This window comes from Mauremys mutica, chromosome 3, assembly GCF_020497125.1.
Source record: "Mauremys mutica isolate MM-2020 ecotype Southern chromosome 3, ASM2049712v1, whole genome shotgun sequence".
NCBI lineage: Eukaryota > Metazoa > Chordata > Testudines > Geoemydidae > Mauremys > Mauremys mutica.
The window spans coordinates 2907104-3044469 of record NC_059074.1 but is presented as its reverse complement, the minus strand read 5'-3'; the positions used below and the strand labels follow the sequence as shown (position 1 = coordinate 3044469).

Below are 137366 nucleotides of genomic sequence, written 5' to 3'. Positions count from 1 at the left end.
ATGTTTCCCCACTTCCTTTTTTAAATTCATATGGACCCCCCTTACTGGCAATCCAGAGAGTCCAGGAGTTATCAAACTCCGTGGGGATTTGCAGGGAGGGGAAAAGGGGGTTCACTAGCTCGTGGTTTTCTGCCATGTTAGATCACGATTCCTACAGTGGACAGCTCACTTACTCACCAGATCAGAGGTCGGGGTCACCAGTGTTGTCAGACGCTACCGGTGCGGTGCTCTGCTTTGTTCAATGTTGATAACAGTCGGCTGCGTGCGTGTTCCCTCTGTGTGCTGCCCCGGCTCTGCACAGATCGCTGACTCAGCAAACCCCGAGAGAACCGCCAATGACCACAGACTCTAGTAAGGTACGAAGGCACCTGAGCCAGGTTTACTGTCAAACGAAGCACAGTGATAGTTTCCCGTAGACTCTACAGGACATACTACGAATATGTGCCCCAGGCAATGGACTGGCTCAGTCAGTGGCGGGACTTTCCACTGCCCCCTAGGCTGGACAAGGACGCGCACTCCGGGACCTACTTTTATACCGTTACAGGACAGATCACTCATCCCTCCTGACGTATTGAGGTACAGCCCTTGGCTCATTAGGGTGCTGTCTCCCCTTTGATCATGTTGTTCCAGACATACAGATCTGTCCATCATGCTGTCCTGTCTTTAAGATGCACCTGCCTGTTCCTTGTTATGTCTATGGAGTGTCCTTGTATCAGGCTGTCCAGGTGCCATCTTGGCACAAGTTCCTCTTGTTAGCCCTTATGTGTGAACACACCTGCTTCTAACAACCCTCTTCTCTCCAGTTTCTGTGAGTGGGGCCTGCCTCTGGCTCACAGCCCAGCTTTTGCTTAGCAATGCCTGGAAGTACTTTGGTTCAGGCTTCAGGCCTCAGACTGGGCCTCTGACACAAGAGTTTGTTTCAGGGCCTCATCTTACTACAGACAGCAGCCCCAGATTACAGGGGGGAGCTGTGGCCCAGAGACACTGCGTGACTCGCCTGGGGGCGGCGGGGGAGCTGCTCCTTAACTGCCAGGCTGACCTTCCTCGCTGTGTTTTGCCCCCCAGGGCCGCACTTCAGCCCAGCACCTCCCCCCCCCCCCGAGCCTGAGGCTGCTCTGAGAATGGTGCACTGGGCCCTGGGGCCTGGCCAGGGTCCAGGCCCCCCCGAGTGTGCTGCCACGAAATGCAGTGCAGCGATCTCCCTGCCATAACAATAAATAATAACTGGAGATGTACCTATCTCCTAGAGCTGGAAGGGACCTCAAAAGGTCATTGAGTCCAGCCCCTGCCTTCACTAGCAGGGCCAAGTACTGATTTTTGCCCCAGATCCCTAAATGGCCCCTCAAGGATTGAACTCACAACGCTGGGTGTTGCAGGCCAGTGCTCAAACCACTGAGCTCTCCCTCCCCCTATGGATGGGGTCGCTCCCGCCCAGCCTGGGTTGGCCCCTCCTGTCTCGAAGAGCCGCTGGCCCGGGGCCGGGTCCCACACAGCGAGGGCAGTGTTGGCAGCCAGTCTGGCTGGGAGCTGCAGGGCCAGGCGCTGGCTCGAGTGCCCTTGTACTAGGGTGTTACAGCAGGGCCCTGGCCTGGGGATCCTGCTGGGGGGCGAGGGCATTTGTGCAGCCCAGGCGCTGGTGGTCAAGGAAAGATGCTGTGTCCAGTGTCCTCCTCCCCGTGACCCCCCACCCCCCCCCGGCAGGCAGTTAGCTCAGAGGGATTTGCCTCCTAGAGCCAAGGAGCGGCAGGCTGGGACGGCATGAGCTGTCCCACTGCATCAGGGAGCAGAGTCCATTTCCCTGCCAGTGGGTTCCAGGGAGGGACCCGGGGCCAGGCAGGCCTGGCTGGCTCCGCGAGGAGTGGCACCGTTACTTGTTAACCAGAATGGCAGCTCTCTGCAGCCCAGGCGCGGGCGGGTCCGAAGGGCAGGCAGGGAGGGAATGCTGCACTTGTTAGCTGCCACCCGAGCTGCAGGAGGGGAACCAAGGGGCAGTGACCCAGGGACAGGAAATAACGGGAAAAGTGAATGTGACGAGCGAATGTGTGCACAAGCGTCTGGGAACAAGTGAGTGTGCATGGGCGCGAGCTCGTGCACGAGAGTGTGTGCGTGTGGGTGTGAGCAGGGCTGCCCATGGTGGGGGGCAAGTGGGGCAATTTGCCTCAGGCCCTGCAGGGGCCCCCACAAGAATGTCTGGGGCTCCCCCCTGGCCCCGCCCCAACCTCCACCTTCCCCCATCCCCCGGCGCCTCAGCGCGCCACGTCCAGGAGCGGCCCTGGACAGCGCTGCAGCGGCGTGGCTCGGGTGGGGCCTGAGGTCCTCCCACTCAGAGCCGCGTGGTAAGGGGGCAGGGCTGCGAGCTCCGGTGGGCCGAGCGGCAGGAGCTCCTGGACGCAGCTCGCTGAGGCTCCAGGAGAGGGGGGAGGTGGGGGTAAGCGGCATGGTAAGGGGGCCGGGGCCGGGGGGGGTTGGCTAAGGGGCAGAGAGTCCCGGGGACAGTCAGGGGACAGGGAGTGGGCAGGGGTTGGATGGGGCAGAGGTTCTGGGGTGGGGCGGTCAGGGAATGGGGAATGGGGGGTTGGATCGTGGGTGTTCCAGGGGTCTCTCGGGAGGCGGGGGGATGGATAGGGGTCGGGGCAGTCAGGGGACAGGGAGCAGGGGGGGTTGGTGGGGGGTGGGGTCCCGGGGTGGTGGTTGGGGGAGTCTCGGGGGTGGGCAGTCAGGGGACAAGGAGCAGGATGGGTCAGGGATTCTGAGGGGGGCAGGAAGTGGGTGGGGGGTCGGATAGGGGGCAGGGCCAGGCTGTTTGGGGAGGCCCAGCCTTCCCTACCTGGCCCTTCATACAATTTTGGAACCTCAATGTGGCCCTCGGGCCATAGAGTTTGCCCAGGCCTGCCCTAACGTCTCAAAAAAATGGTGGCTTTGCGGTTTAATGTAGTGGCATGGTACGCTCTAGATAGAAAGCCCACGTTCGCTCGCAGCGTGCGCCCCGCTACTGCGGCACCGCAGCACCAGCGCCCCTCCCCTCCCCTCCCCTCCCACTACGATTCTAGAAAATTCTTTGACCTATATCAGCGGCCGCGTCAGGCCTGCCCAGCGCAGGGTCTACAGTGTTTGTCATCTTTGGCGCGTGGACTCTACTGAAATAGCATAACAAGCCCCGGGCTTTACGTTTTAATTCCATCGTATGACACCCCCTTTTAATTTTCCAATAGGGCTCGGTTCGTTATTACGATACGAAAAGGAGCAGACAGGATGTTCGTGTGAAAGAGCCTTTTCGAAACTAGCACATGTAAAAAACAAACTGAGCAGTACGATGTCCCAGCAGCGCCGCGACTCACCCCAATACACCCCCCCACCTTTACTCTGCCAACCCCCAACGGCTGCCATGTGCGAGCGCTTCACCGCCTCTTCCAGACCAGTTGTGCTCAGCCACAGGAGTCCATCGAGCGCTGGTCAAGCCCCTGCCACCTTCCTGGTGTTCTCAGGGGCCACTGCCAGCTCCGGGGAAGCATTTCGATGCCCTTCAGCTGCAGACAGTGTGTTCGATGGACCTTCACTAACTGCAGAGGCAATAATTGGGCTGAGGAGAGGTGTGGATTTCTTTGAGGCGAACGGCAGAGCTGTGATTGCGATAGAAGGAGATCTGTGTTTTGCACCCTCTGATCCGAGTGAGCAAAGGGAAGAGGTACGTGGGTACCTTCCGGATGCAGCATTTCGGTGCTCAGTTGTATTGTGTAGGTTATGCCAATAGCCGGTCAAAGGGCTTTTCTAATCCGGGATGTCAGCAGTGAGGGGAAGGAGCGCGTTCTAATGCTCTCGGGATGGATAAGGGAACTGAGATGGTCTCCTAGGAGGAGGTTTAAGGGAGTGGTAAAAGACTGAGAAGTGGCTCTCGAATTGCACACTTGTGCTCTTCCTGGGGAGCCGGCTACGGGCTTGTCCGCACTCAAAGTGTTGCAGTGGCGCTGCTGTCCTGCTTCAGTGTAGATGTGACCTACGCTGTTGGGAAGGGTTCTCCCACTGGCATAGGGAATCCGCCTCCCCACAGGCGGTAGCTTGGTATCAAGCGGAGTGCCTCAAGGGTCAATCCTTGGGCCGGTTTGGTTCAGTGTCTTCATTAATGACCTGGAGGATGGTGTGGACTGCACCCTCAGCAAGTTTGCAGATGACACTAAACTGGGAGGAGTGGTTGATACACTGGAGGGTAGGGCTAGGATACAGAGGGACCTAGACAAATTAGAGGATTGGGCCAAAAGAAACCTGATGAGGTTGAACAAGGACAAGTGCAGAGTCCTGCACTTAGGACAGAAGAATCCCATGCACTGCTACAGACTAGGGACCGAATGGCTGGGCAGCAGTTCTGCAGAAAAGGACCTAGGGGTTACAGTGGATGAGAAGCTGGATAGGAGTCAGCAGGGTGCCCTTGTTGCCAAGAAGGGTAATGGCATTTTGGGCTGTATAAGTAGGGGCATTGCCAGCAGATCGAGGGATGTGATCATTCCCCTCTACTCAGCACTGGTGAGGCCTCATCTGGAGTACTGTGTCCAGTTTTGGGCCCCACACTACAAGAAGGATGTGGATAAATTGGAGAGAGTCCAGCGGAGGGCAACAAAAATGATTAGGGGGCTGGAGCACATGACTTATGAGGAGAGGCTGAGGGAACTGTGATTGTTTAGTCTGCAGAAGAGAAGAGTGAGGGGGGATTTGATAGCTGCTTTCAACTACCTGAAGAGGGTTCCAAAGAGGATGGATCTAGACTGTTCTCAGTGGTACCAGATACCAGAACAAGGAGCAATGGTCTCAAGTTGCAGAGGGGGAGGTTTAGGTTGGATATTAGGAAAAACTTTTTTACTAGGAGGGTGGTGAAGCACTGGAATGGGTTCCCTAGGGACGTGGTGGAATCTCCTTCCTTAGAGGTTTTTAAGGTCAGGCTTGACAAAGCCCTGGCTGGGATGATTTAGTTGGGGTTGGTCCTGCTCTGAGCAGGGGTTGGACTAGATACCTCCTGAGGTCCCTTCCAACCCTGATAGTCTATGATTCTATGATTTTGTACACTGAACAAGAATTGGCTTTGTCAGTTAATTACAATGATGTGATTGAGGAATTTAAGTCCATAACACCTGGTGAGCAACGTCTCATTCTCTAAGACAGGAAGATGAAGAAACCTTAATCTGTTTTGGTCAATTTGGTCATTATCTGGTTAAAGATAAAGATCATGAAAATTGACTGTATCTTTGTATATGCCTGGTTATCACTACCGCAAAAATTTGGTATTTTGTGTCTCATTTTTTAAGTAAAGTTTAGTTGTTAATTTTAAAAAAATTAAGTTTAATTAAGCTTTAGTTTCTTTAGTTTGTTAGATGAATAAAAATAATGTCCTTTATGATTGAGTATTCAATAAATGTTCACCTTTAAAAAAAAAACGCATTCCCTGGGTGCACACCCTAATGGAATGTGCTGCGCACGCCTATGTGGGCAATGCTTCTTGATGTTGCCAAAGCATAACTAAGTGATATAAAGTAAAATTTAGAGCATACATTTTGCAAGATATTCTTCCTCCTGTGCACGATGGTCGTGACAGGTACTTCAACGTCTATTTTAATTTCTGTCGCAGTTCAAATTGTTCCGCAACACACGGGTATATAAGGAATTTTTCAATTAACTACCTGGGACATTTTGGATCATAGAAACCCCCTGGGAGCTGCCACCTGATGTGTCCAGACCACTTCTACCCCTGCTTTCCCTGCCAGCTCAGGACTCCAGCACCCTGTCTTTCTGAGCCAGACCCTCCCGTCTGCTCCAGCACAGACCCAGGATCTGAACCACGTGCCCCAAAGCTGCAGGTTTACCTGAAAGCAGCTCACAGAAGTGTTCCTGTCTTTAACACTCAGATGCCCAACTCCCAATGGGGTCTAAACCCAAATAAATCCGTTTTACCCTATATAAAGCTTATACAGGGTAAACTCATAAATTGTTCGCCCTCTATAATACTGATAGAGAGATATGCACAGATGTTTGCTCCCTCAGGTATTAATAGATACTCTGAGTTAATTAATAAGTAAAAAGTGATTTTATTAAATACAGAAAGTAGGATTTAAGTGGTTCCAAGTAGTAACAGACAGAACAAAGTAAGTCACCAAGCAAAATAAAATAAAATGCGCAAATCTATGTCTAATCAAACTGAATACAGATAAGATCCTCACCAGTTCCAGAATGCTCCCTTTTACAGGCTAATCTCCTTTTAGCCTGGGTCCAGCAATCACTCACACCCCCTGTAGTTACTGTCCTTTGTTCCAGTTTCTTTCAAGTATCCTGGGGGGTAGGGAGGCTCTCTCTTTAGCCAGCTGAAGACAAAATGGAGGGGTCTCCTAGGGGTTCAAATAGACTTTCTCTTGTGGGTGGAGACCCCCTCCTCACTCCTATGCACAGTGCAGCTCCAAGATGGAGTTCTGGAGTCATCTGGGCAAGTCACATGTCCATGCATGACTCACAGTTTTTACAGGTAGCATCCATTGTTTACATGCTACCTTGAACATCCTCAAGTAAACTTCTTATGGGGATTGGCGCATTCCAAGATCCATTGTCCTTTAGGTGTCTCTTGATTAGGTACTTAACTTCAACATCCCTTTCTCCAGGAATTGACCAAATGCTCTACTACAGTTATTTAGAAATCAAGCCAGTACACAGCCAATATTTATAACTTTGAATACAAATGTAACCCTTCTGCCAGGCCGAGACGATAGCAGCAAGGGCCGGGTTCAATACATAGGGGTCCCTTCCCCACAACATAATGCAAAACCAGCTCGAGCCCCCACCCAGTGACCTGGGAAAATCTTACACACACCCCTGGGCGCCTCGAGGAGGCAATACTTCCCCTCTCGCAAGCACAGAGTCTTGGTGTAGCAGAAAAGGTTTAATTACATGACAAACAACAAGCATTAAATTGGGAAAATACCTCAGCTAGAGTTCATAGGTCAAACCGTGAGCAAAGACCCACCCCAGCAAATTGGGCCTTGTCCTTCTCTCGGGGCCCTTGAATCCAGCAACCCCCAAATCACCCACAGTCCCAAAAGTCCCACAATCCCAAAGTCTCAGTCCCGGGTCAGTGCAGCCCCAGAGCTCAAGAGTCTCTCTGCAGAGGTCCCCCTCCCCAGCCTGGGTAGAAAGGGGCACCTTACGTGGTTTCGGGGCCAACTGCCCTGCCTCTTCGTGGGGTTCTGCTTCCACTAGTCGTCCCTGCAAACAGCTCAGCTCCGCTTGCTCTGTGGGCTGCTCCGCTCTGCCAGCTGCTCTGGTCCACCAGCTGTCCTGTGAGCCACTCCAGCCATCCTCACGAGCTGCTTGGCTCCACTCACCCAGTGGCTGCACAAACTGCTCCACTCTGCTCTGCCAGCTGCTCTGCTCCACGGTATTGCTTCAGGCTCCCCCACTAGTTAGCACAGTACTCAGTGCTCTCAGCTCAGCAAGTCCAGCTCTTCAGTGATTTCAGCTCTTAGTGATTCCAGCTCATAGTAGGGGAGCCCCAGTGCCAGTGAGTTCAGCTCAGTAACCTGCATTTAGATTCTTAAGGGAATCAAACATTAACTCTGACATTCCACAGTGGAGAGAGACACAGGTGGAACTGGTGCTTCTGGCTCACACAAGGAGCCTGCACCACCAAGGACAGATATCTGTCCCCAGCCTCTCTCTCTTGACTGGGTTTTGGAACCCATGTCCCTTGTCTAGCAAGTGCTATTTAGTTGACAATGAAACCCTCTATCATAAGACAGTTTTGTAGTTCCTCATTTACTTAATTGGGGTGACAACATTTTATTGCTCCTGCCCCAATAACAACAAAATTGGGGCTCCCACAGCTGTGAAAATAACCATCCCAGGCTGCTGTGCAGTATGCTAAGTGGGGTGGGAGTGCCCATGCAAATAACTGAAATGCTAATGCGAATACTTGAAACTTCTTTCTGCACTCCCCATAATCTACCACCAGATGTCAGGGTAGAGCTCATCCTGACTCTGCTTACACAAAAATGATACATGCATGCAGACAGGATTAATAGATTCAGTAGATCATAACCTTTATATAGATCTGTTACATAGCATCTGTAGCACAGATAGATTCAGTAGATCATATTCCAGTTATGTCCTATTCCCATAAAGCGTTATGGGGTACAGCGTCACACTACCTAACAAAATGAAAGAGACCAAGGGCATTAATTTGTTAGCAGGTATCATCACACAGTCAATGATCGTAGGGGTTAGAAAAATGAAACGTCCATATCTTTCAGGGTTTGAGACGAGAAAGCAGAAGAAAGCTAGACAGATGCAAGAAGAAAAGGGAAAAATAACTCTTCACAAATTTCTTCAGGCACAATCCAAGTCAGTTGACTGAGTTGAGCGATGCTGACATTCAAGGCTCTTCAGAGGTGGGAAGTGAAAGTGGTGTTGTAAGAGAAAAAGAAAAAGCGGTGTGTGAGGAATCCAAAATATTACCACATTCCAAACACAATGTTATGGTTGTTGTGGAGGAAGGGAAGGAAATCCAGCCTCTTTGGATAGAGGATGGAGAACACAGCGGTAACACTGCTACAACTGAGAAACTGGTGCAGTCGACTGGTCCTGCTGCTGTAGATGGGAATGACGAAGAAGAGTTGTGCAGTAACGACCCAGTCTCTTGGAAGTACCTAGATATAAAGAAAAGATCTTATTGTATTGAAGGGTCCACCACATAAGCCCAAAAACTTTCCTCGTGATTCTTTTGGCAGGAAATTCGTGATAACAGTTTTTTCTAAACATCTGAGTAATGGTGAATGTATTGAAAGAGACTGGATGGTGTGGAGTAAAGATGCTGCAGCAATAGTTTGTTTTCCCTGCAGTCTCTACAGAAGTGAAACTCAAACTAACCAATTACATCATTCAAAATTTGTCGAAGGTAGAATTGCCAATAATTGGAAAAAGATTTACGAGACAATTAAGAGTCATGAAGAAAACGCTTTACATTTGAGCAATTCCATGAAGTGGAAGGAATTATTTCAGACACTCAGTGATAAAAGAGGCATTGATGCAGCGTTGCAGCATAGTATTAAACAGGAGGAGGAAAAATGGCGTGAAATATTAACTGCCATTGTTGACCTAATTCTTTTCCTAGCAAAGAATCATCTGCCATTTTGTGGTAGCCATTCTACTGTTAATTATGATGACTGTGGGCTTTTCTTGTCAACACTGAAGCTTGTGGGCAGGTACAATAGTGAGGTGAAACAACATCTAGAGATGGTAGCTCAATGCAGAGAGTCTGGTCGAAGAATGCAGGCTGACTACCTATCATGGCGTAGTCAGAATGAGTTCTTGAAACTGTGTGGGGAGAAAGTTTTAAACTCTATTCTTGAAGAGGTAAGAAAAGCCAGATATTTCAGCATTGTTGTTGATGGTACACCTGATGTTTCACACACAGAGCAGTTAGTTTTTATTCTCAGATATGTGATGCAAAAAAAGGGAAATTGGGATGTGCATGAAAGATTTGTTAAACTAGTAGATTTTGACAAGAAGACTGGTGCAGCTATAGCAGAACAGATAAAGAGGTTTTTAAAAGAATGTGACTTAGATCTATCTTGGTGCAGAGGGCAGGGATATGACAATGCCGCTAACATGTCAGGAAAATTTCAGAGAGTAAAGACAAGAATTTTGGAAGGAAATGCCCAAGCCTATTTCTCTCCATGCAGCGCTCACACGCTGAACCTCTGTGGCACCCACGCTATGGAAACCAGTGTAGAGGTAAAAACATATCTTGGAAATGTTCAGAAACTCTATAAAGTATTTGCTCTTAGCCCTGCGAGATGGAAAATTTTGCAGCCCAATGCGAATAGATCTCTTCACTCTGTATCTAAAACTAGGTGGAGCGCAGGAGTTGATGCTGTTCGCCCCCTAATCAAAAATCACACCGGCGTGCTGGAAAGTTTAATTCAAATTGAAGAGGAGCTTCAGTTACCTCCTGAAATCCAGGCAGATGTTGAGTGTTTGATGAAGTGGCTTAAGTCATTTGAATCTGTACTTCTCACTACACTATGGTTTAAAGTGCTTCACTGTATTGAGGATAAGAACAAGGTCCTACAAAGTGCCAAATTACCAATGGAAGAGGGAGCTAAACACATGAGCAACTTAGTCAAGGAAATTCAAACAATGAAAGATTCTTGGCCAATTTTTTTTGAAGACGCCAAACAAGTCACTTCAAGCCTCGGCATTGACCCCAAAATGAAAAGTGACTCACGGATCCGGAAGAACAAGCGATTCTTTGATGACACAGGGGATGCAGACTATCAATACGTTGGACTCTCCTGACATTCAGTTCAAAGTACAGGTGTTCTTCCTGACAATGGCTTTGCTTCTATCAGAGCTAGGAGGTCTTGGCGAAAGAACAGCTGAAGTTTCAAATTTATTTTCACCCATTTTGTGTCCACCAGATAAAGTGGATGAATCTTCTATAGAAAATGTTGTTGACACTTTGGCCACAGCGTATCCAAAAGACCTCCAGAGAGAAGCTCTTAAAGAGGAACTTAGAATCTGTTACAAAATAAAAGAAGATTCCAACTTAATGATGGACATGTAAGCTCTGCACTTACACTTCTTAATGCTCGCTTCAAACAAGGGTTGGGAAATGTGTTTCCACAGATTTGTATTTGTTTACGCCTACTAACAGTGTTGCCAGTGTCGGTAGCATCGGGAGAGCGTGCATTTAGTAAGCTACACTGATTAAAAATCGTTTGCGTTCAGCCACCGGGGAAGAAAGGCTGAACCATTTGCTCACTTTGAGCATAGAATATGAAATGGCCAAAGACAGACGTTTTGATGACATTATTACTGAGTTCGCCAAAATTAAAGCGAGGAAAAAATTTGCAGCTGTATAATTAATGTTCAGAACAATTTGTAAAAAAATGATTTCATAAGAAGCGTTATGTAATTGCAAATGTATACAGACCATTGAAGCATTTAATGCTTTTAAATAATGTATTCAGTGTATTTTCAAATGATTAAAAATTAATTTTTGAATGTTTTTCACTGGTTATTTTTTACATTTCCAGATACATGTTACTCTAGTATTGCAACTTTTTTTTGATGGAAGGAGCCTTCAAAATTGCTTTGGCCCAGGCCCCCGAATCCTCTGGGCGGCCCTGGGTGTGAGCCTGCTTGGTGGGATCCTGGGGGGTGGGCTACAGCTGGGAAGGAGTGCGGCGCCGGGCAGCCGCACGGGAGCGGGAGTCGGAACAGAGATGACTCAGCTGGAGGGCAGCTCTCCTGTGCCAGGGGTCACACGCGGGGAGGGCGGCGCTCCTGTGCCAGGGGTCACACGTGGGGAGGGCAGCGCTCCTGCTCTGGGGGGGGGGGGGTCACACGCGGGGAGGGCAGCGCTCCTGCTCTGGGGGGGGGGGGGTCACACGCGGGGAGGGCAGCGCTCCTGTGCCAGGGATCACACGCGGGGAGGGCAGCGCTCCTGCTCTGGGGTGGGGGGGGTCACACAAGGGGAGGGCAGCGCTCCTGCTCTGGGGTGGGGGGGGTCACACGAGGGGAGGGCAGCGCTCCTGCTCTGGGGTGGGGGGGGTCACACACGGGGAGGGCAGCGCTCCTGCTCTGGGGTGGGGGGGGGGTCACACTGGGGGTGGGCAGCGCTCCTGCTCTGGGGTGGGGGGGGTCACACGCGGGGGAGGGCAGCGCTCCTGCTCGGGGGAGGGGGGGTCACACGCGGGGAGGGCAACGCTCCTGCTCTGGGGTGGGGGGGGTCAAACGCGGGGGGGGCAGCGCTCCTGCTCTGGGGTGGGGGGGGTCACACGCGGGGAGGGCAGCGCTCCTGCTCTGGGGTGGGGGGGTCACACGCGGGGAGGGCAGCGCTCCTGCGCCAGGGATCACACGCGGGGAGGGCAGCGCTCCTGCTCTGGGGTGGGGGGGTCACACGCGGGGAGGGCAGCGCTCCTGCTCTGGGGTGGGGGTGGGGGGGTCACACGCGGGGAGGGCAGCGCTCCTGCTCTGGGTGGGGGGGGGGGTGACACGTGGGGGGGGCAGCGCTCCTGCTCTGGGGTGGGGGGGTCACACGCGGGGAGGGCAGCGCTCCTGCTCAGGGGTGGGGTGGGGGGGGGTCACACGTGGGGGAGGGCAGCGCTCCTGCTCTGGGGTGGGGGGGTGACACGCGGGGGAGGGCAGCGCTCCTGCTCTGGGGTGGGGGGGTGACACGCGGGGAGGGCAGCGCTCCTGCTCTGGGGTGTGGGGGGGTCACACGCGGGGAGGGCAGCGCTCCTGCTCTGGGGTGTGGGGGGGTCACACGCGGGGGAGGGCAGCGCTCCTGCTCTGGGGTGGGGGGGTGACACGCGGGGAGGGCAGCGCTCCTGCTCTGGGGTGGGGGGGGTCACACACGGGGAGGGCAGCGCACCAGCTCGGGGGTGGGGGGGTCACACGCGGGGAGGGCAGCGCTCCTGCTCTGGGGTGGGGGGGGGACACACGCGGGGAGGGCAGCGCTCCTGCTCTGGGGTGGGGGGGTCACACGCGGGGAGGGCAGCGCTCCTGCTCTGGGGTGTGGGGGGGTCACACGCGGGGGGGGGGCAGCGCTCCTGCTCTGGGGTGGGGGGTCACACGCGGGGAGGGCAGCGCTCCTGTTTTGGGGTGGGGGGGGTCACACGCGGGGAGGGCAGCGCTCCTGCTCTGGGGTGGGGGGGTCACACGCGGGGAGGGCAGCGCTCCTGCTCTGGGGGGGGGGTCACACGCGGGGGGGGGCAGTGCTCCTGCTCTGGGGTGGGGGGGGTCACACGCGGGGAGGGCAGCGCTCCTGCTCTGGGGTGGGGGGGTGACACGCGGGGAGGGCAGCGCTCCTGCTCTGGGGTGGGGGGGGTCACACACGGGGAGGGCAGCGCTCCTGCTCTGGGGTGGGGGGGTCACACGCGGGGAGGGCAGCGCTCCTGCTCTGGGGTGGGGGGGTCACACGCGGGGAGGGCAGCGCTCCTGCTCTGGGGTGGGGGTGGGGGGGTCACACGCGGGGAGGGCAGCGCTCCTGCTCTGGGGTGGGGGGGTCACACGCGGGGAGGGCAGCGCTCCTGCTCTGGGGTGGGGGTGTGTGTGATGAAGTAGGAATATTTTTGTAATATTTGTATGAAGCCTACGTGTGCCTCGGTTTCCCTTCGAAGCGCCATTGTGACCTAGCTGGGGGAAGGTGTGTTTGCTCTCTGGGCAGGCTAATACACAGGTGGTGGCAGAGGTGGGATGCTGAATGCGGAATTAGTACTTTGCAGGCCATGACGTGCGGCAGTAAAACAAGAGGAGTTCAAGGAAACAGCAAGAGAACGGTCTCCCTGAGCGGGACGGCGCACGCCTGTGCGGGGAGAGACGTTGCGTGTGGGGAAGCTCAGCAAGGGGCAGCTGGTTGCACGGCTGGAGAAAGACGGTCGGTCCGAGAACCAAGCAGGGCTCCAAGAGGCTCCGAGAGTGACAGAAGCAGGGGCAGAAAGAGCAGCCAGGGCCTCAGGACCTAGCTGCCCACCCAGCTCCAATTCCCACTGCTTCAGCCCTGTGGCTGGGGGCCAGGTCCCTGCTCTGGTCGGTCGCAAAGTGGGGAGAGATGTGACCCCGTGGGAAGTTTTTGTCATGTTTGTATGAAGCACGTGTGTGCCTAGACCCCTGGAGCACCGGGAAGCCAAGGACAAGGCCAGTCACTGGGACTCTGACACGTAGCAACCAAGGGCCCAGAGGGATGGGACTTCCCCACCTCTCCTTAGGAAACCCAGAGATATCAAAGTCCCGGTGATTGGATCTGTCACTGTCTGCTCAGATCCTGCACTGAGATGGGACTGAAGGGCCCAGACAGCCAGACACCGTTCACACCTGTGTCTCTGAGCCTCTGCTGAAAGCGGACTCTTCCCCCCACCCCAAGTAACAATGGAGCACACCGGGGAAACTGAGGCACATATAGACTTCATAGAAATATTCTAAACTTTGTCACATCTCTTCCTGCTTCCAGACTGAACTGAGCAGGGTCACTTGTACCCGTGACTGGGCTCTGAAGCGCTGGGAACTGGCGCTCCAGCCACAGAGACTAGCAGACTGCGAGAGGGAGGGAGCGGGCCAGAAGTAGAGACGGCAGGACCTGCAGCTGGAGAAGCCGAGGGCAAGTGGCCCCCCAGAGGGGGAAAGACCCCAGGATGCCAGTTCTGCAGGGAACCAAATGGTTGCCCCAGTGTAAGGTGCTGGGTTTGCCTGGCTGGGGAACAAAACGCTGGGGAGTGACGGTGAGGGGGTGGCTAAGAGTTGGCTGCTGAGGGCTTCTTGGAGGCCTACAAACTGGGAGAAAGAGGGGTCAGAGGGACCGGGCTCTGTGCTGACCAGAACAGACTCTGCTGTAACCGTCACTTCTCTGGGCTCCCCAAGGGCTGCCTGGGCCGTGTGCCAGGCCGCGGATACACCCGCCTGCCTGCCCGCGCTGGTTGCGTGCCCCCACTGACATGGGTGGGAGGGGTGTGTGCTGCTCCCTAAGATCGTACACATCTCCCCCAGGGTCTGGCAGTGGAAGTCACTCCCGGGGAGGGTGGGGGGGCTGCAGCCCCAGGGGCCCAGTCTCAGGAGGTGGGGAGGCCGCGTGGCTCACCCTGGGGGAAGAGTGAGACCCCCGGGGGCCTGGGTCACTGAAGGCCCCTCCCAGAGATTGTTCCCAGGCTGGGGCCTAGCCACCGGCCCTGTGAATTGTGGTGTGGGGGGGGTCACATATGGGGCGGGCAGCGCTTCTGCTCTGGGGTAGGGGATTTACGCTCGGGAAGGCGGTGCTCTGGCATGGGAGGTCACACAGGTAGGTGGCACTCGCGGTCACATGGGGAGGGTGGTGCTCTGGCATGGGAGGTCACACAGGGAGGTGGCACTCAGGGGGATCACATGGGGAGGGTGGTTCTCTGGGGTGGGGGGTCACACTGGGAGGGAGGGGTTGGGGTGACATGGGGAGGGGGGGACTCTGGGTGGTCATGCTTGGGGGAGCGGAGTTCTGGGGTGGGAGGGTCACATGGGGAGGGAGCAGTGCCAGGTTTCCAATGGTGCCAGTGGCCCCAGCCTGCTCTGCTCGCACTGCGCCCCGAGACCCCGCCAGCCCACCGGCCCCTCTCGCCACCACTGGCTCCTCTCGGCCAGCCCGCTGCTCAGCAAGGGCTCCTCTCCACCTCCTGGCCTCACCCTCCGGCTCCTCTCTGCCCCCCTCCAGCCCCGGGCAGTCTCTGCTTCCCACCACCTGTGGGGCCCCACCTGTCTCCCCGGAGCCGAGCCGCTTGGGACTGCTGCCAAAGCCTGGCCAGGCTCGGTCAGTTGTGGGGGGCAGTGTGGGGGGCTTGGCTGGGCTCCTCCAGGCAAATGGGTCCTGAGGGAGCCCGGCCGGGGCAGGCTCTGGCCTGGCTGATTGCACCGCTCCTGAGGGGCTGGAGCGATTCCTGGCCCCGGGACCAGCCCTGGCTGTGCTGCCGGCTCAGCCCAGCAGCAGCCACAGTCGCCTCCCAGCAGGGCCCGTGAGAGCGCCTGGAGGCAGGGTGTTGGGGAGGGGGTCTCTGGAGGCCTAGGGGGGAGGGTGCTGGGCTGTGAGGGGGCAGGGAAAATCTCTGTGTTTTGGGGCACTAGGGAGTGGGGGTTCTGGGGGGGTGCTGGGCAGTTGTGGGGCTGTGGGCAGGGGGGCGCTGGGCAGGGGTGGTGGCGTGCAGGGTGCTGTGCATTTGTGGCAGGGTCTGGCAGGGGCGCTGGGCACAGTGGGTCTGGGGGGGCTCTGGCCATAGGGAATTGGGGCGAGGGTGTTCCGGTGTTGGGGGATGTGTGCCGTGGCATGGGGCACGCTAGCAGCACAGGGCCGGGCAGACCATTGTGCATCTGGCACCTGCTGGTTTGTAACTAGTGCCCTCGCACTGGGGTGGGCGGAGCGGGGCCGCCCCTGCCACACCCCATTGCCCCTGGCCGGCCCCTCGGTCCAGGGACTGACCCCCAACCCCCGCGCCACGCTCCATTGCCCCTATAGGGGCCCACAAATATGTTTGGCGCCAGGCCCACAAAAAGTGAATCCGGCCCGGGGGGAGGGGGGCTCTGGGGCTCACTCGTGGGAGGGCAGGGCTCTGGGCTCTGGGGTGTGACATTGCCCAGGGTACAGTCTGCGCTTTGTCTCTTCGGTTCTCCAACCTGGGGTGCCTTTTACACAGCTTTGCTGGGGAACGGCCACTCCTGGCCAGTTCTCACCCAGCCTCCAGCACCTCTCCTGCTCCCAGGTACACAGCGAAAGGTTTGCTCAGCAGAAGCGAACTGGGGTCTGTACTGGCTGAAAAGCCTCTAGCCAGGACTCCCCACCCTCCAGCATCAACTCTTTGAGAGTCATTGATGTCATGAGCAGTGACGAAGGAGGAGTGTGAGGTCAAGTGTTTTCCTCCCGCTTTATCATTCAGTTTCATCCTTGCTGAGTCATGGTGACAAACAGTCTCTTGCGGATGTGAGGTTTGAACCCTCCTTGTGATGAAATATAACTGTCTTGTTCACGCCTTCCCCCTGCCAGAGAACGGCCCTTTAAGCAGGTGATGCTCCAGTAACACCTGGCTGGGGTGCCAGTGTGTGTGAGTTGTCTAGTCTGGGCCTGCCGTTCTAACTCTGCAGTATGTTACATCAGCGTTAGACGGGAGAATCTTGTACCCGTTACGTACAATGTGGATATACACATTTTACCGGGACAATATTGTTCAGCAGATTATGAGGTTCCTAACGATACCTCACAAGGCATATTTTGTATTACGTTTATCATAGTCTTGTAGATAATGGTATAGACTGTTACGGGGATCACACGGGGAGGGAGGGGTTCTGGGGGGGTCACAGTGAGGGGAACGGGGCTCTGGGCGGGGGGGGTCGCATGGGAAGGGAGGGGCTCGCGGGTTCATGCTTGGGAGGGCAGGGCTCTGGGCAGGGGACTCACGGGGGGGCAGGGCTGGGGGGTTCAGGGGGTTACAGGGAGGGGCTCTGAGTGGGGGTCACTGGGGAGGAGCTGGGGTTGCGGGGGGTCACAGAGAGGGGTGGGGTCACTGGGGGAGGGAGGGGCTCGTGGGTTCATGCTTGGGAGGGCAGGGCTCTGGGCAGGGGACTCATGGGGGGCAGGGCTGGGGGGTTCAGGGGGTTACAGGGAGGGGCTCTGAGTGGGGGTCCCTGGGGAGGAGCTGGGGTTGCGGGGGGTCACAGAGAGGGGTGGGGTCACTGGGGGAGGGAGGGGCTCGTGGGTTCATGCTTGGGAGGGCAGGGCTCTGGGCAGGGGACTCATGGGGGGCAGGGCTGGGGGGTTCAGGGGGTTACAGGGAGGGGCTCTGAGTGGAGGGTCACTGGGGAGGAGCTGGGGGTGCGGGGGGTCACAGAGAGGGGTGGGGGGGTGACGTTATGGCTGTGATATAATATCTCATTGAAAGGTGACAGGGCCAGAAAGAGTTAATTAACTCATAGACTGACCTGACCCAGGGGTGAACCTTGAGGACGGGTTAGGAAGGTCTGTAAATGACCAGAGCTTTGAAATGCAGCCGCATTGTTAGAGGTAGAAGGGGAGGTGTTTGCTCAGGGCTTGGGATGTCAGCAAACAAGGCTTGTCTATTGCTAGAGCTTTAATTCAAAGCTCAAAAAAGGAATATTAACATTTAGGAAGACACTTGAGGGAAATAGTATTATTGTCTATGTGTCTCTTTGAAGGTTGTGGTAACCTGTATCTGAACTGTTTAATGGATAAGTTACCCTGAGCTAATTGCCAGGATGTTTGGGAGAAGGAGAGTTAAGCCCATTGTTTTCTCAGGCCAAAAGGCTGCTGGAAATGTATAAAAACCCTGGGACACGATCCTGCTTCATCTCAGATCTGCTCTGGGTTTCAAGAGGGGGAAACCTTAAGCCATAAGGATTGAGATCCCCAGTCACTGACTGGAGTCACCCTGAATATGGAAATTGGACTATAACCTCTGGACTATTTCTAAAAGGACTTTTGGCAACTACAAGCTCATCTCTGCTGTGTATCTGAACCTCAAGAGTTGAATTCAAGTCTGTCTGTAGATTGATCTTTTAACCAACACTCTCTCTCTTTTCTTTGTTAATAAATTTTAGCTTAGTTAATAAGAATTGGCTGTAGCGTGTATTTTGGGTAAGATCTAAGTTATAATTGGACCTGGGTATGTGGCTGATCCTTTGGGATTGGAAGAACCTTTTCTTTTATATGATGAATTAAGATTCTCAGGAATCATCATCATATCTGACAGGTGTGTCTGGATGGAGGCCTGAGGCTGGGCACTTCAAGGGAACTGCAGGGTTTGGACTCCTGAGTAACCAGTGAGGTGCTACAGAAGCTGTTTTGTGCTGGTTGGTAAATCTAAGTATTGGAATAACCACCAGCGTTTGGGGTTTGTCTGCCCCGTTTTGTTTCCAATTCACCCTGATTGAGTGACCTCAGCTGGCTCCCACGGGCAGCACCGTCACAGGGGGTCACTGGGGGAGGGAGGGGCTCACGGGTTCATGCTTGGGAGGGCAGGGCCCTGGGCAGGGGACTCACAGGGGGGCAGGGCTGGGGGGTTACAGGGAGGGGCTCTGAGTGGGGGTCGCTGGGGAGGGGCTGGGGGTGCGGGGGGGTCACTGGGGAAGGGAGGGGCTCTGAGTGGGGGTCGCTGGGGAGGGGGTGGGGGTGCAGGGGGGTCACTGGGGAAGGAAGGGGCTCTGAGTGGGGGTCGCTGGGGAGGGGCTGCGGTTGCGGGGGTCACTGGGGACGGGAGGGGCTCTGAGTGGGGGTCGCTGGGGAGGGGCTGGGGTGCGGGGGGGTCATTGGGAGGGAGGAGGGGCTCTGAGTGGGGGTCGCTGGGGAGGGGCTGGGGGTGCGGGGGGGACCAGGGGGAGGGAGGGGCTCTGAGTGGGGGTCGCTGGGGAGGGGCTGGGGGTGCGGGGGGTCACTGGGGTAGGGAGGGGCTCTGAGTGGGGGTCGCTGGGGAGGGGCTGGGGGTGCGGGGGGTCAATGGGGAAGGGAGGGGCTCTGAGTGGGGGTCGCTGGGGAGGGGCTGGGGTGCGGGGGGGTCATTGGGGAGGGAGGGGCTCTGAGTGGGGGTCGCTGGGGAGGGGCAGGGGGTGCGGGGGGTCACTGGGGAAGGGAGGGGCTCTGAGTGGGGGTCGCTGGGGAGGGGCTGGGGGTGCGGGGGGGGTCACTGGGGAAGGGAGGGGCTCTGAGTGGGGGTTGCTGGGGAGGGGCTGGGGTGCGGGGGGGGTCACTGGGGAAGGGAGGGGCTCTGAGTGGGGGTCGCTGGGGAGGGGCTGGGGGTGCGGGGGGTCACTGGGGAAGGGAGGGGCTCTGGGGGTGGGTCACACCTGGGGCCCATCCCCGGGGTCTTGCGGCTGCGGCAGGGTCACGTGGCGAGACCACGCCCCCAGGCGGAGCCTGCAGCGGGGAGGCGGGGGCGGGGCCACGAGGGGCGGGGCCACGGGCTCAGAGTCTGGGGGCGGGGCCGGCTTGTTCGGGACCCGGCGGGAGCTGTCACGTGATGTGCCGTTTGCGATCATGTGACGCCAGAGCGGCGGCGGCGGCGGTCACATGACCCGCGTCCGCGTCACGTGGGGCTGCCGAACGGGCGATGGGGCGGCCGGTGGCGGGCGGGCCTGGGCCCCGCGCCTGGGTCCTGCGGCTGCTGCTCGGGCTGGCGGCCTGGCGGGGCGGCGCGGCCGGGCGGAGCGCGGTGAGAGGGGCCGGTCCGGTCCGGTCCGGGGACACCGCGCTCTGACCGGACGCTGCCGGGGGGGCGTTGGTTGGTCCGGTCCGGTCCGGTCCGGGGTTCCTGTCCGGACACTGCGCGGTCCGGTCGGGTCCGGTCCGGTGGTGCCGGGCCGGGCTGAGCTCAGCCAGATGCGGGCTGGGATCGGCCCCGCAGGCCCCAGGCTGGGTCCCGGAGCGGGGCCAGGCACCGCGGGGGGTGGGTGCAGTTTGGGGGCCTGCCCCCCCCGACTCCCCCTGTCTCTCCCCCCCCCCCAGGTGTGCAGCTGCTGCCCGGGCCCGGTGCGGAACGGCTCCAGCGTGGCCAGTTACTGCGCGGCGCGCCCGGCCTTGGAGCTGCAGGGGCGCTGCTGCCTCAGCAGGGAGCCGGAGCCGGGCGTCATCGTGGGGTGAGTGAGCGAGCGAGCGGGGCCAGGCCCTTCCCATCCCTGCTTGGTGCGGGCGCTGCCCTGTGCCTGGCCGGGCAGCCGGCCCCGGGCACGCTCAGCCCCCAAGCCAGCCGTGGGGCAGCCTGGATGCCAGCCCCCGGCCAGAGGTTACCTGCTGGGCGTTGGCAGCGCCAGGGCCCCAGTGGGTCTCTGCTGCCAGGCTCAGGGGCAGCTGGTTGTGAGATAGGTAGGAGTGGTGCAGACTTGGACACGGGGGTGCCTCACCCCTACATCTGCTGAGTTCCTAGGGGGCAGGGAGCAGCTCCCCCCCCTGAGGTGACACCACCTGGGTCCCTGCGTCCCGGAAGAACCAAGTGCAGGTGGGAAGAGCCTGGAATCTGCTGTTGCCAGTAGGAGCCCCCTATTCCTGAGTGGGAAGACAGCAGAGCTCTCCATGGGGCCAGCCCTGCCCAGCATGGCCACAGGAGCTCAGCTCAGAGCCCCCAGCCTTGCGCCTGCCTAGGACAAGGCTATGGATGGGGGGGTGGAGGCCTTGGGGTGCATGGAGAAGGAAGGGATGTGGGGGTGGGGGGTGTATGGAGTTGTGTGCACGGTGGGGGAGGAAGGAATGGGGGGGATGGAGGCCTTGGGGTGCATGGAGAAGGAAGGGATGTGGGGGTGGGGGGTGTATGGAGTCGTGTGCAGGGTGGGGGTGTGGGGGAGGAAGGAAAGGGGGGGATGGAGGCCTTGGGGTGCATGGAGAAGGAAGGGATGTGGGGGTGGGGGGTGTATGGAGTCGTGTGCAAGGTGGGGGAGGAAGGAATGGGGGGGATGGAGGCATTGGGGTGCATGGAGAAGGAAGGGATGTGGGGGGGGGGGGTGTATGGAGTCGTGTGCAGGGTGGGGGTGTGGGGGAGGAAGGACTGGGGGGATGGAGGCCTCGGGGTGCATGGAGAAGGAAGGGATGTGGGGGTGGGGGGTGTATGGAGTCGTGTGCAGGGTGGGGGTGTGGGGGAGGAAGGAATGGGGGGATGGAGGCCTCGGGGTGCATGGAGAAGGAAGTGGGGAGATGGGGGAGGGAGATAACATTTCAGGAGGTGTATTGGGGCTCCCAGTGCCTCTGACTGTTCTGCTCTCCCCAGGCTGGATCTGGGCAACTGCTCCCTGACGTTCCTCTGTGCTGGGTTCCCGGATGCCAACACTGCTGTTGTCATGTGAGTCCAGCCACCCCATGGGGGGGCTGTAGGGAGGCCTGGGAATTCGAGCTCTAGAGCGAGGGGTGGGGAGGGAGCTCCTTGCCGGGGACAGGCTGGGTGCAAGCCCCAGACCCCCTGTGCTCCTCTGGCTCGGGGCCTGCTGAATTCCCCATCCCCCCCAGGCTGTTGGCGAAGGGCCGGGGGGGCGCTAGACCTTCCCCTCTCAGCACAAGCCTGAGCTTGTTCCGCGCTCCCTGGGAGGCACAGCCCCCCCGCGGGGCTCCCCCAGCCAGGCCCCCCTCTGTTGGTGTCTGACCCCCGCTCCAGCTTCCCCTCCCTCCTGCCCAGCTGGCTGCTCTGAAGTCCATGGGCCCGTCCGTGTGGGAGCTGCGCTGGGCTGGCGCCTTCTGGGGGGTGTTACGCTACCCCCCCCCATTAACCATGGCAGGTCCCTGCACTGCAACCCCCTCCCCATTCCCTCCCCCCGCAGGAGTGAGGGCAGGGGACTGCTGGGGGATCCTCCCCAGGAGTGGGGGGGTGGCCTGGTGCACCTGCTCGCCCAGCCCTTGCTACAGCCTCACCCCTTGACCTAGAGGGTCCCGTCGTGCCGGGCGCTGCTCTCCCTGGGATGGACGGTCCCAGTCTGACTGGACCAGGCTGGGTGGGAGGGGAGACAAGACAGACTCAGGCGGGGCAGAGACTCGCCCGAGGTCTCTGAACAGGGCGGGGGCAGGGCCAGGTCTCCTGAGTCCCTGCCCGGGGAGGCAGCCCCAGCCCAGGGAGAGCGCTTGGCCTGGGCTGGGGGAAGGCCTGGGTGCGCCCTGTTCTCCCAGGGTGCTGGGCAGCCCTGGGAACGGAGGGTTAATGCCGCGGGATCCTTCTGTTTGCAGTGACCTGACCGAGAACCCCTTGGGGAACATCCCCAACACCTCCTTCCAGGGCTTCACCAGGCTGCAGAGCATGTGAGTGCCGGGCTGGGCGGGGCCTGCAGCCCTGGGGGCCGGGAGGGCACCAGTGCTGTGCTGCTGGGGGGAAAGGGGGGCAGGGACAGGGGCTCAATGGGGAGAGTGGGGGGAAGGGGCTCGGGGGCCCCGGAGGGGCTGACTCTCCTCACACGCACACCTGCGGCTCCGTATGGAGCTTAGCTGCTGGTTCCTGGGAAGCCAGTGGGGTCTCCAGTGTGGGGCAATAGGGATCCGCCCTGAGCGTGCCCCCCTCCCCACCACTGCTCCGAGCTGCTCTGCTCCTGTGAGCAGGTGGCCGGGTGCTCCGCCCCCCACCTCTGACTCTCTTGTCCAGATCCCTGCCGCGTGCCCTGGAGTGCCCTGGAGGGAACATGGCCTGGGACCTCAACACCACCCACGGGGACAGCCGGACCTGCCAGGGACAGAGGAACCTCTGCAACAGCTCGGGGGAGCTTGGTACAGTGTGGGACAGCAGGGGCTCAGTACTGGGGGGCCTGGATGGGGTGGGGAGGGCCCCCAGAACAGCTCCCCTGAGGCCCCAGGCTGGAAAGAGCCCATGGCAGCTGAACTGGGAGGCACCAGGGGCAGGGTGTCCCAGGCGGGTGTCCAGGGCAGGGCTCCCCCGCCACCACCTGCAACAGAAATACAGCGCCCACCGCCCGGCCTGTGCTCGGCACCGCCCCTGCCCTCAGCAGCCTGGCTCTGTCCTCCCCCACCAGGCTGAGCCTGTTCTCCCACCCCTCAGTTCCCTGAACCTCGCTGAGGCAGGGACTACTGCCCTGGCCCCCTGCCCCGGGAGCTGGGCTTTCCCCACACCGTCTGCGTGCTGCTCCCTGCTGCAGCGTGGGGGCCTCGGCCCAGCCCCGGTTCCAACCGCGTCTCCTGTCTGGTTCTGCGCAGCCTGGCTGTGCCCAGAGAACTCCCAGTGCAGCCCCGACGGACCCGGGCTCGTCCAGTGCCTGTGCTCCGGGAGCTACCACGGCTACAAGTGTCTGCGTGAGGTGAGGGGCCGGGGGGCCTGGGCCCTGTGTCGGACGGGGCAGGGGCCGTCTCCGCTCGGGGGGAGACGCATCGTGGGTGGAGGGGGGTGCAGTACAGGGGCCGTCTGGACTCTCCCCTGTAGCGTCTGGTCTCTCCAGCAGTGGGGGGCTCGGGGCGTGGCGGCTGCTGCAGGAGCGCCGGCCTCAGGGTGGGGTGGCTGGGAGGCTGCAGGGGATCCGGCCGGCTGCGTGCGATGGCTGCTTGCTTGGCTGCGGGCCAGGAGCTGCTGCAGCTCAAGCCAGGGCTGGAATCTCCTCTGGGCTGGCCCCCAGGGCTGGAGACGCGCACTGAGCTGGGGACAGCAGCATGGGGCCTCAGTGTGGGGGAGCAGACACCCCCCTCCCTCCCATCACTTCTCACCCACCGGCTTTGCTTTGCAGGGCACCTTTCCCCTGCTGCTCTTCTATGGGACCCTGGGAGCCGTGACGACCACCCTGTCCCTGCTGGCCTGGGGCAGCCAGCGCCGGAAAGCCAAGGCCTCCTGAGCCCCTCCTGCAGGACGGGGAAAGGGCGGAGACCGGGCTGGGGGGCCTGCGCGGGGGCTTCTCCGCAGCCACTGAACTCGCCGTGGTGCCGCGTGCTGGCTCCTTTCAGCGCCCTGGGACGGTCCAGCTGCCCTCAGCACCAGCTGCCTGCATCCCCCGTTCTCTGCCAGGGGGGAGACCCGGCTCCTCGGCCCCAGGCAAAGCTCATTCCCGGAGCGTAAAGCCCCAGCCTGCGCTCCGGGCACCCCGCCTAGCCCCACCCCAGGCTCAGCCGCACCAATCTCCCTGCCCTGCCCCCTCACAGTGCGGAGCCTGCGGCTGGGGCAGCAGCCCCCTCCCCAAGCACAGATCTTCTCAGAGCAGGACGTGGGCGCTGGCCTGCAAGGTCCCCCATGGAGTGGAGGCTTCTGGGTCTGACCACCCCACCTCCCCAAAGTCACGGACCCACAGGCCTTTGGACAGTGTCTGGGAGGAACCCTGCACTGGGCTCAGCCCCAGCTGTGGGTGACATGGAGGTCGTGGGGGGTGGGGTCTGATAGGTGGGGGGAAAAAACAAGGTCTCCACAGTAAAATTCCTTCCTGACCCCCAAAATGGGCATTTTGACCCCGATCACGTGAGCAGGACGCACCAGCCGAGCATCTGTGAAGGACAATTTGTTGAGCCATCCTGGTGGGGTCCCATCTCCAGCCATGGCCAATCGCTGACACTGGAGAAATAATGCCCAGAATGCACCAGGGGAGGGCTCTGTCTTTCCTGATGCCTGCAGGAGACCAGCTGAATCCCTGAAGCATGAGATCTGGGACACAACACACAGGACATCACCCAGGGCAGATGGAGGCTCTGCGGCTCCCCATAGCCCCCTGCAGTCGCTGCTCCCCAAGGGCTTTGCCAGCCCTGGAGCCAGGCTCCCAACCCGGGCGGCTCTGACGGGCTGCGAGCAGTCGAAGGGCAGCAGGGAGATGAGGAGCATCTGCAGCCCCAGGGCCTCAAGCACAACCAGCAGCAGGAGGAGACGGGGAAGTGCCAAGGCCGCCGGTACCATGGCTCCAGCCAGAACAGCAGCCCCCTGCACTGCCCGGCTCTGCCTGTGACCTAGCCAAGGGGGTGGGACCTCAGGGGGAGACGAGGCGGGGCTGGCACTTGCTGGGGGAGGAGCAGTGGGTGGGGTCACAGATAGGGCAGGGCCTCATGGGGGGTGCACCCCTCCAATTTTCTGTCTAGCCCACCTCAGCCCCCACAGAGGGAAGAGTCTGGCACCACCCCAGGGGTTTGCCCAGGGTAAGGCTCATCCAGTGCAGGGTGGGTTGGTGACCCCTGCAATATACCCACAGGTAGGAAACTCAGCTGCATCACTTGTCGTGGGGAGCTGCGGTCGTGCTTCCCCCTCGTCTTGGTCAGTAAAGGCAGACAAAGCTCAGAAGCTGTGGTCTGTGCTCGCTCATCTCCTGCCATGAAGCATTTACTCCTGGGGAATTCTGCGCCCCTGCGTTTGTGCAGAGTTCATGTCCAGGGCAGAATTTTTTCCTCCCAAGAAGCACTGCAGTTCTGGCATTCAGCCACTAGGGGCTGTTGTGGCACCAGGACAGCTGGTGGCATTGGTCACAGAGCAGGGCATGTGGGGCTGTTGGGGGGTTCAGACAGGGCTAGTGGGGGGGACAGACAGGCACTGAATGGGGGGGGTGCAGGGCCACGTGGGGACGGAGGCAGATGTGCCTGACTGGATGGGAGAGGCTAGTGGTCGGCCAGGGGCTGCATGGGGGAAGCTCCCTAACAATCCCTCCCTGCCCCCCTCTCCCCCTAAAAACCCTATTCCATACGTCTCCCACCCACACCCAACAACCCTCCAGGTTCACTCCCAGGCCCCTGCCCAGCAATTTACTTCCTTCTCCCTCAGCTCCTCCGTTACCCCGACTCCCCCCGGCCTTTGCACTGCTTCGGAGGGGTGGGGGAAATGCGGGTCTGTGTTGTAGTTTAGATGAATTATTAGTCAAAGATCGGTATTAATGGGCCTAGTAAGGAATCTGAGTCTTCTTTTTTTTGGTCTGTGTTGTTACAGACACACTTGCTGACAGGTATTTTGAAATAAATTACCAAAATAATTGAAACCGGCATGATCATATTGCATTATTTTGACAGACAAAATATGCAGAATTTTAAAATATTGTGTGCAGAACTTTTAATTTTTCAGAGCAGAATTTGTATTTTTTCAGTGCAGAATCCCGCCAGCACTGAGCGTTGTCAGTGGCAGCTGCTGTCTGTTACAGCGCTTCTGTGTGCCCCTTGCTCTGCAGTCTGCCCTTAGGGGGGCTTTTCGGCCAGACCAACGGTACAGCGGGAGAGGGCACGTCTGGGGAGGTCCTTCTTTGCTGTCCCATCTCGGGCTGGCAGTGAGAAGTTTAGGGGTTCCAGCCCTAGCAGCTTTTCTAATAACCCTTCATAGCGCCATCCTATAGGAACTTTTTAACCTCTTGATTCTTTTTGCCTTCACAACGCCCCGACACTGCATACCCCACGGTCAGTGTGTGCCTCTTGCTTGTGTTCAGCCTGTGGCCTATTGCACTTGGGCAGAATAATGCCCTCGGTCTCGAAGGAGGGGCACCGTTCAATAATCCTTCGCTTTTCACTCTTTCCACCCCATTCATGGTTTTATCCAGCTCCGTCGTACCCCTGCTTAACCCCCGCTTTCCTGCACTGAATTAAGTGAAGCTTTTTAGTCTGTCCATATGGTTGATCTTTTTGCCCTTTGCTGAATTGTTTCTGCAGCCGTTCTAGCCTTTTGAATGGCAGGCCCAGAGCTGGGCTCAGGGTTCCAGGGGCTGGCAGGCCATGGATTTACAGCGTGGGAGTATGCTGCTTTCTGGTTTAGTTTCTCTCTTTGCTAACGGGTCTTCACATTCTGTTCGCCTCTTTCTCTGCTGCTGTGTACTGAGCTGAAGTTTTCCGAGAACTGTCCACGCTGAGCCCAAGATTTGGGATAAGAGCTCGTTTAGAAAAAAACCTATTCTAGGCGCGCGGGTGGGTGTATTTTTCAATCAAGTTCTTTGCATTTAGGGCCATTGAAATTCATTTGCCATTTTGTTGCCCGGTCCCCCAGTTCTGTGAGATCCCTTTGTAACTTCAATCCTTGAGGGGCCATTTAGGGATCTGGGGCAAAAATCTGTCTGGGGATTGGTCCTGCTTTGAGCAGGGGGTTGGACTAGATACCTCCTGAGGTCCCTTCCAACCCTGATATTCTATGAATCTGAACTCTTCACACTCTGCTTTAGTAAGATGATGCCCTGAGACATAATCCCTTGGTATCAGAGGCCCAGGATGAGGCCTGAGGCCTGAACCATAAGAATGGTCAAGACTTTGCTAACATAGAGTAAAGTTAAGCTGTGGGCCAGAGGCAGGGCCTGCTCACAGAAGCTGGCAAGAAGGAGGCTGCTAATTGGATGTTGTGACGGTGCTGCTGGTGGGAGCCAGCTGAGGTCACTCAATCAGGGTGAACTGCAAACAGACCGGGGCAGACAAACCCCAGAAGCTGGTGGATATTCCAATACTTAGATTTACCAACCAGCACAAAACAGCTTCTGTAGCACCTCACTGGTTACTCAGAGTCCAAACAACGCAGTTCCCTTGAAGTGCCCAGCCTCAGGCCTCCATCCAGACACACACGTCAGATATGCTGGTGATTCCTGAAAATCTGATCTCAGCATATAAAAGAAAAGGTTCTTCCAACCCCAAAGGATCAGCCACACACCCAGGTCCAATTATAACTTAGATCTTACCCAAAATACACACTATAGTCAATTCTTATTAACTAAGCTAACATTTATTTAAAAAGAAAAGAGAGAGAGTGTTGGTTAAAAGATCAATATACAGACAGACTTGAATTCAGTTCTTGAGGTTCAGACACAGCAGAGATGAGCTTGTAGTTGCCAAAAGTCCTTTTAGAAATAGTCCAGAGGTTATAGTCCAATGTCCATATTCAGGGTGGCTCCAGTCAGTGACTGGGGATCTCAATCCTTGTGGCTTAAGGTTCCCTCCCCCGCTTGAAACCCAGAGCAGATCTGAGATGAAGCAGGATCGTGTCCCAGGGTTCTTGTACATTTCCAGCAGCCTTTTGGCCCAAGAAAAAAATAGGCTTAACTCTCCTTCCAAACATCCTGGCAATTAGCACAGGGTAATTTATCCATTAAACAGTTCAGATACAGGTTACCACAACCTTCAAAGAGACACACAGACAATAATACTATTTCACTCAAGTATCATTATAAATATTAATATTCCTTTTTTGAGCTTTGAATCAAAGCTCTAGCAATAGACAAGCCTTGTTTGCTGACATCCCAAGCCCTGAGCAAACACCTCCCCTTCTACCTCTAACAATGCCGGCTGCATTTCAAAGCTCTGTTCATTTACAGATCTTCCTAACCAGTTTCTAAAGTTTGGTCCTGGGTCAGGTCAGTCTGTGAGTTAATTAACTCTGTCTGGCCCTGTCACCTTTCAATGAGATATTACATTACACATATCTAAAGGGTCTCAAGTACTAATAGGATAAACACGGGCCAGGATGGCACCAGAACATTCTGGTACGAAGACATTCCACAGAGATAATGAGGAAGTGGCTGACCCATCCTAAAGACACAGTCAAAAGGATAATACGATGGACAGACTTGTTTGTTCGAACCAACCTGTACCAGGGGAGAGGCAGCACCCCAACACGCAGAGGGGTTGTACCTCGGTACGTCAGGAGTGATGTGTAACTTGTTTGTACCTGTGTATAAGAACACACCCCTGGGGCGGTGTCTTTGTCCAGCCTCGGGGGCAGTGGAAAGTCCCGCCACTGACTGAGTCGGTCCACTGCCGGGGGCACATATTCGTAGTATGTCCGGTACAGTCTACAGGGAACTATCACTGTGCTTCGTTTGACAGTAAACCTGTCCGGGTGCCTTCGTACCTTACTAGAGTCTGTGGTCTTTGGGGGTTCTCTCGGGGTTTGCTGTGCCAGTGATCTGTGCAGAGCCAGGGCAGCTCACAGAGGGAACACGCACGCAGCCGACTGCTATCAACATTGAACAGAGCAGAGCACCGCACCGGTGACGTCTGATGACATCTTCTTTGACCTGAACTAGTGTGAAGGATTTTTTTTATCATCTCCGAACTTCGGCACCTCACTGTTTACCCCTTTTTCCAAATCATTAATTAATATGCTGAACAGCCCTGGTCCCTGTGCAGAACCTTTGGGGGGAGGCGGGGGAATCCTGCTGTTTACCTCTCTTCATTGTGAAAACTGACCATTCCCACTATTTCATATTTTGTAACCAGTCCTGATCCATGACAGGCCCTTTCTTGGTAGCCCATGCCTACAGACTGGGGACCGAATGGCTAAGCAGCAGTTCTGCAGAAAAGGACCTAGGGGTTACAGTGGACGAGAAGCTGGATATGAGTCAACAGTGTGCCCTTGTTGCCAAGAAGGCTAACGGCTTATTGGGTTGCATTAGTAGGGGCATTGCCAGCAGATTGAGGGACGTGATTATTCCCCTCTATTCGGCACTGGTGAGGCCACATCTGGAGTATTGCGTTTGCGTCCATCCGGTTTTGGGCCCCCCACTACAGAAGGGATGTGGACAAATTGGAGAGAGTCCAGCGGAGGACAACAAAAATGATTAGGGGGCTGGGGCACATGACTTATGAGGAGAGGCTGAGGGAACTGGGCTTGTTTAGTCTGCAGAAGAGAACAGTGAGGGGGGATTTGATAGCCTTCAACTACCTGAAGTGGGGTTCCAAAGAGGATGGAGCTCGGCTGTTCTCAGTGGTAGAAGATGACTGTGTTATGTCCTAGGGGCAGCCAGTGTAGGAAGCAATCACTTGAGGCCAGAGAGCAGACAGCTAACCAAAACCTCCATTTTATTTACAGAAACAGAGAGCTCACTCAGCCGGTTGAAACCGGCTGAGCTATCCCTTAATAGTCTAACTCAGTTGCCATAGTAACAAAACCCATGACAACCAAATACACAACATATTCCTCCCCCCCTAATAAGAACATCCCCTAAATAAAACACACACTAAACTAGAGAAGGAGGGTAGACTGCCTCCATTCCCGGCTAAACCCTGGGGATTATTTTGCCCCATAACCGTGGGTTCGCCCTAACTAAAGATCCAGCCGATGAGGAGGCCTTCTGTCTCTAGGTGGATTACGGCGAACTTCTGGTGTTGTTGCACCCGAAAGTACTAGGGGCTCAGGGTCCGCAGCACGAATAGGTGAGGAGGTGGTATCAGCTCGTGCTGGGCAAAGGGGTATCTCAGCTGCCGGCAGTAATGGAGGAGAACAGTCAGGAACAGGTGACTCATGATTCGGTGTCTCACCAGGAGGGGTGAAGTCAGACCCCTCAACTGCAGATGGGTCCTGAAGACTGGCATGACCTGGCAACAGCTGATCTACATGTCGCCGCCAGGTAAGATTCTCTGCAGTCCGGACTGTATAGGAAACAGGTCCTGTTTGAGTGATGACTGTGGCCAGGACCCATTTAGCTCTGGAAGTATAATTCCGAGCCAAAACTGGCTGCCCTGGGCTAAAGGTTCGGTCTTTTGCTCTGGGTGCCCGTCTGATTACTTGATATTGCTGCTGATGTTGCACAGTTTGTCTGGGTTCAGAAGGTTTCAGCAGATCAAAGCAAGTGCGCAGCTGTCGTCCCATCATTAGAAAGGCTGGGGAAGCCTGGGTCGTAGCATGAGGTGTGTTTCTATAGGAAAGTAAGAAGGTATCCAGACGCTTTTGAATGGAGTGTTGTCCCTTTGCTGATTTCAAAGCGTTTTTCATTGTCTGCACAAATCTTTCAGCTAATCCGTTGGTGGACGGATGATATGGTGCTGACGTGATGTGGTGTATCCCATTTGCCTTCATAAAATTTTGAAACTCCTGAGAGACGAACTGCGGTCCGTTGTCGCTCACAAGTTGTTCTGGCAGACCAAAACGACTAAAGAGTCCTCGTAGTTTTTGGATAGTACTCTCTGCAGTAGTGGACTGCATTATAGAGACTTCTGGCCATTTAGAATGGGCATCTACTGCCACCAAGAACATGCTTCCTTCAAGGGGGCCAGCAAAGTCAACGTGAATACGTTGCCACGGGTTTTCAGGCCAGTCCCATGGGTGTAGGGGTGCCCACTGGGGTGCATTTCTTACACTCTGACATGACATACAAGCTTTTGCCTTCTCTTCAATAGCACTGTCCAATCTAGGCCACCAAAAATAGCTTCGTGCAATTTCCTTCATGCGCACTATTCCACAGTGACCGGAATGTAGCTGTTCTAACATCTGTGATCTCAGGGGTGGTGGAATAATGACACGCCTCCCCCACAACAAACAACCAGATTGGACCGATAACTCCGTCCGCCTGGACATGTAGGGAACAAGGTTGGGTGAGACCGGAGAGGTTTGTCGAGATTTTCCATGCATCACCAGGTCCATAACTTGGGATAATACTGGGTCAACGCGGGTTGCCTTCTTTATCTGAGTAGCAGTGATGGGTGTATTCTCTACCTGTTCAAAGTAGAAGATTTCCTTTTGGGCACTATCTTGATGTTTGACCGGTAAAGGCAACCTTGAGAGGCCATCTGCATTGCCGTGCAGAGTGGATTTCCGATATTTGATTTCATATGTGTGTGCAGAAAGTATCAATGCCCAACGTTGCATACGACTAGCAGCTAATGGGGGAATGCCTGTGTAGGGTCCAAAAATTGATGTCAGAGGTCGATGGTCTGTAAGAAGAGTAAACTTTCGTCCAAACAGGTACTGATGAAACTTCCTAATTCCAAAAACAATTCCTAATGCCTCACGTTCGATTTGGGCGTAGTTAGTTTCTGCTTTGCTTAGAGTGCGTGAAGCAAAAGCAATAGGTCTTTCTTCTCCCGAAGGCATAATGTGTGACACGACCGCTCCCACTCCATAAGGGGAAGCATCGCAGGCCAATTGCAGGGGTAAGGATGGATCAAAGTGCGTTAGAACTTCAGAATTTAGCAATGCATCCTTAGCTTTGTTAAACGCAACATCACAGGCTTCAGTCCACTTCCAGGCCTTGTTCTGCCCAAGGAGCTCATGAAGTGGTTTTAGCAGTGTGGCTAACTGTGAGATGAACTTTCCATAATAGTTCAGGAGTCCTAGAAATGAGCGTAGCTGGCTTACATTTCGAGGTGGGGGAGCCTCCACAATAGCTTTAACTTTTGCAGGGGCCTTATGAAGACCTGCAGAATCGATGATGTGTCCCAAATATTCAACAGAGGGCTTGAAGAATTCACACTTGTCTTTGCAAACTCGTAGGCCATACTCTTCCAGTCTTTGTAGGGTAGCCTTTAAATTCTTTAAGTGATCCTCTTCATTTCTTCCAGTGACCAGGATATCATCCAGATAGCACTGAACTCCTGACAAGCCACACAAGATCTGGTCCATAGTCCTCTGGAACAGGGCGGGAGCCGATGTGATTCCGAAGGGTAGGCGACAGTATCGATAAAGCCCCTTATGAGTCACAATAGTCAACAGCTCTTGGGACTTTTCATCAACGTGCATCTGTAAATATGCTTGACTCAGATCAATCTTACTGAACTTTTGTCCCCCAGCCAGGCCTGCGAAGAGGTCATCGATGCGGGGAAGCGGGTATTGCTCTGCACACAACACTGGGTTGACAGTGACTTTAAAATCACCGCAAATCCGGAGAGAGCCATCTTTCTTCACTATTGGAACGATAGGAGTGGCCCATGAGCTATGGGTAACTGGTATTAGGACTCCATTGGTGACCAGGCGCTCCAGGTCTGCTTCAACTTTTGGCCTGATGGCATATGGCACAGTTCGGGCTTTCAGATATTTTGGTGGACTGCCAGGTTTAATGTTCAATGTCACAGTGATTCCCTTCATACTTCCCAAATCATCTCCAAAAACAGCAGCATGTTTCCTTAGTATAGGGGTTAGACTGGTTTCTTCTTTAGTCATCCGGTGCACTTCTGCCCAGTTCAGCTGAATCTTCCCAAGCCAAGACCTACCCATTAAAGCTGGGTAGTCACCTCTCACCACAAACAGTGGCAATTTAGCCGCCTGTCCATTGAGCTCCACCTTAACATCAACAGTGCCCAACATGGGCACAGCTTCACCTGTATACGTCTTCAGAACAGTTTTTGTTGCCTTAAGCGGAAGATGCTGTAGGTTTTCCTTATACACAGTCTCAGGAACCAGCGAGACAGCTGCACCGGTGTCTAGTTCCATGCGTATAGGTTTGCCCTCCAATAAGGGGGTTACCCAGTATTCATGTGAGCCCGCTGCCAAAGACAAGACATGCAGTGGCACTTCCTCTTGTGAGGAGGTGTCACCTTGATCATCCTGGGTCTGCTCTAGGGTATGCAAGGTTCCTGGCTTTTTGGCTTTTTTTTTTTTTTTCTCTGGCTTTTTGTCGGCCAGACCACAGGCCTCTTTTTCTTTTGTTTACAGGCATACTCAATGTGTCCCTTTTTGCCACAGTGTCGACACACCAGGTCCTTACACCAGCATTCTGATGCCTGGTGACCCAGCTTACCACAGCGGTAACATTCTTGACTCTGCACCGTTTTGTGGGTCAGTTCTTGTGACACTTTTTGCACCCTAGGGGATGCACCGATGTATTGTGCCTCCCTTGTAGCCAGTTCCATGGAGACAGCAATATCAACAGCCTTCTGTAATGTAAGCTGAGCCTCTGTCAGTAGGCGCTTCCGTATAGCTTCACTGCAGAGGCCACACACTAACCTGTCACGCAGGGCATCATTTAACATCTCTTTAAATTCACAGTGTTCTGCTAGCTTTTTTAAAATGGCTACAAATTGTACAACTGTTTCATCTTCCTTTTGGTCTCTTTTGTGGAACCTATATCTTTCAGCAATTACCAGTGGTTTTGGGGAGAAATGAGACCCCAGGATTTCCACAATGTCACTGTAAGATTTAGTCTCAGGCTTAACAGGGTGTAGTAAGCTGCGTAGCAGGGAGTAGGTTTTAGCCCCTACAACAGTTAAGAATATTGGCACCTTCTTCGCTTCTGTAATGTCATTTGCAATACCAAAAAGCTCAAAACGCTCAGTATACACATGCCACTGCTCTGTATTCTCATCAAAAGGCTCCAGGGGCCTGGTCAGAGTAGCCATGATTTTTTCAGACTTGCATCTGAAGAAGTGGGTATTCACCCACGAAAGCTCATGCTGCAAAACGTCTGTTAGTCTATAAAGTGCCACAGGATTCTTTGCTGCTTCTACAGAACCAGACTAACACGGCTACCCCTCTGATACATGATTTTTAGTTTCACTTTCACAGTCAGTGCAAACAAGCAGCTTTTTTTCTTTGTTTGGTCTTTACCTTGACTTCTACTTCCTTCTGTTACTGGAGCAGCACCAGGATCCCACCCTCGTCGCCAGTGTTATGTCCTAGGGGCAGCCGGTGTAGGAAGCAATCACTTGAGGCCAGAGAGCAGACAGCTAACCAAAACCTCCATTTTATTTACAGAAACAGAGAGCTCACTCAGCCGGTTGAAACCGGCTGAGCTATCCCTTAATAGTCTAACTCAGTTGCCATAGTAACAAAACCTATGACAACCAAATGCACAACAGACTGAACAAGGAGCAATGGTCTCAAGTTGCAGAGGGGGAGGTTTAGGTTGGATATTAGGAAATACTATTTCACTCAGAGAGTGGTGAAGCACTGGAATGGGTTCCCTAGGGAGGTGGTGGAATCTCCTTCCTTAGAGGTTTTTAAGGTCAGGCTTGACAAAGCCCTGGCTGGGATGATTTAGTTGGGGTTGGTCCTGCTTTGAGCAGGGGGTGGGACTAGATACCTCCTGAGGTCCCTTCCAGCCCTGAGATTCTATGATTCTATTTAATTGCCTTAAAAGTCTTTGTTGAGGGTCCTTGTCTCCATTTTGACTGACACCCACAAAGAATTGTACTAGGTTGCTGGGCCTCAATTCCCTTTTACAAAAGCCGTGTTGACTCTTCCCCAGAAAGTCATGTTAATCTGTGTGCCTGATAACTCTGTTCTCTATTATAGTTTCTGCTTTATACTGAAGTTAGACTCACCAGCCTGTAATTGCCAGGATCACCTCTGGAGCTCTTCTTTCAAATTGGCGTTACATTAGCTACCTTCCGAGCCACCTGGGACAGAGGTGAGTTTCAGTGTTAGCTTACACACCACAGATAGTAGTCCTACAATTTTGGATTTGAGTTCCTGCCAAATTCTGGGGTGAATCCCATCTGGTCCTTGTGATTTATTACTGTCTAATTTAGTAATTTGTTCTATAATCTCTTCTACTGACACATATGGGGCAGTGTCACAGAGTCACCAGGGCGACGCTCTGGAACTGCTCCATACAAAGCCGGGCAGGACTCTGGGGGAGCCTCCTCTCTGTGAGCAGATTGTCTCCAGGGCAAGGAGCTCACACGGCTTCACCTTCCTGGGTCGGACCTCGGAGCATTCAGCATCCTCTGCCCCTCCGTGCGCTTCCCACAGCGATTCCACCAGGCAGGGCTCCTGGGGAAGCCAGAGGGCCCTGCACCCCAACTCCACAGCCAGATGTGACTCTCAGCCAGCCAGTAACACAGAAGGTTTATTAGAGAACAGGAACACAGTCCAAAACAGAGCTTGTAGGTACAGAAACCGGACCCCTAAGTCAGGTCTGCGCCTCCCTCTCTTTCCCCAGCCAGCTCCAAACTGAAACTCTCCAGCCCCTCCTCTGGCCTTTGTCTCTTTCCCAGGCCAGGAGGCCACCTGATCTCTTTGTTCTCCAACACCTGCAGTTGGCACCTTGCAGGGGAGGGGCCAAGGCCATCAGTTGCCAGGAGACAGGGTGTCAGCCATTCTCTGTGCAGACCCCTGCCCACCCCTGCCCTGTAGGGCTCTGCAGCAATCATACCCCCTTCTCCCACCACCTAGATACTTAAGAAATGCATAGGGGAAAGTGAGGCACACAGTATTCAGAGAAAACATTGAGAACATTCCCACTTCGTCACAGGCTGTACTTCAGATTCGTCACCCAGAAAGAACAGCTCTTATGTGGGGAATCTCCCCCACATCCTCTGCAGTGAACAGGGCCGGCTCCAGGCCCCAGCACGCCAAGCGCGTGCTTGGGGCGGCACGCCGCGGGGGGCGCTCTGATGGTCGCCAGGAGGGCGGCAGGTGGCTCCGGTGGACCTCCCGCAGGCGTGCCTGCGGATGCTCCGCCGGAGCCGCGGGACCAGCGGACCCTCCACAGGCACGTCTGTGGGAGGTCCACCGGAGCCACGGGACCGGCGACCTCCAGAGCGCCCCCCGCAGCGTGCCGCCGTGCTTGGGGCGGCAAAATTGCTAGAGCCGCCCCTGGCAGTGAAGACCGATCCAAAGAATTAATTTAGCATCCTTGTAATGGCCTTGCCGTCCTTGAGTGCTCCTCTAACACCTATGTCATCTAGCGGCCCCACTGCCGGGACTTAAAAAAACTTCCTGTTAGTTTTTTGTCGTTAGCAGGTTCTCCCATGGCCTGCCATACTGTACTTTCACACTTACCAGCCAGAGTTTGCTTCCTTCTTATTATCCTCCCTAGGATCTGACTTCCAGAGTTGAAAGGATGCATCTCGTGGCCTCTACTCCCAGGCGGTTAAGCCATGGTTGATTCTTTGGCCGTCTCATTGTCGCTGCTGATTTGGGGTACGCATCTAGTCGAGCCAGTACTACGCTGTTTGTAAATAGTCCCCATGTTTCTTGCTGGCATGTAACCCTTGTGAACAGCACCTTTTCACTTCTAACAGCCTTCCTAAGGTTTGTGTGGTTCCCCTTTTCCAAGTGAAGTGTTACCGGGGTGGAGTTTTTGTGTTATTTGCAATACAAGGAGGTTAAATTTAATTACATTGTGGTTGCTTTTACCCAGCAGTTCAGTTATAGTCACCTCTTGGACCACATCCTGTGCTCCACTTAGGACTATAGTAATTGGAGATATACCAATCTCCTAGAGCTGGAAGGGACCTTGAAAGGTCATCAAGTCCAGCCCCTGCCTTCACTAGCAGGACCAAGTACTGATTTTTGCCCCAGATCCCTAAGTGGCCCCCTCAAGGACTGAACTCACAACGCTGGGTTTAGCAGGCCAATGCTCAAACTGTTGTGTATTTGGTTGTCATGGTTTTGTTGCTATGGCAACTGAGTTAGATTATTATGGGTTAGCTCAACCGGTTTCAACCGGCTGAGGAGCTCTCTGTACATATGTAAATAAAATGGAGGTTTTGGTTAGCTGCCTGCTCTCTGGCCTCAAGTGATTGTTTCCTACACCGGCTGCCCCAAGGATATAACACTGGCGACGAGGATGGGACTCCGGTGCTGCTCCAGTAACAGAAGGAAGTAGAAGTTAAGGTAAAGAACAAACAAACAAAAAAGCTGCTTGTTTGCACTGACTGTGAAAGTGAAACTAAAAATCATGGCTACTCTGACCAGGCCCCTGGAGCCTTTTGATGAGAATACAGAGCAGTGGCATGTGTATACTGAGCGTTTTGAGCTTTTTGGTATTGCAAATGACATTACAGAAGCGAAGAAGGTGCCAATATTCTTAACTGTTGTAGGGGCTAAAACCTACTCTCTGCTACGCAGCTTACTACACCCTGTTAAGCCTGAGACTAAATCTTACAGTGACATTGTGGAAATCCTGGGGTCTCATTTCTCCCCAAAACCACTGGTAATTGCTGAAAGATATAGGTTCCACAAAAGAGACCAAAAGGAAGATGAAACAGTTGTACAATTTGTAGCCATTTTAAAAAAGCTAGCAGAACACTGTGAATTTAAAGAAATGTTACATGATGCCCTGCGTGACAGGTTAGTGTGTGGCCTGTACAGTGAAGCTATACGGAAGCGCCTACTGACAGAGGCTCAGCTTACCTTACAGAAGGCTGTTGATATTGCTGTCTCCATGGAACTGGCTACAAGGGAGGCACAATACATCGGTGCACCCCCTAGGGTGCAAAAAGTGTCACAAGAACCGACCCACAAAACTGTGCAGAGTCAAGAATGTTACCGCTGTGGTAAGCCGGGTCACCAGGCATCAGAATGCTGGTGTAAGGACCTGGTGTGTCGACACTGTGGCAAAAAGGGACACATTGAGTGTGCCTGTAAACAAAAGAAAAAGAGGCCTGTGGTCTGGCCGACAAAAAGAGGAACCCTGCATACCCTAGAGCAGACCCAGGATGATCAAGGTGACACCTCATCGCAAGAGGAAGTGCCACTGCATGTTTTGTCTTTGGCAGTGGGCTCACATGAATACTGGGTAACCCCGTTATTGGATGGCAAACGTATACGCATGGAACTGGACACCGGTGCAGCCGTCTCACTGATCTCCGAGACTGTGTATAAAGAAAAGCTACAGCATCTTCCGCTTAAGGCAACAAAAACTGTTCTGAAGACGTATACGGGAGAAGCTGTGCCTATGCTGGGCACTATTGATGTTAAGGTGGAGCTCAATGGACAGGTGGCTAAATTGCCACTGTTTGTGGTGAGAGGTAACTACCCAGCCTTAATGGGTAGGTCTTGGCTTGGGAAGATTCAACTGAACTGGGCAGAAGTGCACCGGATGACTAAAGAATTTTTGGACCCTACACAGGCATTCCCCCATTAGCTGCTAGTCGTATGCAACGTTGGGCATTGTTACTTTCAGCACACACATATGAAATCAAATATCGGAAATCCTCTCTACACGGCAATGCAGATGGCCTCTCAAGGTTGCCTTTGCCGGTCAAACACCAAGATAGTGCCCACAAGGAAATCTTCTACTTTGAACAGGTAGAGAATACACCCATCACTGCTACTCAGATAAAGAAGGCAACTCGCGTTGACGTTATGGACCTGGTGATGCATGGAATATCTCGACAAACCTCTCCGGTCTCATCCGACCTTGTTCCCTACATGTCCAAGCGGACGGAGTTATCGGTCCAATCTGGTTGTTTGTTGTGGGGGAGACGTGTCATTATTCCACCACCACTGAGATCACAGATGTTAGAACAGCTACATTCCGGTCACTGTGGAATAGTGCGCATGAAGGAAATTGCACGAAGCTATTTTTGGTGGCCTGGACTGGACAGCGCTATTGAAGAGAAGGCAAAAGCTTGTATGTCATGTCAGGGTGTGAGGAATGCACCCCAGTGGGCACCCCTACACCCATGGGACTGGCCTGAAAACCCGTGGCAACGTATTCACGTTGACTTTGCTGGCCCCCTTGAAGGAAGCATGTTCTTGGTGGCAATAGATGCCCATTCTAAATGGCCAGAAGTCTCTATAATGCAGTCCACTTCTGCAGAGAGTACTATCCAAAAACTACGAGGACTCTTTAGTCGTTTTGGTCTGCCAGAACAACTTGTGAGCGACAACGGACCGCAGTTCGTTTCTCAGGAGTTTCAAAATTTTATGAAAGCAAATGGGATACACCACATCACGTCAGCACCATATCATCCGTCCACCAACGGATTAGCTGAAAGATTTGTGCAGACAATGAAAAACGCTTTGAAATCAGCAAGGGGACAACACTCCATTCAAAAGCGTCTGGATACCTTTTTACTTTCCTACAGAAACACACCTCATGCTACGACCCACGCATCTCCGGCCTTTCTAATGATGGGACGACAGCTGCGCACTTGCTTTGATCTGCTGAAACCTTCTGAACCCCGACAAATTGTGCAACATCAGCAGCAATATCAAGTCATCAGACGGGCACCCAGAGCAAAAGACCAAACCTTTAGCCCGGGACAGCCAGTTTTGGCTCGGAATTATACTTCCAGAGCTAAATGGGTTCCGGCCACAGTCATCACTCAAACAGGACCTGTTTCCTACACAGTCCGGACTGCAGAGAATCTTACCTGGCGGCGACATGTAGATCAGCTGTTGCCAGGTCATGCCAGTCCTCAGGACCCATCTGCAGTTGAGGGGTCTGACTTCACCTCTTCTGGTGAGGGATCGAATCACGAGTCACCTGTTTCTGACTGTTCTCCTCCATTACTGCCGGCGGCTGAGATACCCCTTTGCCCAGCACGAGCTGATACCACCTCCTCACCTGTTCGTGCTGCGGACCCTGAGCCCCTAGTGCTTTCGGGTGCAATAACACCAGTAGTTCGCCGTAATCCACCTAGAGACAGAAGGCCTCCTCATCGGCTGGATCTTTAGCTAGGGCGAACCCACGGTTATGGGGCAAAATAATCCCCAGGGTTTAGCCGGGAATGGAGGCAGTCTACCCTCCTTCTCTAGTCTAGTGTGTGTTTTATTTAGGGGATGTTCTTATTAGGGGGGGAGGAATATGTTGTGTATTTGGTTGTCATGGTTTTGTTGCTATGGCAACTGAGTTAGATTATTATGGGTTAGCTCAACCGGTTTCAACCGGCTGAGGAGCTCTCTGTACATATGTAAATAAAATGGAGGTTTTGGTTAGCTGCCTGCTCTCTGGCCTCAAGTGATTGTTTCCTACACCGGCTGCCCCAAGGATATAACACAAACCACTGAGCTATCCCTCCCCCCAACTGATTCACGAATTGCCTCGTCCCTTAGGCGTGCAGGACTGGCCTTCAGGGTGTCTAGAAATGTTCTCTCTGCGTCACGCCCTGAGATAACATTGACTCAATCATTATGAAGAGAGTTGAAATCACCCATTGTTATTGCACTTTCTGCTTTTGCAGCCTCTCGGGCCGCTCCCTTTGGCTCTCGCCAGGCAAGTTGGAAGACGGCCTGTCCAAAAGTTCCGTCTCACTTTGTGGCTGGTAGGTTCTGGCCCCTGCTTTTGGGATGAGAGAGAGCAGAACTCGACTGCATCATTTGTGGTGGGGGGTCCGTGTTTGCACTTTCACCCAGCATTTGGTCAAGCGAAGAAAGAGAAAGCTGGCTTCTTGCAGCAGTCCCTCCGTATGCTCTGCATCTTCAGTGTAACTGTATTGTTTTTCTTTCTCCTGGTAGATTGGTTGTGTTTGGATGCGCACAACAAAATCTTTACCATAAATGACTTGGGGGAAAAAATAGCACGTACAGCCAAGACCTGGGACACGCCTGCCTAGGAAGGGGCACTGCGGCAAACAATCTAAGGTTTATGGGGGATCACAAACTAAGGATGAGTCTACAATGCAATCCTGTTGTGAAAAAAGCAAACATTGTTCTGAGATTATTAGCAGGAGTGTTGTAAGCAAAACACGAGCAGTAAATCTTCTGCTCCTCTCCACGCTGGTAAGGCTGAAGCATTGTCTCCAGTTGGGGGCACATTACAGCAAAGATCTGGAGAAAGTCCAGAGAAGAGCAACAAAAATGAATAAAGATCTAAAAAATGTGCTCTCTGGGGGAAGATTGAAAAAACTGGGTTTGTTTCATCTGGAGATGACTGAGGGTGGCATGATAGATTTAAAGTGTGTAAAAAGGTTTTTGTGCTGTCAACAGATGGGATTGAACCTAGGACCTCTGGAGCAAAATGACACATTCCCCTTAGCTAAGGTGATAGCAGACCTAGGAGGTGTGTGGTTACATTATTATGAAGAGGAGGGTGATAAATTGTTCTCCTTAACCACCGAGGACAGGACAAGAAGCAATGGGCTTAAATTGCAGCAAGGGCGGTTTAGGTTGGACATTAGGAAAAAGTTCCTAGCTGTCCGGGTGGTTAAGCCCTGGAACAAATTGCCCAGGGAGGCTGTGGAACCTCGGTCACTGGAGGTTTTTCAGAGCTGCTTGGACACACCCCTGTCAGGGCTGGTCAGAGAATCCTTAGTCCTGCCTCGGTGCGGAGACAGGAGCAGATGGCCTCTCGAGGGCCCTTCCAGCCCTAGGGTTCTCGCAGTCCCTGGGAGATGTTGTAATGCACTGGGCCCCAGACGGGCCTTTGTCCTGCCGGGGACGCCAACTGCCCCAGGCTGGAGCCCCCTCCTGCATCCTGAACCCCACATCCCTGGCCCCACCCCAGAACCCGCACCCCCAGCCCGGAGGCCTTACCCCCTCCTGCTCCCCAGCTCCCTGCCTCAGCCTGGAGCTCTCTCCCATACTCCGACCCCCTCGACTCCACTCCCCAGCACAGAGCCCCTCTTGCAGCCCGAACCTCTCATCCCTGGCCCCACCCCAGAGTCTGCACCCCCAGCCAAGCCCTCAGCCCACACCAGGGTCAGCTCCAGGGTTTTTGCCGCCTCAAGCGGGGGGGGGGGGGGGGGGGAACCCGTGATCGGCGGCAGCTCCACCGCGCCGCTTTCTTCTTCGGCAGCAATTCAGCGGCAGGTCCTTCCCTCCGGGAGGGACCGAGGGACCCGCCGCTGAAGAGCCCGATTGGCCACCCCTTCCCCTTGGCTGCCCCAAGCACCTGCTTGCTGAGCTGGCGCCTGGAGCCGGCCCCGGCCCCCCGCCAGCCCCTTGAGCCAGCCGGGTGTAAATGAGTGAGCGAGCAGTGGGGGCTGGGCTGAGCGGTTGGGATTGGCTTGTTGGGTTTGCGTCGAAGGTTGGGGGAGGGAGGAGGCGCAGGGCTGCGCTGCTGAAACTAGGGTGACCAGATGCCCCGATTTTATAGGGACAGTCCCGATATTTGGGGCTTTTCTTATATAGGTGCCAGTTACCCCCATCCCGTGTCCTGATTTTTCACACTTGCTGCCTGGTCACCGAAGCTGAAACACCCGGGGAACTGGGGGGCCGCGAATCAGCCCGGCTGGTTTCTGTAGCGCCCGCCCCCCCGCAGTGCTGGGGAGCCCCTGCGCCCCCCGCGAGCTCCAAGGCAGGATTACGGGCTGCCAGCTCCCCCCGGCACCACCGGGCACTGGCAAAGCAGCCCGGCCTCGCCCGCGGGCCCCGTGAGACTCCCGCCCCGGAGAGCCGCGCTGTGCCCGCCGGGGCTCGGGGGCTCGCAGCAGGGAACGGGGCTCGCTCTGGGGCGGGCTCGGGAGCTCGCAGCAGGGGAGGGGCTCGCTCGGAGCAGGGGCCGGAGCCAGCTCGGAGCAGGGGCGGGGCTCGCTTGGGAGCTCGCAGCAGGGGGTGGGGCTCGCCCGGGGGCGGGCTCGAGAGTTTGGAGCAGGGGGCGGGGCTCGCTTGGGGTGCTTCGGGAGCTCGCAGCGGGGGGCGGGGCTCGCCCGGGAGTTCGCAGCGGGGGAGGGGCTCGCTCGGAACGGGGGCGGGGCTCGCTCGGGAGCTGGGAACGGGGCTCGCTCAGAGGTGGCGGGGCTCGCTCGGGGGCGGGCTCGGGAGCTCGGAGCAGGGGGCGGGGTTCGCCCGGGAGCTCGGAGCAGGGGGTGGGGCTCGCCCAGGGGCGGGCTTGAGAGTTCGGAGCAGGGGGCGGGGCTCGCTTGGGGTGCTTCGGGAGCTCGCAGCGGGGGGCGGGGCTCGCCCGGGAGTTCGCAGCGGGGGAGGGGCTCGCTCGGAACGGGGGCGGGGCTCGCTCGGGAGCTCGGAGCAGGGGGCGGGGCTCGCCCGGGGCGGGCTCGGGAGCAGGGGGCGGGGCTCGCCCGGGCCCGCCCCGCCCCGCCCGCATCCGGCTCCTCCCGCGCAGGCCGGCGCAGTCCCCGCAGCCGCTGCGGCCTCCCCGCCTCCTGCTCCGCGCCGCGCACGTGGCCGCCCCCCGCTCCGCGCCCCACGTGCCGGCCCCGCCATGGGCTGCCTGGTGCTGCAGGACGGGGCCGTGATCCGGGGCCGCCCCTTCGGGGCCGCGCGCTCCGCCGCCGGGGAAGTGGGTGAGTGGGGCGGGGGCGCCCGGCAGGGGGCCCGGCGGGGAATGGGGAAGGGGGGCAGGCCCTGGGAATGGGGGGCGGGGGATGGGGAAGGGGGGCAGGCCGAGGGGAGGGAAGGGAAGGGAAGGGGGGCGGGGGAAAGGAAGGGAAGGGGGGCAGGCCCTGGGGAGGGGAGGGAATGGGGGGGTGGGGAAGAGGGGTGGGGGAAGGGAAGGGGGGCAGGCCCTGGGGAGGGGAGGGAATGGGGGGCGGGGGATGGGGAAGAGGGGTGGGGGAAGGGAAGGGGGGCAGGCCCTGGGGAGGGGAGGGGAGGGGGATGGGGAAGAGGGGTGGGGGAAGGGAAGGGGGGCAGGTCCTGGGGAGGGGAGGGGAGGGGGATGGGGAAGAGGGGTGGGGGAAGGGAAGGGGGGCAGGCCCTGGGGAGGGGAGGGAATGGGGGGGTGGGGGGGGCTCTGTCTGATCACTGTGCCCAGACCCGCACTGCTCCCACCAGCCCTGCAGGGTGCCCGGCGGTGCAGGGTCTCTCTCCTCCCCAGGTGGGGTGTGGGGGGTGCCCCGTGCCTGGGGCTGGTGCCCAGCGGAGGGGGCAGCTGGAGAGCTCGGGGCAGGGGGTCCCTGGTGCCAGGCCTCAGCCTTTGGCAGCATCCTCCAGTCGCTGGGGCGCTTCCTTTGCCACGGGCTTTAGAGCCTGTGCTGAGCTTTCCCTCTGCACCGTGTGCATCTCTGTGGGGCAGGTCATCAGAGGCCCGGACCCCGCCCCAGGTGCCCGGGAAGTTATCACCAGCCCTGTAGCGCTGGCTGAGCTCCCTGGCCCCGGGGGGGGCTGGCACCTGGCACTGATACACCAGTCTACGGCCCAGCAGCGCCCTCGCCGTGAGGGAGGGCAGGGAGTGCCCATGGCCGGCGGGTGCAGTGCCGTGCTCCGGGGCCCTGGCAGAGCCGCGCTGTGCCTCCGGCGGGTGCAGTGCCGTGCTCTGGGGCCCTGGCAGAGCTGCGCTGTGCCAGTGGTGCCAGGGGGCCCTGGCAGAGCCGCGCTGTGCCAGTGGTGGGTGCGGTGCCGTGCTCCGGGGCCCTGCAGAGCCGCACTGTGCCAGTGGTGCCGGCGGGTGCGGTGCCGTGCTCTGGGCCCTGGCAGAGCCGTGCTGTGCCAGTGTCGGCAGCACGTGCGGTGCCGTGCTCTGGGCCCTGGCAGAGCCGCGCTGTGCCAGTGCCACCGGCAGCACGTGCGGTGCCATGCTCCGGGGCCCTGGCAGAGCCGCGCTGTGCCACTGATGGGTGCGGTGCTGTGGTCCGGGCCCTGGCAGAGCTGCGCTGTGCCAGTGGTGCCGGCGGGTGCGGTGCTGTGGTCCGGGCCCTGGCAGAGCCGCACTGTGCCAGTGGTGCCGGTGGTGCTGTGCTCTGGGCCCTGGCAGAGCCGCACTGTGCCAGTGGTGCTGGCGGTGCTGTGCTCCGGGCCCTGGCAGAGACGCGCTGTGCCAGTGGTGGGTGCGGTGCCGTGCTCCGGGCCCTGGCAGAGCCGTGTTGTGCCATTGCTGCGGGCGGGTGCGGTGCCAGTGCTCCGGGCCCTGGCAGAGCCGTGTTGTGCCATTGCTGCGGGCGGGTGCGGTGCCAGTGCTCCGGGCCCTGGCAGAGCTGCGCTGTGCCAGTGCTGTCGGCAGCAGGTGCGGTGCTGTGGTCCGGGCCCTGGCAGAGCCGCACTGTGCCAGTGGTGCCGGTGGTGCTGTGCTCTGGGCCCTGGCAGAGCCGCACTGTGCCAGTGGTGGGTGCGGTGCCGTGCTCCGGGCCCTGGCAGAGCTGCACTGTGCCAGTGGTGCCGGCGGGTGCGGTGCCGTGCTCCGGGCCCTGGCAGAGCCGCGCTGTGCCAGTGGCGGGTGCGGTGCCGTGCTCCGGGCCCTGGCAGAGCCGCGCTGTGCCAGTGGTGGGTGCGGTGCCGTGCTCCGGGCCCTGGCAGAGCTGCACTGTGCCAGTGTCGGCAGCAGGTGTGGTGCTGTGCTCCGGGCCCTGGCAGAGCCGCGCTGTGCCAGTGGCGGGTGCGGTGCCGTGCTCCGGGCCCTGGCAGAGCCGCGCTGTGCCAGTGGTGGGTGCGGTGCCGTGCTCCGGGCCCTGGCAGAGCTGCACTGTGCCAGTGTCGGCAGCAGGTGTGGTGCTGTGCTCCGGGCCCTGGCAGAGCCGCGCTGTGCCAGTGGCGGGTGCGGTGCTGTGCTTCGGGCCCTGGCAGAGCCGCGCTGTGCCAGTGATGGGTGCGGTGCTGTGCTCCGGGCCCTGGCAGAGCTGCACTGTGCCAGTGTCGGCAGCAGGTGTGGTGCTGTGCTCCGGGCCCTGGCAGAGCCGCGCTGTTCTGAGTGCTGTTTCTCCTTCCGCCCCGGGCTGCAGTCTTCCAGACCGGCATGGTGGGTTACCCCGAAGCCTTGACAGACCCCTCCTACAAATCCCAGATCCTGGTGCTGACCTACCCTCTGATTGGGAACTATGGCGTCCCGCAGGATGAGCCTGACCAGTACGGCCTCAGCAGGGTGAGTGCAGGGCTGGGGTGGGGCGCGGGGCTGGGGGTGGGGGTGTTGGCCGCTGCAGGCAGCTGGATGAAGCTGCGGGGAGGCTGAGAGTCGCTGAGGGCTGGGCAGCGGGTGGGAGCCGCGCCCAGAGACGCTGGGCAGGCCAGGCCTGGTTCCCACGGGGGCTCCGGGGACCAGCACAGGCGATTTCCCCTGCACTGAGCAGTGGGGCTGGGGCTGGCGAGGCCCCGGACTCTCCTGGGACAGACAGGTGGCTAGTGGGGGAGAGATGCTGGGGCACCTGAGCCCGGCGGGTGGGGCTTGTGGGCGCTCGGGGCACAGAGCCGCCTGCTCGCTAGGGAAAGGAATGGGCCGCCCCAGGCAGGCCAGGTCCTCGCCCGTGGCTGTCTGCCTCGGCACCCTCTGCCTTGGGCACTGTCTGCCGGGCAGCTGGGGAGCAACAGCAGGGCCCTGCCCGTCCCCACGGGGCCAGCGAGGCAGAGCACTGGCCTGGGGCAGCCCCGCACCCACAGCCCTCTGGCAGGGGGCTGGGGCTGGTCTGCAGCTCCGTAACGTGCCAGGCCTGGGGAGGGGTTCCCAGAGGCTGCCGTGGCCAGTGGGCAGGGGCGGGCGCTGCGTTCTCCCTCCCTGGGGCACTCACTCCCGCTGATGGCCCAGCCTGGGGGTCCCTGGCAGGTGGGAGTGGGACCCGTGGGTGACAGGAGGTGCTCAGTCACGGCAGCTCATGCCCTGGCCCGGGGTGCTGGGGCATTGGCTGGGGTCCCGCGCAGCTCACCCCTCTCTGTGCCTGCAGTGGTTCGAATCCAGCAAGATCCACGTGTCGGCGCTGATCGTGGGCGAGTGCTCGCAGATCCCCAGCCACTGGAGCGCCGCGCGCTCGCTGGACCAGTGGCTGAAGGAGCAGAACATTCCCGGGCTGGAAGGTGGGCAGCAGGCGGGCGCGGGGGCTGAGCGGGTGGGAGGCTGGGGGCTGGGAAGGGGGTGAGATGGGGTCTTTGGCGTGGGTGTGGATGGTGAGGGGCGGGGCTCTGGGTTGGGGGAGGAGGGAGGCTGAGAGGAGGGGGCAGGGGCTCCCAGCTGGGGAGGGCGAGGGGCTCCAGGGTGGGGGAAGTGGTATGGGCTGGGGAAGGGGACAAGGGCTTCGGGCTGGGGGCAGGGGTGAGGCTGTGGGAGGAGGCAGGGGCTTCAGTCTGGGGAGGAGAGTTGAGGGAAGGGGGAGGGGCTCCGGGCTGAGGGAAGGGGGAGGTGCTCCGGGGCCAGGGGCCAGAGGCTCTGGGCTGGGGGAGGGGGCAGGGGCTCTGGGCTGGGGGAGGGGCTCCAGGCTGGGGCTCCGGGCTGGGGGCATGCGTGAGGCTGGGGGAGGGGGCAGGGGCTCCGGGCTGGGGGAGGGGGCAGGGGCTCCGGGCGGGGGGAGGGGGACGGGGCTCTGGGGGAGGGGCCAGGGGCTCCGGGCTGGGGGAGGGGGCAGGGGCTCCGGGGCCAGGGGCTCCAGGCTGGGGGAGGGGGCAGGGGCTCTGGGGGAGGGGCCAGGGGCTCCAGGGGAGGGGCTCCGGGCTGGGGGGGGGCAGGGGCTCCGGGCTGGGGGAGGGGGCAGGGGCTCCGGGCTGGGTGCCGGGCTGGCGGTGGGCAGGGCTCTGGCGCTCACGCTGGGATCCCTGCCAGGGGTGGACACCAGGGCCCTGACGAAGCGGATCCGAGAGAAGGGGACGCTGCTGGGCAGGCTGGTGCTGGATGGGGCCCCAGAGAGGAACGTGCCCTTCGAGGACCCCAACAAGCGGCACCTGGTGCGGGAGGTGTCGGTGAAGGTAGGGCTGGGCCGCCCGTCGCCTCTCCCTGCATGGCGCTGGGGCAGGAAGAGTTCGGGGTGTGTGTGTGTGGGGGGGCGGGGGGGGTTACTGCATGTTGGGTGAAGCCCCCCCCCCGCACGGTGCGTCACGTTGGCTCCCGGGGCCGTGCAGCATGCGAGGGGGTGGGGGTGTCGCCTGGCTGGCTGGGCCGTGGCGAATGGGTCCGTAAGGAGCAGCTGGCACGTGCTGTGGGGAACCCGCCGAGGGGACACTGGAACGCCCCAGTGGCCCTGGAGGAAGGTCCCTCCCCCAGCGGGCGCCTGAGCAGAGGCCCCCGGGGGGGAAGGAAGGGCTGAGGGCGTGTCTGTGCCGCCTCAGAGGAGGGCGTCCCCCTCGGTCTGGGCAACCCACCGCCCCCACAGGCGGGAGCAGGGCCGGATTGACCTTCTGTGGGTCTCGGTCCCCTCCCTCTGCTGCCCCAAGGCCTTGTCCCCCCCTCCCGCTTTGCCCCAGGCCCTGCCTGCCGCTTGCAGGGTGCGGGGGTGGGGTGGGGGAGTGGTGGTGCAGTGGGCTGAGCCATGGGAGAGGCTGAGTGGGGGTGGGGTCTGTGTGGGGCAGGGCCCCGGTCTGGGGCCAAGGCCCTTCTGAGTCTGGCCCGGGCCCCACGGTGCCATGGCACCACTGCAAGCCCAGTGCTGGCCGGGAGGGAGGGAGGCCGACAGGAGACGCCTTTCGCTGTCTGCGCGGGCGGCTGGGCGGCAGAGCTGTGGGACTGGGTTTTCCACACCCCGAGACACGCAGCTGCGCCCAGGGACGTTCCTAGTGCAGGCCAGGCCAGGCAGGGACCGAAGGGGGGGGATGCCGGAGGAGGCGAGCGCTGAAGCAGGTGTCTGAGGGAGACACGGATCCCCAAGCGGAGTCACTCCAGCTTGGCTGGTGGGTGGCTCTGGCTGGACCAGAACGGACTCGCTTTAACCTTCGTTTCTCCGGGCTAACCTGAGAGCTGCCGATGCCGCTTCCGGGTGACGAATAAACCCTGCTCCGTTTGCCAAGCGCCGGGCGGTGTCGCTGCAAGTCCTGCCTGGATGTCCCTGAGGAGTGGGCAGGGCTCCCTGGTGAGGCGTCTGGTTCCCGCGGCTCAGCTCCTGGTGCGAAGCCGGGGGCTGGAGGCAGTGCGGCTGCGGGGCCGACCCTCAGGAAGAGTGGGACCCCTGGGGCTCTGGCCCTTGAGGAGGTCCCACAAGAGACTGTTCCCAGCTGGGGCGTAGCATCTGTTCCCGTGGATCTGTGACCCCGGGCTCCTCCCCTCACACCGTGCCCTTCTCCCCTCAGCTCCAGGGTGGGGCAGGGAGCCGCACTGGTCTTGACTGGCCTGCCACTGGCCTCCTTCATCCCTTCTCCCCACAGGAACCCAGAGTGTTCAACCCCAGCGGCTCGGTCAGGATCACGGCTGTGGATTGTGGCCTGAAGTTCAACCAGCTCCGGTGCCTGTGCCAGCGGGGGGCGGCTGTGACCGTGGTGCCCTGGGACCACCCCCTGGACAGTGCAGGTGAGGGGCTCTGGTGGCGGGGGCTGGGACCCATCAGTGAGAGCAGCTGAGGGTGTCGTGTCCAGTGTGGGGTACCGGGCAGTGTGCCCGGCACGTGTGGGGTGCTGGGGGTGGCTGAGCGTAGGGCCCCTGGTGCTGACGGGGCAGGGTGCCCAGTGCGGGGGGCTGCTGGCACAGGGGTGCCGTGGGGGCTGGGATGCCGCAGGGGAAGGCAGGGGCACCCCGGGGGGGCGGGGGTGGGGGAAGGTGGAGGCGCTCAGGGGCAGGGATATCAGGGAGGCGGGGGTGGGGGAAGGTGGGGGTGCCCCGGGGGCAGGGATATCGGGGAGGTGGGGGTGCCCCAGAGGGGTGGGGGATGGTGGGGGCACCCCAGGGGGTGGGGCTATCAGGGAGGCTGGGGGGATCATGGGTGCTGCCCTGCTGCTGACCCGTCCTGTTCCTGCAGAGTTTGACGGGCTGTTTATCAGCAATGGGCCCGGGGACCCGCTCTCGTGCTCACAGACCATCGCCAACCTGCGCCGGCTGCTGGCTGAGCCCCAGCCCAAGCCCGTCTTCGGTATCTGCCTGGGGCATCAGCTGCTCGCACTGGCCATCGGCGCCCAGACCTACAAGATGAAGTGAGTGTGCGGGGGTTGAGCCCTCCCCCTGCCCCACTGCATGCCCAGCGTGGAGCTCCCCTGCTCATCCAGCTGGGGGCTGCTGGAGCAAGGCGGGCTCGGCAGAGCTGCATTACCTGGATACAGAGTTCAACTTATTCATAAATGATTTGGAGAAAGGGGTAAACAGTGAGGTGGCAAAGTTTGCAGATGATACTAAACTGCTCAAGATAGTTAAGACCAAAGCAGACTGTGAAGAACTGCAAAAAGATCTCACAAAACTAAGTGACTAGGCAACAAAATGGCAAATGAAATGTAATGTGGATAAATGTAAAGTAATACACATTGGAAAAAATAACCCCAACTATACATACAACATGATGGGGGCTAATTTAGCTACAACGAGTCAGGAAAAAGATCTTGGAGTCATCGTAGATTAGTTCTCTGAAGATGTCCACGCAGTGTGCAGAGGCGGTCAAAAAAGCAAACAGGATGTTAGGAATCATTAAAAAGGGGATAGAGAATAAGACTGAGAATATCTTATTGCCCTTATATAAATCCATGGTACACCCACATCTCGAATACTGTGTACAGATGTGGTCTCCTCACCTCAAAAAAGATACTCTAGCACTAGAAAAGGTTCAGAAAAGGGCAACTAAAATGATTAGGAGTTTGGGGAGGGTCCCATACGAGGAAAGATTAAAGAGGCTAGGACTCTTCAGCTTGGAAAAGAGGAGACTAAGGGGGGACATGATAGAGGTATATAAAATCATGAGTGATGTGGAGAAAGTGGATAAGGAAAAGTTATTTACTTATTCCCATAATACAAGAACTAGGGGTCACCAAATGAAATTAATGGGCAGCAGGTTTAAAACAAATAAAAGGAAGTTCTTCACGCAGCGCACAGTCAACTTGTGGAGCTCCTTACCTGAGGAGGTTGTGAAGGCTGGGACTAGAACAGCGTTTAAAAGAGAACTGGATAAATTCATGGAGGTTAAGTCCATCAATGGCTATTAGCCAGGATGGGTAAGAATGGTGTCCCTAGCCTCTGTTCGTCAGAGGATGGAGATGGATGGCAGGAGAGAGATCACTTGATCATTGTCTGTTAGGTTCACTCCCTCTGGGGCACCTGGCATTGGCCACTGTCGGCAGACAGATACTGGGCTGGATGGACCGTGGCTGTTCCTATGCTCAGAGCTTGTCGGAGGCCCACAAAGCGAGTCCCTGTGAATGGGACGGTGTCGATGGCAGGGGGGTCTTGCGTGGGGTTCCGCAGGGGTCTGTTCTGGCGCTGGTTTGGTGTCCCAGCTTTATCAATGCCCTGGATGTAGGATCTGGATCAAATCACAGAGCCGGGGGGAGCAGGCGCCGCACCAGGCTCTGGCATGGAGCCCTCTCCTGTCTCCCTGGACGCTGCGCCCAGCCCGGGGGGTCACTCGGCAGGGGACGGGGGGAGGCCTGTTGCTCGCTGCTCCCATCTCCCATGAGCCTGCCCCACATGGCTCCATCGGGCTCCTCACTCCCTGGGCAGAGCCTCGGGCGAGCCGCCCATACCCAAGGGTGGGGGGCTGTGACCAGCTAGTCACAAGCTCCCCAGGGCTGGGGCCTGGGCCCTTGCTGACCCCTTCCCTCCCGCCCCCAGGTACGGGAACCGAGGCCACAACCAGCCCTGCATCCACGAGGACTCCCAGCGCTGCTTCATCACCTCGCAGAACCACGGCTTCGCGGTGGAGCCGGGTAGCCTGCCCCCGGGCTGGGCTGTGCTCTTCACCAACGCCAACGACCGCTCCAACGAGGGCCTGGTGCACCACACCCAGCCCTTCTTCAGGTGGGAGCGCGGTGGGGGGATCTTGGGTGCCCCAGGGGACGGCATCCGGCTCAGCTGTGCCTGGATGGCCCCGCAGCGATGTCAGGGAGCAGAGGAGACTGGTTGTGTCATGGCTTGTGGTGCCCCGGGTCTGGTGCTGCGTAGCAGGGTCTTAGCAAGGGTGGGGCGGTGCATGTCGTGGGGGGCGGGGGAGGAGAGCGCTGCATGTCGGGCACCGGTGGGGGTGTCTGACCTGGGCTGGTGGGGCGCAGCAGCGCGTGTTTGACTAGGGCTGGGGGAGGGGGGGAGCGTTACGTGTCTGGCATGGGTGGGGTGGGGGTGGTGTCTGACCCAGGCTGGCAGAGCGCGGCAGTGCGTGTCTGACCCAGGCTGGGGGGGGGAGCGCTGCGTGTCTGGCACAGGTGGGGTTGTCATGGAGTGCGGGGGAGTCAGGGCCCTGCACCCCTCTTCCTGGGACTCTCAGTGACTTTCAGCCAACCAGTAAAACAGAAGGTTTATTGGACAACAGGAACACAGGCTACAGCAGAGCTTGTGGGCACAACCAGGACCTCTCAATCGAGTCCTTCTGGGGTTCAGGAAGCTTAGTCCACAGCTTGGGATTCCCTGAATTCCAACCACCCAGCCCCAAACCGAAAACTAAACTAACTCCCTCCAGCCGGCCCCTTCCTTTGTCCAGCTTCCCGGGCAAAGGTGCTGACACGCCTCCCTGCTCCCTGGCTCAGGTTACAGGCTGAGCACCTGTCCCTCACCCAAAGTCCTCCCCGGTTCTTCCATCCCCCACACAGACAGTCCCTACTCATCACATCGGTGGTGGTGGTGTCTGACCCAAGCGGGCGGGGCGGGCGGGTGCAGCAGTCTGTGTGTGACCCAGGCGGGCGAGCGCGGCAGTGTGTGTCTGACCTGGGCTGGCCGGGGAGGGGGGGAAGCACTGCTTGTCTGGCATGGGTGGGAGGTGGTGTCTGACCCGGGCTGGTGGGGGGGGGGAGCGCTGCGTGTCTGGCACAGGCGGGGTGGTGGGGATTGTCATGAATAGTTAGTAAAGGGTTAAAGCATAGTACCTGGTGGGCACCTGACCTGAGGACCAATCAGGGAAGAGAATTTGAAATTCCTAGGAGGGAACTTTTTCCCTCTGTGTGTGTGTGTGTGTGTGTGTGTGTGTGTGTGTGTGTATTGTCTTTAGCCATCTGGAGTTACAAGAGTCCAGATGATTTAATCAAGTCTCTCAAGTTCCACCTTTCTGAACTAATTTCTTCTAGCCAAGATAGTGAGTATTAGAAAGATACGTTGTGTCTTAAACTAATGATCCTATGTTTGCAATTCTGTGTGTTTGTTATTGATTATTCTTAATTCTGCTTGTACTGGTTGTACTGAGAAGGAGAGGGGATTCTCTCCAGAACTTAGCAAGGTTATACCCTATGAGTGTCCAGCTTGGACTCATAGAGATTCTGTATTTTCTTGTTTTTCTTTTAATAAATTCTTTCTATAAAGATTTGATTAAATCCCTTCTACTGTGGATATAGGGGGAGGGGCTAAGACGTTCTCTCTCGGTGGTGAGACAGCTTATCTCCGGGCAGAGAGGGGAGGGGGAAGGTTCCTCCTCTGTGAGTTGATCTGTGTTCCCCAGGGAGTGTCTTTGAAGGGAGACGGGGAAAACAGGGGTGTCCCGGCCCACGTATTGACCGAGGTGGTGGCAGCAAAAGGGAGACCTACCCTAGGATTTTGGGGTGGGGGAAGACATGCGGGTCCTCACTTTGAAACCCCCCAGTTTCAAGTGAGGGCAGACTCTGACATGGTGGCAGCGGAGTTTCGAACCCATTGATAGAGGCAGTTTTTTTTCAACTGGGCTACGCTGAATACAGCTTTCAGAGTAGCAGCCGTGTTAGTCTGTATCTGCAAAAAAAACAGGAGTACTTGTGGCACCTTAAAGACTAACAAATTTATTTTAGCATGAGCTTTCGTGAGCTAAAGCTCACTTCTTCGGATGCATAGAATGGAACACACAGACAGGAGATATTTATACATACAGAGAACATGAAAAGGTGGAAGTATGCATACCAACAGGCAGAGTCTAATCAATTGAGATGAGCTATCGTTAGCAGGAGGAAAAAAAACTTTTTGAAGTGATAATTAAGATGGCCCATAGAAGGTGTGAGGAGAACTTAACATAGGGAAATAGATTCAATTGGTGTAATGACCCAACCATTCCCAGTCTTTATTTAGACCACAGTTAATGGTATCTAGTTTGCATATTAATTCAAGTTCAGCAGTCTCTCTTTGGAGTCTGTTTTTGAAGTTTTTTTGTTGCAAAATTGCCACCTTCAAGTCTGTCACTGAGTGGTTAGGAAGGTTGAAGTGTTCTCCCACTGGTTTTTGAATGTTATGATTCCTGATGTCAGATTTGTGTCCATTTATTCTTTTGCGTAGAGACTGTCCGGTTTGGCCAATGTACATGGCAGAGGGGCATTGCTGGCACATGATGGCATATATCACGTTGGTAGATGTGCAGGTGTACGAGCCCCTGATGGTGTGTCTGATGTGATTAGGTCCTGTGATGGTGTCACTTGAATGGATATGTGGACAGAGCTGGCATCGGGCTTTATTGCAAGGATAGGTTCCTGGGTTAGTGTTTATGTTGTATGGTGTGCGGTTGCTGGTGAGTATTTGCTTCAGGTTGGGAGGCTGTCTATAAGCAAGGACTGGCCTGTCTCCCAAGATCTGTGAGAGTGAGGGATCATCTTTAAGGATAGGTTGTAAATCTTTGATGATGCGCTGGAGAGGTTTTAGTTGGGGGCTGTAGGTGATGGCTAGTGGTGTTCTGTTATTTTCTTTTTTAGGCCTGTCCTGTAGTAGGTGGCTTCTGGGTACTCTTCTGGCTCTGTCAATCTGTTTTTTTCACTTCAGCAGGTGGGTATTGTAGGTTTAAGAATGCTTGATAGAGATCTTGTAGGTGTTTATCTCTGTCCGAGGGATTGGAGCAAATACGGTTGTATCTTAGAGCTTGGCTGTAGACAATGGATCGTGTGGTGTGTCTGGGATGGAAGCTGGAGGCATGTAAGTAAGTATAGCGGTCAGTGGGTTTCCGGTATAGGGTGGTATTTATGTGACCATCGTTTATTAGCACAGTAGTGTCTAGGAAATGGACCGCTTGTGTGGATTGGTCTAGGCTGAGGTTGATGGTGGGATGGAAATTGTTAAAATCACGGTGGAATTCCTCGAGGGCTTCTTTTCCATGAGTCCAGATGATGAAGATGTCATCAATGTAGCGCAAGTAGAGTAGGGGTGTTAGGGAACGAGAGTTAAGGAAGCGTTGTTCTAAGTCAGCCATAAAGATGTTGGCATACTGAGGGGCCATGCGGGTACCCATAGCAGTGCCACTGACTTGAAGATATATATTGTCCCCAAATGTGAAATAGTTGTGGGTGAGGACAATACAGCTACACTCTAGAGGTGTGTCCTTCCTTTGTGATATCAGGTATCACTCAGGATTCCTAAGGTGGGGGGAAGTGCTCGTCAAAGTACATTCCCATCCAGCGGGAAAAACAGGTTTGGGAGAGAGAAACCCTCCGGCCAGGTTTTTTTTCCCTGTGTCTTTTGAAAGGATCAGGAGGCAGGAGAACACAGATCCCTGAGGAAATAGACCAGATTTTTCTCAGGGGTATTGTTAGCAGCAGCCTTTCAGCTGGGCTGCTGAGTACAGCAACTCAGAGCAGAGGGAGACAGAGAATTTTTTTTTTTATCTTTCCCTCTTTCTCAGTACAAAGCAGTAACATTACACAAACCACACTTTGCTGTACAAAGGATTGTTTCTCTTTCTTTACCCAAGTTATCATAGCCAGGGTTAGGGACTGTCAAGCACCACAGACAGTTCACTGCCTGCAGAGGGGTGTGGCCAGCCCCAGAACACAGAAACAATGAGTGCCAAGGACGCATCTAAACTGGATGCGAAACAAAGAGAACTGGACTTAAAACAACAAGATTTAAATATTAAACTCCAGGAGCTGGAGATGAAAGACAAAATCAAACAGGCTGAGCACAAGAGGGAAATGGAGAAAATACAAGCCAAAGAGGCTGAGCACAAAAGACAAATGGAGTTGAAAGACAAAGAACTGGAATTAGAAAGGCTCAAGCAGAATCACCCAACCAATCCACTCCCTCTTCAACCTACTGATCAACCTTCTCGGAGAAAATTTCCCGCCTACAGGGCAGGTGAGGATGTTGAGGCCTTCTTAGAAAACTTTGAAAGGGCCTGTCTGGGATACCGTCTTCCTGAATCAGAATACAGGGTAGAGCTGAGGCCACAGCTCTGCGGACAATTAGCCCTGGTGGCAGCTGAAATGCCTAGGGGCCAAATGAACGACTTTCAACTATTCCTCACCAAGGCCAGACTCAGAATGGGCATCACCCCTGATCACGCCCGTCAGCGGTTCAGAGACCAGAAATGGAAACCAGAGATGTCATTTCCACAGCACGCTGCTTACCTTGAAAAACACTATTTGTCCTGGATAACAGGATCCAAGGTTAAGGACATAGACGACTTACACCTCCTGATATTAATGGAACAGTTCCTAGATGGTGTTCCGGAGAACATTAGACGCTACATACAAGATGGTAAACCAAAATCTCTCACTGAGGCAGGGGAGATTGGAGCCAGATGGATGGCATCGGTAGACAACACGAAAGCTACTGCCAAGGGGAGCGAATCCCACAAGGTACCCACCGAGACTAAACCCTACCATCGAGGGCCAATCAAGCCCACACCTACAACCCAAGGACAGTCACACCCTACCTCTTCTTCTACCCCACCAGTCTCCAGTAGACCAACACAAACCGGTGACCCATCAAGTGGGCGATGTTTTCGATGCAATGAACTGGGGCATATCAAAGCCAGATGCCCAAAGAACCTAAACCGAGTGCAACTCCTTGCACCTTCACACCAAGGAGATCCGGACATAGATGTATCTCAAATACCCTTAGAACATAGGGAAACTTTGAGAGTGGACGGAAAGGAGATCATCGCATGGAGAGACACTGCAGCACATGTGTCAGCTATCCACCGATCCTTCGTGGACCCCAAATTCATCAACCAGAAAACCAAAGTGACAATTTGCCCCTTCATGTCAAAACCTGTAACATTACCTACAGTGCGTTTACCTGTCCAGCACAAGGGCTGGTCAGGGAAGTGGACTTTTGCTGTCTATGACAACCATGCGATTCCCATGCTACTGGGGAACGACTTGGCCCGACACGTTCAACAGCAAAAAACAGAGGGAGTGGTTACACGCAGCCAAGCCAGACGAGCTGCCGGACCCATCCCTGTTCCTGAGCCATCCACCGGGACCCCGTCTGTGTTACCAGAGACCCAGACAGAGGTGGTGGAGCCGGCTCCCATACCAACAACTACAGCAGCCATAATACATCCAGTCCCAGAACCGGAACTGGAAGAGCAACCGGCGCCAGCACCGACGCCAGCGCTTACAACACCATCGCCAGAGGGCGCCAGCGAGACAGAACTGGCAGAAGAAGCAAACAACCCTACCCAAGAGGCTCAGCCAGAGCCTGAAATATCACCTTGTGCACCAGTGGAGAGCGGTTCACAGTCAACGGAAACAACCTCATCACCTACATCGCTCCCAGAGGAACTGGTGTCTCCCGCCTCAAGGGAACCGTTCCAGACAGAGCAGGAAGCCGACGACAGCCTCAAGAAAGCATGGGCGGCGGCACGCAGCAACCCACCGCCTCGCAGCTCTATTAACCGATTCCGGTTCATTGTGGACCAAGGACTTTTATACAAGGAATTTCTTTCTGGTGGACACCAGGAGGGCTGGCATCCTCAAAAACGGTTGCTAGTTCCAACCAAGTACCGGGAAAAGCTCTTAAGCTTAGCCCATGATCACCCTAGTGGCCATTCTGGGGTGAAGCGAAGCAAAGACAGGTTGGGAAGGTCCTTTGACTGGGAGGGGATGGGCAAGGCGGTAGCCACTTACGTCCGGTCTTGTGAGGTATGCCAAACGGTAGGAAAACCCCAAGACCAGGTCAAGGCCCCTCTCCAACCACTTCCCATAATGGAGGTCCCATTTCAGCGAGTAGTTGTGGATATTATGGGTCCTTTCCCAAAGAAGACCCCCAGAGGAAAGCAGTACATACTGACTTTTGTGGACTTTGCTACCAGATGGCCGGAAGCAGTAGCTCTAGGCAACACCAGGGCTACAACTGTGTGCCAGGCCTTAACTGACATTTTTACCAGGGTGGGTTGGCCCTCTGAACTTCTTACAGATTCAGGAGCAAATTTCCTATCAGGGACCATGAAAGACCTGTGGGAAACTCATGGGGTGCATCACTTGGTGGCCACCCCGTACCATCACCAAATTAATGGCCTAGTGGAAAGGTTTAATGGAACTTTGGGGGCCATGATCCGTAAATTCGTACATGAACATTCCAATAATTGGGATCTAGTGTTACAGCAGTTGCTGTTTGCCTACAGGGCTGTTCCACATCCCAGTTTAGGTTTCTCACCATTCTAGCTGGTGTATGGCCATGAGGTTAAGGGGCCATTACAGCTGGTGAAGCAGCAATGGGAGGGGTTTACGCCCCCTCCAGGAACTAACATTCTGGACTTTGTAAGCAACCTTCAAAACACCCTCCGAGACTCTTGGGCCCTTGCTCGAGAGAACTTAAAGGATGCTCAAGCGGAGCAAAAGGTCTGGTATGATAGACACACCAGAGAGCGTTCCTTCAAGGTTGGAGACCAGGTTATGGTCTTGAAGGCGCAACAGGCCCATAAGATGGAAGCGTCCTGGGAAGGACCATACGTGGTCCAGGAACGCCTGGGAGCTGTTAACTACCTCATAGCATTTCCTGATTCATCTTTAAAGCCTAAAGTGTTTCATGTTAACTCTCTAAAGCCCTTTTATCCCAGAGAATTACAGGTCTGTCAGTTTACCGTCCAGGAAGGAGATGACACCGAGTGGCCTGAAGGTGTCTACTACGAAGGTAAAAGAAATGGTGGTGTGGAAGAGGTGACCCTCTCCACAACCCTGCAATGTCGACAGCGGCAACAGATCAAGGAGCTGTGCACTCACTTCGACACCTTGTTCTCAGCCAACCCAGGACGGACTGAGCAAACCTGCCACTCCATTGACACAGGTAATGCTCACCCGATTAGAACACCACCCTACCGGGTGTCACCTCATGCCAAAGTTGCTATTAAACAGGAGATTGACAACATGTTGGAGATGGGTATCATCCGCCCTTCTACCAGTGCATGGGCATCTCCAGTGATTCTGGTTCCCAAACCAGATGGGGAAATACGCTTTTGCGCGGACTACCGTAAGCTAAATGCTATCACCCGTCCAGACAACTATCCAATGCCACGCACTGATGAGCTATTGGAAAAGTTGGGACGTGCCCAGTTCATCTCTACCATTGATTTAACCAAGGGGTACTGGCAGGTACCACTAGATGAAACCACCAAGGAAAAGTCTGCATTCATCACCCATGCAGGGGTGTATGAGTTTAATGTGCTTCCATTCGGACTGCGGAATGCACCTGCCACCTTCCAAAGGCTGGTAGATGGTCTACTAGCGGGATTGGGAGACTGTGCAGTTGCATACCTCGATGATGTGGCCATTTTTTCTGATTCATGGCCCGAACACCTAGAACATTTGAAAATGGTTTTTGAGCGTATCAGGCAGGCAGGACTAACTGTTAAGGCCAAAAAGTGTCAAATAGGCCAAAACAGAGTGATTTACCTAGGACACCAGGTGGGTCAAGGAACCATCAACCCCCTACAGGCCAAGGTGCAGGCTATCCAACAGTGGCCTGTCCCACGGTCAAAGAAACAGGTCCAATCCTTCTTAGGTTTGGCCGGATATTACAGGCGATTTGTACCACACTACAGCCAAATCGCTGCCCCACTAACTGATCTGACCAGGAAAACCCAGCCAAATGCAGTTAAGTGGACTGATGAGTGTCAGAAAGCCTTTACCCAGCTTAAGGCGATGCTCATGTCGGACCCTGTATTAAGGGCCCCGGACTTTGACAAACCCTTCCTAGTTACCACCAATGCATCTGAACGTGGGGTAGGAGCGGTACTAATGCAGGAAGGACCGGATCACAACTTCCATCCTGTCGTGTTTCTCAGCAAGAAACTGTCTGAGAGGGAAAGCCACTGGTCCATCAGTGAAAAAGAATGTTACGCCATTGTGTATGCCCTGGAAAAGCTACGCCCATACGTTTGGGGCCGGCAGTTCCAGCTACAAACTGACCATGCTGCGCTAAAGTGGCTTCACACCAACAAGGGAAACAACAAGAAACTTCTCCGCTGGAGCTTAGCTCTCCAAGACTTTGACTTTGACATTCAACACATTTCAGGAGCTTCCAACAAAGTTGCTGATGCACTCTCTCGTGAAAGTTTCCCAGAATCAAGTGGCTAAAAACTGTTCTTAACATGTTTTCATGCTTTGTAGTCTATGTGATAGTGCATGTGTTTTATTACTCTGTCTGTTTACAGTTCTAGGAGGAAATCGCCGCCAGTGGATCCCACTGTAGCGATTTGGGAGGCGTGTCATGAATAGTTAGTAAAGGGTTAAAGCATAGTACCTGGTGGGCACCTGACCTGAGGACCAATCAGGGAAGAGAATTTGAAATTCCTAGGAGGGAACTTTTTCCCTCTGTGTGTGTGTATTGTCTTTAGCCATCTGGAGTTACAAGAGTCCAGATGATTTAATCAAGTCTCTCAAGTTCCACCTTTCTGAACTAATTTCTTCTAGCCAAGATAGTGAGTATTAGAAAGATACGTTGTGTCTTAAACTAATGATCCTATGTTTGCAATTCTGTGTGTTTGTTATTGATTATTCTTAATTCTGCTTGTACTGGTTGTACTGAGAAGGAGAGGGGATTCTCTCCAGAACTTAGCAAGGTTATACCCTATGAGTGTCCAGCTTGGACTCATAGAGATTCTGTATTTTCTTGTTTTTCTTTTAATAAATTCTTTCTATAAAGATTTGATTAAATCCCTTCTACTGTGGATATAGGGGGAGGGACTAAGACGTTCTCTCTCGGTGGTGAGACAGCTTATCTCCGGGCAGAGAGGGGAGGGGGAAGGTTCCTCCTCTGTGAGTTGATCTGTGTTCCCCAGGGAGTGTCTTTGAAGGGAGACAGGGGGAAAACAGGGGTGTCCCGGCCCACGTAATTGACCGAGGTGGTGGCAGCAAAAGGGAGACCTACCCTAGGATTTTGGGGTGGGGGAAGACATGCGGGTCCTCACTTTGAAACCCCCCAGTTTCAAGTGAGGGTAGACTCTGACAGGGATGTCTGACCCGGGCTGGCGGGGGGAGCGCTGCGTGTCTGACCCGGGCTGGTGGGGGGGAGGGGGGCGTGTCTGGCACGGGCGGGGTGGTGGGGATGTCTGACCCGGGCTGGCGGTGGGGGGGAAGCGCTGCGTGTCTGACCCGGGCTGGCGGGGGGGAGGGGGGCAGGGCGGGGGGAGCGCTGCGTGTCTGGCACGGGCGGGGTGGTGGGGATGTCTGACCCGGGCTGGAGGGGGGCAGGGCGGGGGGAGCGCTGCGTGTCTGACCCGGGCTGGCACTCTTGCTCCCTTGCAGCGTTCAGTTTCACCCAGAGCACCGGGCCGGCCCCACAGACCTCGTAGGCCTCTTTGACGTCTTCCTGGAGACTGTGCGGGACCTGAGCGCTGGCAGCCAGAACGCCAGAACAGGTGGGAGTTGGCCTGGCCCTGGGGGGCGCTGAGCTGGGTGCTGGCCGACGGGCTGTGCCCTGGGAGGAGACTCCCCCGGCCCCTGCGGCCTGGCTGGTCTCTGGTGGTTCGTGTCTGAGCAGTGGGGGGAGGGCCCTGCCCCCATGGGTGCTGCTGTGCCATGCCACCCTCTGAGGCAAGGGCAGGCTCCAGATGAGGGGCCCCTGGATGTGACTGGGGCCACGTGGGCACCTCTAGGGAATGTGTCCCTGAGCCCCTCGTGATGCCATGGACCCCGGGGAGCCAGGCCCCGCTCCATGGAGGTTCCTGGCCTCTCCGCCTCGGCAGCAGCACCAGGCTCAGGCTGCAGCGGCGTGTCTGCCCCTCTGCCCCCCTGGGTGGCACCATCGGGCTGTGGTGATGCCAGCAGGGGGGAGAGCCGGGTGCTGCCCTAGCTGGGTGTCCGCAGTGGGAGCGTGGCCTGAGCCTTGGCCATGCTGAGGATGCTCCTGATCCCCTGCCAGGCTAACGGCCGCCGGGCCTGGCTTTTCTCCCCAGTGCGCGAGAGGCTGCGGGAGTGGCTGGTGCACAAGGAGCCCCCGGCGGACAGGGACGCAGCCCGGCCCCGCAAGGTGCTTATCCTGGGCTCGGGGGGCCTCTCCATAGGGCAGGCCGGGGAGTTCGACTACTCCGGCTCGCAGGTGAGTCCTCTGGGTGCTCTCGGGCCCTGGGCGCTGAGAGGTGGGGCAGGGGCAGGGGCTGCAGGGGGATGTGAGAGTAGAGGAGTTGGTGCAAAGGGGGCCGGGGGTGCGGGGGCTGACACCCCCCAGGGTACAAGTTAGACTGTGGAGCTGCTGTGTCCCCTTAACCCTCGAGCCCAGGCTGGCTCCAGCCCGGCTCTGCTAGCGACCAGCAGCCCCTCCAGACCCTGCTCTCGAGCCATCTGCATGTAGAGGCTCCCCAGCGAAGTGCCAGTCGTGACCTGTATCCAGGGCGACTCCCACACACCCCCCAGCCTTGCACCCCAGAACTGTGCACCTCCCCCGGCTCGATGCGGGCTCCGCCAAAGGGCGACGGCTCGTCCCCTGCTCGCACGCTGAACCAAGTGTACGAGCGCGGGCCGTGGTTATAAGCACTGGGGGCCTGGAAGGTGGAAGGCGTTAGCTCGCCGAGCTCCCTGTTATTTCTGCTCATTCTGACACTTTGCCTGGGCTGGTCATTGGAAGAGCAGAACAAGCTGCTCGGCCGCGTGCTGCGGTACCTTTCGCAGGCTGTCTCCTTTCGGCCCGGGACCCCTCTCCCCAGCTCAGCGTTAGCTCTTTGCCTTTCAGGGGGTCACGCGGCCTGGGCAGAGGTCGATTGCCCCCGTTTATACTCCGACCCTCTGTCCTGGAAAAGTCTCTGCTGGGCCATAGGGCCAGGCAGTCCCGTGGCCTGCGGGAGCTGCCAAGTGTCCTTGGGGGAACTGTCAATGTCTTGCTTCCAACTCCCCTGCTGGTGAGTCTCTGAGCAGCTTGGCCGCGTCAGTCCCTTTGTTGTTTGTGAGGCGCTAGCCAGCGCCCCTGCCCCACACTCACCACGCGGGGCCGGAACAGAGCAGATGTTCACACCTTCATAGAGGATGCTGCTACCCACCTATTAGCAGGACAGTGACACTCAGCAGATCAGGATTTCTCAAATCATACCCCACGAGGCACTTGGCCACTTGTATATAGTTGTGTGTTGTACAAACATGGGGGTTAGAGGGTGTTATTGTGTCACGCGGTTAGTGCAAGGGGGGAGAGGGGAGAGGTGCAAAGGGGCAGAGGGTGGCGGAGGGATACGGGTCGGGAGGGTTGGGGCCAAGGGGGCAGGACTGGCTCTAACTTTGTTGCCGCCCCAAGCAAAAAAGAAGAGCGCCGCCCCGCTGTACCCCGCCCCCGAGCGCCACACCAGCCCTCGCTCCCCTTAGAGCACCACGCCGCCCGAAGCCCCGCTCCCCTCAGAGCACCACGTCGTGCCCCCACCCCCCCCAGCGCCGCACCAGCCCCCACCCCCCTCAGAGCACCGCGCCAGCCCCCGCCCCGCCCCAAGCGCCACGCCGCCGAAACAAAAAAAACACCCTCCAGCGCTGCCCCGACGAACCAAAACCAAAACCCAAGCGCCGCCCTGCCCCAAGGTGCCGCCCCAAGCACGTGCTTGGTCGGCTGGTGCCTGGAGCCGGCCCTGCGAGGGGGTTCATAGAATCATAGAATCTCAGGGTTGGAAGGGACCTCAGGAGGTCATCTAGTCCAACCCCCTGCTCAAAGCAGGACCAATCCCAACTAAATCATCCCAGCCAGGGCTTTGTCAACCCTGACCTTAAAAACCTCTAAGGAAGGAGATTCCACTACCTCCCTAGGTAACCCATTCCAGTGCTTCACCACCCTACCAGTGAAAAAGTTTTTCCTAATATCCAACCTAAACCTCCCCCTCTGCAACTTGAGACCATTGCTCCTTGTTCTGTCATCTTCTACCACTGAGAACAGTCTAGATCCATCCTCTTTGGAACCCCCTTTCAGGTAGTTGAAAGCAGCTATCAAATCCCCCCTCATTCTTCTCTTCTGCAGACTAAACAATCCCAGTTCCCTCAGCCTCTCCTCATAAGTCATGTGCTCCAGCCCCCTAATCATTTTTGTTGCCCTCCGCTGGACTCTCTCCAATTTATCCACATCCTTCTTGTAGTGTGGGGCCCAAAACTGGACACAGTACTCCAAATGAGGCCTCACCAGTGCTGAGTAGAGGGGGATGATCACATCCCTCGATCTGCTGGAAATGCCCCTACTTATACAACCCAAAATGCCATTAGCCTTCTTGGCAACAAGGGCACACTGTTGACTCATATTCAGCTTTTCGTCCACCGTAACCCCTAGGTCCTTTTCTGCAGAACTGCTACCCAGCCATTCGGTCCCTAGTCTGTAGCAGTGCATGGGATTCTTCCGTCCTAAGTGCAGGACTCTGCACTTGTCCTTGTTGAACCTCATCATATTTCTTTTGGCCCAATCCTCTAATTTGTCTAGGTCCCTCTGTATCCTATCCCTACCCTCCAGCGTATCAACCACTCCTCCCAGTTTAGTGTCATCTGCAAACTTGCTAAGGGTGCAGTCCACACCATCCTCCAGATCGTTAATGAAGATATTGAACAAAACCGGCCCCAGCACCGACCCTTGGGGCACTCCACTTGATACCGGCTGCCATCTAGACATGGAACCATTGATCACTACCCGTTGAGCCCGACCATCTAGCCAGTTTTCTATCCACCTTACCGTCCATTCATCCAGCCCAGACTTCTTTAACTTGCTGGCAAGAATACTGTGGGAGACTGTATCAAAAGCTTTGCTAAAATCCAGAAATAGTACATCCACTGCTTTCCCCTCATCCACAGAGCCGGTTATCTCGTCATAGAAGGCAATTAGGTTAGTCAGGCATGACTAGCCCTTGGTGAATCCATGCTGACTGTTCCTGATCACTTTCCCCTCCTTTAAGTGGTTCAGGATTGATTCCTTGAGGACCTGTTCCATGATTTTTCCAGGGACTGAGGTGAGACTGACTGGCCTGTAGTTCCCTGGATCTTCCTTCTTCCCTTTTTTAAAGATGGGCACTACATTAGCTTTTTTCCAGTCATCCGGGACCTCCCCCGATTGCCATGATTTTTCAAAGATAATGGCCAATGGCTCTGCAATCTCATCGGCCAACTCCTTTAGCACCCTCGGATGCAGCGCATCCGGCCCCATGGACTTGTGCTCGTCCAGCTTTCCTAAATAGCCCCAAACTACTTCTTTCTCCACAGAGAGCTGGTCACCTCCTCCCCATACCGTGCTGCAGAGTGCAGCTGTGTGGGAGCTGACCTTGTCTGTGAAGACAGAGGCAAAAAAAGCATTGAGTACACTAGCTTTCTCCACATCCTCTGTCACTAGGTTCCCTCCCTCATTCAGCAAGGGGCCCACACTTTCCTTGACTTGCTTCTTGTTGCTAACATACCTGAAGAAACCCTTCTTGTTACTCCTAACATCTCCGGCTAACTGCAACTCCAAGTGTGATTTGGCCTTCCTGATTTCACTCCTGCATGCCTGAGCAATACTTTTATACTCCTCCCTGGTCATTTGTCCAATCTTCCACTACTTGTAAGCTGTTCTTTTGTGTTTAAGACGAGCAAGGATTTCACTGTTAAGCCAAGCTGGTCGCCTGCCATATTTACTTTTCTTCCTACACATCGGGATGGTTTGTTCCTGCAACCTCAATAAGGTTTCTTTGAAATACAGCCAGCTTTCCTCGACTCCTTTCCCCGTCATGTTATTCTCCCAGGGGACCTTGCCCATCAGTTCCCTGAGGGAGTCAAAGTCTGCTTTTCTGAAGTCCAGGGTCTCTGTTCTACTGCTTTCCCTTTTTCCTTGTGTCAGGAAGAGGGTTACGGCGGAAGAGGGTGGTGGAGGGATACGAGGGTTGGGAAGAGGCAGAAGTTGGCAGAGGGGTTTGAGCAGAGGGTTGGTGGAAGGGGCAGAGGGTGGCGGAGGGATATGGGGACAGGAGGGTTGGGCGAAGGGGCAGAGGGTGGCGGAGGGATATGCGGGGAGGGTTGGGCGAAGGGGCAGAGGGTGGCGGAGGGGTACGGGGACAGGAGGGTTGGGCGAAGGGGCAGAGGGTGGCGGAGGGATACGGGGGGAGGGTTGGTGGAAGGTGCAGAGGGTGGCGGAGGGATACGGGGGGAGGGTTGGGCGAAGGGACGCGGGGAGGGATACGGGGGAGGGTTGGGCGAAGGGATGCGGGGAGGGATACGGGGGGAGGGTTGGGCGAAGGGGCAGACGGAGGCGGAGGGATACGGGGGGAGGGTTGGGCGAAGGGGCAGAGGGTGGCGGAGGGATACGGGGGGAGGGTTGGGTGAAGGGGCAGAGGGTGGCGGAGGGATACGGGGGGAGGGTTGGGCGAAGGGGCAGAGGGTGGCGGAGGGATACGGGGGGAGGGTTGGGCGAAGGGACGGATACGGGGGGAGGGTTGGGTGAAGGGGCAGAGGGTGGCGGAGGGATACGGGGGGAGGGTTGGGCGAAGGGGCAGAGGGTGGCGGAGGGATACGGGGAGAGGGTTGGGCGAAGGGACGTGGGGAGGGATACGGAGGGAGGGTTGGGCGAAGGGACGCGGGGAGGGATATGGGGGGAGGGGTGGGTGAGGGGGCAGAGGGTGGCGGAGGGATAGCGGGGGAGGGTTGGGCGTAGGGACGTGGGGAGGGATACGGGGGGAGGGTTGGGTGAAGGGGCAGAGGGTGGCGGAGGGATGCGGGGGGAGGGTTGGGCGAAGGGACGTGGGGAGGGATACGGAGGGAGGGTTGGGCGAAGGGACGCGGGGAGGGATATGGGGGGAGGGTTGGGTGAGGGGGCAGAGGGTGGCGGAGGGATACGGGGGGAGGGTTGGGCGAAGGGACGTGGGGAGGGATACGGGGGGAGGGTTGGGTGAAGGGGCAGAGGGTGGCGGAGGGATACGGGGGTAGGGTTGGGGGAAGGGACGTGGGGAGGGATACGGGGGGAGGGTTGGGCGAAGGGATGCGGGGAGGGATATGGGGGGAGGGTTGGGTGAGGGGGCAGAGGGTGGCGGAGGGATACGGGGGAGGGTTGGGTGAAGGGACGGGGGGAGGGTTGGGTGAAGGGGCAGAGGGTGGTGGAGGGATATGGGGACAGGAGGGTTGGGCGAAGGGGCAGAGGGTGGCGGAGGGATACGGGGGGAGGGTTGGGCGAAGGGGCAGAGGGTGGCGGAGGGATACGGGGGGAGGGTTGGGCGAAGGGGCAGAGGGTGGCGGAGGGATACGGGGGGAAGGTTGGGCGAAGGGGCAGAGGGTGGCGGAGGGATACGGGGGCAGGGTTGCGCGAAGGGGCAGAGGGTGGCGGAGGGATACGGGGGGAGGGGTGGGCGAAGGGGCAGAGGGTGGCGGAGGGATACGGGGGGAGGGTTGGGCGAAGGGGCAGAGGGTGGCGGAGGGATACGGGGGGAGGGTTGGGCGAAGGGGCAGAGGGTGGCGGAGGGATACGGGGGGAGGGTTGGGCGAAGGGGCAGAGGGTGGCGGAGGGATACGGGGGGAGGGACACTTTGGGCTGTCACGGTGCTCCCCCCTCCCCCCCCCAGGCCATCAAGGCGCTGAAGGAGGAGAACATCCAGACGGTGCTGATCAACCCCAACATCGCCACGGTGCAGACCTCCAAGGGGCTGGCCGACAAGGTGTACTTCCTGCCCCTCACGCCGGAGTACGTCACGCAGGTCAGCCCCAGCCTGGGGGGGCCATGGGGGGACCTGTGCACTGGCCTGGGGCTGAGGGGAGCCGCCCTGTGGGGCGCAGGGTGTGGCCAGGAGTCCAGGGCTCCCTGAAAACCACTTGGCAAACTGCCCCCAGGGGCAGGGGGAGGATCCTGGCTCGGGTCGAGTCGCAGCCCCTCCCCTGGGGGTTGGGGAGGATCCTGGCTCTGGGCCGGCCCCCCAGTCCCAGCCCCTCCCCTGGGGGTTGGGGGGAACCCTGGCTCTGGGCCGGCCCCCCAGTCCCAGCCCCTCCCCTGGTGGTTGGGGAGGATCCTGTCTCTGGGCTGGCCCCCCAGTCCCAGCCCCTCCCCTGGTGGTTGGGGAGGATCCTGTCTCTGGGCCGGCCCCCCCAGTCCCAGCCCCAGCCCCTCCCCTGGGGGTTGGGGGGAACCCTGGCTCTGGGCCGGCCCCCCAGTCCCAGCCCCTCCCCTGGGGGTTGGGGGGGATCCTGGCTCTGGGCCGGACCCCCAGTCCCAGCCCCTCCCCTGGGGGTTGGGGGGGACCCTGGCTGTGGGCCGGCCCCCCAGTCCCAGCCCCTCCCGTGCGCCCAGGTGATAAAGAACGAGCGGCCGGACGGCATCCTGCTGACCTTCGGGGGCCAGACGGCGCTGAACTGCGGGGTGGCGCTGACCCAGGGCAGGGTGCTGGCCCGGTACCGGGTGCGGGTGCTGGGCACGCCCATGGCCTCCATCGAGATGACGGAGGATCGCAAGGTCTTCGTGGAAAAGATGGAGGAGATCGACGAGCACGTGGCCCCCAGCGAGGCGGCCTCCTCCCTGGAGCAGGTATTGGCGGGGGGCGGACAATGGGGGGCCCCTCCCTGGAACCAGGTACAAGGTGGGGGCCTGGACAACGAGGGGCCCCGCCCTGGAGGGGCGGTTGTTGGGGTTCCCCAGGATCCCTGCTGTGCTCCAGCTTCAGACAGTCCCTTAGTGAGGCAGCCCCCCTGGGCAGGGTCGGCTCCAGAGCCCAGCGGGGCAAGCACCCGCCTGGGGCGGCCCTTTCCCGGGGGGGCGGCAGGCTGGGCCGGCGGACCTGCCGCAGTCATGCCTGCGGGAGGTCCACCGGAGCCCCGGGACGACCGGACCTGCCGCAGGCATGACTGCGGAGGGGACGCTCGGCCGGCGGCTCCAGTGGACCTCCCGCAGGCATGACTGTGGACGGTTCGCTGGTCCCGCGGCTCGGCTGGACCTCCCGCAGGCATGACTGCGGCAGCTCAACCGGAGCCGCCGGACCTGCGAACCGCCCGCAGCTGCGGGAGGTCCAGCCGAGCCGCGCGACCAGTGGACCCTCTGCAGTCATGCCCGCGGGAGGTCTGCTGCTCCCGCGGCTCGGGGGCGCCTCCCGGGCATGACTGCTTGGGGCGGCCAAAAACCTAGAGCCGCCCCTGCCCCTGGGGGCCCCCCTGTCCCCTCGGGGCTGGCGCCACAACGCCTCCGAGCCCCTGGGCTCCTGCCTCACCCCGTGAGCTCTGCCTAGTGAGTCCAGCTGCCCCCCCCCCACGCCATGCCCCCCCCAGCACTTCCCCCTGCAGCACAGCCCCCACCCTCACTGCTCCCCCTCCCCCCACTGCCTCCACTGTCCCCCCATAGCACAGCCCCCTGCAGTGCCGCCTCTGTTCTCTGCTGCCCCTTGCTGCCCCACAGTGCAGCGCTAGCCCTGCTGCCCGGCCCCGAGCCCCACTCGGCCCCTCTGACTCCTTGGTCTGGTCCTGGCAGGCGCTGGCCGCGGCCTCGAGGCTGGGCTACCCGGTGCTGGTGCGCTCGGCCTACGCCCTTGGGGGCCTGGGCTCTGGCTTCGCCAACAGCCGGGAGGAGCTGACGGCGCTGGTGAGCCAGGCCTTCGCGCACACCTCCCAGGTGCTGGTGGACAAGTCCCTGAAGGGCTGGAAGGAGATCGAGTACGAGGTGGTGCGCGACGCCTACGACAACTGCATCACCGTAAGGAGGGGGGCAGGGGGAGCTGCCGTGGGGAAGGAGTTGGGGAGTGCCCAGGGTGGGGGGCACCCGGGCAGGGGGAGCTGCAGAGGGGAGGGAGTTGGGCGGTGCCCAGGGTCGGGGGGGCACCTGGGGCAGGGGGAGCTGTGGTGGGGAGGAAGTTGGGCGGTGCCCAGGGTGGGGGGGCACCCGGGCAGGGGGAGCTGCCATGGGGAGGCTGGAGTCAGAGCCAGGCCCCAGGCCAGCACGCAACTCCCGCCCAGCCTCCTGGGGGCGCCAGAGGCTGGGCGGGAGTTGCCCAGGGGGCACCTGGGCAGGGGGAGCTGCAGAGGGGAGGGAGTTGGGCGGTGCCCGGGGTGGCGGGCAGCTGGGGCAGGGGGAGTTGGGGAGTGCCCAGGGAAGGGGGCGGATGGGTGGGGGGCACCCAGGGCAGGGGGAACTGGGGGGTGCCCAGGGGGGACCAGGGGAGGGGATTGCTCTAGGGAGGGGCAGGCTGGTGAGCTGGGCTGGGTGTAGGGTGCAGCAGGAAGGGGCCCCATCCCCATCCCCATCCCCATCGGGCTCCCCGGCCTCATGCGTGTGCTGGGGGCTGGGTATCTGCCAGCTCTGGCGCCCCCAGGAGGCTGGGCGGGAGTTGCGTGCTGGCCTGGGGCCTGGCTCTGACTCCAGTCCCCAGCCTGGCCTGGGGGCGGGGGAGGGGCTGGCGTGTCCCTAATGTGCCCCGTGGGGGCACCTGGGCTGGGGATCTGCCCCGCCCCTCGCAGTGCCCCCCGTGCCCAGCGTGCTGGGGCCGTGGGCATCAGAGGGTGGCAAAGCCCCCAGACTGCACTCGGCTGCTCCCACCTCAGGGCCTGTTGAGAGCAGCCTGGGGCCGGGGCCCCGCGTCTCTGCGCCACTCTAGGCCGGGCTGGGGCGGCCGAGCGGCCTCCCTCCCCGCAGCAAGGGGCAGTGGGTGAAACGCTTCCCCCCGGCAGGTCTGTAACATGGAGAACCTGGACCCGCTGGGCATTCACACGGGCGAGTCCATCGTGGTGGCTCCCAGCCAGACGCTGAACGACCGGGAGTACAACATGCTGCGCCACACGGCCATCAAGGTGGTCCGGCACCTGGGCATCGTGGGCGAGTGCAACATCCAGTACGCGCTGAACCCCGAGTCGGAGCAGGTGAGAGCTGGCCAGCGGCCCAGCCTGGATCGCATGGGGCCCGGGACTGTGGGACAGCCCCGGCCTGCTGCCCGGCACCGCTCCGGCCGTTCCGATGAGCGCCGGCGGAGCGCCGCGGCGTCCCTGGCCCGGCCTGCTGCCCGGGCACCGCTCCAGGCCGTTCCAACGAGCGCCGGCGGAGCGCCGCGGCGTCCCTGGCCCGGCCTGCCCCGGCACCGCTCCAGGCCGTTCCGACGAGCGCTGGCGGAGCGCCGCGGCGTCCCTGGCCCGGCCTGCTGCCCCACACCGCTCCAGGCCGTTCCGATGAGCGCCGGCGGAGCGCCGCGGCGTCCCTGGCCCGGCCTGCCCCGGCACCGCTCCAGGCCGTTCTGACGAGCGCCAGTGGAGCGCCGCGGCGTCCCTGGCCCGGCCTGCTGCCCCACACTGCTCCAGGCCGTTCCGACGAGCGCTGGCGGAGCACCGCGGCATCCCTGGCCCAGCCTGCTGCCTGGGCACCGCTCCCGGCCGTTCCAGCGAGTGCCTGCGGAGCGCCGCAGCATCCCTGGGTCGGCCTGCTGCCCCACACCGCTCCAGGCCGTTCTGACGAGCGCCAGTGGAGCGCCGCAGCGTCCCTGGCCCGGCCCGCTGCCCCGGCACCGCTCCGGCCGTTCCAGCGAGCGCTGGTGGAGCGCCGCGGCATCCCTGGCCCGGCTCTGTGCCAGGAGCAGCGAAAACTTCAAGTGGGGGCATCAGTGACTGAACTGAGGCCCTGCCCCCAGGCTGCCCCTTCCCCCGAGGCCCTGCCTTCTGCTTGCTCCTCTCCATCCTTTTCCCCATCACTGCTCCTTGCTGGTAAAAAGTGGGAGTGGGGCATTGCCCCCTGATCCCCCCCCCCCCCTTGTCCAGCGCCCCTGCTCTGTGCCCCCGCCTGGCCCCGGAGCTGGAGGAGCCGGGGTCTGGGCAGCTGTAGCAGCATCTCGTGCCCTTCTCTTTGCCCGCAGTATTACATCATCGAGGTAAACGCCCGGCTCTCGCGGAGCTCCGCCCTGGCCAGCAAGGCGACCGGCTACCCACTGGCCTACGTGGCAGCCAAACTAGCTCTGGGCATCCCCCTGCCCGTCCTCAGGTAATGGCTTTGGGGTGGGGCCCGGGGGCCGACGTCCCCTGGCAGGTGTGGCGCAGAATCCAGAAGGCTCCTGGCCTGCGGGGTGGGAGCTTCTCACACGGCCTGCGAGCAGGGCGGCAGCCAGGCCGTGAGCCACTGGGTCCAGGCCTCCTCGGGCCAGTCTTCCTCAGGGGGTGCTGGGAGGGTGAGACAGGCAGCGGGGGACACTCCTCAGGGAGTCACTGCCCCTTCCAGACCATGTCCCCCCTAAAGCCCTGGGCCTGGTAAGTTCCCTCTCCTGGGGCTTTGGCCAGTCCAGCTTCAGATGGGACCAGACATTGGGCTGCCCATCTCGTCTCGCTGGAGAGTCATCCTGGCTCCCGGGCTCAGCTGCCTTGCCCCGTCCCTCCCCCAGTGAGGCCTCCGTCTCCCTGGCCCCCCGGGGGTTTGCCCTCTCCTGGGTGGCCCCTGGGGTGCCCGCGGCTGGGAACTGGGGGCTGAACCTGCTCTGTCCCCTAACCCCCAGGAACTCTGTCACCAACTCCACCACGGCCAACTTCGAGCCCAGCCTGGATTACTGCGTGGTGAAGATCCCGCGCTGGGACCTCAGCAAGTTCCTGCGGGTCAGCACCAAGATTGGCAGCTCCATGAAGAGTGTGGGTGCGTGGCCCAGCCGGACCCCTGCGCTTCCCGAGCTGGCCAGGGGCACCTGGGACCCCGCGCCCTGACCCAGGGCGGCTCCCCCCGGCCTTCCCGACTCCGGCTGTGCAGAGGGGGCTTCCCTCCCTCCCTTCCCGACATGGGGCTGCCCCCTCGCAGAGGCCGGGCCTTGGCCAGCCCCAGCATAGCGCCTGCCTCCCCCGGCCGGGCCAGGCCGCTCACTGTGTCCCCTCTCCTCCCGCAGGGGAGGTCATGGCCATCGGGCGGAACTTCGAGGAGGCCTTCCAGAAGGCGCTGCGCATGGTGGATGAGAACTGCGTAGGCTTTGACCACACCGTGAAGCCAGCCTCCGACGTGGTGAGTGGGGGGCCGGGGGGGCTCTGGGGAGCACGAAATCCAGGCTGGGGTCTCTCCCGGATCCTGGCTGAGCTGCTCCCTCCTGGCAGGAGCTGGAGACGCCCACTGACAAACGGATCTTCGTGCTGGCGGCCGCCCTGCGAGCCGGCTACCCGATTGAGCGGCTCTACGAGCTGACCAAGATCGACCGCTGGTTCCTGCACAAGATGAAGAACATCACGGACCACGCGGTGCGGCTGGAGTCCTACCGCGAGGGGCAGAGCTCCATGCCCCCTGACGTGCTCAAGAAAGCCAAGCAGCTGGGCTTCTCCGACAAGCAGGTGGCCTTGGCCGTGCTCAGGTAATGCCCGGTGCCGGGCACAGGGCGTGATGGCGACATCCAGCAGCTGCTTCTCTGAGTGGGACGGAGCTGATAGCTCCCAGCATGCACTGCAGCCTGCTTGGCAGGCTCAGCTGGGCGTGCCAGGTGGCCAGTCGAAACGGGACCTGTACAGTGTCCGGGCCGATGTTCTGACCGGACACCAAAAGTCCGGTTACCGGTGGTGCTGGGTCATCAACCTGCACCAGCCCCTGCCTCAGGCTGCAGCGCCTGTCCCAGGTCAGGAGCAGAGGGAGCCCAGCTGCTGGGGCGGAGGGAGGTGGAGAGGGTGGAGTGTGGAAGAAGGGGGAAGGGAGAGAGCTGTGGGGGGGGGACGGCCTGGAGGGGAGTGAGTGGGGGTGGGGCTGGAGGGGGAGAGTGGGAGCCGGGTGGGAGGGGAGACAGTGGGGGGCAGGGCTCCTGCTGCAGCGTCCGGTGTTCAGAAAGGAGAAAGCTGCTGCCCCGGATGTGCTGGCGCGGTGCAGCCGTGCGTGCTGGGGTCCCCGCGTGTTGGGGGGCGTCTCTCCCTGCTCTCAGCCCTGCCCTCCCTGCAGCACGGAGCTGGCCGTCAGGAAGATGCGGCACGATCTGAAGATCCTGCCCGTGGTGAAGCAGATCGACACGGTGGCGGCAGAGTGGCCGGCGCAGACCAACTACCTGTACCTGACGTACAACGGGACGGAGCATGACCTGGCCTTCCGCGAGCCCCACGTCATGGTGATCGGCTCCGGCGTCTACCGCATCGGCAGCAGCGTGGAGTTCGACTGGTGCGCCGTGGGCTGCATCCAGGAGCTGCGCAAGGTCAGCGGGCGGGGCGGGGCGGGCTGGCCTGGGCTCCCCGTGCCCCCACGCTGGCCTCGCCGGCTCAGGGCTCCCCTCTCTTACAGATGGGCTACAAGACCATCATGGTGAACTACAACCCGGAGACAGTGAGCACCGACTACGACATGTGCGACCGCCTCTACTTCGACGAGATCTCCTTCGAGGTGAGCCTGCCAGGGCCTCGGGCTGGGGCCGGGGGGGCCCAGGTGGCCAGGGGGAGCGGCCCTGATGCCTGTGCTGGCCGGACTGCCATGCGGGGGGGGGTGGACCCGTGCCGCTGGGGGGAAGGAGCGGGGTGTGCAGCCGGGAGGGGCCCGTCTGGCTGGGTGCCTGTGCCATCGCGGCCCGTGCCCTGGGGGGGCCTGCCCCGGCTCCCCGCCCGCCGGCTGCACTGTCCCCTGGCCCCGGCAGGTGGTGATGGATATCTACGAGCTGGAGAGCCCCGAGGGCGTGATCCTGTCCATGGGGGGGCAGCTGCCCAACAACATCGCCATGGCGCTGCACCGGCAGCAGTGCCGCATCCTGGGCACCTCCCCCGAGGCCATCGACTCGGCCGAGAACCGGTTCAAGTTCTCCCGCCTGCTGGACACCATCGGCATCAGCCAGCCCCTCTGGAAGGAGCTCTCCGACATGGAGGTGAGCGGGGCTGTGGGAGGGGCTGCAGACCTCCTCTCCATGTGTGCTGTGGGGCCTGTGTGTGTGTGGTGTGGGGTGAGCAGCGGAGGGGCTGCCAAGTGCCCCCTGCATGTGCCATGGGGAGGGGAGGGGTTACTTGCCCCGAGTATCCTGTGGGGCAAGGGAGGAGTTGCCCGCCCAGGTGCGCCCCCCTCCCCCTCCCGTGCATGCCATGGGGCAGGGGTGGGTTGCCTGTTCCAGCTCCCCGCTGGGCGGGCCGTGGGGCGGGGGCGGGGTTGCCTGGCCCGGCTCTCCCCCAGGCAGGCTGTGGGGCAGGGGAGGGTTTTGGGCGGACCGGCTCCCCCCCCAGGCATGCCATGGGGCGGGGGGTTGGTTGCCTGGCCCAGCTCCCCGCTGGGCAGGCCGTGGGGCGGGGTTGCCCGGCCCAGCTTCCCCCCCCCCCCCCGTGCATGCCAGGGGGCAGGGGCGGGTTGCCCGGCCCAGCTCCCCCCCCCGTGCATGCCAGGGGGCGGGGGCGGGTTGCCCAGCCTGTCTCTCTGCCCACAGTCGGCCAAGCAGTTCTGCTGCAAGGTGGGCTACCCGTGCGTGGTGCGCCCCTCCTACGTGCTGAGCGGGGCCGCCATGAACGTGGCCTACTCCGACAGCGACCTGGAGAAGTTCCTGTGCAATGCCGTGGCCGTGTCCAAGGAGCAGCCCGTCGTCATTTCCAAGTTCATCCAGGAGGCCAAGGTCAGCGTGGGCCCGGCTCCGTGGGGGGGTCGGCCACAGGGGGCCACTTCCTGGCAGCTGCTGGCAGAGCTTCGCTGGGGGGCCCTGAACACCCCCACCTCTCTGCCGGGGCCCGGCCCCAGGTCACGCTGGCAGAGACGCCCGACTCTCCGCGGCTCCAGCCTGGGCAGGCTGCCTGTCTGGCTCTTCATGCTGCGGGGGCTGGATAGTGCCCGGAGGGGTGGGGTCGGGTCAGGCGCTGCCTGGCAGATGGGGATCACTCAGGTTTCAAGTGGGGGGGCTGGGTAGGAAGGGGGTGGTAATGGCACAGAGGGGCTGGGGAGGGCAGGCAGGCACTGTGTGCGTGTGGGGGGGTGGTACTGGCCGGGGGGGCACGCAGGGGCTGGGTGGGGGTAGTGGTACCGACAGGCAGGGGCTGGGTTGGGACACACTGTGGTGCGGTCTGTGCACGGGGGGGTTGGAGTGGGGAGGGCAGTACCGGCAGGGAGAGCGGGCGGGGGGGGGGGCGCACCCTGGTGCAGTGGGGGCAGGGATCGCTCAGGGGTCCGGTCTGGTCCGTTCCCCCCCCCCCCCAGGAGATCGACGTGGACGCCGTGGCCTGCGACGGCGCGGTGGTGGCCATTGCCATCTCGGAGCATGTGGAGAACGCGGGCGTGCACTCGGGGGATGCCACGCTGGTGACGCCGCCCCAGGACATCACGCCCAAGACCCTGGAGCGGATCCAGGCCATTGTTCACGCCATCGGGCAGGAGCTGCTGGTCACGGGGCCTTTCAACCTGCAGCTCATCGCCAAGGTACCGCCGTGGGGCAGTCAGCCTCAATGCCCTGAGTGATGGGGGGAGGGGCGGGGGGGCCCCTTCCCCTGCTGACAGCTTTGGGCTCTGCAGCGTCTCCTGCAGCCGGGCCCACGTCCCCTCCAGGCCAGAGCTGAGTGCGGGAGCAGCGTGCATTGGCCACCCTGGGAAGACGGGACACCGGGCTAGAGGAACCTTTGCTGTGACCCAGCGTGGCCGTTCTGATCCCGGAGGATAGGTCCATCGGGCTGCTAGCCAGGCTGGGCAGGGCGGGTTCAGGTCTCCAGGCGCCAGGATGGGTCACCCCACACTCCTGTCTGTCTGCAGGACGACCAGCTGAAGGTGATCGAGTGCAACGTGCGCGTCTCCCGCTCCTTCCCCTTCGTCTCCAAGACGCTGGGGGTGGACATGGTGGCCCTGGCCACCCAGGTGATCATGGGCGAGGAGATGGAGTCGGTGGGGCTGATGACAGGCACTGGGGTCGTCGGAGTCAAGGTGAGCGTCTGGGGAGCGGTGGATGGGGTGGATGCAGTGGCCGTGGCTGTCTGGCTTGCTGAGCCCACCCTGCCCTCTGCACCCCCAGGTTCCCCAGTTCTCCTTCTCGCGGCTGGCGGGGGCGGACGTGGTGCTGGGCGTGGAGATGACCAGCACGGGCGAGGTGGCCTGCTTTGGGGAGAACCGCTGTGAGGCCTACCTGAAAGCCATGCTGAGCACCGGCTTTAAGATCCCCAAGAAGAACATCCTGCTGACCATCGGCAGCTACAAGGTGAGGGCGGGGCGGGGCCGCAGCACATGCTCAGAGACGCTGAATGCGAAGGTTAAATCCTCGCGCTGGATGGCTGCAGCGCAACGCGACTTCGTCTTAGAATCCAGAACGCTCATGCAGCAGCCAAAAGCAGCGGGAGACGAAGCAGGCTGCTCCTGAGGCAGAGACCCAACCCCTGCACCTTGCTCTAGGCTGACTCCTCACACACTGACCGGGTCCAGGTCCCTGGTCACACTGGTGACAGGCAGGCACCTCTGTCATGGACCCCCAGGGCCGGGCTAGGCCCCAGCCTGGGAACAGTCCCTGGGAGGGGCCTGCAGTGACCAAGGACCCCCTGGGGGTCTCACTCTTCCCCCAGCGTGAGACTGGGCCCCTGGGGCTGCAGCCCCCCTGCCCCACCCCGGGAGCTCCGGGACAGAGCCTGGGGGGACGTGTCCTCTCCTCAGGGATCAGTGCCCCTCGCCCAGCGCCTGCAGGGACACTCACCCAGCGCTGTGAAACCAGGCGGGTTTATTGGTCACCTGGCGCACGGCCCAGGCAGCCCCTCGGGCGGCCCAGAGACCTGACTGATGGTTACAGCCCAGCCCAGCTGCAGTGACCCCCGTGGTTCAAGCTCTGTCCCCCCCGTCCGTCCGATCTCCTTTGTCAGACTCCCGGGCTGCTCCCCACAGCCCACACTTAACCCCCCCCCCAGGCCTTTGTCCCCGAGCCGGGGGATGGGGCTCAGCCCCCTGCGGAGAGGCAGGACCACGTCTCTCTGGGTCGCTGGTCGCCAGGTGTCTGCGTCCCGGCCATGGGATCTGCCCTTGTCTTCTCGAGAGCTGCATGGAGCTGGGACCTAGGCCGCCAGGCGCCATCCACACCTGTGTCTTCACCTGCCCCAGAGCCCCCAGACCTCCCACCCGCGGGGGAACAGTGCCGCACACGGGGGAAACTGAGGCATGTACAGGACTCAGAAAAGCCTTTCTAACAATTCCCGCAGCGGCCTGGGACACAAGTCTGCGAACAGGCCCAGGAAGCCTCGCTCCTAGTGACAGCTCAGTACAGCGGGGCCATGCGGGTGGAGGGGCCCTGGGGCGGGGGGGTGCTGGGCTGCCCAGGCCTGGCCTGCTCTGACCCCTCGGGTGGCTTTGCAGAACAAGAGCGAGCTGCTGCCGACAGTGCGCACGCTGGAGAGCCTGGGCTACAAGCTGTACGCCAGCCTGGGCACTGCCGACTTCTACACCGAGCACGGCGTCCAGGTACCGGGCCGGGGCGGGGGAGGGGAGGGCTGCTGGTGCCGCACGGCCAGTGCCTGGGTTACCAGCACGGGGTGACCCCCCTTCCATGCTGGGTCCTGGGAGCAGGGCCACCATTCCCTTGTCTCCCGGTCTGTCCCCGGAGCCAGGAAACCCCCCGCCCCGCCCCCAGTCTGTGCTTCGCCCGGGAGCAGGGCCACTCCTCCTCTGCCCCCCCCCCATCCACCCCCGGGTCCCCGGAGCTAGGAAACCCCCCGCCCCGCCCCCAGTCTGGGCTGGGCCCGGGAGCAGGGCCACTCCTCCTCTGCCCCCCCCCATCCACCCCCGGGTCCCCGGAGCCAGGAAACCCCCCGCCCCGCCCCCAGTCTGGGCTGGGCCCGGGAGCAGGGCCACTCCTCCTCTGCCCCCCCCCCATCCACCCCCGGGTCCCCGGAGCTAGGAAACCCCCCGCCCCGCCCCCCGTCTGGGCTGGGCCCCGGGAGCAGGGCGGCTCCTCCTCTGCCGCCCCCCCTCCACCCCCGGGTCCCCGGAGCTAGGAAACCCCCGCCCCGCCCCCAGTCTGGGCTGGGCCCGGGAGCAGGGCCACTCCTCCTCTGCCCCCCCCCCATCCACCCCCGGGTCCCCGGAGCTAGGAAACCCCCCGCCCCGCCCCCCGTCTGGGCTGCGCCCCGGGAGCAGGGCGGCTCCTCCTCTGCCCCCCCCCCTCCACCCCCGGGTCCCCGGAGCTAGGAAACCCCCCGCCCCGCCCCCAGTCTGGGCTGGGCCCCAGGAGCAGGGCGGCTCCTCCTCTGCCCCCCATCCACCCCCGGGTCCCTGGAGCTAGGAAACCCCCGTCCTGCCCCCAGTCTGGGCTGGGCCCGGGAGCAGGGCCACTCCTCCTCTGCCCCCCCCCATCCACCCCCTGGTCCCCGGAGCTAGGAAATGCCCCGCCCCCAGTCTGGGCTGGGCCCAGGAGCAGGGCCACTCCTGCCCCAGTCCATGCCCAGGTCACGGCAGTGGGGCTCTGGTTCCCGCCGGGCAGGTGATGGCTGTGGACTGGCACTTCGAGGAGGCGGACGGCAGCGAGGCCGGGGCCAAGGAGACACAGCGCAGCATCATGGACTACTTGGCCGAGAACCACTTTGAACTGGTCATTAACCTCTCCATGCGCAACGCCGGGGGGCGCCGGCTCTCGTCCTTCGTCACCAAGGGCTACCGCACCCGGCGCCTGGCCGTCGACTACTCCGTGCCCCTCATCATCGACATCAAGTGCACCAAGCTCTTCGTGGAGGTGGCGTGGGGGCTGGCCAGCTGGGGAGGGGCTGGGTGGGGGCAGGGACTGGCCAGGTGGGGAGGGGGGGTGGGGGCGGGGACTGGCCAGGTGGGGAGCGGCGTGGCTGCTGGTGGGGGGGGGGGGCTGCCTGGCTGTTGGGGGTGCGAGGGGACTGGCCAGCTGGGGAGCGGCGTGGCTGCTGGTGGGGGCAGGGGGGGCTGCCTGACTGTTGGGGGTGCGAGGGGACTGGCCTGGCTGCTGGTGGGGTGGGGGGCTGCCTGGCTGTTGGGGGTGCGAGGGGACTGGCCAGCTGGGGAGCGGCGTGGCTGCTGGTGGGGGGGGGGGGGGCTGCCTGGCTGGTGGGGGTGCGAGGGGACTGGCCAGCTGGGGGCACGACACTGGTGGGGGGAGGCTGCCTGTCATGGGGGCTCCCGGAGAGGCACTGATTGTCCAGACGAGTGTGTCCTGGCCCCAGGGGGCTGTGGGGCTCTGGGCCCTGGGGAAAGGGCAGTGGGGGGGAAGCCCAGCCCCAGCTGTCCTGTCCCAGCCCCCTGCCCCCCTCGGCTGGGTCTCCCCCCTCCCCAGCTGCACTGCCTCCCCCGCAGGCCCTGGGCCAGATCGGGACGGCCCCCCCGCTGAAGATGCACGTGGACTGCATGACCTCCCAGAAGCTCATCCGCCTGCCAGGTACTAGGGGCTCCCGGCAAGAGGAGCGGGCGGCTGGGGGCTCTTCCCCTGGCAGGGAAGCAGTGGGGAGGGGCAGCAGCGTGTGTGTGTGTGTGTGTGTGTGTGTGTGGTTCCCCCCCTCTCCCCCCGCAGGGAGCCCAGGGTAAATCCGGGTGGGGAGGGGAGGCGTCTGCGCCCCCCCAGTCAGTGAGAGTCCCTGGCCTGAAGCAGCTGCGCAGCCAGGGCCCTGTCGGCCGGGGACTGGGCCCCGCCTGTGGGCTCCGGCAGATTCGGGCCCGTCCTGCCCTGGGGGGCGGCTGTGTGGCCTGACTGGTGCTGCTCGGCCCCCTGGGATCCCCACCGCGTCCCTGCGCCATGGAGTGGGGGCTCCAAGCCGGCCGGGCTCGGGCTGCTCACGGGCACCATTCCCTAGGCTGGTACTAAGGCGTCCCGGGTACCCGGCGTTCTGGTACTTGCAGGATGGCGTGACCCCGGCGTACGGTGCGTGCGAGGGGGCGGCCGTACCGGCCAGCGGACAAACCGCGAGAAGCAGGACTGTCCGGGTTCACGCTGGCCCCTGGGCCTGCCCCCGCCCCCGTCGAGTCCTGAGGCCAGCGGCCCCTGCCCTGACCCCTCTCCCCCCCAGGGCTGGTCGACGTGCACGTGCACATGCGGGAGCCGGGCGGCACCCACAAGGAGGACTTCGCCTCGGGCACAGCGGCCGCCCTGGCAGGGGGCGTCACCATGGTGTGTGCCATGCCCAACACCCGCCCCGCCGTTGTCGACGCCAGCTCCTTTGCCCTGGTGCAGAAGGTGAATGCCCCTGCCCCCTCCCCATAGCTGCTGGGCAGAGACCCCCTTTGCCGGCCCCCCGAGCTGCTGTGCAGAGACCCCCCTTGCCGGCCCGCTGAGCTGCTGTGCAGAGACCCCCCAAGCCAGTCCCCATAGCTGCTGTGCAGAGACCCCCCTTGCTGGCCCCCTGAGCTGCTGTGCAGAGACCCCCCCCAGCCAGTCCCCATAGCTGCTGTGCAGAGACCCCCCTTGACAGCCCCCTCAAGCCCCCCTGAGCTGCTGTGCAGAGACCCCCCCCCCCCCGGCCAGTCGGCCCCCTGAGCTGCTGTGAAGAGACCCCCCCCCGGCCAGTCAGCCCCCTGAGCTGCTGTGCAGAGACTCCCCGCCCCGGCCAGTCCCCTGAGGGGCTGCGCAGGGCCCCCCCTTGGCCGGCCCCCCTGAGGTGCCACACAGAGTCCCCCCGACACCCCAGCCCACGCACCCTCCCTGCCCTGGCAGGTGCCACTCAGAGACACTCCCGGGCATGGAGCTGGCAGCGCCAGGCCTGCCTCAGCCCCCTGGGGAATGTCGTATGGGCCATGTGGGCCCTGCAGCTGCTGGAGGATCTGGGGATGGCGCCTGTGCTGGGGGGCCCTGTGGGGGAGCTGCGGGCTCAGGGGGCCGATCCACATGCTGGCCCAGGCCCGACTTGGCACCCCATCGTGGGCCTGTCTCCCTGCAGCTGGCGGAGGCGGGCGCGCGCTGTGACTTCGCCCTGTACCTGGGGGCCACGTCCGACAACGCCGGCTCCCTGGGCCCCGTGGCCGGCACAGCTGCCGGGCTCAAGATGTACCTGAACGACACCTTCTCCGAGCTCAAGATGGACAACGTCTCGCTGTGGATGGAGGTGGGTCCTGCGGGAAGGGCTGGGGGTCCAGCCCCGTTCCTGGTGCCAGCAGCACAGCGCCCACCGGGGACTGAGGGCCCAGCCTGCCCTCTGCATCTGCAGTGGGGACGCCCTCCTCCCCCAGCCTGCATTGCAGCCGCTGTCCTGTCCCCGTGTGCTGTGCTGTGCCCCCCCGACCCTCCCCCAGCACCGCTGTCCTGTCCCCGTGTGCTGTGCTGTGCCCCCCCGACCCTCCCCCAGCACCGCTGTCCTGTCCCCGTGTGCTGTGCCCCCCCGACCCTCCCCCAGCACCGCTGTCCTGTCCCCGTGTGCTGTGCCCCCCCGACCCTCCCCCAGCACCGCTGTCCTGTCCCCGTGTGCTGTGCCCCCCGACCCTCCCCCAGCACCGCTGTCCTGTCCCCGTGTGCTGTGCCCCCCGACCCTCCCCCCAGCACTGCTGTCCCTCTGTCCTGTCCCCGTGTGCTGTGCCCCCCGACCCTCCCCCCAGCACTGCTGTCCTGTCCCCGTGTGCTGTGCCCCCCCGACCCTCCCCCAGCACCGCTGTCCTGTCCCCGTGTGCTGTGCCCCCCCGACCCTCCCCCAGCACCGCTGTCCCTCTGTCCTGTCCCCGTGTGCTGTGCCCCCCGACCCTCCCCCCAGCACTGCTGTCCTGTCCCCGTGTGCTGTGCCCCCCCGTCCCTCCCCCCGCACCGCTGTCCTGTCCCCGTGTGCTGTGCCCCCCCGACCCTCCCCCAGCACCGCTGTCCTGCTGTCCTGTCCCCCTGTGCTGTGCTGTGCTGTGCCCCCCCGACCCTCCCCCAGCACCGCTGTCCTGTCCCCGTGTGCTGTGCCCCCCCGACCCTCCCCCAGCACCGCTGTCCTGTCCCCGTGTGCTGTGCCCCCCCGACCCTCCCCCAGCACCGCTGTCCTGTCCCCGTGTGCTGTGCCCCCCCGACCCTCCCCCAGCACCGCTGTCCTGTCCCCGTGTGCTGTGCCCCCCCGACCCTCCCCCAGCACCGCTGTCCTGTCCCCGTGTGCTGTGCTGTGCCCCCCCGACCCCCCCCCAGCACCGCTGTCCTGTCCCCGTGTGCTGTGCCCCCCCGACCCTCCCCCAGCACCGCTGTCCTGTCCCCGTGTGCTGTGCCCCCCTGACCCTCCCCCAGCACCTCTGTCCTGTCCCCGTGTGCTGTGCCCCCCGACCCTCCCCCAGCACCGCTGTCCCTCTGTCCTGTCCCCGTGTGCTGTGCCCCCCCGACCCTCCCCCAGCACCGCTGTCCTGTCCCCGTGTGCTGTGCTGTGCCCCCCGACCCTCCCCCAGCACCGCTGTCCTGTCCCCGTGTGCTGTGCTGTGCCCCCCCGACCCTCCCCCAGCACCGCTGTCCTGTCCCCGTGTGCTGTGCTGGGGCCCCCCGACCCTCCCCCAGCACCGCTGTCCTGTCCCCGTGTGCTGTGCTGTGCCCCCCCGACCCTCCCCCAGCACCGCTGTCCTGTCCCCGTGTGCTGTGCGCCCCCGACCCTCCCCCATACCCGCTGACCTTTCCTGGTGTGCTGTGACCCCCTGTCCCTCCCCCAGCTCGTCTGTCCTGTCCCCGTGTGCTGTGCCCCCCCGACCCTCCCCCAGCACCGCTGTCCCTCTGTCCTGTCCCCGTGTGCTGTGCCCCCCCGACCCTCCCCCAGCACCGCTGTCCCTCTGTCCTGTCCCCGTGTGCTGTGCCCCCCCGACCCTCCCCCAGCACCGTTGTCCTGTCCCCGTGTGCTGTGCCCCCCCGACCCTCCCCCAGCACCGCTGTCCTGTCCCCATGTGCTGTGCCCCCCCCGACCCTCCCCCAGCACCGCTGTCCTGCTGTCCTGTCCCCAGGTGCTGTGCTGTGCCCCCCCGACCCTCCCCCATCACCACTGTCCTGTCCCCGTGTGCTGTGCCCCCCTGACCCTCCCCCAGCACCACTGTCCTGCTGTCCTGTCCCCGTGTGCTGTGCCCCCCCGACCCTCCCCCAGCACCACTGTCCTGTCCCCGTGTGCTGTGCCCCCCCGACCCTCCCCCAGCACCGCTGTCCTGTCCCCGTGTGCTGTGCCCCCCTGACCCTCCCCCAGCACCACTGTCCTGCTGTCCTGTCCCCATGTGCTGTGCCCCCCCGACCCTCCCCCAGCACCGCTGTCCTGTCCCCGTGTGCTGTGCTCTGCCCCCTCAAACCCTCCCCCCCGTGTCCCGCCAGTCTGTCCTGTCCCGTCCCCCTCCCCCTCCCCAAGCTGTGCTCTGCCCCCGGCATTGCTGTCCGTCTGTCCTGTCCCCGTCCCCTGGTACAGCTGTCGGTTCCCCCAGCACTGCTCTCTCCCCCCAGCACTTCGAGCAGTGGCCGAGGCACCTGCCCATCGTGGCGCACGCGGAGAAGCAGACGGTGGCGGCGATTCTCATGGTGGCCCAGCTGTACCAGCGCCCTGTGCACATCTGCCACGTGGCACGCAAGGAGGAGGTGGGGCGACCTGGGTGGGGGCAGTGTCGTCCTCGGAGCTGGGGGGCTGGGGGGTGCGCTGGGGGGCCGGGAGAGGTTGTAGGAAAAGGCCCGGTTGGGCAGAGGTAGGTCTTAGCAGCACGATGAACCTCAGTGTGAATTGGCTTTTGTGAGCTCCCAGAAACACCCCCCCCCCCCCCGCCCCAACCTGCCCCATGGCTCCTCATCTGCCCTGCAAAGCCCCGGCTGGGTACCTGCCGTGCTCCCGTGCCGGCGCCCCCCACGGGCTCGGCAGTCCGCCCCCAGCGGCTGCAGGGACTCGACAGTGCGCCGGGGTGGGGTGGGGTGGGGTGGTATTTCCACCCCTCGTGATGGAGTTAAACCGACCCGGTGTCGTCGTGTAGCCCCGGCCTGGGGAAAGCCCCAGAGGGCTCTGGCGCTGGCTGGGCGGGTTACCTAGCGACTCCCAGCTCACTGCAGAGCCGCTGGGCCCCGCCGGGAACCCCCGAAACCTGTGTGTTAATGTGGGGGTGGCAAACGCTGAGCGAAACGCAGCGCGCCTGGGCCATGGGGGGCCCCGTCTCCCCTCGGCCTGGGCCCTGTGGGGTGGGGGGGTCACGGACTCACAGGACTGGTGCGTTCTCTCGGCTCCGTGTGGCCCCGGAGGAACCCCCCAGCGTGACAGCCTTCCGGGAAGGTGGCTCTCTTGCCGAGGGTCGGCCCTCAGGCCCTGCGCCTCCTGGGACCGTACCTCAGCCGTGGAACCCCCTCCCCTCAGGGAACCCCCTCCCAGGGAGCAACGTGTCCTCCCCCCGCCTGCAGGGACTCTCAGCCAGGGTAGCACAGGAGCCCAGTCCAGGCAGGTCTCAGGCCTGGCCAGTGTCAGCCCAGAACATCCAGGGGGGCTCTGGCTGCTCTCCCCTCCTGCCAGCTGAGCCCCCTATATCCCCTCCCCCACCAGCTCCTCCCCTGTCCTTTGTCTTCGGTCCCAGGCAAACAGGCCGCCTGAGCCTCCCCCCCCCCCCCCCTGCTGGGCAGGTCCCCGGGCCCCTCTCTCCTCAGCCCATTGTTCTCCCACTGGCCAGAACCACCTGGCTCCCAAGCTGCCCGGGTCACCAGTCACTGGGTCCCCAGGCTGTGTCTGGGGTCCCGGCTGCTAGGCAAGGTCACACCTGGTCCTCTGCAACCCCCCTTCCACCCCCTCGCAACACATGCAGCACCCAGGGAAACTGAGGCACGCACTGTGTTCATGCAAAACACTAAGAAAATCCCCAACTTGGTTGCAGGGAGGATGGAGGAGGAGGATCTGGGATGTGGGGGTTGGGATGGGGGACGGTGTCTCACCCTCAGCCTGGCCTGCAGATCCTGATCATCAAGGCTGCCAAGCAGAAGGGCATCCAGGTGACGTGTGAGGTGGCGCCGCACCACCTCTTCCTGTGCCAGGACGACATTGGCCGCATCGGGGAGGGGCGCGCCCAGGTACGGCCCATGCTGGGCACCCGTGAGGACCTGGAGGCGCTGTGGGAGAACATGGACACCATCGACTGCTTCGCCACAGACCACGGTGAGGGGGGCCGTTCGAGAGCGCTGGGGCACCAGCTGGAGTGTCCTGGCACCCGTGGGACCTGGGATCCAGGGCCTGGCCCTGGCCCCAGGACGGGCATTGGTTGGGGCAGGGACTGGGACATGGGGCCTTTCCCCACTAGGGGGCACCGGCTCCCATCCCGCCCCAGGGCAGGGGACTGGCTTGGGGGTGGGGAATGGGGCACAGGGCCTGTCCCTGCTCTGGGGCACCGGCTCCCATCCTGCCCCAGGACGGGCATTGGTTGGGGCAGGGACTGGGACATGGGGCCTTTCCCCACTAGGGGGCACCGGCTCCCATCCCGCCCCAGGGCAGGGGACTGGCTTGGGGGTGGGGAATGGGGCACCGGGCCTGTCCCCGCTCTGGGGCACTGGCTCCCATCCCGCCCCAGGGCAGGGGACTGGCTGGCTGGGGGGGCGGGAGGGGGCGAGGAATGGGACCCGGGGCCTGTCCCCACTTGAGGAGTGGGTAGTGGGACCCGGCACCTTGGGCCAGTACCAAGTGAGTCCGTTGGTCCCTCCCAGCTGATGCCGACGGAGCTGGTGGACGTCTGGGCAGGGGCCTGGCTGGCCTCTCGCTCCAGGCCGGGCACTGGGGGGAGCTGGCCCTGCAGGGGGTTCACACGTGCAGTGAGAGCGTGGGGCTTGCCCCAGGTCCCTCAGCCTCACCCCATGGAGCCCTCCCTGCGGGGGAGGAGGGGCAGGGCCCCCTGAGCACCTCCTTTGTGCCCATAGCTCCCCATACGATGGAGGAGAAGCAAGGGAAGGAGCCAGCCCCGGGCTACCCCGGCCTGGAGACCATGCTGCCCCTGCTGCTGACGGCCGTCTCCGAGGGGCGCCTCGCCATCGAGGATGTGGTCAAGCGCCTCTACGAGAACCCCCGCAAGATCTTCTCCCTGCCCGCGCAGGACGACACCTACATCGAGGTGGGGGTGTGCCCAGTGGGGGGTCGCGCCCCCTGGGAACGGCGCTGGCCTGGGCCCTGGGGACTCCGGGGGAGCTGAGGAGCAAATGGCTGGGCCCTGCCGAACAGCTGCCAGACACGAGAGCCCAGCCGGAGCCTGGGCCTGGCGTGGTGCTGCTGCCCCCCTGCCCCGCCACCTGCCCTGCCCCATCCGCCCTCCTGGGCCTGGCCCCAATGCGCTGCCTGCCCTCCCCGGGCCCAGCCCCACCCTGAACAGCTGCCAGACACCAGAGCCCAGCTCCACCCCAACGAGCTGCCAGCCAGAGCCCAGACCCAACCCTGATGTGCCACCCACTGTCCCTGGGCCAGCTCCCAACCCCAGCCTGACTCGGCTCTGCCCCCCGGCCAGGTGGACCTGGAGCACGAGTGGATCGTCCCCAGCCACATGGCCTTCAGCAAGTGCCAGTGGACGCCGTTTGAGGGCATGAAGGTGAAGGGGACGGTGCGGAGGGTGATCCTGCGTGGGGAGGTTGCCTACATCGACGGGCAGGTAAGGGCTGCGGGGGGGGGGGGCGCCTCGGGGGTGACCTGAAACACTGGGCTGTGCTGCTGAGTGAGGGGTGGGGCGAGTCAGCTGGTGCGGAGCCCAGCCCCCCACGACCTCCCCCCATCTCAGCCCGAGTCTCGGCTCCCTCCCCACTGAGTGTCTGTGTCCTGCAGGTGCTGGTGCCCCCTGGCTACGGCCAGGACGTGAGGAAATGGCCCACGGGGGCAGTGGCTGTGCCGCCTCCTGCCCCAGCCAAGGAGACTCTGAAGGTATGTGTGGGGGGGGGGGGGCTGCCAGGCTGTCACTCACATCTCCCTGTGCGGGGGAGGAGCCTGCCAGTGCCCTGATCCTGTCTGCCTGGTGATGGGCGTGGGGCTGGAGTGGGGGCACGGAATGGCCAGGGCGCCGGGAGGAAGCAGCATGTGGGATTGGGGGTCTGGCAGTGTGGGGGGAGGTGTGGGGGGGGGACGGGGACGGGCGGGGCAGGGCAGTGCCGGGGGGCATTCCCCATGCCCAGTGCCAGCAGCACTGACCCCTCCTCACCACCCCACGGCGTTGCAGACCCCCGAGCGCCCCCGGCACACGGTGCAGAGCGAGACCCTGCGTAGCCGAGCGTCCAGCCCCCGGCGAGCGGGGCCCGTGGGAGACGGGCGCTTCCACCTGCCACCCCGCATCCACCGGGCCTCGGACCCCGGCCTGCCAGGTGAGGCACATGTGGGGCTGGAGCAGCGGGGCCAGGCGCTTCCCCGCCCCAGGGCTCTGGCTGAGGCCCCTGTGCGAATCCAGCCCCTCCCCTGGAGCCACATGGAATGTGCTGGGGCGGAGCCTGCCCGGAGTGACCTGAGCAGCAGCCAATGAGTGTGTGTGTCGCCCCCCCAGCCCCAGGGTGTCCTTGGGAGGGGGGATGGGCTCCAGCTGGAGGGGGGGGTGTCTCAGCGCCGCCCAGTGCCAGCTGCTCATACTGAAGCTCCTGTTCCTGCCCCCCACCCTCCCACGGGATCCAGGCCTCCCCACTGGTGCCCTGGGGGAGGTGGCAGAGATGGGGCAGTTTGTGCCTCCATCCCTGACTGAGCTCTGCCCCCGGCACCTCCCGGACTCCCCTCCCCGGGCAGCGAGGGGGGTCCCAGCGCTCTGCTCCCGCGCCGGCCCCCTGTGCGCGTGTCTTGCTGGGCGTGGGACCAGCCCCCCAGCTCCCCTCCCCGGGCAGCGAGGGGGGTCCCAGCGCTGTGCCAGCACTCTGCTCCCGCGCCGGCCCCCTGTGCGGGTGTCTTGCTGGGCGTGGGGCCAGCCCCCCAGCTCCCCTCCCCGGGCAGCGAGGGGGGTCCCAGCGCTGTGCTCCCGCGCCGGCCCCCTGGGCGGGTGTCTTGCTGGGCGTGGGGCCAGCCCCCCAGCTCCCCTCCCTGGGCAGCGAGGGGGGTCCCAGCGCTGTGCTCCCGCGCCGGCCCCCTGTGCGGGTGTCTTGCTGGGCGTGGGGCCAGCCCCCCAGCTCCCCTCCCCGGGCAGCGAGGGGGGTCCCAGCGCTGTGCCAGCACTCTGCTCCCGCGCCGGCCCCCTGTGCGGGTGTCTTGCTGGGCGTGGGGCCAGCCCCCCAGCTCCCCTCCCCGGGCAGCGAGGGGGGTCCCAGCGCTCTGCTCCCGCGCCGGCCCCCTGTGCGGGTGTCTTGCTGGGCGAGAGACCAGCCCCCCAGCTCCCCTCCCCGGGCAGCGAGGGGGGTCCCAGCGCTGTGCTCCCGGGCCGGCCCCCTGTGCGGGTGTCCTGCTGGGCGTGGGGCAAGGCCCCCAGCTCCCCTCCCCGGGCAGCGAGGGGGGTCCCAGCGCTCTGCTCCCGCGCCGGCCCCCTGTGCGGGTGTCCTGCTGGGCGTGGGGCCAGGCCCCCAGCTCCCCTCCCCCGGGCAGGCTGGGCTCTTCCTGGTGCTGTTTCTGTTGGGTGCCCCCCTCCCTCCCCCGGCACTGTGTCCCGCATGGAGCCAGCTGGGCCAGAGCAGGCAGGTTTCAGCGTCCCCAGGGCGCCCAGCCCATCCCCCTCCCGCTGCCTAGAGAAGGGCGGGGCCCCAGGGTGCCCGGGAGCCTCCCCGGGGCCGAGTGGTGCTGTGCTCGCAGCCGGCATGTCTAACCGTGTTGTGTGTTCCCACACGCCTGTCGCCAGCCGAGGACGTGAGAGAAAAGGTCACCAAGAAGGCCACCGAGCCAGGTTTGTCCCGTCCCACGTGGGGTCTGGGGACCGAGGTCCAGCGAGGTGGGGCCAGGCTGGGGCCCCGAGGGCCAGGGAGAGATGGTCTGAACCATCTGCCCAGGGGCCGGCGTGGGTCGCCAGATGCTGCTCTCGGGGGCAAGGGCAGCTGTTGCCGTCCCCAGGAATGTGCTTCAGGGGTCGCAAGGCCCCCTCCCCAACCCCAGGCTGCGGGCTGGTTGGTGACTGCCCCATCAGTGGCTGTGTACGCAGCTCCCCACTGGCCTCCCCCGCCCCCCGGGCCGGGGCCATCCCCTGGCTTAGCCCCAGGAGCTGGGCAGGTGGGGGCTGCAGGCCATGCTCTGGGGTGGGCGGGCGGGTGTGAGCCTCGGGCTGTGCCATGGGGCAGGGGTAGGGGGCAGAGCCGCCCCTCCTGCCACGCGGCTGGTGGGATGTCTCCCTCCTGCCCCATGGCCCCGGCGCTCGCTGATGCCTGCGCTTGGTGCTGTAGATCTGGCTGTGACCCAGGACAGCTGCTGCTACCCGCCGGGGCTGCTGCCCAGACAGACGTCGCCCCCGAGCGCGCCCCACCCACAGACCTCCCCCCTGCTGCACCCCCTCGTCGGGCAGCACGTCCTCTCCGTCAAGCAGTTCACCAAGGAGCAGGTAGTGTGCAGGGAGGGGCGGCTGGGGGCTCTCCCCGGGGAACAGGGCTGGGCTGGGGAACGCACGCGCCCCCGGCTGAACGCGCTCTCATTCCAGATGTCCCACCTCTTCAACGTGGCGCACAACCTGCGCATGCTGGTGCAGAAGGAGCGGAGCCTGGACATCCTCAAGGTGAGCCAGGCCGGCCGGGCACTGTGCGGGGAGGGCTGGAAACGCGGATCCTGGCCTCACTGCGGGGCAGGATCGGGCTGGGGGCTGGGGGGGGGGGGGTTGTGATTGGGGGGCTGGGGTGGAGGATTGGGACCTTCCTGTGGGGGAGCTGGGGGGATCGGAGCCCTGCCGTGGAGGGGGCCTCACCATGCTCACGGTCTCCCCTCCCCTGCAGGGGAAGGTCATGGCCTCCATGTTCTACGAGGTGAGCACCAGGACCAGCAGCTCCTTCGCGGCGGCCATGTACCGCCTGGGGGGCTCCGTCCTGGCCTTCTGCGAGTCCATGTCCTCGGCCCAGAAGGGCGAGTCCCTGGCCGACTCGGTGCAGACCATGTGCTGCTACGCGGACGTGCTGGTGCTGCGCCACCCCCAGCCGGGGGCTGTGGAGGTGAGGGGCCCCAGGGAAGCAGGGGCCAGCAAGGGAGGCAATGGGGGGGATGGGTTGTGGCTGGGCATGAGCTTCCCCCCCCTTCCCCCCGCTGAGCCCCGTAGGGTGGGAGGGAGATGGACTACCCGTGCCTGGGGGCGGGGGGATGGGCTGCAGCCACGCTGAGCCCCGTGGAGCGGGGGCGGGGGAGGGGGGTTGCGGCCACGCTGGGCCCTGTGGATCGAGGGGAGGGGGGTTGCGGCCATGCTGGGCCCCGTGGATCGGGGGAGGGGGGATGGGCTGCAGCCACGCTGAGCCCCGTGGATCAGGGGCGGGGGAGGGGGGTTGGGGCCACGCTGGGCCCTGTGGATCGAGGGGAGGGGGGAGGGGTTGCGGCCGCGCTGGGCCCCGTGGATCGGGGGAGGGGGGACGGGTTGCGGCCGCGCTGGGCCCCGTGGATCGAGGGGAGGGGGGATGGGTTGCGGCCGCGCTGGGCCCCGTGGATCGGGGGCGGGGGAGGGGTTGCGGCCGCGCTGGGCCCCGTGGATCGAGGGGAGGGGGGTTGCGGCCGCGCTGGGCCCCGTGGATCGAGGGGCGGGGGGGGAGGGGTTGCGGCCACACTCGGCCCCCCCCGTGCCCCCCCCCTGCCCAGCCCGTGTCTCGTTTGCAGCTGGCTGCCAAGCACTGCCGGAAGCCGGTGATCAATGCCGGGGATGGCGTCGGGGAGCACCCCACGCAGGCCCTGCTGGACATCTTCACCATCCGCGAGGAGCTCGGCACCGTTAACGGCATGACGGTAAGGGGGCCGGGCCGGGCGCCCCCACACTGTGCCAGGCTGGGGGCTCAGGCCTGTCTGGGCAGGAGGAAGGGGGGTTTGCTGCGCTGGGTCTCGGCTCTGACCCCCCCCCCCCCCGGGAGTCCCCTGCGAGCGCTGCCCCCTGCTGGCCGGGCTCCAGGGTGCGGCTCTCTCTCCCCAGATCACCATGGTGGGGGACCTGAAGCACGGCCGCACGGTGCACTCGCTGGCCTGTCTCCTGACGCAGTACCGCGTCAACCTGCGCTACGTCACGCCCCGCGACCTCCGCATGCCCGCCGACATCATCCACTTCGTCGCCTCCAAGGGCATCAAGCAGGTGAGCCCGCCCCCACGGTGCCCCCGCCCCCACGGTGCCCCCTGCCCCGCCCCGCGCTAACGCCCTCCCCTCCCCTCCCCAGGAGGAGTTCGACAGCCTCGAGGAGGCTCTCCCCGACACGGACGTGCTGTACGTCACCCGCATCCAGAAGGAGCGATTCGACTCCGTGCAGGAGTACGAGGCGGTGAGTGTCGGCGCTGCCCCGCAGGGCCTGCGAGCTGCGTCCGCTCTGGCCCTGGGCTGGGGCTTGGCTTGGCTGCGGCAGCCTTGCTGTGCCTCTAGGCCCCTACATTGCTGCCCAGGGGATTGCAAAGGATGGAGCGGGGTGACTGGGTGGGGGGTGACCAGGTGGGGGAGGTGGCACGGCCCACGGGGGCAGTGGGGTGACCAGGTGGGGGGAGGGTGTGGCACCTGGACCCCGGGGCCAGTGGGGTGACCAGGTGGGGGTCCCGGGAGCGGTAGGGCGCTGGGGCGGCCGTGCCAGGCAGGAGCAGTGATGCCCGTGGTCCTGCCCATCCTTGGGGTGCTAACAGCCTCTCCCCCCGGCCAGTGCTTCGGGCAGTTCATCCTCACCCCACACATCATGACCAGGGCCAAGAAGAGGATGGTGGTCATGCACCCGCTGCCTCGTGTCAATGAGATCAGGTGAGGGGCGCTGGGCTGGGGGCTGTGGCTCCGGGGTCCCTTCCCCCCGGCGGGGGGCTCCCCAGTTCCTAGCAGTGACTCTCCCCTTGCTCCCTAGTGTGGAGGTGGACTCGGACCCCCGGGCAGCCTACTTCCGCCAGGCTGAGAACGGCATGTACATCCGGATGGCACTGCTGGCCACGGTGCTCGGCAGGTACTAGGCCCCCCGCCTGGGCAGTGCCAGCTGCGGCAGGAACCCCCGGGCTCCAGACCTGGTTAGCGATGGACGGACCCACGGACGGACCCGGCTCCTCCCCCTACCCCATGCGACAGGGCCTGCGCCGAGCAAGGCCTCCCTCTGCCCCAGGGGGCTGGGGCTGGGCAGCGGGCAGGGCCATGCCAGCTGGCTGGTTGAGGCTCAGAACGGGTCATACTTGTATCATTCCAGGGGCAGATCAGCCTGCATGTGCTGTGGGGAGGGAGTGATGTGGGGTGCGCTGCCCCTTCCCCAGACTCTGGGGCTCCCAAGCTCCCTAGTATCTGGGTTGAGGTGGCACCTGCTGGCTTCCCGGGTACCTGTCCTCCTCCAGCCGGGGTCCGGGGCTGGCTCCCTTCGGCGGCTGGTGGAGTCCAGGCTGTTCCCCGGCCCTCCTGGGCCACGGTTCATTGTGACGGTTCCTAGCCCGCCCCCAGGAGAATCTCCCTTCCCAGCATGGGCATGTTCTGTGGCTCCAGCTAACCCCGGCCCCCCCTGGCCTCCTCGGCCCCCCCCCCCCCGCGGCTGTGGCGCCCCAGTCACAGGGGTCAGGGGGCTCTTTTCCCCTGGTCTCCCCCTTTCCTCCACTTGCTGAGCAGCCCCCGTCTCTTGTAGCAGGAGTTTGGTCACCCCCAAGCCGTGTCCCTGGGTGTGAGCCTGGCCTTGAGCACAGTGAGGGGCAGAGCACGTTCTGCCCTGCTGGCCCCATGGCAAGGGAGGGGGGTGAGCGGCATCTGTTCAGCGACTTTTCTACACCCACCACTGTGAACTGAATGGCTTTCCTTGGGTTTAATAAACTGAGCTGGATGCACCCCCTGCCCGTGTGGTCTGTGCGGAGGAGCCGGTGGGCCAGGCCGGCCGCCGCTGGGTGGTGCTCGAACGCTCGGCCTGAGTGCGAGCCCGGGGGTGAGTTCGTGCTGCAGCCAGCTCCGGCCAAGAAAAGGCACGTGCAGGAACGCGGCCAGGAAACTCCTGTTCCAGCCCTTGGGGTGAATGCAGCGAAGCCGCGAGTGCAATGACACGGCGCAGGGCCCTGTTTAGTCACAGAGGGATGGATGGAGAAAAGCAACGGGGTGAAGGGGAAGGAGCGGTGAACGGGGGTTACGCACCACAGGGCCCCCAAGCCCAGCGGTGCGAGTGGGCCAGGGCCAACATGGGGCAATGGGCAGGAGTCCTGGGCGTGGTGCCAGTCGAGCAGTGAGGTTGGGTGCTAGTAATTGTCCTCCAGTGATGATGCTCCTGCCACTCTCCGTAACCCCCCCCCCCGTTGTCCCCAGTCACAGGCCCCAAGCTCCACCCGCTCTGGGCAGCGGCGAGATGGGGGCAGGGGGGCTGAGCCCTGCATGGGATGTCCCCGGGGAGGGGCGCAGGGCCTCAGCCTGGTTCCAAGCTCGTGTAGGGTCCGACTGGCCCCAGAGTTAGGGGTTTGGCCTGTGTCCTGAGCGATGTGAGGTCAGGCTGCAGCTTGTCCCAATATTTCGCATTGCGGTTGGGGGGGGGGGGGGGCGCGGTTGTGCTCTGCCGGCAGCCGCCCCCCTCCATGTGTGTCGATATTTTCTTCCTCTCAGGCAGTCCCCCGAGGCTGGTGTCTGGCTCGCCCTGGCTCCAGGCCCTGGCCCGGCTCGGGGGTAAAGGAGCCGTGCTCTGACCCGGGGGGGGGGGGGGCGGTACGAGCAGGGCTGGAGAAGGGCTCAGTGCTACCCAGGGGGGGAGCCCAGCCCCACCGCCCGGTCACTCCCCGGGGGGGGAGCCCAGCCCCACCGCCCGGTCGCACCCTGGGGGGGGTTACTCTGCCGGGGGGGGGGGGGGAACCCAGCCCCACTGCCCGGTCGCACCCCGGGGGGGGGGGTTACAATGCGGGGGGGGCGGCCAGCCCCACCCCCCCCTCACACCCCGGGGGGGGGGGGGGGGGGAGCCCAGCCCCACTGCCCGGTCACACCCTGGGGGGGGCATTACTCTGCCGGGGGGGGAGCCCAGCCCCACCGCCCGTCACACCCCAGGGGGGTTACTCTGCCGGGGGGGGGCAGGAGCCCAGCCCCACTGCCCGGTCGCACCCTGGGGGGGGTTACTCTGCCTGGGGGGGGGGAGCCCAGCCCCACCGCCCGGTCACACCCCGGGGGGGGGGGAGCCCAGCCCCACGGCCCGTCACACCCCAGGGGGGTTACTCTGCCGGGGGGGGGGCAGGAGCCCCCGGGACCCCCCCGGCAGGTCGGGGGGGGGCTGTTGGGTGCCCGGCTCAGCCCCCCGCCCGCAGGTGGGTCTTTGTCACGTGGTGAATAAATCCCGCCCAACTGTGCATGTGACCGGAAGTTATCGGACTCTAGTGCCCGAATAACCGGAAGTGCGTGTGGCGTCACTTCCCACTGCACCAATAGGCTGCGGAGGGGCGGGCCGGAGGCGGAAGCACAGGTACGGGGGGGATGGGCGGTGTTAATGACGTCACCGCGCGTCCTGTCCCGGGTCCCGCGTGTTTTTCTCACCGGGGGACCCGGCGGGGGGTCGGTTAGCGTGGCGGGGTCACGTGGGTCAGGTCCCGGCGGGGCAGGCTCAGGTCACGTGGGGCGGTGGGGGGGTCGGGGGCAGGTCCTGGGGGGGGCTCGGGTCACGTGGGGCGGTGGGGGGGTTAGGTCCTGGGGGGGGCCTCAGGTCACATGGGGCGGTGGGGGGGTTAGGTCCTGGGGGGGGCTCGGGTCACGTGGGGCGGTGGGGGGGGGTCGGGGGCAGGTCCGGGGAGGGGGCTCAGGTCACGGGGGGGGGTCGGGGGCAGGTGCTGGGGGGGGGCGCGGGTTGCGGGGGGCGGTGGGGGGGTTAGGTCCTGGGGGGGGCTCGGGTCACGTGGGGCGGTGGGGGGGGGTCGGGGGCAGGTCCTGGGAGGGGGCTCAGGTCACGTGGGGGGGTCGGGGGCAGGTGCTGGGGGGGGGCTCGGGTTACGTGGGGCGGTGGGGGGGTTAGGTCCTGGGGGGGGCTCGGGTCACGTGGGGCGGTGGGGGGGGGGTCGGGGGCAGGTCCTGGGAGGGGGCTCAGGTCACGTGGGGGGGTCGGGGGCAGGTGCTGGGGGGGGGCTCGGGTTACGTGGGGCGGTGGGGGGGTTAGGTCCTGGGGGGGCCTCAGGTCACATGGGGCGGTGGGGGGGTTAGGTCCTGGGGGGGCTCAGGTCACGTGGGGCGGTGGGGGGGTTAGGTCCTGGGGGGGCTCTCAGCCAGGGCAGCACGTTCAGTGCCAGGGCCTGTGGGGCTGGTCTCCGAGCTCCCCGCGAGCTGGGGGGGCTGCTGGAAATGAGGTGCTGGTAGCTGAGCGCAGCGCCCCAGGGCTCTCCCCAGCGCTGGCCCCAACACCCCCGGGTCTGCAGCCCTCCCTGCGCTGTTCCAGCTCCCCCAAGTACCCCCACCCCCTGAGACCGTCCAGAGACCGGGACCGCTCAGAAAGTGCCTCCCCTGAGCGGCCCTGCTTCTCTCGCGTGTGTCCTTCGCCAGTGGCAGCGTGCTGGGGCGGCTGGGTGACTGTGCCGGAGATGGGGCAGCGCCTGGGGCCCAGCACTGGGCTCAGCTTGCACAAGGCACGAGGGGTCTCACCCCTTCCTGGGAGGCGCTGGTGCTCTCAGAGAGGAGAGACCAGGCGAGGTCTGGCCACCCCGCACTGCCTGGGGCCAGCCCTTCAGCTGGGGGGGGGGGGGGAAGGCGTCTGTTCTGGGCCCATGTGAGGTGCTTCAGGGCAGGGGGTGCAGTTTGAGGCCAGTCGCCTGGACACTTTTCCATTAAGAGCTTGAAAAGAAAATCCTCTTCCCTGGCTTCTCGTCTGCCCCCTCCCAGCCCCAGCACTGGGGCACGCGGGCAGGGGGAGAGACCAGCTAAGGGCATTTCGGCTCTCATTCGATCTCTGCCAGCCTGGGCAGGTGCCTCGCTGGGTGGATTTGTTGCCTGCAGCCACAGCCCTTGGACTCAAGAGACTTTAGGGCCAGACGGGGCCAATCGTGATCATCTTGGCTGACCTCCTACACATGGCAGGCCACAGAACCTCACCCCCATACTCCTGTGATAGGCCCAGAGCCTCTGGCTGAGTCACTGACATCCTCAAATCATGGTTTAAAGACTTCACATGACAGAGACTCCACCATTCACACAAGTTCAAACCAGCGAGTGACCTGGGCCCCAGGCGAATCCCCCACCACCCAGGGTCTCTGCTAATCTGAGCTGGGGGAAATTCCTTCCCCGCCCTAAATCTAGGGATCAGTTAGTAAGTAGCATTTTCATTACTTTTTTTTTGGTAGCATTATTCAGAATCTTTTTTCATTTGTTACTGATTTGATACTGCGTAGTGCCTTTTGCTCGCATCAAAGACCTCAGGATTGCAAACCTGGGCCCAGATTTTCAAATTATTTTGCCTAACTTGAGACAACTAGACCCATATTGGTTGAAACTATAGTAAAGAACAGAATTACCAGACACATACATGAACACAATCTGTTGGGGAAGTGTCAACGTGGCTTTTGTAAAGGGAAAGCACGTCTCACCGATCTATTCGAATTCTTTGCACAAGGGTGATCCAGGGGATATAGTGTAACTTGGACTTTCAGCAAGCCTTTGACACGGTCTCTCACCAAAGGCTCTTAGGCAGAGTCAGCTGTCATGGAATAAGAGGGAAGGTTCTCTCACGGATCAGTAACCAGTTAAAAGAAAACAAAGGATAGGAATAAATGGTCAGTTTTCAGGATGGAGGGATCTATACTGGATCCAAGGCTGTTCAACATATTCATAAATGGTCTGGGAAAAGAGGTAAACAATGAGGTGGCAAAATTTGCAGAAGATTCAAAACTACTCAAGACGGTTAAATCCAAAGCATACTGCGAAGAGTAATAAAGGGATCTCACAAAACTGGGTGACTGGGTGTAACGATGCTGGTTCTGGTGGGACCCAACTGAGAGTGCCAATTCAGGATAAATTGTTTAAAGCCGGGTTTTTTCCACCTCTAAGGCAAACCAAACCAGGCAGCCAAAGAGGACTGTGGTTTTACCCCACTGACTTAAGCACAAGTCACACAAACAATTCCCTCAGACACTCTGGTTTCCCAGTATCACCACCAGTGCCACTTGTTATGGGGACAAATGGTTATGAAAACCAATACCCCAATAAAAGAAAAAAGGTTCTCTTGATCCCAAAGGACCAAGCCCCAGACCCAGATCAGTATACAAATCAGATCTTACCCACAAATCACGCTGTTGCCAATCCTATAGAATCTAAAATCTAAAGGTTTATTCATAAAAGGAAAAAGATCTAGATGAGAGCTAGAATTGGTTAAATGGAATCAATTACATACAGTGATGGCAAAGTTCTTGGTTCAGGCTTGTAGCAGTGATGGAGTAAACTGCAGGTTCAAATCAAGTCTCTGGAGTACAAACATCCCCCGATGGGATGGGTCCTTCAGTCCTTTGTTCAGAGCTTCAGTGTAGCAAAGTCCTTCCAGAGGTATGAAGCAGGATTGAAGACCAGATGGAGATGAGGCATCAGCGTTTTATAGTCTTTTCCAGGTGTAAGAACCTCTTTGTTCTTACTGTGGAAAATTACAACAAAATGGAGTCTGGAGTCACATGGGCAAGTCCCTGCACTTTGCTGAGTTACAAGGCGTATCTGCCTCCTCTCAATGGGTCAGTTGTAGCTGATGGTCCTTAATGGGCCATCAAGCAGGCTAGGCAGAGCTAACACCAACTTGTCTGGGTGTCACCCAGAAGCACAGCAGAAGTTTGAAATACAGACAGTACAGAGCCAATACTCATAACGTCAACTACAAAAATGATACACACACACAGACAGCATAATCGTAACCAGCAACCCATAACCTCTCCATAGACCCCTTACACGACAACCTTTATACAATATTTGCTGCAAATATAGAACAGTGGTCGCAATAGTGATCTCTACAGTTACAGATTATGTCAATAACATGACACTGGGCAACCAATTGGCAGATGACATTTAATGTTGATAAATGCAAAGTAATGCACATTGGAAAACATAGTCCCAGCTATACTTACAAAATAATGGGATTGCCTGTTAGCACTGAGGAAAGAGATCTTGGAGTCACTGTGGATAGTTCTCTGAAAACATCCACTCAATGTGCAGCGGCAGCTAAAAAAGTGAACAGAATGTTGGGAACCATTAGGAAAGGGATAGATAATGAGACAGAAAATATCATTGTGCCACTATATATTTCCATGGTACGCCCACATGCTGAATACTGCCTGCAGTTCTGGTCACCACATCTCAGAAAAGGTTTATTTGAATTTTAAAAGGTTCAGAGACGGGCAACAAAAATGATTAAGGTATGGAACAGCCTTAGATTGTGCAGAGAGATTAATAAGACTGGGACTTTTCAGCTTGGAAAAGAGACAACTAAGAGGGGATATGATAGAGGTCTAGAAAATCGTGAATGATGTGGAAGTGAATAAGGAAGCGTTATTTACTCCTTTACATAATAAAAAAAAAACAACGGGTCACCCAATGAAATTAACAGACAGCAGTTTTAAAACAAAAGGAAGTACTTCTTCATACAGTGGACAGTCAACCTGAGGAACTCATTGCCAGGGGATGTTGTGAAGGGCAAAACTATAATCGGGTTCCAAAAAGAATTAGAAGAGTTCATGGAGGGTAGGCCCATCAATGGCTATTAGCCAGGATGATCAGGGACACCCACATGCTCTGGGTGTCCCTTGTCTCTGATTGCCAGAATCTGGGACTGAACAACAGGGGATGGACCCTGGGCATGTGGGTGAGACCCACCAGCCAGACAGCTGGGAAAGAATTCTCTGCAGTGTCCCATCCCCGGCCGCTGGGGAGATTTGCTGCTAGCGGTTGCAGATCAGCTCCATGCCATCGTAGGCAGCCCCATCACACCATCCCCCCATAAACTGATCACGCTCCGGCTGGAAGCCAGTTCAGGGATTTGTCCCCACTGCTCCCCTTGGGCGGCTGCTCCAGAATTTCACTCCTCTGGTGGTGAGAAACCTTCATCTAATTTCAAGTCTAAACCTGTTGATGGCCAGTTTCTAGCCACGTGTTCTTGTGTCCACATGGGCGCTTAGCTTCAATAACTCCTCTCCCAGCCTGGTGTTTGTCCCTGGGGTGGATTTAGAGGGAGCGATTCGATCTCCCCTCGGCCTGCGTCTGGTCAGGCTAAACAAGCCGAGCTGGTTGTGTCCCCTCGCGTAAGGCAGGTTTTCCGTTCCTGCGATCAGCCTCGTCGCCCTTCTCGGCACCTCTTCCAGTCTGAATTCCTCTTTCCTACCCACGGCACAGCAGCTGTGCTCGCGTTGTCCAGCCGAGGGCTCACCAGTGCCTGGTGTAACGGTACTAACACGTCCCGTCTCTCCGGGAAATCCCTCGCCTGATGCACCCTAGGACTGCGTTAGCTTTTATCACGGCCGCATCACACTGGCGGGCGGCTCATAGTCACCCCGTGATGGACCCAGACACCCAGGTCTCTCCTGCTCCATTGCTTCCAACGGAGACGTCCCCAGCTTAGAGCAGGGATTCCCCAAGTGTGTGACCTGGCACCTTGGCATGGGTATCTCCGCTCTCCACCCTCGGACGGGGCCTGCTTGGCATTGGGCTGGGGGAGCAGGTGGTGCTGGGGCAGTTACCCGCCCATGCCCAGTGTGGTGCTGTGAGCACGGCCGACAGGAGGAGTGAGCCAAAGGTGGATGGAGGGGCCCTGCCCTAGGCTCTGTCACACTCACGGGGGGCTGATTCTCCTCCAGTTCCTGCCCCGGGAGCCTGTGCCACCGTTAAACAGACGCTGTCTCTCGCCATGCTGGCAATTGGGAAGCCTGCAGAGGGCGAGGAGGGGGAACAGGGCCGTGGGACTTACCTCTGCCTTCTCTTGTCCAGCTGGCCGCAGGCAGGATGGCAGCGCTGTGGAGGTCGTACCAGCGGCTCATGGCCCAGCACCCCTGGAAAGTGCAGATCCTCACAGCTGGTAAGAGCCCCTGGCCGTTCCTTGGAGGGTCTCTGCATGGGGGGTTCTCGGAGGCTGAGCACAGGGCAGGCCCCAGGCCCGGGAACTGCAGGGTGGAGTGAGGCAAAGGTCCGTGCAGTGAGCTGGGTCTCACGCTCTGGCGCTGGGACCCTTCTAGCCACAGCCCGCGCTCGGGTCTGTGGACAGAGAGTGCTGCGCCTCGGGGCTGGGGAGCTGGCCAGCTAGCCGTAGCCAGGGGCATGGGCTAGGCAGGGCTGGCCCAGCTCCTCCCCTTGATGCCTGGTGTTACACACACGCACGCCCCAGTACCTGGCTGAACACGCAGAGTTGCTGCTTCGGGGCCTAGAGCAAAGCTGGTGGATGGCCAGGAGCAGCCCTTTGGGAATCCTCTCGCCAGCAAGCGAGCCAGGGCCTCCCCCGTCCCCCTCTGTTTGGAGCTGCTGGGGACGGTGCTAATTCTGAGATGTGTCTGCCACTCACCCAGCCCAGCCCTGGCTGCAGCTTCCGCAGTGACTCTGCTGGGCCGTGTTGGGGAGGGTGGAGCCCAGGGACCCTTCCAGTATGGGTGCGACCGTGGGGCTGGGGCGCTGGCAGTGCCGGGCCGGAGGCCGCGCTGGGGTGTGGGTTGGAGCCCCGCCCTTGTTGGAGCGCTGGGTGTGCCATGCCCAGTGGCAGTGGGTCCTGGCTGTGCTCTGGAACGTGAGAGGAGCCCCCAGCTGCATGTGCTGGAGCTGCCGGCCCATCAGTGAGCCGGGCAGGTGCTTGGCTCTGGTACGAGCCCCGATGCCCTGTCGGAGTCGCATTCCCCCTCCCCTGCTTGAGTGGCGGGGGCGGGGCGCTGAGGTGGGCAGCAGCTTTGGCCAGTCGAAGCTGTTCCCTCCCTGCCAGCCCCGCACCCCGCTGTTCCTCCCCCAGGCGCCGCAGGCCAGGCCTGAGCTGTCAGCTGCAGCCAGGAGAGGGCAGCACACACTCAGGTTTAGGCGCCGTCGGGGCTGAGCTTGCATCTAAGGGGTCTCTGGCGTCTAAGGGGGTCTCTGCTTCCGTCTGGGCCAGGCCCGTCACTCCTGGCTCTCCCCCGCCCCTCCGTTGGGCTGGGGCTGCAGCTGTCTCCAGGGGTCACTCCTGTCCTGCAGCTCCCCAGGCGTGAGTGTGGGGCTGGCTCGGCTCGGCCCTGGCCCCGGGGCAGGCTGGCTGGCCCGGGCTATGAGCTAGGCCAAAGACAGCCTGGCTAGGCGGGCACTGTCCCGCCTGGAGATCTGCCAGGCTGGGCCCTGGAGCTCTCTGCTCCCCTTTATGCAGCATTGTGCCCTCAACTGGGCTCTGGATCTGTGTCCGCTGGGGAGAGAAGCCCTGGCCCCTTTCACCAGCCCTCCTGCGGCTCCTTGGTCTGCCCCGAGCAGGGTCCAGACGGGCAGCCCCTGCAGAGAAACAGGCTCCTGCCCAGAGCTGCAGCCATGCAAGGGGATGGCCCTGGGTCCCCAGTCCCTGCCAAGTCTGGGGACAGGGACCCTGAGTGAGTGTGAGGAGCTGGAGGACGATAGGGGCCAGGCTCCAGGAGCCCCGAGTGGGCTAGCGGAGGGGCAGTCTGGTGCTGGGGGGCAGGGACCCACCCTGGCAGCTGGCTCGGAGCAGGGTGAGCACCAGGGGGCTCTGGCAGGGAGCAGAGTGAGGCTACGTGGCTGGGACAAGCTGGGGCATTACTGGCACTAGCACAGGGTTCCCTGGCGTCCCTGGATTAACCCCTTTGTGCCGCGGAGCAGGAGCAGGGCTCGGGGCAAGATCCTGACACAAGGCCATTGGCTGAAGCCGCCTGGGGCATCAGGGGGGCGTCTTTCTGCCACTCTGCGACGGCCGACGGGGCCAGAGAGCAGACTTGGAACCAGAGTGCCCCTTCTTGCCCAGTCAGCACAGCGCTCAGATTCCTGCCCCCGGCCACTCCCCTGCTGCCGAGGGTCCCAGCCTGGTGCCCCGCTGGGCTGACCTCGCACGTAGCAGGCAGGGTCGTAACCTCTCCGGCGACCTCTCGGGGGCGCGGCTGTTCATGCGTAAGAAGATCAGTGCAGATCTTCGCAGCTCCCTGAGCAGTGACGGCCCCGCCGGTGTGGTGAGCAGGACACTCCGTGGCCTGTTGCCTTTTTGCTGGAGCGGGTGGGTGTGTGGTGGGGGGTTGGGGCTGCTGGATGCCCAGGCTGGAGTGGGTTTTCCGCCTCTCGGACTCGAGACTAAGGAGATGTGCCCCACAGCGGCCTGGTCTGTGTGTGGAGGCAGTGGCCGGGCGCTGGCTCTGGCCCTGGCCCAACGGGATGAACTGGCCAAGCACAGGCTGGGGAGCTCACCCAGGAGACGTCTGGGGGTGGTTCTGTACCTGCGTGGGGAAAGGGCCTTGCAGCCTAGCAGGCAGAGGCTGGCGCAGTGGCTCGCAATCGTTCCAGACGACTGTGCCCCTCTCCCCAGGCTGGTTTGTCTCGCGTACCCCACGTTTCACCTCACTTACAAAATCAGCCCTGGTCTACACTAGGCGTTTAAATCGGTTTTAGGAGCCTAAAACCGATTTAACGCCACAACCGTCCACACTAGGAGGCACCTTATATCGATTTTAATGGCTCTTTAAACCGGTTTCTGTACTCCTCCCTAACGAGAGGAGTAGCGCTAGTATCAGTATTACCATATCGGATTAGGGTTAGTGTGGCCGCTGATCGACGGTATTGGCCTCCGGGCGGTATCCCACAGTGCACCACTGACCGCTCTGGACAGCAATCTGAACTCGGATGCAGTGGCCAGGTAGACAGGAAAAGCCCCGCGAACTTTTGAATATTTCCTGTTTGCCCAGCATGGAGCTCCGATCAGCACGTGTGGCGATACAGTTAAAAATCAAAATAAAGAAAGAGCTCCCGCATGGACCATGCGGACGTGATCGCTGTAAGGGCAGGCAAATCTGTTCTATCAGCGCTCCGTTACAGAAGACGAAATTCAAAATCATTCTTTTAAAATCTCCAGACAGATGCCATAGCAGGGGCTCAGCGCACTGCTGCGTGACAAGCGTAACGGAAAGCCAAAGAATCAAATGGACGCTCATGGACTGGAGGACTCAAGCTATCCCACAGTTCCTGCAGTCTCTGAAAAGCATTTGCATTCTTGGCTGAGCTCCAAATGCTTCTAGGGTTAAAAACAGTGTCCGCGGTGGGTCAGGGCATAGCTAGGCAATTTACGCACACCCCCACCCACCCCCAGAAGTGAAAGGGAAAACAATCCTCTCTTGACTCTTTTACATGTCACCCTATCTTTACTGAATGCTGCAGATAGACGCGATGGTGCAGCACTCAACACCAACATCCTTGCTCCCCCCATGCTATGGATGGCTGATGGTACAAAACGACTGGTATCCGTCCTCATCATCAGCCTATTGGCACATGGGGCAGTGCAAAAGGACTGGTAACCATGCTGACTAGCATCTGTTAGGTCGATCAAGGGCGCCTGGCCCTAATTTTTCCTGGTAGATGGTACAATATGGCTGATAACCATCGTCATCATAGCAACAGGGGGCTGAGCTCCATCAGCCCCCACCCTTCATGTGTAAAGAAAAGATTCAATTGCCCCTGAACTAGCAGAGGGATGCTGGGCTCCTCTCCTACACACTCCTTACTGTCCTGTCTGGACTATCATAGCAGCTGGAGGCTGCCTTCCACTCATATCTCACTAACAAGTCACTGTGTCTTATTCCTGCATTCTTTATTACTTCATCACACAAGTGGGGGGACAATGCTATGGTAGCCCAGGAAGGCTGAGGGAAGAACGGAATCAACAGGTGGGGTTGTTGCAGGAGCACCCCCTGTGAATAGAATACAGCTCATAATTTCTGCAGGATCTGACACAGAGCAGCTGTGCTCTCTGGTTCTCTGATACAGTGGTTCTCTAGTACACTTGCCCATATTCTAGGCAGGACTGATTCTATTTTTAGATACCAAAAAGGAGGGATTGACTCAGGGAGTCATTCCCAATTTTGGCTTTTGCGCCCCTGGCTAAGAGCAGCCAGGGGCACTTATGACAGCAGCAAATGGCACAGTGCAAAAGGACTGGTAGCCACAATCATCTTATTACCAATTTATGGTATGGTAGATGGTACAATATGGCTGATAACCATCTCTGCTATTATGCAAAAGCAAAAGCATGCTGCTGTGTAGCGCTGCTGAATCGCCTCTGTGAGCGGCATCTAGTACACATACGGTGACAGTCACAAAAGGCGAAACAGGCTCCATGATTGCCATGCTATGGCATCTTCCAGGGCAATCCAGGGAAAAAAGGCATGAAATGCTTGTCTGCCGTTGCTTTCCCAGCGGAAGGAGTGACTGACGAGATTTACCCAGAACCACCCGCGACAATGATTTTTGCCGCATCAGGCACTGGGATCTCAACCCGGAAATTCCAAGGGGCGGGGGAGGCTGCGGGAACTATGGGATAGCTACGGAATAGCTACCCACAGTGCAATGCTCCAGAAATCGACGCTAGCCTCGGACCGTGGACGCACACCACCGATTTAATGTGTTTAGTGTGGCCGCGCACACTCGATTTTATACAATCTGTTTTGTTAAACCGGTTTATGTAAATTCGGAATAATCCCGTAGTGTAGAGACACAAAAACCCAGGAGTGTCCCAGCCACACCGTTACTGACAAACTACCGACGTGCTCGGTGTCACCGGCGAATCACAAACCGCGTGGAACGGAGCTCGTGTACTTACCGGTCAGTCTGTGGTGTGCCTAGGGCAGTAGGAACGAGTCCCTGGCTGACGGAAATGTTAGTTTGTGCTGACGTCGCTAGTGCTTTTTATGTGGCCTGTTGTAAGACTAGGGGACTCTCTGAAGGAGTGCGTGGTCCCGCTGGGTACCCCCTGGGTGCACGTCCCCCCGAGGTGCACAGCACAGAGCCAGAGAGCGCAGAGGTCTCACCGTGAGGGGTCTTTACCTCCGGCCTGGCTGGCTCTGCCTCGTGCTCAGCTCTGGGTCCCCAACAGGGCTGGCCTGGACCCAGGGCCCCTGTGGGAGGCGCCTGGGCCTGGACCATACAGGAGAGCCGGTCACAACTACCCCTCACGGCCTTCAGCTGGCCGACTGCCCCCTGCTGAGGCTGAATTGGCAGCAACCCTGGAGGGCAAAAGGCTCCTCCCGCCTAGGGCACGGAGCCAGTGGGAGCCTGGGGCTCAGAGCGCCAGGGGGCAGGGGCCGACCACCAGACCTGGGAGCTGCCCCCTGGGGCAGGCTCCTCATTAGTGTTACTGGAGCGCCCGGGACCCGCTGTGGGCACTGGCCCGACAGACAGACAGCTGGGCAGTGTCTCTGCACACCGCCAGCCCGGCCCATGGTTCTTTGGGGGCCTTGTGGTGAACGGGGGGCAGGGAGGGGCCAGGACCCCCCCCCATGTGGGGGGCAGCCGGGGGAGCACCGAAAGCCTGTTAGCAATGTAGCAGGTGGGCAGTGGAGCCGGCCCCAGCGAGCGGCCCCTCGATGGTAGGCTGGGTGGGGCCGGGCTGGGCCGGGCCATGGCAGTGATGTCTGAGGCGTTAACTAGGGCTGGGACCGTGATCTTCCAGCAGCACCCTGACTGCTCTGCTCAGCTCAGCTCAGCCGCCCCGGCCAGGGCTCGTGGGGGGTGCCTGGTGCGAGGTTGGGGTCCTGCGTTCCATTCCCAGGAGGCGAGTTGGGGGCGGGGGGGTTGGCTTGGTGCCTGGGCTGGCGGGGAGTCTTTTTCTGGGCTTGTGGCCTCCCGGCTCCAGGAGGGTTTGGGCCAGAGCCTGGCTGGACAGCAGCAGCATCCCCCCGACACCAGTTATTGGCAGGGCACATTCGCTGGGGTAGCTGGGCTGCTCTGCTGACGGGAGCCGTGTTAGCACAGAGTCTGCTCCCGCTCCAACTCTGGGGTCTCCAGCGCCCGTCCAGGGCAGGGGGCTGGCTCCCTTGGCTTTCACCTGCCTTGGGCAAGGCTGATGGCCAGGTGCCAGGCTTTGGGGCAGCAGGGGTGAGTCTGGCGGGGAGCAGGACCAGGGGCGTGCCTGGGGGCGGGCGCTGCAAGGCATCACAGTGCCAGCGGTGAAGGTGGGGCTGCAGCCCAGCTGCTCTCTGGCTAGAGGGAGCCAACGCTTGGCCCTTGCAGACATTTCCAGTGTGCTGTGTTTGACGCCCCAGTGACTGAGCCTGTTTGACACGCTGCCTTCAGGCTCACTGTGTAACTCCTGGGCATGAACCCCAAAGGATGCGGGTGCCTTGGCTGCCCATGCGGGTGCAGAGTTGGGAGGAATTCCTAGACCGTCAAGTCCACTCCCGCTCACCTGCAGCGCTGGGACGAGAGTCCTGTTCTAAGTTTAGGTTGGACATTAGGAAACAGTTCCTAACTGTCAGAGTGGTTAAACACTGGAATAAATTGCCTAGGGAGGTTGTGGAATCTCCATCTCTGGAGATATTTAAGAGTAGGTTAGATAAATATCTATCAGGGATGGTCTGGACAGTATTTGGTCCTGCCATGAGGGCAGGGGACTGGACTCGATGACCTCTCGAGGTCCCTTCCAGTCCTAGAGTCTATGAATCTATGAATAATGGGCTGGAGAGGAGCCGGCTGCTAGCAGCATCCTGCAAACAAGCTCTCACGGCGTCTCGAAGCTAGAGCCTGCTGCTGAGGGCTGCCTGCTGGCCGGGCATGGCTGGATCTCCAGCCTGTAGCATGACGACAAAATGCAGCTGTGAGCCAGGCCTGCGCTTGCCGTTCTCTGAGCATCCCTGGGACTTTCCCTCTGCTCAGTCTCCTCTCCTAGCTCTGGCAGCGCAGAGCGCCAGCCAGCCAGCCTGTGTCCTGAGTGGGGTCCTGTGAGCCTTCCTGCTCTGGCTGTCAGGGTGAGTCAGCAAAGCAGCTCCACCCTGCTCCTGGCACTAGCCCATCACGTGGCAGAGGCAGTGAGGTGCAGGGGTAGGGAGCCCTGTGTTCTACCCCGGCTGACCTGCTGTGCGACCTGCTTCCCTCCCTGCCCCCTTTGGCTGGCATGGTTGTGGGGCAGGGCTGGCTCTCACCCAGATATACTGTGCCTGGCAGGAGCGACACGTTGGAGGGACACAACAGGGAGCACCAGCTAACGGGGGGCACATGCCCCCCCACATGGCCTGCACATTGAGGACAGCTACATTATTCAGTTGCTTCTGTCCCATTGATGCCTAGAGATAGTTTTTAAATCTTCTGAAGCTGGAGAATGAGTTCAGGATGATACAGGCACAGTGAGAAGGATTCTTATACATTTGCAGTACTCTGGAAACATAGTGCTTCCAAAGTACTGAACATGAGTCCAAGATCTCTTTCTTGGTGTGTAACAGCTAATTTAGGCACCATTGTTTTGTATGTATAGAATCATAGAATCTCAGGGTTGGAAGGGACCTCAGGAGGTATCTAGTCCAACCCCCTGCTCAAAGCAGGACCAACCCCCAACTAAATCATCCCAGCCAGGGCTTTGTCAAGCCTGACCTTAAAAACCTCTAAGGATTGAGATTCCACCACCTCCCTAGGGAACCCATTCCAGTGCTTCACCACCCTCCTAGTGAAATAGTTTTTCCTAATACAGGCAGTCCTCCACTTTATGACATTTGAGTTACGGCCAACGGCACTTACGCTGTTTATAAAGGGACATCCTGTTTCGACTTTCCGACAGCAATTTCGACTTTATGATGCTTGAGCTGACGCAACGCCACGCCAGCGAACAAGTTCATAGGTGCGCATCGGCATTCTGCGCCGCTGATCTCCCTGACTCAAGACGCTCAGTAGCTGTTCCAACACCATTTTCACATGTTGATTCTTTGTGCTTCCAAACTTTTTCTTAAAAGTTAGTGTTTCTTTGCCCATAATAATGGCAGAAAAGCTAAAATCTCATGCAAGTGATGTTTCTTCTAAGGGTACGTTTATACTTACCGCGCGGGTCGACGCGGCGAGTTCGACTTCTCGGAGTTCGAACTATCGCGTCTGATCTAGACGCGATAGTTCGAACTCCGGAAGCGCCGCGGTCGAGTCCGGTACTCCACCGCGGCAGGAGGAGTTGGCGGAGTCGACCTTGGAGCCGCGGAGTTCGCTTCCGCGGCGTCTGGACGGGTAAGTCATTCGAACTAGGGTAGTTCGAATTCAGCTACGTTATTCACGTAGCTGAATTCGCATACCCTAGTTCGACCCCGGGGCTGTGTGTAGACCAGGGCTAAGAAACGTAGAACAATTACTATGGAAACAAAAATGGAAATAATTAAGAGGTCCAAGAAAGGTGAGACGCCAACTGAAATTGGTAAAGCTTTGGATTTCCCCTGAATGACTCTCTTAACCATCTTGAAAGACAAGGTATGAATTCAGGAACATGTTAAGGGCTTGGCTCCTATGCAAGCCACTGTGATAACTAAGCAGCATGTTGGACTTATCGCCCAGGTTGAGAAACTGTTAATTGTTTGGCTGGAGGATCAATCTCAAGGCCGGGCTCTGGTGAGTTCAGGCAGAATTCAGGAGAAGACCGGGAGTCTTTATGATGATCTAAAGAAACAACGGGGGAGAGTTCCAGTGCTGAGCCTTTTCAAGTAGGGGGTGGTTTATGCATTTTAAAGCCAGGACCAATTTGCATAACATCAGGATCTCTGGTGAAGCAGCCAGTGCTGATGAGGAGGCAGCTCATGTTTTTCCTGAGACATTGGCTGAGAGCATTGAGGAGGCAAGGGTTGTGCTCAGCAAGTTTTTAATGTTGATGGAACTGGGCTCTTTTGGAAAAAAATGCCATTGAGAACCGACATGGCCAAAGAGGAGAAATCCATGCCAGGGTACAAAGCTGCTAAAGATAGGATCGCTCTTTTGCTCCGTGCAGATGCTGCAGGTGACTTTAAACTTAACCCTTTGCTTGTGTCTGTTCGGAACCCCCCAGGGCTTTCCAGGGATAGTCCCCGGCATTTCTCCCAGTGATATGGAAACCCCATCCTAAGGCGTGGGTCAATAAAAACATTTTTGGGGATTGGCTTAATCATCATTTTGTGCCAAGCATCAGGGATTATTGCAGCAAAAACAATCTTACATTTAAAGCACTGTTAACCCTCGACAATGCTCCTGGTCATGCACCGAGCCTTGATGACCTGCATCCTGACATCCAAGTGATGTTTCTGCCCCCAAAGACCAATTCATTGTTGCAACCCATGGAGCAGGGGATAATTGCATCCTGCAAGGCCCACTGTCTCAGGCGCACATTTGCCCAGGCCATCAGGGCAAATAAGAGGAAGGTGGCCCAACTCTGAAGGAATTCTGGAAGCGCTTCAACATTTACCATGCAGTTAAGAACACTGGTGAGGCATGGAATGAAGTCAAACAATCCAATTTGAATGGTGTCTGGAGAAAATTGTGTCCTGATTTTGTGTCTGACTTCCAAGGATTCACAAACACTGTTGAGGAGGTGACCAACGCTGTTGTTGAAATGGGCAAATAACTCAACTTAGACGTTGCACCAGAGGATGTTGTTGAGTTGCTGGCATCACATTCTGAAGAATTAACTAATGAGGACTTCACTGATCTGGAACAGCACAAAGTGGCAGAGGAAGAAGACGCACCCACTGTTGAAGAAACTCCTCCTTGTAAAGTCTTGACAACAAAAGTGTTGGCTGAGGCATTTCAACATTTGGAAGCTGCCATGTCCCTGTTTGAGGAACACGACCCCAACATTGAGTGCAGTGCATCTGTGAATAGGAGCATATCCAACATGTACAGGGAAAGAGGAGAATGTCTGTCCAAACTTCCTTGGACACTTTTAAGTCCTTCCAAATCACCTCAAAACCCCCTGAAAACCCCACCCAGTTAGACCCACCCATGAGCTCAGAAGAAGATGTCCCATCTCCTTCTTCATTCCTTCCATAGGTTTCTTAACCTACAAATCAAATGACAAGATCAGCAATGCCCGGGAACCGATTGTGTCATAAGTCTGAGGACTGCCTGAACTATATTTCTTTATGTATGTTTAGCTTATTATGTGATTGTTTTATGGCAGCATGATTGCTATTTACAATATAAATACGTTGATGTAGGTATATTACTCATGTATAATTGTATAATTTGGGGGATTCTCTGCAGTTTGAGGTCTTCAAACCACGATTTGAGGACTTCAGTGACTCGGACATGGGTTGGGGGTTTGTTGCAGGAGTGGGTGGGTGAAATTCTGTGGCCTGCATTGTGCAGGAGGTCGGACTAGATGATCATGGTGGTCCCTTCTGACCTTAAAGTCTATGAGTCTCTGAGTCTATTACTTTGCATTTAACATTGAATTTCATCTGCTGTTTTCTTGCCCAGTCACTCAATTTTGTGAGATCCCTTTGTAGCTCTTCACAGTCTGCCTGGGACTTCACCATCTGGAGTAGTTCGCCACTTCACTGTTTACCTCTTTTTCCAGACCATTTGTGAATATGCTGAAGAGCGCTGGGCCCAGTACAGACCCCTGGGGACACTGCTATTTTCCTCTCTCCAGTGTGAAAACTGAGCAGTTATTCCTAGCCTTGGTTTCCTGCCTTCTAACTGGAGAGCCTGGGGATGCTTTCAGGGTCATCTCAGGAGCCTTCATTTGATTTAAGGACAAGCCCTTTGTTATCTTCATCCCCCTGCCTCTGTTTGTAGACAAACCTCTGCCCAGGCAGCACAGAACTCTACATTCCACACTCAAGCTCTGACTGCAGGGGCTGCTGGGCCCTTGCCCCCTGCCGGTGATTGGGGAGGGGCATGTGACCCGCCTGTGAGGAAGTGGGACTGTGCTGGCTGTTCTGTGAATGCTGAGGGGGGAGTACGGACCTGGGAAGGTGGCAGGGGGTTGTGCCAGGACTGTCTGCACTGGGGAAGGGAGGTACCTGAGCATGTAACCTGAGAACCCAGGAGGGGGGTTGGGGGCCAGGCAACACCTCTGCCTGGGACACTGGACAAGGGACACACAGGCTGGGGGAGGAGCCAGGGGGAGGCTGAGTGAGAGGCTGGGGGGAGTTTCAGTTTGAAGCTGGCTGGGAAATGGAGGGGAGCCCCGACGGGGCTTGGGCTTCCCAGCGGGGCTGTGGCCTCCCTGGGGCCCCAGATGGACCTGACTAAAGGGGGTTCTGTTTTCTGTACCGGCAAGACCTGTTTGGGACCGTGTTCCTGTCATCTTAATAAACCTCTGTGTTACTGGCTGGCTGAGAGTCACGTCTGACTGCGACGTGGGGGTGCAGGACCCTCTGGCTTCCCCAGGACCCCGCCTGGGCGGACTCGCTGGGGGAAGCGCACGGAGGGGCATATGCTGAATGCTCCGAGGGAGAGGAGGCTCCCCAAAGTCCTGCCTGGCTTGTGGGGAGCAGTTCCAGAGCAGCGCCCAGGGACTCCGTGACACCGCCCCCCACATCCCCGTAGCTCCCTGCCCCCATGGCTGCGGCTCTTGTGGCGTGGATGCTGCTACGTACGGGGGGTGCTGAGAGCTCTGCCCAGGTCCAGCCGGGTCCCCCCGACGGCGCCTGGGCCAGGTTGAGAGGGTCTCCCTGTGGGCTTGTTTGGCCAAAGTGCCCGGGCTGGGGGCAGCAGTCAGCCAGCGCTCAGCCAGACCCCCATGCCGTGTTCTGGGGGAGTGGGGCCATGGGGCTGTCCCTGTGGGGCAGGCTGGGCTCCCCTGGCAGTGCTGCCCTGCGGTGGTTTTGCTTCATTCTTCCCTGGGATGCAGCGATTTAATCTCCCTAAAAGGGTTGGTGACGTGTTGTTTGCTGAGGGGGGGAGGTGGCATAAATCCTGGCGCGAGCCTGGCGCTGGGCCATGTTTACCCAGCGCAATCCCGCAAATGGCTTCTCGGCCTCAAGGACGCACCCGCCAGTTGTGCTGCCATCAGCTGTTTTGTGTGTCCTGGAGAGCCGCTGCTGTCAGTGGGGCCGTTAGCACGGCTCCTTGGGAGGGCACGGCAGCCTGGCTGTGGAGTACAGGGCCCGGGGCTGCAGAGTGCGGGGCAGGCGATGCGATAGGAGCTGCAGGCACGGGGCGCGTGGGCACCCCCACTCCTTCTCACCTCCGAGTGTGAGGCACCCCAGAGGGCTCTGTGCACGCGTGCGCGCACACACACACACACACACACACACGCACCCTGAGTGTGAGGAGCTCCAGAGGGCTCCGTGCACCCCCCCGCCCCAGAGGGCTCTGTGCGCACACACACACACCCCCTGCGTGTGAGGCGCCCCAGAGGGCTCTTTGCGCGTGGACACACACACACACACCCTGAGTGTGAGGTGCCCCAGAGGGCTCCGTGCACCCCCCCCGGCTCCAGAGGGCTCTGTGCGCACACACACACACACCCTGCGTGTGAGGTGCCCCAGAGGGCTCCGTGCACCCCACCGGCTCCAGAGGGCTCTGTGCGCACACACACACACACACACGCACCCTGAGTGTGAGGCACCCCAGAGGGCTCTGTGCACACACACACATCCTGAGTGTGAGGTGCCCCAGAGGGCTCTTTGCATGCACACACACACACCCTGAGTGTGAGGTGCCCCAGAGGGCACTGTGCACACACACATCCTGAGTGTGAGGTGCCCCAGAGGGCTCTGTGTGTACACACACATCCTGAGTGTGAGGTGCCCCAGAGGGCACTGTGCACACACACATCCTGAGTGTGAGGTGCCCCAGAGGGCTCTGTGTGTACACACACATCCTGAGTGTGAGGTGCCCCAGAGGGCTCTGTGCACACACACACACACACACACACCCTGAGTGTGAGGGACCCCAGAGGGCTCTGTGCACACACACACACACCCTGAGTGTGAGGAGCCCCAGAGGGCTCCGTGCACCCCCCTGGCCCCAGAGGGCTCTGTGCACGCGCGCACACACACACACACACACACCCTGAGTGTGAGGGACCCCAGAGGGCTCTGTGCACACACACACACACACACACACACCCTGAGTGTGAGGAGCCCCAGAGGGCTCCGTGCACCCCCCTGGCCCCAGAGGGCTCTGTGCGCACACACACACCCTGAGTGTGAGGAGCCCCAGAGGGCTCCGTGCACCCCCCTGGCCCCAGAGGGCTCTGTGCAGCACACACACACACACACACACACACACCCTGAGTGTGAGGCACCCCAGAGGGCTCTGTGCACACACACACACCCTGAGTGTGAGGTGCCCCAGAGGGCACTGTGCACACACACATCCTGAGTGTGAGGTGCCCCAGAGGGCTCTTGTGTGCACACACACATCCTGAGTGTGAGGTGCCCCAGAGGGCTCTTTGCATGCACACACACACACCCTGAGTGTGAGGCACCCAAGAGAGCTCTGTGCACACACACACACACACACACACACATCCTGAGTGTGAGGTGCCCCAGAGGGCTCTGTGTGCACACACACATCCTGAGTGTGAGGTGCCCCAGAGGGCTCTTTGCATGCACACACACACACCCTGAGTGTGAGGCGCCCAAGAGAGCTCTGTGCACACACACACACACACACACACACACACACACACACACACACATCCTGAGTGTGAGGTGCCCCAGAGGGCTCTGTGCACACACACACACACACACACACACTCTGAGTGTGAGGCACCCCAGAGGGCTCTGTGCATGTACCCCCCCCCGAGTGTGAGGTGCCCCAGATGGCTCTGTGCGCACACACACACGTGCACACCCAGAGGGTGTGAGCAAGTGAGCTGGCTAAGAGACCTCAGCTGCTCACGAGTGCACTGGCCACTCTGGCTGGTCTCTGCTGGTGGCCCTGCTTCCCCCACTCCATCTCCCTGCCATGCGGCTGCTTCTCAGCCACTGTAGTCAGCTGTTTTCCCCCTGGTTTAGTTTTCTCCTGTGTGTGTGGGAGGAGACACGAGGGGCAGTGGCAGGCTGAGGGAGGGGAGGAGCGGTGTGCCAGCCATATGGGAGGAGACATGGTGGCGTGGGGTGCTGGAGAGGGCGGGGCGGGGGACGCGGCCAGCCAAGGAGGGTGGGTTGGGGGGCACGGCCGGGACGAGATTTTGTCTCTTCAGTAGACTCAGGGCTTCCTAGCTCATCCCAGCCGGACTCGGGCAGATTCTCTGATCCTGGCTCGTTCCTTTCCTAGGCTGCGTCTGCACTTGCCGCTGTGCTGACACGCTGCAGAGTCCCGGCCCTGGGCATGTGTCCTGCAGAGCGAGGGGGCCGGGCGTACAGCACCGACTTGTCTGGACCCGGAAGAAACAGGTTCCGTGTCCAAAGTCCCCATGTGGCCTTGGACAAGGGATGTCAGCTCGCTGCCCCTTACTCGTAACCCGGGCCTGGCCGTCCTCACCTCCAGGGGTGCTGCCACCTTAGATGTGTTCGTGTGTGAGCTGCTCAGATACTGTGGTGATGCGGCCAGAGCAAACAGGCAGATGAGGTGTAGCCAGAGAGACCCAGGCACGGACGAGCGGTGTGCACAGCATGGAGAGCATTGTACCGCAGCCAGCAGTAAGCATTTCACAAGGACCTGCGATCGCCAGTGGCATCGTCCGGTGCCGCGCCGTAATGTTACCGAGCAGAGCTGGCTTGGGCCACGAGGGGTCAGGACAGCAGCCAGGCTCTCCCAGGGCGGTGGGCTGAGCAGTGGGGCTGGAAGATCGTCGCTGCCGTGTTCCGCGGCGCCATGCGGGTGGCCAGAGGAGGGGGCTGCTGCATTCGGCAGTGGCCCTGGAAGGATTTTAGAGGCACAGTGGGACGCGCCAGCTGCGGGCACTGGGTGAGCGTTGGCAGAGAGGGGCAAAGGGAAGGAGGTGGGGGAAGTGGCCTGAGGTTTGTGCCTGTTGATGGAGTTCGCTCTCTGCTGCCATCTATCGATGAACCGGGGGAAAGACTTCCTGAGCAGAGCTCGTTAGCAGAGACGCTCGTTGGGCCAGGGCGATGGGTTAAATCCGCTCGTCCGGGCCGCAGGGTGATGAGCGGTTCCTGCCCGTGCCGTGTGTGTGCTGCTGTCACCTGCCTGCTGAGTGTGGAGCCGGGCACTGGGGGCTGTGGGAGTTTGCCACATGCGGACAGGACCCTGCCAGTGGGGTGCTAAGGTGGGAAACTGAGGCAGAGGCTGTGGCCCAGGGTGCTGTGGTGGCTGCGGTCCCGCTGTCCGCCTCACAGGACCCAGTGCTGGCGAGGGGAGATCTCCGGCCGGGGTTTCTGGGTGGGCCCAGGCCGGTTCTGTTGGCGATGTTAAGAGGAATCCCTGGCAGTGGCCCCTGGCCCAGCCCGGGGGGGGCTGGTGACACGCCCAGCGAAGGGTCACTTCCGTGCAGAGCAGCGTGTCCCGCAGCACCTGCAGCAGCTCCTGGCCGGCCCCAGAGGCAGAGCGGGGGCCTGTGGCTGCAGCCGTGCTGCTCCCTGCCCTTGGCCAGGAGCCGTCGGAGGCAGGAGTGTAATTTGGAAATGGATGGTGTAATTATGGATTAATAGCCACTGGAGAGGCACGCAGGGACCGCAGGGACTGTGGCCTACTTAGAGCTTGGCCTGCTTCAGAGTCCCGAGGCGAGGATGAAAAGCAGCCTGCAAGCTCAGCCCGCTGGGCCCTGGACATCTGGCTCATCCTCTGCTGGGGCAGGAGGAAGGGTACCAGAGTCTGGACCATCTCACTAGCCCAGCCTGCCCCACGAGAAGCCCCTGGGGCTCCTAGCGCCTGGGTCGGTCTGGCTGCCCCAGGGCCATTGCTTCTGGGGTCCCTGAGCCCGGCCTGAGAGCCCGAAGCTGGGGAGGTGCTGGGCAGGCTGCAGTGCTTGTGGGCCCTGGCCCCCCGCTGTCGCGCTCCGACGTGGCAGGAGGCAGCACTGGTTGCTCTCGGCAGATCCCCGGGGGGGCCGCAGGCGGGCACGTGTTCCCAGTGGGTTTGGTGCCAGGCAGGCAGTGCTTGGGTAAGGCTGTGCCCAGCCTGCATTGGTGCCCCTAGTGCATCTCCGTGGCCTGATGCCCTGCGCAGGGGTGTGCGCAGCCCATGAGGGAGGCCGCCCGCAGAGCCTCCAGGCCGTGTCCTGGGCCTGAGTTCCTGGGGGCCGGCAATCGCCCAGCCCCGTGGCAGGGGAGTGGACCCGAGCACTAACCGGGGCTGGCAGCTGCCCAAGTGAAGTCATCGCGGGGGAGAGATTAATCGAATCTCCCCGGGGACGCAGGCTGCTTCCTGGCGCAGGGACCTGCGCATCCTATTCCACTTGGCAGCAGGTGCTGGAGGGGTGAGGTGCTTTGTCACTCACTCCAGTCCCTTCCCCCCGGCCGGGGCCCAGCCGCTCTAGGGAATGAGTCAATGAAGCCTGCCGGGGCGGCACTGAACGGCTGCACATTTATCAATGGAAGGGTGGAGAGGAGCTGTGGGAAGCGCTGCCCAGGGAGATGCAGCCAGGCAGGTTCTGGGGCCGCTAGCCCAAGCCCTCCTGTGACTTGGGCCCCCGTCCCGGCCACCCTCAGGGACACACACTGGAGTCCGGCCGCTCCCCTTAGCATCACCCACGGGTAACCAGCTTCCCCGTCGCCCAGGCAGGCCTGGCTGATCCCTCGTCTCTCTCCCTCGTGCGCCAGGCCTGGCTCAGGTGGGAAAGCCAGAGCCCGGCCGGCTGAGGGCCTTCTGGTCCTTCGGGGGGCGCAGGGGGGCTTCTGCCCCAGCTGTTCCCCAGGTGCCGATTGCTGCTGGTGCGGGGGGGTGATTGGCACTGTGGTGGCTGGTGCCTCTCCGGGCTGTTCTCCGGGCACTGTCCTGCTTTGGCCAAACCCCTGGGTTAGTGGGGCTGGAGCCAGGAGCCTCCCTGGAGCTGCTTCCTGAGCCAGGCTGCCTCAGGCCTTTGCTGGCCATCCCGCACGGAGCAGGAATGCTCCAGGCGTGGGACCGGGGTTTGCGCCCCTAGCACCAATCCGCAGGCCTCAGCAGCTGGACTGATGGTGCCAGCGGGAGCCTGCTCCTTGCGTGGCACAGGCCTCAGTCGCAGACGGTGTGAACGAAGCAGCAGTTCTGGGAAAGGACCTGTCCCGAGCTGCCCACGGCAGTGACCTATTTTAGAGGCTCAGGGTTTTGAATCCAAATGAGGCCGCAGACTCCTCTTGGCCCGGCCCAGCGAGCGGAGACGCATGGCCTGACGTCATCAGAGGCTGCGGCAGAGCCCGGGCAGCGTGGCCCCAGGGGCACTCGGCTAAGGCAGGAAGGGGGCAGGCTCTGCCCACCAGCTCATGCCCTTGGGGTACTTGAGACCCGCGGGCTGCCCCTCGGGCCCATGGCTGGAGTTGGCCCACGGGCTGGTGTAGGGTCAGCAGGCAGGAGGGGGGCTGAGAGAGGGCCCTGAAAACACCAGGGCTCCCCCTCAGAGCCAGCCGGGGAGCTGCGCAGCCTGGGCCTGGCATGTCCCCAGCAGAGGTGTGGTCCCACCTCTGCGTTCTAGCCATGAACGAACCCCTGCTGGCTCAGGCCTTCCACCCGCTGGGCTTGAGCCAGGCCCCCGGCCGCTCTCAGGGTACGTTGGCACAGGGACGAAAGCCCTGCGGCCTGGGTCTAACAGCGGCTGTGTGGCCGTTAGCCTGAGCTCCGGGAGCCTCCAGCCTTGCTGGGACACGTCCGTCCCTCGTCCCCTCCGGGGGGCGGCAGCACTTGCTCCGGTTTGCCTTTGATCCGCCCATGGCGTGCGGGGGGTGACCGCCAGGCAGAGCTCGGAGGGTGCTGTATGCGCAGCCTCGGGGGCCCTGAGCCTGGAGCTGGTGTTAAAGGGACGCGGCCGACATCTGAGAACTGCCCGGCAGCCCCTGTGACTAGCCGCCCCGGGGCTGCTTTGCTCTGCTGGCCCTGCGGTGCATGGGCAGTGATCGCTGCAGAGCGGGCCCCACAGGTTTGTGGATGGTGATTGCACTTGGTTCCTCATGCTGTGGGTCGCTGGGCTGCAGGGAGCAGTGGGGGCTCAGCAGGGGGCGCTCTCCCCAGCAGTCAGTGCTGGCCCCACTGCCCCAGTGTGGTGCTAGGGGACCTGTGAACATAAGAACGGCCAGACTGGGTCAGACCAAGGGTCCATCCAGCCCAGTGTCCTGTCCTCTAACAGTGGCCAGTGCCAGGGGCCCCAGAGGGAATGACCAGAACAGGGAATCATCAAGTGATCCATCCCCTGTTGCCCATTCCTGGCTTCTGGCAAACAGAGGCTGGGGACCCCATCCCCGCCCAGCCTGGCTAATAGCCATTGATGGACCTGTCCTCCATGAATGTATCTAGTTCGGTTTTGAACCATGTTATAGTCTTGGCCTTCACAACATCCTTCGGCAAGGAGTTCCACAGGTTGACTGTGCGTTGTGTGAAGAAATACTGCCTTGTGTTTGTTTTAAACCTGCTGCCTATTAATTTCACTGGGTGGCCCCTAGTTCTCGTGTTATGAGAAGGAGTAAATAACACGTCCTTATTTACTGTCTCCACACCAGACATGATTTTATAGATCTCTATCATATCCCCCCTTAGTCGTCTCTTTGCCAAGTTGAAAAGTCCCAGTCTTATTAATCTCTCCTCATATGGCAGCTGTTCTATCCCCGAATAATTTTTGTTGCCCTTCTCTGAACCTTTTCCAATTCCAACAGATCTTTTTTGAGATGAGGCGACCACATCTGCACGCAGTATTCAAGGTGTGAGTGTACCATAGATTTATACAGTGGCAATATATTTTCTGTCTTATTATCAGTAATGGTTCCTAATATTTTGTTCAGATGTTTTCAGAGAACTATCCACAATGACGCCTGGTCCCAGAACAGAGCCCTGGGGGACCCTGCTTTTTACTTTTCTCCACTATGAAAACTGACCATTAATTCCTACCTTTTGATTCCTGTCTTTTAACCAGTTACTGATCCGGGAGGGGACCTTCCCTCTTATCCCATGACAGCTCACTCTGCTTAAGAGCCTTTGGTGAGGGACCTTGTCAGAGGTTTTCTGAAAATCTAAGTTCACTATAGCCACTGGATCCCTCTGGTCCACCTGCTTGTTGATCCCCTCACAGAATTCTAGTAGATCGGTGAGGCAGGATTTCCCTTTACAAAGCTGGGTTGACTCTTCCCCAACAAATCGTGTTCACCTCTGTGTCTGACAATCTGTTCTTTACTATGTTCCAACCATTTTGCGCAGTACTGAAGTTAGGCTCACCGGCCTGTAACTGTCAGGGTTGCCTCTGTACCCTTCAGTCATCTGGTCCGGAGGCCTCTTTGGGGAAAGGTCCTCAGCCCAGCCGCAGGCCGCCTGCCCAGAGCCAGGCTGGGGTGCTGGCAGGCTGGGGCTGTGGGGAGCAGGCTAGCAGGGAAGGCAGTTGCTGACAGGCTAGATGATGTCTTTGCATTAGTCTGCAGAGAGGAGGCTGGGGGGACATTCCTGTCCCAGAGCTGCTCCGTTCTGCTAGGAAAGACGAGGCGCTGTCTGTCACGGAGTCCGGGCCCTGCACCCCCCCCCCCCACTTCCTGCGATTCCCCGGGACTCTCAGCCGGCCAGTAACACAGAAGGGTTATTAGACGACAGGGACACCGTCCCAAGCAGGGCTTGTAGGTACAACCAGGACCCCTCAGCCAGGTCCCTCTGGGGGGCAGGATCTTAGACCCCAGACTGGGGGTTCCTGCCTCTTCCCAGCCAGCCCAAAAGTGAAACTAAAAACCCTCCAGCCGGCTCTCTTCCTTTGTCCAGCTTCCCCGGCAAAGGTGTTAACTCGCCCCACCCCCCTCCTGGCTCAGGTTACAGGCTCAGGTCCTGTCCCTCACCTAAAGTCACCCCCTGCTCCCCCACCCCCCATGCAGACAGTCCCTACTGCTGTCCCGCTGTCAGAGAGTGAGAGGTCAGGAGTAGGCGCCAGGCCTGGCTGCTCCATTCCCCGGGGCTGAGGCATGGGGTGGACAAGTGGCTGGCAGATCCAAGTGTGCTGAGTGCAGCTCTGTTGCAGAGCCCTGGAGAGTAGCCAGTGTTGTACCTGTACTGAAAACGGCTCTGGGATGAGCCTGGGGAGCTGTTGAAATGATCAGTAAAAACAGAGCAGCAACCCCCTCAAAAGATCAGGGTCTGAGAGCTCCGCCAGCTCCGTGGCTTGGACACGCTGTCCTAGCCTCAGGTTGCATGTGAGCAGGATTCATCCCCGAATTGGGGCCGCTGGCTGGATCATTCGCTCCCGGCCCAGGCCAGGGACTGACGCTGCTCCGTGCTCCCTGGCACTGGGGTAAAGGAGAACTGGCTGACAGGATCTCATCAGACTTTCAGACCTGGACAAGGGCCCGCCGAGGAGGCTGCTGAGGTGTCCAGGGTCTGAGGCCAAGGGCTGTGACAGAGCAGAGCCCGGCTCCGCGACAGGGGAATGGGCAGTGTTCGTTGTGGCTGCCAGCTGGCAGCAGGGTGTGGACCGGACCCCATGGCGGGTTCTGTAGTGGTGAATGATCTGGAAAGGGGGCAGCGTGCGGTTAGTCAGGAAGAGAGAGGCCTGCCAGGCACTGAGCGGGATTGAACAAGCCAGGAGACTGGGCCACACACCGGTGAATGAAATTCAATGTCGGTAAATGTAGAGTAATGGAGGGAAACATTTCAACTGGCTGGTCATCTGCCAGGGTCTGCACAAGCCTCGGCTCAGGGCAGAAACGCGACTGCAGGGGCGGGATGCACACGGCCTGGGGAGAGATGGCGGACGCTGCGCAGGCTGGGACCCAGCTCACCTGGGAGCTGGAGGGAGTTTGCGGGCCTGGAAAGCTGCCTTGTGCAGAGGGAGTGATGAGCTTGGGATCGTCACCTTGGAAAGGAGCTGAATGAGGGAGGGGTCTGTGGAGCTCACTGCCCCAGACAGTCACTGAGTCAGGAAGATGAGCAGGATTCAGAAAGGGGCTGGACCTTTCTGTAGGTCACAGGGACATCCCGAGTGATGGTTAATGATACAGCATCACACTAAACCTCCTGCTTCAGGCTTACACCACTGCAGGAAGAGCCCCGCGCCTGGCCCAGGGCAGCTGGCTCGGCCCCCAGGGCTCAGCCTGCGGGGCTATACAAGATGTTTGTCTCCAGCCCGAGCCAGCTGCCCTGGGCCAGGTGCGGTTGTGCCGCTGGTCTTTACTGCGCTGTAGCCCTGCCCTGAGAGACCGGCAGCAGGGGGGTGGGGGCTCAGATTGTCCCACATCTGGGACTGAGGGATTCTCAGACCTGCTTCTCTCCTGGTGCAGCCACTGTCAGAGATGGGCCATGGGGCTGGATGGGCCAGGGGCCTGACCCAGCTGTGGGCGCGGGGGGGCGGGGGTGGGGAGGAGAGCAGGCGTCCGCGCTCCTAACCCAGGTGTGGGCGCAGGGGGGGTGCGGGGGCAGCAGGCGTCTGCGCTCCTAACCCAGCTGGGGGCGTGGGGGGGTGGAGGGGAGCAGGCGTCGGTGCTCCTGACCCAGCTGGGGGCGTGGGGGGGGTGCGGGGGCAGCAGGCGTCCGGGCTCCTGACCCAGCTGGTGGCGCGGGGGGGGTGGAGGGGAGCAGGCGTCCGTGCTCCTGACCCAGCTGGGGGCGTGGGGGGGGTGCGGGGGCAGCAGGCATCCGCGCTCCTGACCCAGCTGGGGGCGGGGGGGGGTGCGGGGGCAGCAGGCGTCCGTGCTCCTGACCCAGCTGGGGGCGTGGGGGGGGTGGAGGGCAGCAGGCGTCCGCGCTCCTGACCCAGCTGGGGGCGGGGGGGGGGGGGGGGGGAGCAGGCGTCCGCGCTCCTGACCCATCTGGGGGCGTGGGGGGCTGCGGGGGCAGCAGGCGTCCGTGCTCCTGACCCAGCTGGGGGCGTGGGGGGGTGCGGGGGCAGCAGGCGTCCGCGCTCCTGACCCAGCTGGGGGCGCGGGGGGGTGCGGGGGTGCGGGGGCAGCAGGCGTCCGCGCTCCTGACCCAGCTGGGGGCGTGGGGGGGTGCGGGGGCAGCAGGCGTCCGCGCTCCTGACCCAGCTGGGGGCGTGGGGGCGAGCGGGGGCAGCAGGCGTCCGCGCTCCTGACCCAGCTGGGGGCGTGGGGGGGTGCGGGGGCAGCAGGCGTCCGCGCTCCTGACCCAGCTGGGGGCGTGGGGGGGTGCGGGGGCAGCAGGCGTCCGCGCTCCTGACCCAGCTGGGGGCGTGGGGGGGTGGAGGGGAGCAGGCGTCCGCGCTCCTGACCCAGCTGGGGGCGTGGGGGGGTGGAGGGGAGCAGGCGTCCGCGCTCCTGACCCAGCTGGGGGCGTGGGGGGGTGCGGGGGCAGCAGGCGTCCGCGCTCCTGACCCAGCTGGGGGCGTGGGGGGGGTGCGGGGGCAGCAGGCGTCCGCGCTCCTGACCCAGCTGGGGGCGTGGGGGGGTGCGGGGGCAGCAGGCGTCCGTGCTCCTAACCCAGTTGGGGGCGGGGGGGGGGTGGAGGGCAGCAGGCGTCCGCGCTCCTAACCCAGCTGGGGGCGCGGGGGGGGTGGAGGGGAGCAGGCGTCCGCGCTCCTGACCCAGCTGGGGGCGTGGGGGGGGTGGAGGGGAGCAGGCGTCCGCGCTCCTGACCCAGCTGGGGGCGTGGGGGGGTGCGGGGGCAGCAGGCGTCCGTGCTCCTGACCCGGCTGGGGGCGTGGGGGGGTGCGGGGGCAGCAGGCGTCCGCGCTCCTGACCCGGCAGGGGGCGTGGGGGGGTGCGGGGGCAGCAGGCGTCCGCGCTCCTGACCCAGCTGGGGGCGCGGGGGGGGTGCGGGGGCAGCAGGCGTCCGCGCTCCTGACCCAGCTGGGGGCGTGGGGGGGTGGAGGGGAGCAGGCGTCCGCGCTCCTAACCCAGCTGGGGGAGTGGGGGGGTGGAGGGGAGCAGGCGTCCGCGCTCCTGACCCAGCTGGGGGCGTGGGGGGGTGGAGGGGAGCAGGCGTCCGCGCTCCTAACCCAGCTGGGGGCTGCTTTGTGCAGGGTCCCTGGTGGGAGTCGGAGACGTGATCTCTCAGCAGCTGGTGGAAAGAAGGGGCCTGAGTGGGCACCGCAGTGGCAGGACGCTGAAGATGATGGCCATTGGCTTCTGCTTTGTGGTGAGTGCTGCCCCCCCAGGGCCTGCTGGGAGCAGAGCAGGGACCCGGTGCAGCAGGCTGTGCACACACCAGCATGCAGAGCCGGCCTGGTGCCGGGCGTGCGAGGAGCAGGGACCCGGTGCAGCAGGCTGCGCGCACACCAGCATGCAGAGCCGGCCTGGTGCCGGGCGTGTGAGGAGCAGGGCCCGGTGCAGCAGGCTGTGTGCACACCAGTATGCAGAGCCCGCCTGGTGCCGGGCGTGTGAGGAGCAGGGCCCGTCAGGCCCTGCACCCCCGGGCTCCCTGCGATTCACCAGGACTCTCAGCCAGCCAGGAAAGCAGAAGGTTTATTTAGACGACAGGAACACAGTCCAACACAGGTCTTGCAGGCACAGATAACCGGATCCCCCCGGTTAGGTCCATCTTGGGGCCCCAGGAGCCCCACAGCCCCCATTGGGGATCAGAGCCCTGTCTCTGCTTCCCTTCTTTTCCCCAGCCAGTTCCAGTCTGCCCAACCCCCTCCGGCCCCTCCTCTCTGCTCAGCTTCTCTCCCGGGCCAGGAGGTCACCTGACCCCTTTGTCTCCAACACCTTTAGATGCACCTTTGCAGGGAGGGGCCCGGCCATCAGTTGCTAGGCGACAGAGTGTCAGGCATTTGGCAGCATGTCCTTTTGCTGCTAGAAACTTAGGATCTGTACCCAGCCCCCAGTAAGACCAGTCCCACTTCGTCACACGGGCGTGCGAGGAGCAGGGCCCGGTGCAACAGGCTGTGTGCACACCGGCATGCAGAGCCGGCCTGGTGCCGGGCGTGCAAGGAGCAGGGCCAGGTGCAGCAGGCTGTGCGCACACCAGCATACAGAGCCAGACTGGTGCCGGGCGTGCGAGGAGCAGGGCCCGGTGCAGCAGGCTGTGCGCACACCAGCATGCAGAGCCGGCCTGGTGCCGGGCGTGTGAGGAGCAGGGCCCGGTGCAGCAGGCTGTGCGCACACCAGCATGCAGAGCCGGCCTGGTGCCGGGCGTGCGAGGAACAGGGCCCGGTGCAACAGGCTGTGCGCACACCAGCATACAGAGCCAGACTGGTGCCGGGCGTGCGAGGAGCAGGGCCCGGTGCAGCAGGCTGTGTGCACACCAGCGTGCAGAGCCGGCCTGGAGCCGGGCGTGCGAGGAGCAGGGCCCGGTGCAGCAGGCTGTGCGCACACCAGCGTGCAGAGCCGGCCTGGTGCCGGGTGTGCGAGGAGCAGGGCCCGGTGCAGCAGGCTGTGCGCACACCAGCATACAGAGCCGGCCTGGTGCCGGGCGTGCGAGGAGCAGGGCCGGGAGCAGGCAGCGGCTGCAGAATTCTCTCCCTGGGGCTGGCAGGGCCTCCCGGCAGGCAGCCATGGAACTCTGCCATGCTGGGGGAGAGCCCAGGGTGGGGGGCATCAGCATAGGACCCCTCTGGGGCAGGAGGGCACTCCACGACCACCCACCACCCGCGCTCTGGCCCTAGGAGCTGCTCCCCGGCCCTGCAGTCTGCGCCGCGGTGGGTGAAGTGCTGAGTGGTGCTGGAACCGGCCAGGAGCCAATTTGATTCTGTGGCACTTGGCCGCTCAGCCGCTCCCATGCCCTTGTGTTGAGCAGCTCCTGGCTTGAGTCCTAGCACTGAGGAGCCTGGGGGAGGGAGCAGCTCCCTGGGACGGGCCCAGCAAAGCTGGCGGGTGTGGGGCACCAGCGCTCAGCTCCCCACCTGCCCCCACCAGCTGCTCCCACTCAGGCTGCAGTTCTCACTCCGGAGCTCGGCCTCTGCCCAGCCAGCGCGGGCAGGCAGGCGGGTGTATCCGCGGCCTGGCGCACGGCCCAGGCAGCCCCTCGGGCGGCCCAGAGACCTGACTGATGGTTACAGCCCAGCCCAGCTGCAGTGACCCCCGTGGTTCAAGCTCTGTCCCCCCGTCCGTCCAATCTCCTTTGTCAGACTCCCGGGCTGCTCCCCACAGCCCACACTTAACCCCCCCCAGGCCTTTGTTCCCGAGCCGGGGGATGGGGCTCAGCCCCCTGCGGAGAGGCAGGACCACGTCTCTCTGGGTCGCTGGTCGCCAGGTGTCCACGTCCCGGCCATGGGATCTGCCCTTGTCTTCTCGAGAGCTGCATGGAGCTGGGACCTAGGCCGCCAGGCGCCATCCACACCTGTGTCTTCACCTGCCCCAGAGCCCCCAGACCTCCCACCCGCGGGGGAACAGTGCCGCACACGGGGGAAACTGAGGCTCTCCCTTGCAGCCTGTGCTGCAGGGAGAGGAGCAGGGACTCAGCAGGGGGCACTGTCCTCTCCCGGTCAGTGCTGGCCTTGCCTTCTGTCTGAGAGCTCAACACACTGCAGAGGCTCCCCTGCTCCCCAGCCAGGGGCTCAGTCAGGATCAGGTGGGGAAATTGAGGCCCAGAGAAAGCTGGGGACTCTCCCAAGGCCCATAGTGGCAGGCAGTGACGGAGCCAACAGAAGGACCTCGGCACCCTGGCATCCAGCCCTGTCTCTCCCATTCGTGTTTGTTTCGAGAGCCCCGGGGATCTGTACTGGCCGCAGCCGCCAGGGCCTGGTGCCCTCTGCAGGGTTCCTCCTCGCCCTGCTGGCTCCCGGTTGCACTGGGCGTCCCCCAGCCTGTGTGGTAGAGGTCTGTGCCAAGCCCTGGCTGCAGCGTGAGTTCTCAGGGTGCCTCCTTAGGCCGTCGCGGGGGCCGTTGTCTCCTCGGTGCCTGCAGCTGAACAGGACTTTGCTGGCTGTCCTGGGATTTGCTGCCAGGCTGCGGAACTGCGCTGGGCCCCAGGGGCTGGATCCAGACCCTCGATACCAGCATGTCACTCTCACCTCCGGATCTCTGCCTGAGCTCTCAGCACCTGCCGGCTCCATTCCCAGCCACTTGCTGGCAGTGTTGCCACAGCCTCCCCCAGTCCCTGTGCCTCGGTTTCCCCTCTGCACCAGGGCAGAATGGCCTGACCCTCCTGCAGGTGCAGGGGAGGCATTTTCTGTCTGTGGGGCCTCTGTGATGCCCGTCGGGGGCGCTGGCACGGGACACGCCCCCTCCCCTGCTGTAGGGAGTGTGTGTAGGGAAGGCCCGTCCGTCCGTCCGTCTGTCTGTCTGTGGGGCACGTAGCTCAGTGCACGGCCGCTGCCTTGAACCCGTGCTCTCTGCAGTCCCGTCTGAGCCCAGGAGGCGGAGTTCCAGGGACCACAGCAGGCCCCTCCTGGGCTGACCCCCTGACAGGAGCCTGGAACTGGGGTAGCGCTTTGCCCGCTGAACTCTCCAGCCTGGGCTGTCTCTCAAGGCTTTGCTAGTGACAGGCAGCAAACCCCTCCAGGTGCTGTGATCACTCAGCACGACCGCGTGTGGAGCCCCGCACCCAGCCAGAGGGCATGACTGCTCCCAGAGCCACTCCCGAATCACACAGAGACAGGCGCCAGCTCCGAGCCTTGTACCTCAGGTCCTGCCCTGCTCAGAAGCCTGATGAGTGTGAGTGCGTGAGCTGGTCCGCCCACATCTCGATGTGGAGAGGACACACACTAGCCTTTGTAACCTAAACACTTCAAGCAAAAGACACTGTTTAAGGTAAAAGCGAAAAGCGGTTCATTAACTACAGACAGATGTTCTGTGATGATAAGTGCTCGGCACAAAGGGTCAGAGAGTTACCAGAGAAAAGAAGAGGTGAGCACACGGTCTAAATCAGTTCTCTCACTTCCCTGGATGCTGCAGCTCTCGATGCGCAGGCTTCCCCGTAAGCCTGGGACCAGTCTCCTCAGTTGAAGTCTTTGCTCAGTGTTCGTGTTGCTTCCAGCATAGGCAGAGGAGGAGAGGGGCCAAGACACGATCCCACTGTCCCTTATTTCATACCCTCAGTCCGTGTGCCTGGAAAACACTCGCCCCGCCGTGTCCTGGTGGGCTTTGCGGAGTCATGGCGTTGAGCATCCCCCATTGGGCGATGCCTGGGCAGCCCTCTTACAGCATTGTAAATCCCTTGCTGATTAATGGGTGACAGACGCCTTCCGGAGGGGGCTCACCTCTTGTGTTGTCACAGCGTAGTTCAGTAACAGCCCTGCGGCCAATCTCATAACGTCACACACGCGAGCGATAGACCAGCGGGTTCAGCAGATCATGGCCTGCTTTGTATGAAATACAGTTCTATGACGAGGATGAATATGGGGGTTCCAGGGTGCTGCTGTGAGGTACAGAGCGCCAGACCCGCTTTCTCCTGCAGGGCCCTGTGGTGGGAGGCTGGTACCAGCTCCTGGATCGACTTATCCCGGGAACCACCAAGATGGTGGCGTTGAAGAAGATGGCGCTGGATCAGGTCTGCAAAGGAAGCGTTTCTGGGGGACGACTGAGGGGAGTGGGTGCGTGGGGTTGGGGGATGGGGGGAGGTGAGTGCCCAAGAGGGAAGGGGGGGGCTGTGAGAGGTGGGTGCCCAGGAGGTGGGTGAGGGATGGGGCTGCAGGAGATGGGTGCCCGTGGAGAGGGGGTACATCTGTGCCCTCGCAGCCATGTGCATTTGCACCTGCATTTCCTGGGCTGGGGCCTGCCTGCGCTCCAGGCCACGTAGCACACGCCCCGGCTCCAGCACTGCCTCGGGCTCCCCCCCGCCAGGCTCCCCTGCCCACGGCCAGTGCCAGCCGAAGGAAGGTGTCTCCCAGGCTGTACCCGCCCCGCGAGCCCTGGCCGTGGGCTGCCCCATGGACAGTGGGTCCCAGCATGCATTGTTCCATGCTCCGAGCAGCCCGCCTGCATTGCACGCTGGGGCCGGGGTCTCCTGGGGCAGTTCTGCAGCAGAGATGGGGGCAGGCTGGGCTGGAGCCCTGCAAGGAGCTGCATTTGGGCAAAGGGGGGCAGCCCCTCACCTCCTCCCCCCCCGCCCCCGAGCTCAGGCCAGGCTGAGCCACGGGTTCGCAGTGGAGTGGGTCCAGCCTGGGGGCAGAGCGCTGGCCGGGGGCCTGCAGGGCACTCACTGCTGGCTCCCTTTCAGGGGGCGTTTGCACCTTGCTTCCTGGGCTGTTTCTTGGCCATCGCTGGGGCACTCAACGGCCTGTCCGCCGAGGAGAACTGGGCCAAGATCCGACGGGTGAGTCCCGAGCTGTGCCGGGGGCAATACAGCCCCTGGGAACTGCAGCTTGTGCTCACCACTTCCTGTCCCAAGCTGCGGGGTGCTGCCCGGCGGGAGCCCTGGGGGAGTCGCTGGGGGGCGGGGGGAGCAGGGGGGAGGGGGTGTTACTGGAGCCCCCTGACGGGACCCCTGGGGGAGTCGCTGGGGGGCAGGGGGACAGGGGGAGGGGGCGTTACTGGGGCTGCCCGGAGGGAGCCCTGGGGGAATCACTGGGGGAAGAGGGGAGGGGGCGTTACTGGAGGGGCCCAGCAGGATCCCCATGAGCCTCTGCCCTGGCTATCACCGGCCCCCGGGTGTCTGCCAGGTCCCCAGGAGGGGGTGGGCTGGGGCCCGGGGCCCGTAGATGGGCAGTGGCCTGGATCCCAGGTGTGCCGCCCTCCCGCTCCGACCCTGCTCCCCAAGGCCCAGCCGGAGTCGGGGTCTCCAGGCGGGAGGGTGTCACGGGGAAGCTGAGGCAGGCTGGGCTGGGGAGGAGCAGCCCACACGGGACGTGTGTCTGTCTCCCTGGTGCTGGGGTGCGACACAGGCGCCTGCTCTGGGCTCTGGCTCCTGGCAAGGCGCCAGCAGGGCCCATGTGGCACCAGGGTGCCAGGGCCCCGTCTGCTGGGGGGAGGAGGGGACCTGTCTGCGTTGGCAGTTCCCTAAAGCCGTTAGCAGGTGGCTCGTCTCCACCGTGGTCTGAGATCAACGCAAGCGGCTGAGTCAGCAAGTGCCGAGTGTGAATCACCCGGCGAGCCGGTGCCCTGGCCCTCCCCCAGCGCCCAGCGCCGCTCCCCGGCTGTGAGTCAGTGCGCTCCCCACTCTGGCACCCGCACAGCCCAGTCCCTGCCATGAGTCACCACAGCTGGGAGCGGGGCCAGCCCGGCCGGGGAGGGGCTGCTCCCCCAGCTTGGCAGCGTGCGCTGGCTCTCGGCTGGGACCCCTCTGCCCAGCACACGGGGCCAGCAGGGCTGCCAGGCCCTCTGCAGTGAGTCCTGAGGGCACACGGAGACTCTGCCCGGGCTGCTTCCTCCTTCAGGAGCAAATGCTTCTTGCTGCTCCAGGGGCACCAGGCCACGTGCCTGCTGCTTGCCCTGGGTCCCAGGCACAGAGCCCCATCCCTCCTCTGCAGGCGATGGGGGCGCTGCTGAGTGAGGCTGGAGGGGGTGGGGGGGACCCCTCTCCCCCCCCAGCACTCCCAGGCTGGGCTCTGAGCCTGCAGCCCCTGCTCCTGCTGCCTGGCGCATTCCCTCAGCCGCCTGCCCAGTGCTGTGAGCGTGCCTGGGTGCAGAGGGGGCTTGGCCAGGGGGGTCCATCCCTAAACTGCCTCCCTTGCCCCAGGGATCACCCTGTCCTGCCCCTCACTGACGCCGTGCTGTGCCCCATGTGATGAAGTGGGGATGTTCTTAATGTTCTTGTGGACTCGCAGGCCTGGGTGCTCTCAGCTCCCCACGATCTCCAGGAAGAACCCCTAGTGTGCCAGCCCTTCTCTGGGGCACCACCTCTCTGCCAGGGTCGAGCCGCAGACTCCTCTGCCCCTGAGACTGCTCCCTGCAGTTACCATAACAGTCCTTCTCGCTGGTCACACACTCCCAGGGGTTAAGCGTAGCTCCTCCGCCCCCCGAAACCGCTCCTCTTTGAGCCTTCAGCTCGCCTGGTCCTCGTCAATCCCCCTTCGTTTTACTGCTCCCCAGTCACTTACTGCAGGAAGCGCCATCCACGGGGTGCAGCACATCCCACTTCTGGCACCAGTTGTCACAGAGTCCCCGGGCGACGCTCTGGAACTACTCCATACAAAGCCAGGCAGGACTCTGGGGGAGCCTCCTCTCTGTGAGCAGACTGTTTCCAGGGCAAGGAGCTCACACGGCTTCACCTTCCTGGGTCTGACCTCGGAGCATTCAGCATCCCCTTCTCATACCATTTGCTTCCCACAGCGATTCCGCACAGGCAGGGCTCCTGGGGAAGCCAGAGGGCCCTGCACCCCAACTCCGCAGCCAGACCTGACTCTCAGCCAGCCAGTAACACAGAAGGTTTATTAGAGAACAGGAACACGGTCCCAAGCAGGGCTTGTAGGTACAGAAACCGGACCCCTAAGTCAGGTCCATTTTGGGGCCAGGGAGGCCAGAGCCCCATCTGGGCCCCCCTCCATTTCACACTAGGGCTTCTTCCTGGAAACCGTGGGGAGCTGAGAGCACCCAGGGCTGCGAGTCCATGACAGCATTAAGCACATCCCCGCTTCGGCACACCCCACAGCACCCCGGCTCGGTGGGAACATGGCCTTTGGTAGCCTTGGGCCAGGGCAACCTTCCCGGTGTGTGTCGGAGCTGGTGGGCCCCTGGCTGCCATGGCCACAGCTGCTCCCTGGATGGGCTCCCGTGGGCACCAGCCTGGGCTGCTGGCCTGGCAGGGCTGAGCCGATGTGCCCAGCCGGGGCACAGCCTGATGCTGGCTAGCGCTGGGCGGGTCCCTGGTGTGGACGCTCCAGAGCCGGCATGGGGCCATGTGAGCCTGGCGTGGCCCGGCGGGGGGTGGGGGGTGGGAGGCTGATCCACGCCCGCACACCGGGCTATAAATAGCCTGACAAAAATACACTCCAAGCCCAGCCAGAAAAGCGACAGTGGAACCTCCCCCCCGCCCCCGGATGACATCAGCAGCTTCGAGCTCCACAGCCATCGCATCTCCTTGAGCCCGCACCAAAGGTCGCCCCAGAGCGCATGGGCACCAGGCCAGGGGAGTGGACGTGCCCGGCCCACGTGCCCAGGCCAGGGGAGTGGGCGTGTCCCACCCGCGTGCCCAGGCCAGGGGAGTGGACGTGCCCGGCCCACGTGCCCAGGCCAGGGGAGTGGGCGTGTCCCACCCGCGTGCCCAGGCCAGGGGAGTGGACGTGCCCGGCCCACGTGCCCAGGCCAGGGGAGTGGACGTGCCCGGCCCATGTCCCCTGATGGCTGCCTGGGCCGGCCTTGCGAATAACTGCCCTTGTTCACTCCCCACAGGATTACCCGGACGCACTGCTCACCAACTATTACGTAAGTGCAGGTGCTGCACCGGCGCCGCGAGCCGGTTCCCCAGGTGCTCCAGGGCTGGCCCTGCAGGCTGGGGCCTTCCCTCTGCCCCACACCCATGCTTGGCTAATGAGCTGGCGGAGCATCTCCTCCTGGAGCCCCTCCCACTGTCTGCATGGCCGTGCCCCACACCAGGGCCTTGCCAACCGGCCAGCCAGTGCTCCTGCCCCACGGGACTGCCCAGGCGCCCCTGTCTCCCCCTCCCCCCATTACGTATTTACCCACCAGGAATTTGGGTGAATTTTACTTAGCCAAGTATCCCAACCCCTGTGGGTGCCCGCAGTGCCGGGGGCGCGGGCTGGGGGGTGTGCTGGGGGGAGGGGCTGAGGCCGGGTATCCGGCTGGCAGCCCTGCTGCAGGGTCCCCATCGGCATGTGCCTAAGTGCCCCCCCCCCGCCCTGTCTTCTCTCTTTCAGCTCTGGCCAGCTGTGCAGATTGCCAACTTCTACTTCATCCCCCTAAACCACAGGTCAGGCCCCTGCCCTGCCCCTGCCTGCCCCCCACCCCCTGGGGTGCCCCAGCACCCCCCCACCCTGCCCCCTGCCTGTGCCATGGCTCCCATCTGCCCCAACATCCCTGCCCCTCCCTGCCCTGCTCCCTCCTGCCCTGGTTCCCCCACCCCCACCTGCCCCCTGGGGTGCCCCAGCACCCCCCCACCCTGCCCCCTGCCTGTGCCATGGCTCCCATCTGCCCCAACATCCCTGCCCCTCCCTGCCCTGCTCCCTCCTGCCCTGGTTCCCCCACCCCCACCTGCCCCCTGGGGTGCCCCAGCACCCCCCCACCCTGCCCCCTGCCTGTGCCATGGCTCCCATCTGCCCCAACATCCCTGCCCCTGCCTGCCCTGCTCCCTCCTGCCCTGGTTCCCCCACCTCCACCTGCCCCTTCCCCCCTGGGGTGCCCCAGTGCCCCCCACCCTGCCCCCTGCCTGTGCCATGGCTCCCATCTGCCCCAACATCCCTGCCCCTCCCTGCCCTGGTTCCCCCACCCCCACCTGCTGCCCAGGGAGGAGCCTCCAGCTAGCCCAGCCCCTCGCTGTCTCCCCCGGAGCGCAGGGCCCAGCTCCGCCCCAGGCTAATGGGAGCCGCAAGGCAGCCTGGCCTGAGGCCTGGGGGCTGCCCCATGTGTGCGTCAGGCTCAGCCCGTCGCTGACCCGGCTCCCGCCTCTAGGATCTGGGGGTCATAGTGGACCACAAGCTAAATATGAGTCAACAGTGTGATGCTGTTGTGAAAAAAGCCAACGTGATTCTGGGCTGCACTAAGAGGTGTGTTGTGAGCAAGACAGGAGCAGTCATTCTTCCGCTCTCCTCTGCGCTGGTCAGGCCTCGGCTGGAGCATTGTGTCCAGTTCTGGGCACCGCATTTCAAGAAAGATGTGGAGAAATTGGAGAGGGTCCAGAGAAGAGCAACAAGAATGAGTAAAGGTCTAGAGAACATGACGTACGAAGGAGGCTGAAAGAATTGGGTTTTAGTTTGGAAAAGAGAAGCCTGAGAGGGGCCATGATGGCAGTTTTCAGGTATCTAACAGGGTGTCATAAGGAGGAGGGAGAAACCTTGTTCACCTTAGCCTCTAAGGACAGAACAAGAAGCAATGGGCTTAAACTGCAGCAAGGGAGGTTTAGGTTGGACATTAGGAAAAACTTCCTAATTGTCAGGGTGGTTAAACACTGGAATAAATTGCCCAGGGAGGCTGTGGAATCTCCATCTCTGGAGATATTTACGGGTAGGTTAGATAGATGTCTATCCGGGATGGTCGAGACCAGTGGTCCCCAACCTTTTTGAGCCACGGAGGACCGTGGCGGCTGATGAGCATCCGCCGAAATGCCGCCGACAAGCAGAGTCATCCAGAGGTGTCGCCGCTGAAATTCAGCGGCATTTGGGCGGATGCTCGTCTGCCAGCCAGTACACAGGCGCCATGGCGCCCACAGGCACCGCGTTGGGGACCCCTGGTCTAGACAGTATTTGGTCCTGCCATGAGGGCAGGGGACTGGACTCGATGACCTCTCGAGGTCCCTTCCAGCCCTACAATCTGTGAATCTCTGTCCCAGGCTGGCTGTCGTGCAGGTGGTGGCTGTCGTCTGGAATTCCTACCTGTCCTGGAAGGCGAACCAGCTGTGAGGCCATGGGGCCGGCGCCCCTCCCATCCCCCCACCCAGCCCGTTCTCCCCCAGCCTTCCCCCCATGCCGCACCCTCCTCTGTGACTGCCATAGTGAATGGCCGTGGGGCCGGCCCCCCCTTCCTGTGCCCCCCACCCAGCCGCAGGGCCCCCCCCATGCCACCCCCTCCTCTGTGACTGCCATAGCGAATGGCTGTGGGGCCAGCCCCCCCTTCCTGTGCCCCCCACCCAGCTGCAGGGCCCCCCCATGCCACCCCCTCCTCTGTGACTGCCATAGCGAATGGCCGTGGGGCCAGCCCCCCCTTCCTGTGCCCCCCACCCAGCTGCAGGGCCCCCCCATGCCACCCCCTCCTCTGTGACTGCCATAACAAATGGCTGTGGGGCCAGCCCCCCCTTCCTGTGCCCCCACCCAGCCGCAGGGCCCCCCATGCCACCCCCTCTGCAAGGCCCAGCAGTGGCTCTTGGGGGCACTCCAGGGGGCCACATCACACAGCAACTCTCAAACTGGCCCCCTGGGCAGCCTCAGCAAAGGAAGCGCTGGCACGTGGTGCTGGGAGGTCCGAGGTGCGCCCCACGGCTGTCCCCAGCTCAGGGGGAGATTGATTCCTGCCCCACGGCTGTCCCCAGTACAGGGGGAGATTGATTCCTGCCCCACGGCTGTCCCCAGCACAGGGAGATTGATTCCTGCCCCACGGCTGTCCCCAGCACAGGGGGAGATTGATTCCTGCCCCACGGCTGTCCCCAGCACAGGGGGAGATTGATTCCTGCCCCACGGCTGTCCCCAGCACAGGGGGAGATTGATTCCTGCCCCACGGCTGTCCCCAGCACAGGGGGAGATTGATTCCTGCCCCACGGCTGTCCCCAGCACAGGGAGATTGATTCCTGCCCCACGGCTGTCCCCAGCACAGGGGGAGATTGATTCCTGCCCCACGGCTGTCCCCAGCACAGGGAGATTGATTCCTGCCCCACGGCTGTCCCCAGCACAGGGGGAGATTGATTCCTGCCCCACGGCTGTCCCCAGCACAGGGAGATTGATTCCTGCCCCACGGCTGTCCCCAGCACAGGGGGAGATTGATTCCTGCCCCACGGCTGTCCCCAGCACAGGGGGAGATTGATTCCTGCCCCACGGCTGTCCCCAGGGTGGCTGAGCTGCGCCCCATGGCGGTCCCTGGTGCCGGGGTAGACCGAGCCGTGCCCCAGGGATGCCCGTGGTGCTGGGGGCGATGGAGCCACTCCCCTGGCTGGAGAACCCCTGCCCCAACGGGCCCCGAGCCGTCGCCCTGGAGCCCAGGCAAGGAACTGGAGAAATAAACTCAGTGACTGGCCTTGCCGTGGCCCTGCTGCTGGGGTGGGGCTGGGGCTGGGGGTGCCTTGCTCCAGGGGCTGGGACAGGGTCTGCAGGAGCCGAGGGCAGCCGGCAGGAGCTGCTCCCCGGGAACCAGGCTCGGCACCGGCAGGGCCCATGGTCATAACCTGCTGCACAGGCAGGGCCGACGGGACGCAGCTTCCTGCAGCGCCTGCTCCTCACGGGTCAGTGGGGCAGCCAGGGCCAGCACACAGAGCACCCGCCTGGCAATGCCACCTGTGCGTGGGCAGCACTGACCCGAGGGGTTTCCCTCGGCTCTGAGCTCAGACCCTCCCACCTCGCAGGGTCCTAGAGCCCGGGCTCCAGCTCGCACCCAAGCGTCTGTCCCGCAGAGAAGCAGCCCGAGCCCGGACATAGCCTGGGTCACCACACCGGTCTCTTTGGGCTTGGGGATCTCACATTGCAGCCTGGGTCGCTGTGCCAGGCCAGGCCCGAGCCCCACGTCCGCACTGCCATTGCTAGCCGTGCTGGTGCCATTGGTACCAGTCCCTGCTGCACTCAGCCTGTCTGCACTGGGGCCAGCCTCACCGTGTGAGAGCTACGCCCCCCCCCCCACAAAGTCTCGGACAGGGGCAGGGGACGTGCAAAGCACATCCCTGCTTGGTGCCTCAGTTTCCCCTGAAGCATGGCTGCTGATGCTAAGCTGGAGCAGCCCTGGGCAGTGCCCGCCTGGGCGGGGGCTGCACTCAGGCCCCTCCGCTCTGGGCAGAGTGAGCGCGTTAACTCACCGGGATGTCCGTGTGTGGGTCAGGCTGCAGAGTCACTTCTGGGGCAGCTGGTGGCATTGGCTGCATCCCGGCAGGAGGTGGGCACGACGGGTGGGGTGGTGCGTGTGGGGCCCAGCCACTGCCAGCCCTGCAGCAGGAACGTTCCCTCCCTGCCCTGCCAGCGCCCGGGGGCAACGGGCAGCTGTCCCGGATCCCCGGGCCTGGGGCTCTCGCACGTCGGTTTGTCAGCCCCAGCAGGGTCACACACTCACTGGGGTCAGCCCCTTGGCTTCCCCACCTCCCGTGACCAAACCTCAGAGCCTTCGGCGCCCCTGGGTCACGCCTCGAGCTGAGTCCCCCCCGAGCTGGACACGAGGGAGACTTGTCTGCCCAGAAGGAGCAATGCACCCCCACATTCTTACCCTGCAGCGACCCCCAGCCAGCGGGTAACTCCAAGAATATCCTTCCCAGGCCAGACACCATTCCCAGCTGGGGTTCAGTCCCCCCCCCAACTTTGTCTTGGTTTCTTCCATGTCTCAAGCAGTCATCTTGGGGGAGTCAGTGAAGAAGGAACCAAGATGAACGCCCTCCCCAGCCTTACATGGGATTTGCGTATGTTTCCCACTTTGACCCCCGAGATGGTACCCAGTACCAGGTGACATGAGCACCTGACCCTGCAGTCTCAAAGCAGCAGCCCAGGAAACTTCTCAGGAAGGAGGGAGATTCGCATCTTCAAAGACCCTCTAATGGCCCACCCAGGCTGACTGCATTCTGCCTGGTGGGTGTTCCCCAGGGGAAACCCAGCTGTAACTGTTACATAGTCAATACTCCTAACTTCAGCTACTGAACTGACCCGTGCATACAAATTCCATAAAGCAGAACCTTCCCAGTGAGACCTCACATGAGCCATCTTGCATAAAATACAGCTTAGTTGTGCCATGTTCATCTCATAAGCATATTTCTATGAAGAATATGGGGCGTAATGTCACACCTCCCCCCTTAGATTCCTGCCAGAGGGTTGGTCACTGACTAATGCGAAGGCAGTGTGCGTAATATCCTCTTTAGGCCACAGTTAACTACATAGGGCTTGTCTACATTACTGCGCGGGTCGATCTGAGATGTGTGTGTTACCAAGTGACAACGTGACTAGCATAGCTGAAGTCGATGGACTTAGATCTGCTTCCCACGGTGTCTTCACTGCAGTATGTCGACAGCTGACGCTCTCCCATCGACTCCACTTGTGCTTCTCGTTCTGGTGGAGTGCTGGAGTCGACGGGAGAGCGTCAGCGGTCGAGTTATCGCGTCTGTGCTAGATGTGATAAATCAACCCCTGCTGGATTGATCACTACCTGCCAATCTGGCGGGTAGTG

General features: G+C 61.0%; 3 protein-coding genes across 5 annotated transcripts; all 3 read left to right on the top strand.

Annotated features, from left to right (window-relative positions):
* The first annotated feature begins 19547 nt into the window (after nt 1-19547).
* On the top strand, nt 19548-25899 carry ATRAID (all-trans retinoic acid induced differentiation factor). The gene is made up of 7 exons (XM_045010928.1): nt 19548-19703; nt 19997-20127; nt 21249-21320; nt 22193-22264; nt 22602-22723; nt 23168-23268; nt 23689-25899. The coding sequence occupies exons 1-7, from the start codon at nt 19602-19604 to the stop codon at nt 23791-23793; spliced, it is 705 nt and encodes a 234-aa protein (XP_044866863.1). The 5' UTR covers nt 19548-19601; the 3' UTR covers nt 23794-25899.
* A 17413-nt stretch (nt 25900-43312) lies between these two features.
* CAD (carbamoyl-phosphate synthetase 2, aspartate transcarbamylase, and dihydroorotase) lies at nt 43313-93554 on the top strand. The gene is made up of 44 exons (XM_045010264.1): nt 43313-43456; nt 45827-45966; nt 46760-46889; nt 47629-47771; nt 49161-49302; nt 49748-49919; nt 51541-51726; nt 61329-61441; nt 61979-62121; nt 67550-67681; nt 68269-68502; nt 69436-69657; nt 70629-70817; nt 71798-71922; nt 72428-72561; nt 72806-72918; nt 73008-73258; nt 73831-74077; nt 74164-74262; nt 74510-74734; nt 75281-75463; nt 76039-76257; nt 76585-76752; nt 76841-77023; nt 78160-78264; nt 79283-79531; nt 80119-80200; nt 80826-80992; nt 81693-81857; nt 84176-84307; nt 85649-85850; nt 86603-86793; nt 87181-87321; nt 87492-87587; nt 87880-88021; nt 89464-89508; nt 89999-90153; nt 90250-90324; nt 90539-90751; nt 91401-91526; nt 91708-91863; nt 91946-92047; nt 92414-92508; nt 92606-93554. Exons 1-44 carry the CDS (start codon nt 43375-43377, stop codon nt 92706-92708), a joined length of 6717 nt encoding a protein of 2238 aa, XP_044866199.1. The 5' UTR covers nt 43313-43374; the 3' UTR covers nt 92709-93554.
* Nucleotides 93555-95084: 1530 nt separating this feature from the next.
* On the top strand, nt 95085-135241 carry MPV17 (mitochondrial inner membrane protein MPV17). Of its 3 annotated transcripts, XM_045008819.1 has the most exons (9): nt 95109-95152; nt 100624-100711; nt 114799-115163; nt 123554-123669; nt 127870-127962; nt 128632-128727; nt 131742-131774; nt 132227-132279; nt 133855-135241. In XM_045008819.1, exons 3-9 carry the CDS (start codon nt 114938-114940, stop codon nt 133922-133924), a joined length of 687 nt encoding a protein of 228 aa, XP_044864754.1. In that variant the 5' UTR covers nt 95109-95152; nt 100624-100711; nt 114799-114937; the 3' UTR covers nt 133925-135241. The 3 variants fall into 3 exon arrangements, with proteins under 3 accessions (XP_044864755.1, XP_044864754.1, XP_044864756.1); XM_045008820.1 differs by lacking the exon at nt 114799-115163 and having other exon boundaries at nt 95085-95152; XM_045008821.1 differs by lacking the exons at nt 95109-95152; nt 114799-115163 and adding an exon at nt 96455-96976.
* The last annotated feature ends 2125 nt before the right edge of the window (nt 135242-137366 follow it).

Coding starts and splice junctions, on each gene's coding strand:
- ATRAID (XM_045010928.1), top strand. CDS start 19,602: ATGGGGCGGCCGGTGGCGGGCGGGCCTGGGCCCCGCGCCTGGGTCCTG. Junction 20,128..21,248: donor GAGCCGGGCGTCATCGTGGG/GTGAGTGAGCGA, acceptor TGCTCTCCCCAG/GCTGGATCTGGGCAACTGCT. Junction 23,269..23,688: donor GCTACAAGTGTCTGCGTGAG/GTGAGGGGCCGG, acceptor TTTGCTTTGCAG/GGCACCTTTCCCCTGCTGCT.
- MPV17 (XM_045008819.1), top strand. CDS start 114,938: ATGTGGCCTTGGACAAGGGATGTCAGCTCGCTGCCCCTTACTCGTAAC. Junction 127,963..128,631: donor AGAAGATGGCGCTGGATCAG/GTCTGCAAAGGA, acceptor GCTCCCTTTCAG/GGGGCGTTTGCACCTTGCTT. Junction 128,728..131,741: donor ACTGGGCCAAGATCCGACGG/GTGAGTCCCGAG, acceptor CACTCCCCACAG/GATTACCCGGACGCACTGCT.
- CAD (XM_045010264.1), top strand. CDS start 43,375: ATGGGCTGCCTGGTGCTGCAGGACGGGGCCGTGATCCGGGGCCGCCCC. Junction 76,258..76,584: donor ACCTGCAGCTCATCGCCAAG/GTACCGCCGTGG, acceptor GTCTGTCTGCAG/GACGACCAGCTGAAGGTGAT. Junction 86,794..87,180: donor AGGACGACACCTACATCGAG/GTGGGGGTGTGC, acceptor CCCCCCGGCCAG/GTGGACCTGGAGCACGAGTG.